This window comes from Uloborus diversus, chromosome 1 (genome assembly GCF_026930045.1).
Source record: "Uloborus diversus isolate 005 chromosome 1, Udiv.v.3.1, whole genome shotgun sequence".
NCBI classification, from domain to species: Eukaryota; Metazoa; Arthropoda; class Arachnida; order Araneae; family Uloboridae; genus Uloborus; species Uloborus diversus.
Window position 1 is genome coordinate 241,881,780 of NC_072731.1, and position 127,966 is coordinate 242,009,745.

The 127,966-nt window shown below is 33.5% G+C and overlaps 3 protein-coding genes across 3 annotated transcripts; 2 read left to right on the forward strand and 1 right to left on the reverse strand.

The window, feature by feature from the left end:
• The first annotated feature begins 11,297 nt into the window (after positions 1–11,297).
• On the forward strand, positions 11,298–85,801 carry LOC129234214 (tubulointerstitial nephritis antigen-like). Its single transcript, XM_054868137.1, has 11 exons — positions 11,298–11,806; positions 64,605–64,668; positions 68,714–68,818; positions 69,276–69,366; positions 70,885–71,026; positions 72,403–72,553; positions 80,357–80,504; positions 80,692–80,737; positions 83,268–83,394; positions 83,793–83,835; positions 85,551–85,801. Exons 1-11 carry the CDS (start codon positions 11,485–11,487, stop codon positions 85,680–85,682), a joined length of 1,371 nt encoding a protein of 456 aa, XP_054724112.1. The 5' UTR covers positions 11,298–11,484; the 3' UTR covers positions 85,683–85,801.
• Positions 85,802–91,698: 5,897 nt separating this feature from the next.
• On the reverse strand, positions 91,699–103,661 carry LOC129219610 (protein aveugle-like). Its single transcript, XM_054853879.1, has 6 exons — positions 103,565–103,661; positions 103,126–103,216; positions 101,266–101,434; positions 99,073–99,139; positions 91,812–91,891; positions 91,699–91,760 (listed from the first exon to the last, which is right to left on the reverse strand). The coding sequence occupies exons 2-6, from the start codon at positions 103,141–103,143 to the stop codon at positions 91,699–91,701; spliced, it is 396 nt and encodes a 131-aa protein (XP_054709854.1). The 5' UTR covers positions 103,144–103,216; positions 103,565–103,661.
• Positions 103,662–103,923: 262 nt separating this feature from the next.
• LOC129226210 (vesicle transport protein SFT2B-like) lies at positions 103,924–123,084 on the forward strand. The gene is made up of 8 exons (XM_054860813.1): positions 103,924–104,058; positions 104,325–104,399; positions 105,588–105,674; positions 109,631–109,716; positions 112,141–112,222; positions 114,231–114,270; positions 114,940–115,027; positions 120,226–123,084. Exons 2-8 carry the CDS (start codon positions 104,334–104,336, stop codon positions 120,263–120,265), a joined length of 489 nt encoding a protein of 162 aa, XP_054716788.1. The 5' UTR covers positions 103,924–104,058; positions 104,325–104,333; the 3' UTR covers positions 120,266–123,084.
• Positions 123,085–127,966: the final 4,882 nt, after the last annotated feature.

Sequence of the window (127,966 nt, forward strand, 5' to 3'; positions counted from 1 at the left end):
GGACTGATTTAGAGTCAGAGTCGAAGTCGAGAGTCGGGAATCGAAGGTTTAAAACTCCAGGAGTCGCAGTTGGTCGATTTCGAATCAGAGTCGAACTTCATTTTGAGATAAAGGCGTCAGAGCTGAAAAGGCTCTAAAATTTCTGGAGTCGGAGCAGGAGGCGAAAACGGCCATTTTCCCTCCGACTCCCAGTAAATATGAATAAAGTCTTTCAAGTTCACCAAGAAAAAAAAATAATATCAACCAAAAAATGTTTTTTGACCTTTCTTATCTTAACTAGGGGCACATACTATTTAAATATATTTCCTCACAAAGTTTAAATAGCTAAACGGAAATAAAATCACCGGGTGCAGGAATTTCAGCTTTAATTTTTAAACTTTTGAAGCATAAAGTGATTTTTCTTTTCGAAGTTCCCCTTATATCTTTTTCAGTGTACTGAGAAAAAAATGCGCCCCAAGAGCACACATTACGTAAATTTGTTTTTTGAGCCGGACCAGGAGCCAAGTTACCCCTGACTCAGCACCCAAAGGTATTGCTTTGGAATGGGAATTTGGAGAATACGAGCATATTTAACGTGCCCCGGTCACCATTAACGAAAACGGAAGATCTTTGACTGAGTTGGACAGAACCCAGAGCCCTCCAGCTAGGAGTATGACGCCTTACTGATCAGGCCTCCCCAGGCACCGCTGCCTCCCGTTACGTCAGTCTGGATCTGTTAGTATATTAATGGTCTCCGACCTTTTAATGACAATTCTTTCAAGTAAATGTACTTTCCTCCGCACACATCCCACCACTTAGCTGTGAGCCTTAGGTTCTAGCGCCCGGGGCGTCCGCGTAGCGGGTCCCCCGCACGGCTGGGTGCGACGGTCGATAGTCGTCTGGGCTACGGACGGTCTTGGTGCTTATTACGCCGGGGAAGGTCCCCTTGCTGGGCGTCAGCACATCTGAAAGTTTACCCCTTAATGTGTGAACTTTGCTCGCCATGAGATACGGGATATCTCCTAGTACCTCTTTGGTGTTCCATGGCTCCCTAAGTAAATGTACTATAAAGAGCGTCGTAATGCTGGTGCATTCCTTTGTTCAAAAAAGTGTAGAATAAATTCTAAAGACTATTTCTATAAACCTGGTTTGCACAAAAAAGGATGAAATAAAATAAGTATACGATTTCTTGATTGAAACACTCAAAAATTGAAGTTGAATTTAATATCTTCATATTTATATCAATGCTAAAACAGCCAATAAAATTAAAATTAAAAAAATTGAGGGAAGAAATAGGCTGTATACAGCTCTGTTCGGATAGTTTTTACTATACTACTTGTATTTCTTCTCCTATCAATATTTAATTTAAATTTTATTGACTACTTTATGATTAGTTTTAATATAAAGATTTTAAGATCAACTTCAATTTTTGAGTATTGCACTTAAGAAATCACAGAATAACTTCAATCGTAGTTTTTAGTGCGAACCAAGTTTATAGAAAGTCTTTAAAATTATAAAATATTTTTTATATTTAACTGATTCATTGAAAAAGATGCGAAGAGCAACTAAAACGGATGTCCAAAGAAAGAAAATGTTGTTTATACGGATCTTACATAGTCCCGTTTTAGAAAGCCTAACAAAGAGTTTTACCGTGCCTTTAATTTCGATAGTTACGATTCATTTTTTGGAGACATTCCATTTCACAAATTCTTGAGTGCTTCCGGCTAACTAACGGAAACTAGAGGCCCACACCCGGAAGCTGCGAGGTCAGTTCACTTTTGATTTCCTTACTACTCAACTTCCGCTAAATGTCTCTACCGGACTTCCATGACATAAGAAAGTAAGTAAACAAATAATTTTTATTTTTTACTTGTGAGGAACCACGCTTTCTTTTTGACAGATCCATAATACTTGCCTTCACTGAACTGTACAAATATGAAAATATCAAAACACGAGAAAATCGCCTGACAAGGTATGACGGGAGAAAATTGCTTCTACGTTTGAACGATGCTTGTCTATTTGGTGATATTTTCATAGTTGAAATTTTAACCATAACTACAGTAGATTAACCCTAAACTCCAGTAGGTAGCGTTCATTTTCGTTTCTTCATTCTCCTTAAATAACAGTTTCACCAGTAAAACTGTTCAGTTACCGGATCCAGTTCAGCCTTGTCAAAATAAAGCCTTTCCCAGCATTTCAAACATTATTCGCAATTTCAGAGGTCGAATACGCTACCTTGCGGTGATTAACAATACTAAAGAAAAAGGTGAAACGTTCCATTCCACGCGTTTTTTGGGGGGTAAATTACAAGCTTCAGACAGTTTGTGGTGTAATGTTATTTCAGAAGAATAGAGAAGAAAGCTTCCCACAAACAAGATGAAAAAATGCTGTCATTCACTAAGCATCAAAGCAAGTTACGCGATTGGTTTGTTTTACCTTTTTCATCCGCCATTAGACAGTGGCTGCTGCGCCAACTATAGTTTATTGGAGTTGCGAATATACAAAAAATATTATCCAATTATCATGCCGTGGCACGAGTTTCATTTGTTGGTGACGTCAGCGTTACTCGATCAGTGAATTCGCTAGTATATATGAGAGGATTTAAAGATTTCTTGCAGCTCTCTCATAGTTTAGGGGTCAACCCCTCCCCGCCCAGATCCCTTGGTTTTGTATGCGTTGCCAATCCTTTTACTGCAGTTTATGTGCATGTGAGAACTGTTAAGAAATGTTGAAATTAAGACTTTATTTTCACGATTTTTTTTTTTTTTTTAAGCGGAAATTAAAAAAACGAGCTTGTGCAATAAAGCTGACGTAGAGTAGGTGACAAAAATGCAAAATAAATAAATAAATAAATAAATAAAATAAAATAAAATAAAAATGAAAATTTGCAGTTACTACCCTTCACCTGCCCACAGCAGAATAATTTAGCTTTACTTGATAGAAATTTCCCAATAATTCAATTCAAAAATAGAAAAGTGATAAATGCAAAAAAAAAATAATAAAATTTGCAGTTACTGCTCATCACTTGCCTACGGCAGAATAATATAGCTTTACTTGATAGAAATTTTCTAATCATTCAATTCAAAAATAGAAAAGTAATAAAAACTAGTCTTTTTCAATCTTGGCAGGTGGTAAAAGTGTAACCTCCGCAAAACAATATTGTTGTAGTAGTTTTGTCCCATAATCTTATTTTTTCATTTTGAGTTTCTGAGATGAACAAAATGTTCAAATTCTGTTCTTTTTAAAAAGTCGTGTTTTCTGTGAACATCCGTCAGTGTTCAAAAAATATTCAATATTTCTTAGATAAAACGTCTTAAATTTTCAATTACGATTTTGGACAGCAATATTTACTTCCTGAGAAGATAAGTCCAAGATATCAGATTTTTGTCCACTTTCATCAGTTAAGATGTGAGCTAAGATAAGATTCTTCTTTAAGTTCACGTTCTTCTTCGGGGGATGATTTTAATTTGCTCTGCTTTTCAATTGTTTCTTTATCCAATTCATTAAAACACTACAATATTTTCTCTCGGCATTTTCTCAAATCGATTTTTCATATTGAAGAAAAAAATATGTCAGTTTCCCCGTAGGCGCTAATGTTAAGAGATTTGAACTTTTCAAAATTGAACGGAAAGTCGTTCAAATCAAAAAGATATTTTCGATACATGTTCTTCATCAAAAGCTTTTTCCTACGCAGTTTGTTTGAAGCAAATTCTTCTCTAAGTTCAAGATTTATTTTTGCTTTGAATTTCCCCGTAGGCGCTAATGTTAAGTTTTTTTTAAAACTGTTCCAAATTGAACGAAAAATTGTTCAAATCGAAAAATCAAATATGGGAATAAGGTGTCCTCGCGGAGATGTTTCGAAAAAAAAATGTTCGAATCGGACTATTCCCTCAAAAGTTATTAGGAGGGACAGACAGAGCGACGGACCGACAGACATTTTTCCTCAATACCTTACTTTCAATTTTTAATTTTTCAATATTTATTTAATTATCTTATTTATTTTTAACTTTTTTTACTTCCTTTTACAAAAAAGGAAGTATTGTATTCGCGAAAAAATTTTCACTCAAAAATCGCCCTTAATTTCCATTTTGCTCACCCCCAAATGAATGTTGAGTTTTTTTTTCGATTCGACCACATGCGGAAAAGTGCCTAAGAATGTATAGACACGCGAAATATCCATTTTGACCATCACCGAGGTAATTACAACGACTTTTCTCGTGACGTCTGTATGTATGTGCGTATGTGTGTATGTGCGTATGTGCGTATGTGCGTATGTATCTCGCATAACTCAAAAATGGTATGTCCTAGAAAGTTGAAATTTGGTACATAGACTCGTAGTGGGGTCTAGTTGTGCACCTCCTATTTTGGTTGCATTCGGGTGTTTCTAAAGGGGTCTTTTGCACCTTTTTGGGGGGAAATCATTGTTAATTTCGATGCAAACTCAAGTGGTGTTATAATTTGGCGGTCACTTGGCGATTAATCGCCAGTCTTTTGGTTGCCAAGTTTTGTCGCCAACTTGGCGAAAAATTTGGCGATTTTTTTTTTTTTTTAAATCTGCTTTCAATGTGGCCATTGCTAGTGATATTTAAAGAGTTAGAGAGAGAATCCCATTAAAATTGCAATAATAGGGAAATAGCATTAAATTGGTGTAAAAGGAAGTCATGTGATGCACACATCAGCTCGTTTTCGAAATATTTTTAAGATGCATTAAGCTTTCTTTCATGCTTTTTTCTTCTTTTTCTGACTTTTACTGGGAAAGTAGGCTAATATAAAGGAGGGGAAAAAATTAAAATGCTTCAAACTCAGCTCTTCCTTGAAGTTAAAAAACTTACCATCTCGGAATTTTAAAAAAAAGGCTTTAAAAAAACATAAATAAAATGTTGTGAAAATAAAATGAATGATGAAAAAAATTAGACCTAAGTTCACCATTTTCTTCAAAAATAAAATCGTCTGGATCTCTTTCTTTAAGATACATAATAAAGCACTGTGAATTTTCTTTCATTTTCATCGCTAAAGTTTTATTGAATCCTCCTTAGGCTTTAATGCTTTAAAAAAAAAAATAAGTGTTCATTTTGATTGTTTTTTTCGCCAAGAGTTTTTTTCGAACAAAGTTTAAAAAACAAGTCCATCCTCGAAATTCGGAATATACATCTGCCTTAAATTTCTCCGTTAGCGTTAATGTTAAAGAAAAAATAAATAACTTCAGTTAGAACATGTTTTTCGCCAAGAGCTTTTTCCAACAAAGTTTCTTTCAAGCAAATCCGTCTAAAGTTTGGGATCTACACTCGCCTAAATTTCCCCGTAGGCGTTAATGTAAAAATATTTCAATTGTTCATTTCAAACGTAGGTTTTGAATATACTCTAATGAGGAAAAAAATGATAAAATAAGAAAAAATATTAAAAAAATTATGCATAAACCTTAGATTTTTTTTTCTTTTTAGTGGAAGACTTTATAAACATCCGGTATATTTTCAATTAGTATATATGTAGATGGGAGGTTTACTCATACTTGCCCCTCCGCCCCCCCCCCCTCCCCTCCACACACCGAGCCACAGTTGCACAATTGCGTTACTTTTCAGTGTTAAAAAAAAATCGTATAGCTGAACATTAAAGAGCACTTCTAAAGTTTTAAACCTAACTTCAATGTGAATCGATTGTTGGGGCAAACCTAACCTGCCATCACAGAGAAGGTTACGTAGATCCTTGTCACAGCCACAGGTCACAGCATCACGACGCTGCCAAGTTAGGTTTCCCCCCTCCAGTTTAAATATTGATTAACCAAAGAGAGAAAAATTTAAACTTTTAAACGATTATTTTTGATAAACTTAGGATAATTAAAACTTATTTTTAAGCGCCTGAATTACACTTGTGGATCAGGTATTAGGAGTACGATCATTAAAGTTGATAAATGAACAGACTCATCATTAACAAGGTATAGAAGGTATGCATAAACATTGAACACGTTCTTTGCTCCTCTCTCCGGGAAAAAAAAAGTTGAAATCACGCGCCTGTAATCACGTTCACGATTATAAATGTTTGCCTAATTAATCTCATATGAGTAACACGCAAATTTAAAAAAAAAATGATTAATTTGCAATATCATAAGACTCTTAGCTTAAGACACTAATTTTTCGATCAGAAAAAAAGGATGATAGAAATATTTTATCGTTCAGTTAATATACGAGCACTCAAAAAATATCTTCGTAACTTTATACTTTTATTCTTTAAACTAGTGGTACCAGCGCGGCTTTGCCCGTAGTAGAAAATTAAAAGGTCTTTTGGTTCGCCTGTATATTTACAAATAATGTATGGTGAATTTTCTCGCCAATTGGCTTGCCCATGTTACGGTTCCACGTTATGATACTTGGTAATTTACTCGTCCATCTTATGATTATTTTGCTCATGAAAATGTTCTTAAAATTGGAATAGAAAAAGAACAAAATCGAATTTTCGAAAAATCGCTTCAAGGTGCACACCTACATGCTAAAAACTAATTCTGTGCCAAATTTCATAAAAATCGGCCGAACGGTCTAGACGCTACGCGCGTCACAGAGATCCAGACATCCTGACAGAGAGAGATCCATACAGAGAGACTTTCAGCTTTATTATTAATAAAGATTATATTTTTAATAACAAATATGCAGAGATACCAAAGTAGTTTGATTTATTGCAGTACAATACAGTACAGTCATTTAGTATTGAATAAATACCTTTGTGATCAGATCTAACAACGTTTTATTACACGAAATTTGCACATTACTGCAGACCCTTGTTTCGGGGTTTCAGGGAACCCTTTTTTTACTTCCTTTTACAAAAAAAGGAAGTATTGTATTCGCGAAAAAATTTGACCCAAAAATCGGCCTTAATTTCCATTTTGCTCACTCCCGAATGAATGTTGAGTTTTTTTTTTCAACCCGACCAGACGTGGATATGTGCCTAAGAACGTACAGACACCCGAAATATCAATTTTGACGATTCCTGAGTTAATTACAACGAGTTTTCTCGTGACGTCTGTATGTACGTATGTATGTGCGTATGTGTGTATGTGTGTATGTATGTCGCATAACTCAAGAGCGGAATGTCCTAGAAAGTTGAAATTTGGTATGTAGACTCCTAGTGGAGTCTAGTAGTGCACCTTCTTTTTGGTTGCATTCAGATGCTCCGAAGGGGGTCTTTTGCCCCTTTTTGGGGGGAATCATTGTTAATTTCGATGTAAAAAGTGGTGTTACAATTTGGCGGACACTTGGCGATATATCGCCAATGTTTTGGTCGCCAAGTTTTGTCGCCAACTTGGCGACAAATTTGGCGATTTTTTTTTTAAATCTGGTTTCAATTTGACCATTGTTGGTAATATTTAGAGAGTAAACTATTGAATCATATTAAAACTGCCAATAATGAGAAAATGACATTAAATTAAAAGTAAAAAGAAGTCATGTGATGCACACATTAGCTCGTTAAGGCAATGAAGTATGAGTTTTAGAATGAAAATTTGGACTTTTCATTGCTCGATTGCAAATTCTCATAGCAGCTTTCAAAAAACATTGCCGAGCTTATCTCGGTTGCGAAAACAGTTTTGAAAGTACTAGCACAAGCACACCCTCAGACATTTAAATATGGATTTTTTAAAGTTTCAACTTACAAAGTGCTAGAAATTTCAATGAAACAAAATTGTGTTCTCTTCCTAACGAGAGTTTCATTCCCTATAGATTTATGGCATAAAATCGTAAAATACAAAATTTCGAGAATGTTGAACTACCTCTAAAAGTCACTAACTATGAGTGTAAACTTCACAATACTTGGGGGGGGGGGAGCGGGTAGGCCTTCGTATGCCCCCCCCCCCCATGGTGTGTTAGCGGCGCTGAATACGTATGTTGTGTTTACCCGAACACCCCCGAGTTATTATCAGCCCCAGCGAAGCAGCAGTGAAACGGCATGGCGCAACTAGGCTTAAAATAAAAAAAAATGATGCATGAAGTTTTGTAAAACATGAAGTTTTGTAAAAATTAAGTTTTGTAACTTGTGATTAGTCGAAGACCAGCTTCTTTTTTTTTTTTTTTTTTTTCATTGTCAATAGTATTAACTTATTCTGATACTATCCACCTATAAACTACGATGGTCATCTTACTAATATTATATATGCGAAAGTTTGTCTGTATGGATGTATGGATGTATGGATGTATGGATGGATGTTTGTTACTCTTTCACGCAAAAACTACTGAACGAATTTTGATGAAACTTTACAATAATATAGCTTATGCATCAGAATAACACATAGGGTAGTTTTCGTCCCGTTATGGGGGGCAAAACCGACTTAGGGGGCAATAAAACACAATTTTTGTATAAATTCTCTAGTATTGGGATGAAAAAATACTTGCACATATTTACATTATATGTCCATCGAAAGCTCTGATTTTTCTGCTGAAGATGGCACCTGTTCGAAATTTCTAAGTAGAATAAAAAACGAGTTATGAGCTTTTTAGATCCATGTTCGAAGACTTTCCTCAACTCAATACAGTATTTAGTGTATCATCTCCACTCCCTGTCGATAACGACAATTGCTGTATTGTTGACTTTCTTTGCTTTTCGTGATTGTTCAAGGCTTTTCTCAAGTCAAATCTTGAAGTAAGATTTTTGCACAAGATTGGCAAATAATACATGATTTGGCTGATGATTTTCAATTTAAACGGAACTTTAATGTAATTAATGGTTTTTATTATTATTTATGCTGATTGAACACTTACTCATTATCCAAACAACCAGCAGATCGCCAAAATTTTTGCAGAAAGATTTCCGTAGCTGATGCATTTGGCAGTTTTTTCAACGTTGCTGTTTTTGAAGCCGAAGACTACGTCATAATGTTTCTCAGCTTTCACCATGTAAACAAAATATCGCCAATGAAAGAATTTTCAAAAGACCTTTTTTACTGTGTTAAATAATCCAGCAACTAAATTAGGCAAATCCATAAACAGCACAAAAACTTCCATTAATTTTCCTTTTTGCACAATTTCAAACAATCACCAAATTGTTTTACTTATTTTGGTAACATTTCGGATGAAACTGTTTAGCGCCATTTTATGGTGACCAAAAATATCTCAGCATCTAGCGACGATATCTCTGTAACGAAAATTAATATCATATCGTTTTACAAAGTAAGGAAAGAATGGGGGAGCATCATCGAAGGTACCCCAAAACGACTTTCACAAATTCGGTAAAATCGCACCAAGAGCCACAATGATTGAAATTTCCCGAAATAACTAAAGCAAGTATAAGGGGATTACGAGCGCAGCTACTTTTTTTTAATCACTTCGTACTTCATTAGCCATACAGAGAAGGTTTTAGACTCCATGTTAAAAAAAAAAGTATCAACAGATTAATCTTTTTAAATATGAGAAGATTAATTTCATGTTTTTTAAATTTGTATATGCTTAAATATAGTGCTTTCGTTTCTAAATCAATATTACTTTGTTCTTTATACTTATTGCTATTTTAGTTTTATGGGTAAGGAAGAAACTCGATTTTTAATCACGTCAAAAAGATGTGTTTTAAATTCTTTCACTTAAAACAGAAAACAAAAGCAAGTAACGATTTTTTCTAATAATTATTACTGACCCAGGCAACGCCGGGTATTTTTGCTAGTTAAGGTTATAATTATTGAAATAGAAAACGTGCCTTTGAGCAAAGCTGGTCGGGCAAAGCGGGTTTAGGATTTAATCATATATTTATTTAAAATTTCTTGACTCGTGTGCTGACTTAGATTTTCTCTTTCAATAGGATAAGTATAACTTAAAAAAGTTATTTTTTAGGATGGCACACACAATTAATTAGCCTATTAATCAACTCAGTTATTTCTTTATGTTTTATAAACAAATATACTGACTTTAAATTAAATAAGTACAACTGTTTCACATTTCTTTATATAATGGAAGGTAGCTAGTCAACTATTTTAATCATTTATAACTTCATATTTGATTGGAAAATGTACCAAACCACAATTAGTCAAGCTTACCCGCTTTGGGCTCCCTGGTAGGGCAAAGCAGGTTTTTCACATGTTTGTTAAGTTGGATAATAAATAAATTTTGGGTTTGAAATAATACAGAAACATTACTTTTTATTTTGAAGTTCAAAAACCCTGCTAGGAAATAAAACCGAAATTGTTGCGATTAAAATCTAAAAACTACAATTTTCGAGCGTTCTTCGAAAACCTATCCGCTTTGGGACACCCTCCCCTATGTGTAGCACAGGTAGAACCGAATAGGCCGGTAAGACCGGTAAAAGTCAAGCATTTTTTAAAAAGGCCCTTTTCTGGGCCACTCTGGATACGATGATTATCTTAATTACGAAAACTATTGTTCTGGTTTTAAAAAAGGGGGAAAGGGAACACATCTTCCAAATTTTAAACAAAAATTAAATCTCTTTAAAAAAAAAAGAGCTGATGTGTGCATCACATGACTTCCTTTTACTCCAATTTAATGTTATTTCCTCATTATTGGCAGTTTTAATGTGATTCAATTATTTACTCTCTAAATTTCACCAACAGTGGCCATATTGAAACAAAATTTAAAAAAAAAAATCGTAAAATTTGTCGCCAAGTTGGCGACAAAACTTGGCGACCAAAAGACTGGCGATGTATCGCCAAGTGTCCGACAAATTACAACACCACTTGAGTTTACATCGAAATTAATAATGATTTCTCCCCAAAAAGGGGCAAAAGACCCCCTTAAGAACATCCGAATGCAACCGAAATTGAAGGTGCACAACTAGACCCCACTAGGAATCTACGTATCAAATTTCAACTTTCTAGGGCATATCTTTTTTGAGTTATGCGAGATACATACGCACATATATACGTACATACAGACGTCACGAGAAAACTCGTTGTAATTAACTCGGGGATCGTCAAAATGGATATTTCGGGTGTCTGTAGGTTCCTAGGCATATATCCACGTGTGGTCGGGTCGAAAAAAAAAACTCAACATTCATTCGTGGGTGAGAAAAATGGAAATTGAGGCCGATTTTTGAGTGGAAATTTTTTCGCGAATACAATACTTCCTTTTTTGTAAAAGGAAGTAAAAAAAATCCTGGGGATGTTTGAACTCCTTTATCCCCCTTCAGAATACGACCTTGGTTTCCACAATCTACATCTCAAATTGTCATTTCTTCACACATGGAATTGCCCAACTACGACAGGTTTAGATATAATAAAGAGCGAAAAATCTTTCACTTCGGTTTCATTTCTGATAAACTGAGGTGGCGCTGCAGAGCAACAAGTTAAAATAAACAAGCAGACGGTTTCTCTCAACAACTTTTCGAATAGGTGAAAGTTCCGAAGGAAGTGTGGTGGGACGGTTGCGCTTGACTGAGATTATTCTAAGGGTTTTTTATTGTAAATATTGGCGCGAAATTCTTTTTTTTTTCTTATTTCTTTTTCTTCCTATTTCATTATCATTTGGATATGTGAATTTTCAGAAGAGTTTTTCCGAAGTGCCGACCATTTTGTAAAATAAAATGGAAAATAATATTTTCATCCTCACTTTTCTTTTATTAAAATTTTTCATCGCGTTTGTGAGTGCCCAATTTGGGTCCTATGAACCATATGTTCCTTATTATCGGTATGGAGAAAACGATTTAAGAGGGGACTATTGTCGAACGAGACGACCGGAAAATTGCTGTCCGGGAAGAGACGACACTTGTACAGTACCTATCCTTGGTACTGTTTGTTATTGCGATTTGTTCTGCAATCGAACGAACAGTGATGACTGCTGTCCTGATTTTAAAAGTGCGTGCCTTGGTGAAGCAGTGACTCCACCGGAACAAATTATATTACCAAGTAAGTGTCCTTTTTAGGGCTGTTTTTTAGATATATGTTGTTATCATTTATGTATGACTAGTGGTACCCACACGGCTTTGCCCGTAGTTGAAAAATTAAAAGGTCATTCCGTTCGCCTGTATATTTACTAATACAGTGAAACCTGTGTAAGTTTACCACTTGCGGTGCAGTACTTAGGTGGTCAACTTAGACAGGTGGTCAACTTGAAAAGGGGGGTAATGGTTTTTTTTTTTTTTTTCGTCATTTCTTGCGTCATGTTTTCATTTTTTGACTAGTTGACACTTACTCTTTCTGTTCAACTCACTTTCATTGTTTAACATTACTTTGAAACAAAAATGTAAAATGTTATTCAAATATTTTTAGAAATAATTTTCCCAGAATGACGTATAATGTGTCATGCAATTTTAAAATTTCAGTAAATTGATCAAAAAAAAATGTTATATCTTATTGTTTATGAAAAGTTACTTGTTTGATATTAATAGTTCCTAAAAATTCATAGCTATTCAAAAACAACAAATTTTTCGCCTTTTTTTTCTCATATACATTTATAATGATGATCTATTGTTCAACAAAATAATTCCTTATTGAAGTTTGGCGCATTTATTAGACACTAGTTTTAGTAATTTCCATATGTGTCAGCTAATTTTCTTTGGATTTCTCCCATTTCAATTAATTTTAATATTTCATATTTTTTATCAATCTCAAGTTCAACTAACTTTCTTTTTGAAAGGCATTTTAAGTAAAACTATAACACAAAGAACAACAAGATGGACATTCATAGTTCAAAAATCAGTTGAAAATGAAAATGTCCTATCTCTTAATCCCTTGCACCAGAAATACTGCAATGCAAGTAACTTTACTCTTTAGCACAATTCCAGTGTTGCCACAAAATATTGCTACTGGAAAAAATTACTTAGTACTTTTCTACTGACACATGTTTTTATTGAGCAGAGTACAAAAGGCAATCTCAAATAGAAGAAAAGAAAAACAAGTTTGGAGAAGAAAAGGGTTCTTAATAGTTTTCCCACGTTGTTAAACTCACAAGGAGGTTTAGTTATGCTGTTGTTTTATTTAGTTGGTAAAATGCTGGTCTGGCATCGAAAATATTCTTGGAAAGCTATAAAATAAATAATAATATAAAATAAAAAAAATTTGCTACAAAGTTTTAAAAAATAAACCAATTGGCCAACTTACAAAGGGTTTTTTACAATACTCCAAACCAAATTTGGTGCACATCAGTGGTCAAGATAGACAGGTGGTCAAGATAGAGAGGTGGTCAAGTTACAAAGGTTTTCCTTCATTATATAAGATGGAACTAATTCCGTTCCTGACAAAAGCGGTCAACATAGGCAGGTGGTCAACTTACAAGGGTGGTCAACTTTACAGGTTTTACTGTAATGGATGACGAATTTCTCGCCAACTGGCTATGTTCATTCGCTCTCCCATTCCACGTCATGCTAATTTCGTAATTTACTCGTCTATCTTATGATAATTTTGCTCCGGAAAACGTTCTTAAAATTGAAATAGAAAAAGAATAAAATCGAATTTTCAAAAAATCGCTTCGAGGTGCACACCCCCATGCTAGAAACTAATTTCATGAGAATCGGCCGAACGGTCTAGGCTCTATGCGCGTCACAGACATCCAGACAGAGAGACTTTCGGCTTCCGCTTTATTATTAGTAAAGAGTAATAATAAAGATAGTGTGATCAATAATTTCTAAGTGGTGAATTTGTTTTTCTTTTATTTTCCAAGAAGAAAAAACGTACTCTGATTATATTTATATTTGAACTTTTGCGCAAATTTATACCGTTTAGTGAATTAAAGATTTAAAAAGAAAATATTATACGATCGCAACTTAAGAAAGATTTTCAAAGAATGGTTTCGGAAATAATTTTTTGGGAAATAAAACTGTAACCAAGAAACTGATAAATAAAAAATTCTGCGAGAAAAAACACAAAACTGATCTAGTGCACCTGTGCTTTATGTTCACAGGGCAGTAAACACGATCAGAAAAATCAAGGTTTCCTCATTGTGCTCATTAACGCCGAGTCTGGCATGAGTTTTCAGTTTAAATTTATTTCTTACTGCTAACAAATGCCGGCGCTTCACGATAAAACTTGTAAACTTGCTTACGCTTGATCATGGAAACTCTTGTTCATGTTCAGCAATCAGGCTTGAAAAAAATAAAGAAAAATTTTGTGGCAGATTGCAAAAATAACCAAAAAGTAAACATTTTAAATCCCATGATTACAGGAAAAGCCTGTAAAACAAAAGCCAGAATTTTACTTGTTCATATTCGAGAAAAAAAATGGCAACAGATCTTTCGTCTCAATGATTTTCTTCACCGCTACAAATCTTAATAAAAGCATTGTTGCGGAAAGTTGAGATGAAGCACTGAATAATAATTTGAATGGAGGAAAGCCTTTGAAAAATAGGGATTTTATGTCGAAATCTAAGTGTCATAATTAATAGTTTTTAATTGATATCTCCGCAGATTAGATTATTATCGGAGGATTATGTTAAATAGTCAAACATAAAGACGGGAAAAATACGAATCTCTCGATACCTGTTTCAATGGTCAGTTCACTGGCGTTCGAGAGAAGTAACTCGGACATAGATACATACATAGATACATTCATAGGTACATACATAGATACGCTCAGTTTTTAATTATATAAGATTTAAACCATCACTAAAGATTTGTTCATTAAAATCATATTACACCAAATCTTCTTTTTAAATGCTAATTTATGTACGAAGGATAAACGAATAAAAAGAATATGTCTTTAAAATGTATGCAAAAAAAATTTTTTGCTCTTTGCAATGGCCGAAAATATTTTAGAGTCTCGTTTTGGGAAAATAAATAATTCGTCTCCTTTAACCCAGCCATTCCCAAACCCATCCGTACAACAATACCCCACTGAAGCGTGATCCCATCAATCATGAGTGATAGAACGTAAAATGCTAAGAACAAAAACATATTTATTTTGCCTTGCACCAAGCATACGGAACCCTCTCGTTTCTTGGTGAGTTCTTTACCGTTTTGCTTCAATAATTTTTCATGCTGTGAAAGGAAACTTGCTATTGATGAATACTTTGAAAATAGAAAAGTATTATTGAAATCAGATAGTATCTAACCTACCACGCAAAAATTCACTTGCAAGTTCAAAAAATTTTTTTAAAAAATCACAGTTTCTTTGATTTTTCAAAAATTTGATTTCAATGTTTTTTTTACTATTATTATTGTTATTTGAGAAGAAATTGCAACGGATGTTACTATTTAAGAAAAGTAACTGATTTTTCTGCTTTCAGATCACCTTTCAATTCCCCAAATCCATAAAAATTAACGAGAAGTGCCTTTTTTCACATTTTTCGTAAATTAAAAACAAATTCTTGTCAGAGAAACGATGACTTATCACTTGTTTGACCTGCATTTTAACTGCAAAAACCATGCTACATTAAAAAAACTTAAACAGGTACTTTCAAAATTAAACGAAAATTATTAGACGAAAGTTCTTGTTCGTAAACATCGAAAGTTTTGAGTGATTGTAAGATACCCTTTCAGAAGTGTCCTCCAATTAAACACTCCTAAATAATTATATTTCTTATGCAGTAGCTTTTTGCAAAGTTTTTTGTCTTATAGCACCAAAAACAAAAAGAAGAACACCTCGGTTAAAAATTGGGGAAAAACTTTTTTTAAAAAAACGCTGAAATAGTTCATTTTTTCTAAATATTCAATTATTGTTGCGTGATAAGAAAATGTTATCCTACTTGAGATTTTTTCTTTTTCTTTTTTTTGGTGATTTAGTATTAACAAATCAGAACTTTTCTGTTCGATAAATCCAAATGAAATTAGCAAGTAAAACTAAGAAATTAATTACTTAAAGATACCAAAGGTAAACATAGAAATTAATTACTTTTCTGTACAGCAGTACCCGTTGTCCGATTGCATATTTTAAAAAAATCATGGCAGAAATTTTTTTTAATCAAAAAAAAAAACGGAAATTTTTCATTTTTTTCGAATTATTTGGCTGGTCGCGGGGTTGGAAGATATTATCCGATTTCAATATATATTCTTTTTACTTTTAAGTCGTCCACCAATTGTAACTTTTACCGTCTTGTATCATTGAAAAAACATTGAAGTAACATATTTTTGAGAAAAAAAAAATTGAAAAAAAAAAAAAAAAAACGGTGAAATTCTCCATTTTTTTCGAATTTTTAGACTTGTTGCAAGGTCAGAAAATACAACATCATTTCAATATAATTAGTTTTCAATTCTTCACCAATAGCAAATTTTCCGTTCTGTAGCGTTTAAAAAATATACATTTACACAAAGATGTAAAAAAATACCAAGTAACGTTGAAATTCCTCATTTTTTCAAATTTTCAGTCTTGTTTCTGATTTCAACTTTTTTTTTTTTTTTTTTGTCATACTTATTGTAAAAATCTATTAATCGTAACTTTTCCGCACTATAAAGCTCGAAATTCTTTTTTTCTTTTTTTTTTTTTTTTTTTTTTTTTTTTTTTTTTGCACTACCCTAATGTTCGTATGTGAGGCCAGGGGCGTCCCGAGAGAAAGTCACGGGAGGTCACTGTTCCCTCCCAAATAACTCTTTATTCGGCGATTTTTGTCTGACAATTCGGCGAAATCGTCATCATTCGGCAAAATTTGGAGTTCCATTTGGCGAAATTTGGAGTTCCATCCGGCAAAATTTGGAGTTCATTCATTCGGGAAATTGAGAATTTCCGCTCTCCGATTTTTTTTGAGCAATCACGATTGCTTATTGTTTTCATTTGACTGTTTTTGGCGTCCTATCATTTTATTTTCCCAGCGCCACCCTCCGCACCATCACCGTCGACGGGCTCCTCACGATGCTGCTCCTCTAGCGAAAACCGTCTCCAGGTTGCATCCATGTCCTACACACAAGCGCATACATACACAACTACACGCACATACACACACCTACACACACATACACACACGCATACATACAGACACCTACACAGGGGCGGACTGACTGACTTTGACCCAGTCGGCAAAAAAAATATTTTGGCCCACCTTTATAAATTAGAAAAGTTAAATTAACAGTACCTGATCTCGATTCTTCTGAGGCCGAGCAAAGACATTAAACTACCACTAATTCCTAATTTCCTTAAAGTTTCTAAATCAAGTTTTAAAGTTCTAAAAAAATGAAAATCATGAAACGTAAAATAAAGCTAACATTGACGCATTTTTTATGTGCCTTGAAAGAAGGTTATTAATGGTTACAAGTCTTATAAAAAAAAAAGGCACATTCTAAATCTTCCAATACTGACAAGATTGGAAGGACACGAGGAAAGGGAAGAATCCCCCTGATATTTTTCGAAATTGGTAGATCTATATAGACCTAAGGAGAAAAGAATCGAGAGAAGGCGTTCCCTAGGTACTAGTTCCCTTCCAAGCGATATTTTCAAAATTCTTGTTAAAAACCGCAATTTTACAATTTTTGGAAAAGTTAGAGAAGAGGGAAAAGCGGGAGTTCCCTGAAGATTTTGTTTTCTTTCTTTATTTTTTTTTTCAAATATTTAAGTCTTTTTTTAGTCTTAGAATGTCGGGGGGGGGGGGGAGCTCTTCTCGGGAACTTCTCTGAAATGTGAAGTTTTGCAATTTAGAAATACATTTTTATGCTACCCATGGTAAAATCAATGGATCAGGGAAGCATCGGGGACTCTATAATATGTTCGGAAACTTTAAAAGGAAAGGAGACAGGTTTCTCTAGTATTTCCTCCAAGGATTTTTTTTTTTTGGAAGGCCCAGTGCCTTTCCGCTTTAAGGCTCACCATTGGCTTTTTTCATAATCAACCCTCCTTGCCCCTTAAAAGTTTCAACAAAATTTCACAAAAAGCGAAAATTTTTTCTAAAGGTAAAGATTCATTCACACTGTCCTTGATTGATGAAAGGTAAAGATTCATTCTGTTCTTGAAACCTCAATCCCTCGTTTCAATCACTTATCCACAAGAATTTGATTAGAATATATATGTTCTTAGCATTATTTTTAAAACTAAACATCAAAAAGCTTTTCAATACTTTAAAAATAATTACGATCGAAAGCGTTTGGACTTTGTAAGCACCTAATATACCAAAAAGTATAAAAAGCACCTTGTTTATATGACTTCTATCAAAAAGTGTGATTTTATCTGAAAGCGCACTTCCTCCCGCCCCCCCCCCTTTTTTTTTGTCGGAGGGAAATACTAGTTCCCTCTGGGAAGTTTTTTTTTCTGAAACTAAAATCAATTTTAGGCCATAGTGCTGATAAAAGGATTACGGAGCTCTCTCACGGAAATTTAAATGAGTGAAATTTTAAGCTATCTTTAGTGACACTTTAAGGGAATGGTGAAGGTTCGAAGACTTTGTACGAAAATTTTTGATATTCAAGTCTGAAAAACACAATTGAGGGCTTTGACGCAACAACTAGGTAGGTCCAGACTCGGTTTTTGGTAAGACCGAAAAATAACATCAGTGTGTGATTAATAAAAACTCTGTTATTCTTTCCCACATTATTTATTACAAAGGAGAGGTCTGGTCTTATATTTGTGTCTCGTTGTTGCACCAATCGGAACACCTATATTGTCCACACGCAAAAATGATTTTTAGATAGTTTTTAAAAACAAAAAAAAATTGGAATACCTGGTTCTTACATCAAAGCTCTCAATTGTAGACTATTTCTAGACGTTGGTGACTTCAGAAGAAAGCATTGACGTTACCAAAAGCAGAGTCAGAAGACCGTATACTTCGAAGTTTTTCGAATTTGACGTTCTGGAAACGCGATTTTAGGCTTCAATTTAGAAACGATAGGAGACATCATAAGGGGTGCAAGGTTCGGGCATCTCGAATCTTCAATATAAAACTTTTGTTGAATTTAAGTCATTTTCAAATCTTTTAGGGTATTAAAGACTATGGGGGTGCTTTCTTGAGATTAAAAGACTTATTTAGACTACCTTTGAGTAATAATGGAAGCAAGTTTTGGTTTGTCAGGGGCGTAGCTAAGGGGGGGGTTTTGGGGACAAAACCCCCCCCGAAAAGTTAGTCTCAAAAAAAAAAAGAGAAAAAGAAGAGAGAAGAGAAAGAAAAAAAAAGAAGAAAAGGGAAAAAATCCAAGCGATTATACATATATATATATATATATATATATATATATATATATATATATATATATATATATATATGTATATGTATATATAATATATATATATATGTATATATATATATATATATATTATATATGTATATATATATATAATATATATATATATATATGTATATGTATATATAATATATATATATATATATATGTTATATATATATATATATATATATATATATATATATATATATATATATATATATATATATATATATATATATATGTATATATATATACATATATATATATATATATATAAAAGAAGTAACCCCCCCCGAAAGTCGGGTCTAGCTACGCCACTGTGGTTTGTTATTGACATTCATTTTCCTTGTTTTCCAAGTCTATTTAGAAAAATAACTTGATATTTGTTCTCGCCCACGATATTCCTCTTAACAGGAAGTGTGGCCTGTGACCAGAGGTAAAAATAAACGAGCTGCTGTGTGCATCACACAAGGTTGTAGTTTTGGCCGGACAAAACTGATTTTATCCTGGCCACTGGCTAAAACTGGTCAAAACTGGATTTAACCACCATAGAACTGGCCAAAACTAAATTATGTGAAAATACACTTCTAATTTGTATGTATGTGAGAGATGTGTGTTTTGCAACTAATAAATCTGTTAGTTGGAAGTTGTTTAAGCATAGCAATTTTAGTTAATTAAATTTAATATTAGGGACGTAATTTGCATTATTATAACAATAGTAGTGAACAAATTTTAACTTTCTTCAAAATTACTAACTGAAATTGCTCACAACTAAAACAAAAGACATAAGGAATACAAAACAGCCTGTAACATAAACATAGTAACTTTTCAGTAGTGTTGCCTCTTAATTTTCAAAAGTGGTTTCCCCCTGTACCTTTCGTTTTGTTTTTAAAAAAAGGCCAAGAAGTTCTTTTTTTTTTCTCTCATTTATTCTTCAAAATTACTTGAAATACTTTGTACATTTGTGTGTGAAAATTAAAATCTATTTATTCAGCCTTACAATGTTTCACTCTGTTATTATTTTTTTAAATGTTACTGCATATTTTTCGTGCAAACCTTATCTTCCCAATATGCTGTAATTTCTACAAACTGTAAAACATACTATTTAAATAAATAATGCAAGATGATTGATTATGGTTTGTTTTACATTTCTTTTTAATAACTTATTATGTGGTTTTCGCTTAAAATTTGATAATTACCTAAGTGGCCAAAACTGGATAAAACTGATTTTATCCCGACCGGTTTTAACCGGTTTTATCCATGGTTAAAACCATTGAGAAGGAATACTAATGGAGGGAGCCATAGCAAATGTTTCAGTGAAATAAGCTTGGGATACAATGTTTCCCAGGTCAGATGACTTTTTTGGCTGGGAAGTTGTCGCGTTTTGGCACGCAATCGCTCTTTTGGCATTTAATATTTTTCAGACGACGCGACGGCGCTTATTATGAAGTCCGGGCTACAAATCAGAGCAACTCTGGCTCCAACTCCTTTACCGCATAATATTAAATAAATAAATAAATAACGGATACAAATACAGGCGTATCATTCAAATTCCATCTCCCTACTTCTTTCCGGATTTTAAAATATAATGTATTTGCATTTTTCATGTATTTTGATATTTATTCCGTAAAATGACGGGCATGTACAAATAGTTTAAAGTGTTCTTATATTGATTGAAAATTTATGGAATCATATGCATTGTAATCAATGTTTTGAAATGATTTCATACGCAGGCATACTAGTATTTAAATTGAAGTATAAAAATAGCAAATCTTTTATTATTGCGCATCTGCTGTGCACAGGAGATTGGCGAGAAAATACTCGCCAACAAAGCAAATGTACACAAAATGCTTAAGAGCCGTTAAAATAATTACTAGTAAAGTAAACAGTGTTTTTATGGAACTAAAATGTTATTTGCACTCAAGATATAAAATGTTTTATAATTTTTATAGGTAAAATAAGTACAAAAATTTAAAAATTATAGGCAACTGTGGAATATGTACTCGTTGAATGCATATAAATGTTATTTTTTCTTTATTTAGAAGTAAAAAACATTCGTACATGCCAGGGAAAAGTTACTGGACCTCCTGGTGTGGCTTTTTCCTCACATTTTACAATGCTAGAATACTGCACTATTACTATAAATCTAACTTTTCCCTTCTACAGTTAAAGGTTGTTATCATGCATGGCTTCAGCTAATGAAAAGTTCTTCAGCGGTTACGATCAACTCGAAATTGCTCCCCAGGTCACGTGGTACTGTTGCCGTATCGGGATAGTAGGGTTGCACTCTCTCCATCTATTCCTTCTCAATGATTAAAACCAACACTGGCCGAAACTCTTACAACCTTGGCATTACATGACTTCCAATGACACCAATTTAATGTTATTTCCCCATTATTGCAATTTTAATGTAATTCAATAGTTAACTCTCTAAATATCACCAACAGTGGTCAAATTAAAAAAAAAATTTAAAATCCGCCAAATTCGTCGCCAAGTTGGCGACCAAAAGACTGGCGATACATTGCCAAGTGTCCGCCAAATTATAACACTACTTGAGTTTGCATTGAAATTAACAATAATTTCCCTCCAAAAAGGTGCAAAAGATCCCTTTAGAAACACCCGAATGCAACCAAAAGGGGAGGTGCACAACTAGATCCCACTCCTGTGGGACTCACTGTAGTAGACTCACTGTAGTCTACGTACCAAATTTCAACTCTCTGAGACATACCGTTCTTGAGTTATGCGACATACATGCGTACATACAGACGTCACGAGAAAACTCGTTGTAATTAACTCGGGAATCGTCAATATGGATATTATGAGCGTCTATACGTTCTTAGGTATGTATGCACGTGTGGTAGGAAGAAAAAAAAACTCAACATTCATTCGGGGGTGAGCGAAAGTTAAAGTCGATTTTTAAGTGAAAATTTTTTCGCGAATACAATACTTCCTTTTTTATAAAAGGAAGTAAAAAGGTTGGGCACCACTGATGTATAGCATCAATCTCAGTTGTACAAAACTGTTTTTCCGTTTTACTTTATACCCAATTTCGATTTGAATTTGAAGGGTAAGAACGTAAGTAATTTTTTTAGGAAAATTTGTTTGACCAAAAAAGGGTCAACTATTTAAGTTGACCCCCCTAAGCAGTTGGCCCAGTCGGGGATCCCCGACTAGACGACCTGGCCAGTCCGCCCCTGCACCTACACATACACACAAACACATACAGACACCTACATATACACATACACACACAGACAATTCCTACATACACACAACTACCCACACATTCATGCCTGCACACAGACGCAAACACATATGCCAACACACATACACATAACCCCCCACACACACATTCATGCCTGCACAGTGCACACAGACACAAACACGTATGCCTACACACATACACATACTCCCCCCCCCCCACACACATTCATACACACAAACACACATACCCCCACACACAAACACACACGCCTACATACACACATTCGTGATTGCGAAAAACATAATTTGAATTCAAGATGTCAAAAGTCAAATTAATTTTTTTTTTTTTTTTTAAATTCTGGGTGCCATGTATGAAGCTTTATTGCAATATAAAACGGGGAAAGCGCTCTATTCTTTGAAGCTCGTAACTATGTCCGTCTGTGTTCTGAGTTTAAAAAAATAAATAAATAATAAGATGCGTATGCATCATTTTAGGCAGCGAACAGTTCAACCCACGCCGCTAAATAGTGCTTTGTTATGTCTTTTCTGAACCTATTTGTTCAATTAAGAGTTATTTTTATGGTTCCTTATTGCGCGTGACCGTTCCATCATAAGTGCCGGGTGAGAACTATTGCCTCGCAACAAATGGGCACTTGTTGAGTTCCAACGCTAGACTCCAATTATTCCCATTCGTTGAAGTAATTTTAATTTTGATGCTCCATTGGTGTGACGTTTATTTCTTGCACATTTTCATTCGTTTGTTTTTTAATGAATGAAAAAACACTCGGCTGAAAAGTTGGAGCAATACCATTTCGTTCAGTGTCGCTCCATTGGGACTTGGGGGGCTCCCCCGTGGAGCCATTTGGGGGGCTCCACGGTAGATCACCGTGACCTCCGAAAAAATTCCTTATCCGGCAAATTTTATCTGACGATTCAGCAAATTTAGATACAATAAAGAAATTTTTAAAAACCTTTTTTGTAATGATTCCTTGTCTCTGCTGATTGGGTCTACGTTGTATGTGTGTAATATTTGGTTAAACTCTGTTTTATTTGGTTCTAGTGATACCCGCACGGCTTTGACCGTAATAGAAAATTAAAAGATCTTTTGGTTCACCTTTATATTTACAAATAATGTATGGTGAGTTTTCTCGCCAATTGGCTTGTGCCCATGTTACGGTTCCACGTTATGATAATTTCGTAATTTACTCGTCCATCTTATGATAATTTTGTTCTTAAAATTTTAATAGAAAAAGAAAGACATCGAATTTTCGAAAAATCGCTTCGAGGTGCACACCCCCATGCTACAAACTAACTTTGAGCCAAATTTCATGAAAATCGGCTGAACTGTCTAGGCGCTATGCGCGTCACTGAGATCCCGACAGAGAGAGATCCTGACAGACAGAGAGACTTTCAGCTTTATTATTAGTAACGAAATTGAGAATTTTCCTCTTCCCAAAAAGTTCGAGTTGCCACAGATTTTGTTTTTGAATGAATAATTTTAATTCCAGAAATGTAAGTGTTATAAACACACATACATGACTTAATTTGCACGAGATCTCACCCACTGCACTTCTTTATTAGCAAGTATTTTTTAGAAATTAGAGAGCGTGTAGCGGAGTTTATCGATTGTGCGTTCCAGAGAAAACCACTATATCAATCCTAAAACTTATAAATAATTTTCTTTACTGAGAGAAATGTTAAGATCTGTGATGTAACTTGCAACCTAACTGATAATGAAATGATGTCATTTGCTACATAACTGAAAACTTTCTATCATCCAATATTTTTCTCTGGATCAGTCAGAAAATAGCTGAAAGTAGTGGCAAGGACCTGGAGTCAAAAAAAAAAAAAAAAATGTTGGTGCTCCAGCTTTAGCTCAGCTCTTAGTAAGCTATGATTCCGGCTCCAGTTGTGGCAATTTTACAATATATTTCTGTACCTCGGAGGGATGCAACAGTGCGGGGTGACCATTAGGGTGGTTCAAAAAAAAAAAAAACTTTTTTCAGCTAGAAACCAGGACACCCCCCCCCCTTTTTTTTTAGACTTACTAATAGTATTTTGCCGTAAAAGTTTTAGCTGCTTACGCAAATTTTAAGAGGGTGCTCAATAACCCCTTAATTTAACATTATCCGTGCCACAGAAAATGTCATAAATTTAGAAAATTTTAATTTCCCCAGCTGTATTTTTGTAAATAATTATTTAATTGCAATGTATATGCATATTACTAGTGTACATTAGAATATGTAGCATTGTTTTTTCAGTTCAATGTATTTTTTAACCCCACTCTCCATACTAATGAAGTTTGGGGGAGGGGGTTGAGCACCCTCTTTCAGTTGAAATAGGAAGCTAAAATCCTTTCAGTACATTACTATCCACAAGTCTAAAAATATTGACGGGTGTCCTGTTATGTAGGAGAAACTTTTTTACTTTCTTCTATATCTAATATATAGAAGAAAGTATTGGATTCGTGCAAATTTTCGAATTTCGAATTTTGACGGATTCGAACGTTTTGAGGTGTGCTGAGTTCATTTCGACTATTTTTGGAAAATGTCTGTCTGTCTGTGTGTGTGTGTATGTATGTATGTGTGTATGTATGTGTGTCACGTCTGTGTGTGACCATTTTTTTGTGGCCGCTCTACAGCAAAAACTACCGCATGAAATCGAACGAAATTTGGTACACATATGTGCCCGTATGTGAACTTGTGCCCATTGGTTTTTGGCGCGAATTCCTCCAAGGGGGGTGGAGCAATGGGACGTTTTTTGAGTTACGCGTGCTTGCTATTCCTCAGGAAGTAACTGGCGGAATCAAACAAAATTTGGTCCATATGTTGCCATTAACAGGAACAGATGCTGATTCAATTTTGGTGTCAATAACTCAAACTGGGGTTGAGCTATAGAACGTTTTTTTGTCGTCAATTGTGACTGCTGTATCTCAAGAAATAATGAACGAAATGAAAGAAAAATTCATCGGCAAGTAGCTCTTAGTGGGTATAAGAGCTGATTTTATTTTGGTGTCAACAGCTAAAAAGGGGGTAGCGCAATCACCCGTTCTTTTTTTCCATTTTGAGTGCCCTATCTCAAGAAGTAATGCTACGTTCTGGTTGAAATTTGGAATGTATGTGAATCCATATTTAAACAGGCTTTGGTTCAATTTTGACTCCAATCGCTCCAAGAGGTGTTGATTTTTTTTTTTTTTTTTTTTTTTTTTTGCGAATAAAAAGTTTAATTAAAGCAACAATAAGATAAATCGTAATAGATTGTCGTCTGCGTATTTCTCGTGATTTTAATTCGGAACTCCAGCGCTCGAATACGCTACCTTGCGGTGATTTATAAAACTGCGTCTGCACCTAAAACATTGCCACGTTGCGCATCACGTGTGTCTGTTGACGTGAACACAGGCAGTTTGTTCTGAGTATTTATTAACGCAATCGATGTGTCTTAGTTTGCTTTCAGCTACAGAAATTAATTCGTCCCTTAGTAGTATTCTCGAGCTTCTCAAAATAATGTTAGTTTTTCTTATTTCTTTCAAAAAAGTATTAAATGGTGGAAGCGTAAACAAGAAAAGTCTGGATTAACAAAATTGGATAACGTAATACCAGGTAAAATTTTTTATTGTTTTGTATGAATTTGTAAGAATATGAGTTTTTTTTAATCTTAAATTAATTTAACTAATCATATTTTACAGCAGCATTTAGTTGGAATGGACAGTATGCAAAATATTTTCTTGAATTTATTATCGTAGAACAAAATGAAAAATGTTTAACCGAGAAAGAATTTACTTTATTCCTTTTATTCTCAGCTGAAAGGTTTCGCCAAATTTGTTTAGGGTTATAGTAGTTTTAGTATTGTGCAAGCAAAGTAGCCTTGGCGAGTTTTCGCATTTTTAGTTAAACCATTTTTAATTTTTATCATGAGTGGAATAAAATGATAGTAAGATTACAGAATTCGATAAGCAAAAAGAAATAATGGTCAATCAACTGAAAAGAAAACTACCACCATATATAAACTGTGAGTACACATTTTATTTATTTTGTTCTGAGTGAATTTGAATCAGTTTTTCAATTCGATGGAAAAAAAAACGAACTTAACAACATTGACTGGACACTTTTCCTTAACCCAATTCCACATAAATGATTTAAATAACCTTTGTTACTACAGTATCCTACTGAAATAGACAGTATGCAAATAAATTTTCTTGAAAATATTTATCGCAGAACAGATTGAAAAATCCAGAAAGAACGTTAAGAATTTGAACAATAAAAAATAAAAGTTCGCCAAAAATCTGTTTATAGGCTTATGGTTTTAAAATTATGTGAAAGAATAATGTATCTTGACAAGATTTCGCATATCAGGTAAATCATTTCCATGACGAATGAATTAAATGCATGATTTCTTTGGATATCCAATCATATAGTCATAGAAATAAATTATCTAGTGTTAAACGTTACTCTTGACAGTCTGCCACGTATGTGCACTATGTGACAAAAATGTCAACAAATGCTGGAAATGTCACGAAACTGAACTTAATACGTACTAATGTATAGAAAAAACGGTACAAAATGAAAATGCCGTTCGAAGCGAACCAAAAATTTATGAATTCCGAATTCAACATCGTGAAAATGGCTGCTTCAGAACAACTTACTGTGTGTTCTGCATTAATTGTTTACTTTCGTAATACTTTTTGGTTTCTAATCTCTTTCTATATGGGTCAGAATAACCAAAAGACTTTGAAAAATCTTTTCAAATGAATAAAGCGAAAAAATCATGCATACGAACAAAAATCACAACACTTTTAGCATTTTCTTCGTTACCACATGCGTTTGTTTTAGTTTTCAATTCCGCCATTAGACAGTGACTGCAGTGCCCCCTATAGTTCGTTGGAGTTGCGAATTGTATGGAAATGATCGGAAATATTATCTCAATGATTTAAAATTTTTAACTGTTGCCATCTTATGTTTGTTAACAAATAAAATATTTGTAATTAATTCAAGCAAGGCTTTTAAAATAACTTTCAATTTTCGCTCTTTGCTTTGCTTTTGCAATAATTCAGACATTGGGATGGTCGTCAAGTTTTTGCATGTGTAATTTCGTTTTTGTTGGGAATATTGCTTCCTCGTCAAGCATGGGGAGGGATCAGAAAAAAAAAAGAAAAATATAGAAGAAAGTTTCGTGATGGCCACAACATACTAGTTTTACATGTATTTTTTAACCACCCTAGTGCGCCACGCAGACTGCGCCATTGAAATTTTTAGGTGGGGTAGTTGTAAGAGGTATTTTTCTCAGTTTTTTGGGGGGAGGGGGAGGCTTTCGTGGTATGGGGGTGCGCCTTTTCTCTAAGGGGGGGGGGAACCCTGCAACACTGTGTCCATTTTCACAACTTTACAGGAGAGTAGTTTTAACCACATGGTGTTCTATCCCTCTATATCCAAGTGGATTTGATGTTCTTTTAAAATACGCTATATCCATTAATTAATAACTGGTTTTGGACATAGTGCTCTATGCCTCTAGGAAATGTGAGAAAAGTTGATTTTTAACTCTGTAATCTCTGTAATGTCATTTTGAAAAAAAAAAGGGACATAGTGTTGTATCCCTCCGAGGTACAGATTAGCACGCTTTTGAGTTCCTAATATTAATTTGCAATTTTTATTTTCAAAAAGAACATTAAAAAATAAAAACATAATGGATATATATGAACAGAAAATGTTTTATTTTTTAGACTTTTCCATTTGATGAAACATTCTACTAAACCAGCGGTTCCCAACCTTTTTCTCTTTGCGAACCCCTTGGAACAGGCAAAAAAGTTCGCGAACCCCCTGATGTTGAAATTAGTAACATGTAAGAAACAATAAAAAAACAGCATGTTTGCTTTCCATTTTTTGCAGCATTTGATTGCAATAAACAAAAATATAATTGTAAAATATCATTAAGTGCAAACATTAATAAAAAGTTGAAACTACATCTACAAAAAAATTATAAACAAGAAGTTTTATAAACCAACTATTTTTTTTTAAGCTTACTTTAAATTGGGAAAAAAATCCTTAATGCGATATTTGTGGCTGTTTGACGGAACAAAGAAACTGAAAGTTTGGTTCAATGTCTGACAGTTTGAGTCTTAAATCAGGCTCTGCATTCAATCTGCTTCGGTATTTATCTTTGAGATAAGTATAGGAGGAAAATCCTTTCTCGCACAGACATGTTGTACAAAATGGTAATAAAATTCGAATTGCTTTTTTGGACAAAACGGTATAGTCATTTCTTACACTGAGCCAGAAGTCAATTAACGAGAGCTCTTTAAAGGTAGTTATCAATGAATTATCACAGGATAACTCGATGAGCATTTCCTTTTCAGGTAATGTCAGGGTGTTCTCTAAGCATGGATTTACTTCAAAAGGATTGCGTATCCAGTTGTTTGAGAGAGGGACGTTACGCCTATTAGGAAAATACTCGTCAAAAGTTAGTTCAAGATCTTGCAGATGTTCACATACATTTCTTTTAACGCTTTCATCAAGTTTCATTGAATTTTCTGATAAAAAACTACTAAGAGAAGTGAAACAAGAAAACTCACCCATTTCCAGGCATTGAATCCAGAAATTCAATTTTTTTACCATAGCTTCAATTTTATCATATACAACGAAAATATTAACAACTGCACCTTGCAAGGATAGATTTAATTCATTTAATTTTGAAAAGATGTCAGCTAAATATGCAAGCCTTTGCATCCAAAGAGGATCGAATATGCAAGTGGACAAGTGAAATGGATGATCAACAAAAAATGCTTGGACTTCTGACTTCAATTCAAATAAGCGTGTCAAAATTTTGCCACGGGAAAGCCATCTAACTTCTGTGTGAAGAAGTAAAGTAACATGAAGTCTTCTCAATTCCCCACAAAGCGCGTGAAATAGACGGCAGTTTGTGGCACGTGATTTTATGAAATTTACAATTTTTACCGCATCATTCAAAGTAGCGGATAATTCTGCGGGAGTACGCTTACATGCTAATGCTTGTCTATGAATGCAGCAATGAGTCCATTCAATTTTCTCGTTGATCTTCTTTACTCGCACCACAAAGCCAACAAATTTTCTTGTCATTGATTTTGCACCATCCGTGCACACACCCACACACAAAGACCAATCTATTCCATTTTCTTCAAAGTAACTGTTGACCAGTTCGAAAATTGCTTCTCCAGTTGTGTTGGTTTTCAAAGGTTTTGCAAATAGTACATCTTCTTTAATTGTATCGTTAAAAATATACTTAACATAGACAAGTAATATTGCAGCGTTTGCTACATCAGTCGACTCATCAAGCTGGATCGCAAAATTATTCTCTTTTATTCTATTCACAAGTTCTTTCTCCACATTACTTGTCAAATCAGTAATTCTGCGTGATACTGTGTTGTTTGATAGCGGAACCAGGTCAATTATACACTTAGCAATATCTTTAGCACACTGTCCAATGAAATTTTCTGCAATTGTATGTGGCTGTCCAGATCTTGCAATTCTATAACTGACTCGATATGAAGCTTCAAGGGCCATTTTACTATCTTCGTTGGATTCTAACAGGAACATAGAGACGCTACACTTTTTATTATATTCCAATTTTCTTTTAAAATATTCGATAGGTTTGTCCTTGTGTGTCGGATGCTTTGTTTCGAGGTGTCTTCTCAGAAGTGACGGTTTCAAACTGCTGTTCCCTAGAACTTCGCTGCAGAGAAGACAAAGCGGTCTAGGTTCAGACTCTTCTCCAGTAAAATAAAAGCCCATTTGTAAATAGTCACTGTCATATTTTCGCTTTTTTCCTTTTTTCTCCCCTAGTTCACTTTTCTTTTTAGTCGGGGGAGGCGGCAGTTCATTACAGCTATCTATTTCAATATCCTGTGTTGATTCGAAAGTTACTTCTGATGTTGAGGGTCGATCGATTGACTGCTTGTCCATTTGTCGCTCAACCAAACTACCAGTTTTCAACCATCGATCCATAACAGCAGAAAGTTATTAAATCATAAAAATTACCAACACGATTATAACTTCACAAACAGAGTAGCAAGTTCACGTAGCAAAACCAATTGCAAACAAAATCACTTGTTTTCAAGCATCTCTAAAGTATCTCTAAATACGTCTGTTAACAACTATTTCCCCAGAACTATGAGCATGCTGATGTTATATATTTTTGAAAACGAACAGATGGGTAAAATCCAGTAATAAATTTTAAGTTTGGAGCCTTTTGCTGTCATGTCTGCTATTCGATGACTGAATTCGACGGAAATTCCCGAGTTATATTTCAACCAGATTAGAAATAATATCCCTATGATGCATTGTTTGAGAATTCTTTATTTTTTTCGACATATGTATATTATGTATATTGTTTGATTGACTCCACGCGATGGCGCCCTTTTAAGGTCATCGTGATCCCCGCCACAGCTTAATACAACGTTTCTGCTTGGCGCCTCGCAATAAAGAAGGAAGGATATCTCTTTTTGTTGTCTATCGAAAAAAAAAAAAATGAGAAAATTTCTTTTTAACCAAGATTATAAAACCGCTGAAAAAAAAAATTTTTTTGAGCTTAATACAGGAGTCTGGCGCGTTTTCAATTTAAAAAAAAATTTAGTAACTATGTGTGCAAATTGAATATTTTATAATTTTTTACCAAACTAGGAAAAATCCGCCATTGCACCGAAATTTTCGCGAACCCCCTACCTGCACCTCACGAACCCCTGGGGGTTCGCGAACCACAGGTTGGGAACCTCTGTACTAAACAAATTCAAAATGTCAAAATTTAAACGAATGCCAGGGGATGGATTCTGGATGTTTTTAATACTATTATTATAATCTTAACGTGGGATAAGTGATTTGTTTTGACTAATTTGGCTGAAAAGTTGGAAAGTGCGCCAAGTGTTCCACGTTCAAAAGACAAGTCATTAACCAATGAGAAAAGTTCCATTACAGTTTTGAAATTAAATTATTAGGATCAAAAGTAACAACATTTATTTTGGCACGCAGGGAATTTTTTCGCGAATTAGGCATGCACCACATCATGATAATTCTCCTGAAACATGTACAGATTAAATAGAGTGAAAAAGTTAGGTAACATTTATTTTCCTATCTCCGTGCATGGTCCCACTAAATTTCAGCTTACGCTAAATCCATGCTCCGTGATGCATATAAACAACCTTTACTCTGCTAGAGACCATGTAAAAATTTGGAGACTGTTGATTGGCTACTGTGTGAAAATATCATCCGTCTTCTGTATAGCTCGTTTCGCACGCTCTAATTATTGTATCATTTCGAAACAAAACATGTCTCCTAGACATTATTCAAAGAGAGGGGGAGAATTTAAAACACTCAAACGTGATGAGTAAAACGACAACAACGTGCGTAAAGTACAAATAAAGTAATAAAATAGAGTTAAAAACTCAGCAAACAGCTGTTTCAGAGCTGTCAAGAAGAACGAAAAGTCAACACAATGTAGACCGAATGAACAATGCGTTCGGTCTATATTGTGTTGACTTTTCGTTCTTCTTTTATGCACTGATGAAGGGACTTGTATTTGAGAGCCCCGAAACAGCTGTTTGCTGAGTTTTTAACTCTATTTTATTACTTGATTTGTTTTTTATGCACGTTGTTGTCGTTTTACTCATTCCATAGTATAAAGTTTTCAACTGCTTTTTTTACATTCAAACGTGAATTTATAACTTCCGAGGAACGAAATTTGTTTAATACGTTGGATGGGGAAAAACATGGCTGACACACATTTGTGTCTACTGACCAATCAGGAGTCCCAAAACTATTATAAGGTCTCTAACCATCACCACACTAGATTCACTCAGGACTTCATTTGACTCTAGTGCGGTAGTGCTCTAACTGAGTAAAGGTTGATTATATGCCTCCGTGATGTCTATATCTATTGTTGCCATCCGGCAAAAAAAAGAAAGTGACCGGTTTTTCGTCTAAAAGAACCTTTAGCCTATTATTTTACCAGGACATTTGTTTTTAAAAAATGGCAGCTCAAGAAAAATGAATGGAACAGAAATTAAAACTTTAAACTTCAAACTGTGCTTTCCACTAATTATTTCTCAAAGTTGAACTATTCATTTGCTGATATACTGAAAGTATTGACACGAGAGAAAGAATTTTGCCGAAAAATGACTTTACATATTGTTTTGCTTTTAATAACAGCTTCCCTGACACTTGAAAACGTTGTGGGTGATGAGTTTACCTTCGAACTCGATGATGCTGAATGTTTCTATGAAACGATCAAATATGGCGTTAATTGTGAATTAGAATATCATATCATCACAGGCAGATTCCACGATATAGATATTGTGCTAAGATTCCAAGATGGAACTGTGCTTTTTTACTCGAAAAAGAAGGAAATGGAAAGTTTCAGATGGACTACGGATGTCGCTGGAACATACAGTGTTTGTTTCTACACGCATTATTTGCAAAGGGTTTATTTCGCATTGCAGGTTGGAGATGAAGGAACTCAACCTTCCGATGTGCTGTCGAACATAGACTTGAAATCGTCTCTTCTTCATTCAAATTTAGATTACGTCAGTGATTACCAGAAGCATCATAGAATGCGGGAGGCTCACGGAAGAATTGAAGCAGAGCAATTGAATTCTAGAGTACTAAAATGGTCAATTGGTGAATCACTTTTAATAGTTTTAACAACTGCTTTTCAAACGTGGATGCTGAAAAAGTTATTTTCCAGAAACTTATACGGTTAAGTTGTGGTGCGAGTCTGGAATCACCCCCTGATTGGCGCAATTTCCAAAAATCGCCAACTCTTCACGCTGGCGCGTGACGAGTTGGCGCGATTTCAACCAATCACACGCCTCAGACGGCAGAATCCAAAAAATAGCTCGATTAGGTTTGGCGCACTATCGCCATTTGGTGAATAAGTGGGCGATTCCATTATCACCCTAAGTTCTAATATAATTTAAAAAGTTATTTTATCGTCAAAAGGTTTTAATATAATTCCGTTATAGGTTCGTTACTTGGCGCAGTTTTAATCTTTGCGATTTTTTTCGACTATGTTCATTGCTACGTGTTTGTGCAGAGTTACATGGAAACTACTTGTTTTATTTTGTCTTTTCATGAAACTTTGGGGGATATTTTGATAATTGGGATTTTGGCGCGATCGCCAGATTTTGGTCAACAGTCGCTTTATTCTGGCAATATTAGCAAGGCTGAAATACATTAGATCGATTGGCATTGGCGTCAAAAAAATCTGGACACAATTGGGAAATCGCCAAGAATCGCAGATATCGAAATGAAACAAAACGGCACAAATAAATAAAATGAAAAATATTAAATCAAAATAAGTCATTAAAATGTTTGGGGATATTTCGATAATTATGAATCTGGCGCGGCCGTCTCGTTTTTTGGGGTAAATAATTTTATTTTGGTAACCCTGCTGATTTATAGAAACCCTATGTGAATAGATGTTTCTGATCTCTTTGTTTTTATTTGCAAAGAAAAATACTTCTCTCGCGGGCGCTTGAGCCAAAAATTGACGCCAATGAAGAAAGATCGCCAGATTCCTAATTATCGAAATATCCCCAAATGTTTGACAATTTATCAAATAAAAAACAAGTCTTTAAAGAAATTGGAAAGTTAAAATAATCCTCCATCGCCAACTAAATGAAAAGCAAAAGAAGCTATCTTAAAATGTTAAATAATCCGTCAAATAAATATGGTGTCATTAACACACAATTTTTGAAAAATGTAGAATCGGTAAACGAGAAACAAGCAGGGGAGGAAGTAAACGCTTTTCATCCAGCTAGAAAGCAAACTAGTCGCCAAGCCAAGTGATATACCCATAACGGAAAGGTACCGAAAACTATGTGAGCTAATACTGTTTCTCTACATACTTTTTTTATACGACAGAGCTTTCTCCATTTATAACTTCTAAATTTGAGTATTAGTCGTAATTTTGAGAAAATATTTGATAAATTCTGTACCTCAGAGCCAGAGGGACGTAAGTCACATTATGATAATTTTTAAGGAGAGACATTTTTCTTGCGCATGCTAAGGATTGGACGCGCGCTCTTTTAACCCTGGAAAAAAAATTGAAAATGATTTTTTTTTTTTTTTTAGAATTACGTTTACATGGCTCGATGCAGAGTAGACTTCTACATACTTATGCACTAATAAACGGATAATTCGCTCTGAGGTACAGAATTATAATTGACGTGCTTGTCAAAACTAGTCTCTGTCGTCCTATGTAAAAATATTGATTTTTTTTAAATAAATTATTATTTAAACAATATCATATGCAATGCATAAAACTTATTAAATCGATTAAGTAACCTAAAAATAAGCCAAAGCGCTTATGAATAGAAATAGTGTGTAACTAATGCACTGAAATTTCAATTCGCTATTTAAAAGAACTTATAACCCATGTTCTGAATGCATCGTCACATATGAATCTCTTTCGAGATTTGACTTCGCAAATTTTATTGTACTAAGAGAGGATAAAGTTCAGCGGAAAAAATTGTGGGGGAATGTAATGTGGGGCAAAGTGAAATGGTGAAATATTTACTCTGCTTTTAAAGCCACCTATCTACTAGTATTTTGACTATGTAGTAACGCTTGTAGTCTATCCCAGTCAAGAAAAAATTACCTCTTAAAATAAAAGAATATGATAATTTCAAAAATTGTGTGTGATACTCATGTTGTAATATTTTGATCTAAGTCAATAATAACTTCTGTTATTTAATGACGAAATTCTTGCTATGAACATTATAAATATCGATTGAGACCTACTAATATTCGATGCAGTATTTATTTGCTAAAGCTTATTTGTATTGTTAATGCTTTTTACAACTAGGCAAGTCCATGCGGGGCGAAGTAGATGGGGCAAAGTGAAATTGTTCCTTTTATTTACTTATTCAGCCTTTCATCAAATCAGTAACATATTTATTTATTAAATAGTTCATTTGCATTCTTTCATTTAATAATTATTCCCGTACATATTTATTCATTCATTCACTTATTTTCTTATTCAATAACTATTTTCTTCACTCATTTATTTCTTTTTCTTTTTTTTTGTTTATTCTTTCATATATTTTTCATTTAATCATTCATTCCTTTATTTACTCATTTATTTGATCAGACATATTTTAAATGATCAAATAAAAAATATTTCATTTGAAAAATATTTTATTTTTCACTTTACCCCATGAAAAAAAAAGTGAAAATTCCCCCCCCCCCCCCCTTTTTTTTTGGAAGAACAAACTTACAGTGAAAAATAAAAAGTAATGTTTCGATTCAAGTTCTATTGTAAAATATATTGATCTTTCTTTATGTATCGTAATTTTCTTTCTATTTTTTTTCTTTTTAAAAAAAGTAAATTATCTTAACTATTTCACTTTGCTGCACATTTCCTAACTTTTCTATGAGTCACGAAAGTTAGCAAAAGTTAAGGGTGATAGAAGTGGCCCTAGTAATCGTAATACCGGCATACCGAATACCTGTATTTCGTGCTATTTTGCAATTTTAAAGCGCAACAAATGTTGCGGTATAGATAAAAAATATCCAGGGCTTGCCTTTTTTCCGCATTTTGTAATAAGCCCTTAACGCCAAAAGAAATTGGACACAATGGACTAAAATGAACAAAAGAAGTTCTATAATATTGTAAGATTCCGGGCTGTTGTGCCGTGGTCTGAGTGTTGTTATCCCAAACGTTTCGACCGCATCTGCGGCGGTCATCTTCAGTCTCAACGTGGTCGAAGCTTCCAGGGAAGCGACTTCCTAGCAACTGGTGTAGATAAAGAAGTGTTGTCAATATTTATGTGAGTTCTCCCTTCGCTTGGGATGAAGAGCTTAAAATTTGAGCTCGAGAGTAAGCAACGAAGGTAGAGTGAAAAAATGGGGATTGTTAATCTCAGTTTAAGCCTAGGAATTTCTATTTCACAAAGCCAGACTTTCATCTTTATGTGTGACTTAACTTTTTTGTTATTATGAAAAGAAGAAAGAGAAGTACCTGTAAGCAATGTACAAATATTTTATGATAATAGAAACTCGGGAGTCACTTTTAATTTTCCTTTGAAGGAAAAACGATCCTTGCGCAGCTTTTTTTCGGGGAGGGAGGATGCAGGTCCATAACAAAGTTGACAAAAATTAAGCATATGCTCAAAATAGCTATGTTTGTGTTTGTGAATACTTGTTACTTACTGTTCTAAAAATGCCACAAAATTTTGTTCAAATTGTGTCCTAAATGTTTCTATACCTCCACTCTTACATCCCGTTTGCACTGCGAGCTAAGCGCGCTCAACCCATCAATGCACTTACGAGCTAAGCGCACTTACTTTAAAAGTCGTTTGCACTAGAGAACGCACTTAAAGTTTAACTGCAAACCCTGGTCTTGTTGAGCGGCTTCCCAGTGTCGCTCAACTGAAGCGGCTTTGAGATGCGCTAAGTGAATGCGCAGTAGGTTAGCTGAAAACTAAGCGGCTTAATTCCGCCAGTGCAAACGGGGTGTAACACCCTGCCATAAAACGAAACATGCACACCTCCGTCCAACTGTTTTTTCTTCCTTTTACAAAAAAGGAAGTATTGTATTCGCGAAAAAAATTTCACTCAAAAATCGATCTTAATTTCCATTTTGCTCACCCCGAATGAATTTAGAGTTTTTTTTTCGACCCGACCACAAGTAGACATATGCCTAGGAACGTGCAGACACCCGAAATATCCGTTTTGACTATCCCCGAGTTAATTTCGACGAGTTTTCTCGTGACGTCCGTATGTACTGTTCGTTTTCCTAATCCGAGACAGCACCAATTCGCCCATGCGTCAGGTCTGCTGTGATTTTATCAAAATAGGGAGGGAAACCCGGAAGTAAAAAAGGTGCAAAATAACGTGTTCAAAGACAGCAAGTGCGAGCGGTAAGTGCCTATCCTCAACCTATCGCCCCTTTTTGAAATGGAATCTATCCTGAATGGTAGTATTTGCTTTCGAGAACAGACAGTACGTATGTATGTGTGTATGTACGTATGTATCCCGCATAACTCAAAAACGGTATGTCCTAGAAGATTGAAATTTGGTACGTAGACTCCTAATGGGGTCTAGTTATGCACCTTCTCTTTTGGTTGCATTCGGATGTTTCTAAGGGGGTGTTTTATACCTTTTGGGGGAAATCATTGTTAATTTCAATGCTAACTCAAGGGGTGTTATAATTTGTCAAACACTTGGCGATATATCGCCAAGCTTTTGGCAGCCAAGTTTTATCGCCAACTTGACAAAAGATTTGGCGATATTTTTTTTTTTAATTTTTAAATCTGGTTTTAATTCGACCAATGTTGGTGATATTTAAAGAGTTAACCACTGAATCACATTAAAGTTGTTAATAATGGGGATATAAATCTGTGTAAAAGGTTCTTTTTTTTTTGCTTCGGTTCGCAAGAAACCAGGGGTGAAAATATTTAGTGTTTCCTTGCTTATCAGCTCGTTTAATATTGTAGTCTGTGATATTTTTCTCTTCAGTGTGTGAATTTAGACAATTAGCAGATGCGCTTAGAACCTTATCTTCTGTTATAAACGTTTCAGAAGATGTGTTGAATGATTGTTTAGGAAACTATTCAGTAAAGAAAATAATGAGGATCAAGGTACCTAGTCAAGGTTCGTGGATCAAAACCCGCCAAGGACTCAAAAATACAGCCAAACATGCTTATAACGATCGCGAAGGGACCGCGATATTTGCTCGTTATAACCGAGTGCTCGTAAAAAAACGGATTCGTACGAAAAATTAGAGACATTCAAACAAGCTTGCTTTGTGTGATTTTTATTTCTGCGCGGTGGCAAAGAATTAAGTTAGAACCAAATACAAATACAAATGTGACGACCAGCAACAGGCTCTTGGCCCGGCTAGGCTGGTCCTAGTCAATTTATTAGTCCCCAATGAAGATCAATAGCCCTCTTAAAGTTATCCACCCCCTTGCACATTACCACCTCTTCCGGTAAGCTGTTCCAAGTGCCCACGACCCTACTAAAGTAGTAGTTTTTCGTTATTTCCAAGTTAGCCTGAGATTTAAATAGCTTAAAACAATGTCCCCTTGTCCTGCTTTCGGTGCAAAAATTTAATCCATTAACGTCATTCATTTGGATAAAATTAAACAACTGGATCATGTTCCCTCTGATCCTCCTTTGCTCCAGGCTATACATATTAAGCCTATTAAGTCTGGAATCATAATCTAAATCTGAAAGTCCCCTTACTAGTCTAGTTAACCTTCTTTGAACCCTTTCCAATACACAAATATCTTTCCTCTGATAAGGCGACCAAAACTGCACAGCATACTCCAAATGAGGTCTTACTAAACTCCTATATAAAGGCAGAAGAACCTTCTTAGATTTGTTTGAAATAGCTCTACTGATAAACCCAAGCAGTCTGTTGGCTTTGTTACTTGCAATGCTGCACTGTTGACTAAACTTGAAGTCCTGATTTATTAAAATACCCAGATCAATAACATTTTCTGCCTGACTAATGATTGAACCCTGTAAACGATAACTCGTACGGTTATTTCTATGACCTAAGTGTAGCACTTGACATTTCCCTACATAATTGCCATACACCACCTATCCGCTCACTTAGTAATACAGTGAAACCTGTGTAAGTTGACCGGTGCACTACCTTATTGGTCAACTTAAACAGGTGGTCAACTAATAGGGGTTGAATTATATGATACGATCTAATTCTGTGCCTGAAAATAGCGGTCAACTTAGACAGGTGGTCAACTTACAAGGGTGGTCAAATTTACAGGTTTTACTGTATAATCTAAATCCTCTTGAAGCTGATTTGCTTGTTCTTCATTTTCTACAAACCCCATAACTTTTACATCATCAGCAAAACAATTCATGCTTATATATTTCATTCATTCTTGAAAGCGTTGAATGGGAAGAAAAATTAATCGTGTAAAATGAGTGACCACGTTTTCTTACGCATAGCATTAGCAATCAGTTTTTTTTTAACTTCCGTTTCTGTTACAGAAAGTAAGGATTAAGTGAGTCACTACGGAGCATGAATTTTACGCTATCGCTTTCACATTCTTTCTCAAGTATTTAACTGATTAAAATGATTTTCTCACTCATCCACTTGGAAATGAATGGTGGGTGTAGAGTGCTCATGATTTATATTTAGTTTCCGATCGTAGCTTTGGCCTTCTACATCGCGGATTTGATGCCGGATGTTTATTCGATAACGCTAGTTTTCTGAATTGATTTCTGATTTAATACAGTTATGAGATGAGTCATTTATGTCTGTCTGAGTCAAGGAGTTTATTTAAATGTAAGTGAGTCAGTCATGTGTCAGGTGACCAGAATTTTTTCTCTCAAAACGGTACGCTTTAGAATTTTAGATAACAACTATCAAAGTATCACCAAACAGGCATGGACACCCATATGGGGGGTAAGTGGGGGCTTAAGCCCCTCCCCCCCCCTACAAATTAGAACTTCCTTGCTTTTAATACTTTTTTTTGCAAAAATGTAAAACCTTTTCTTCTCCAGCTTTTAATGAATAAGTTATTAAAAATATCAAATTTTAATAAAACCTAATCTGTTTTGAAATCGGTTTCTATGGGGAAAATATCCTGCTAAACCGTGGGGAAAGTATCTGAGCCCCCCCCCCCTTAAAAATTTTACTGTCCATGCAAACCGTGCTTCGTTCAAATGTGGGAGCAATTTTCACCCATCATACCTTGACGGACAAATTTCTAGTAAATAAATAAACAAGAGAAGTTTTAAATTTGTACAAGCATTACAAAATTATAAAATGCAGTTTAAGTTTGCAATCCTTGTCTTTCAGCTTATTCTTAGCCTGTTGTTTCTCTTGTTAGTTTATTTTTAAGTGTCAACTATGTATTAGAGGGTGGGTGTCTGGTCTACTACTGGTCGTGGGACCTCAGGCAATAAATTGTAAAAACATGACAATGAAGTGTGCAATTTAAAATGTATAAGAAAAATGTTACATGTTTATAAAATGTAAAGAAAAATATTTTGGGCAGAAGTGCTCTGGGTGATGCTTAAGGATGACAAAATAGGCTTATTTTGCTCGAAACAAATTGCGTACTTATTGAGTTAAAATATTATTAAAAAGAACTTGATAAACCATTCTATTTCCGTTTCTCCTTGACACAGTTATCTCGCGCATATGTTTACAAAATATAGAACAAATTTCAATCTGCTACATTTTAAACAAACACGGAGCACTTGACAAGCATCAGAAGATAACTTTGAATCAGGTTAATGGAAAATAAGTGCACTTTTGTATCGTTCATGACATTCAGAACTGTCTTTTTATTTGAGTATTTTAATTTGTTATGCATCTGATACTGCGAAAACTGTCAGGAACATGAAAACGATTTCTGCATTGCTCCATATAAAAAGGGGACTCTTGAAAATAGTCAAAACGATATTTTCAAGAGTTTCGCAGTAAAGCTCCGTATCAGAGAAAGTGGTTAAGTGCTTTAGTCCTCATAAGACGCATTTTAAGTTCTTTAGATACCACATCAAAGAAGCATTGTTAAAATGCATGCATGTTAAACTGATATATAGATAGTCAAAACGTTTATGTTCAAAATTGTTCACTTTAAATGCAAAAAGTATTAGAAATTATCTTCGCAAAACACTCACCCAGTTTTTGTTCTACAAGAGCATCTTTTTAATACACCATTTTCAGTAAAGAAATCTCAAGATTTCCCGACAGTGATTCAACACACATTTTTTTTTAAACAAATATATAAGGTAAACACACCAGTGGCCAGTGTTTCAGTAGTGGCCACTTCAAGGTTTATAATTGAAAATATAGGATTCCAGATCTCTCAATGGATTAAAAAGTGCATCCATTGAAAAACCTGGAATCTTTTTTTTTTTTATATATATCATACCTTAAAGTGGCCACTACTGATGTGTTTACTTTACTACTTCTTTAACATTTTCTACACAAATCCATAAGATCTATCTACACAACGAGAGAGAGAATGAAAGAGAGTCTAATGACACTCTTATGAACATGTTGAAATCTCCGTTGATCCTATAGTTCTTATGTGTAGAAATTTCGAAAAATTGACATAATATGTGCATACATTTTACTAGTACATTTCCATAGATAACTAGCCGCCAAAAGTCAGAGTGGTTAAATTAACCGCCAACGGCCGATCGTAAAACCCGTCCGTAACTGATTGGTGCACATCGCCTAAGGCGGTGTACTTCAGGGGATTCGCCCCCGATGGCGGAACGCTAATTAATCAGCACTGCACTGATTAATCCCCCCCCTCCTTTTTTTTTATCGCTGCACACGTCGAATGTATCCATCTTCGCTCGAACCATTAGTTATTTTGCCCATGTCAAGCTTTCTGCTACGTCACTTTTGCTCGAAGTAAATAAAGGAATTTTTGACAAGATGCCAGCAGCAGCATTCCAGAGATCTGGAAGCGTTCGAAACGTCGCTGAGAACTGATATTTTAATTAATATCTCCTCCAATGAAAGTCGTAAAAAGGTGAGATTGTGTTTATGAACTTCCCTGAAAAAATTACGAATCCTTTGAAACCTGGTTCGAACTTCAAATCGCTATTATTCTCAAGGAGTTCGAATGACATAGATAGATAAATAATGAGTTACGGACGGATCTTAATATAGTGGATGCAAGGGGTTTTGCAGGTGAGAATCTGTGAGCATTAAATTTTCTCTTAATTCTATTGACACTATTTCTGTCAATTGATAAGGAACTTCATTTATTTTTATGCAGCACAAGCTCCAAAAGTTATAAATAGATATCAAATAAAAACAGAACAATGTTTTGCGCATCTATATTTGATGAATAAAAGAGAATATCTATACCTTTTATTACAATATTCCACTCATTCTATAGACTTTTTTTTTTTTTTTTGATGAACTTTTTTCCGTGGATTTACGAGAAAATATCATTAATAAACATTCAAGATCTTTATTTGAGCTTAAGCTAGTAATTTTCTGAATCATTTTCATTTGTTGGTGCTTAAAAGTGTCTAAAAACAGTATAATATAAAATTGCTAAATATCTTTGTGTGATAGAGTTTCCTCGCTTGGAACAGCATACAGCACCAAACATGCATAAATGGATTTCTGTCCTCCCCATTGACTTTTTTTTTCTTCTTCCTTTTTTTGCTTACCCATATTCAATCTTACTTCACAAGATAGAATTACTATGAAATCCCCGTGGTGCCTCCCTTTAACAATACCCCTATCCACGTGATGAATTATTTTTTGCTTCTTTTGTCCCGTATTGTGTATCAGATTTTATTCTCCCCCCATTCAGAGATTTTTCTGCTGAGGGCGCTCTTCAGAAGCGGCTCAAATAATATTTTGGGAGGATAAAGAACACATTTAGGGCCACTTACGGCATGGTAAGTGCCTAGAGCCGCTCACTGAAGTGGAACGTACTCTGAATGATAACAAAGATGTTGCTCTATCCCTGGACTTTATGGCTAAGGTTTATAAAAAAAAATAAAAATGTGTAGCTAAATATGTTTATAAAACTACTTCGCTTCCTTGGCCTTTCTTTTTTCTGTATTTCTTTTCTGAGAACCATTCATTGAAATAGGGTTTTGAGCTTCCACTCCTACAACCTTTTTTTTTTCTTTTGCTGTACGGATATCCTATTGTATTTTTATTTATATATTTAATGTTACTCTTCCCTATAGCACATCAAGGGTTTCATTTTTTTAATTTATTTATTTATTTTTGTCATACTACTTGCAACGAGGAAATGTGTACAAAATATTGAAACTGCATGTTAGTAAAATGAAAAATGCATTTAAAACGCCCCATGATTGTGAGAATCTTTTTGCTACCGCATTAACAGAGCAAGTAAAGACTTTGGTACATTGGAACGAAAAAAATATGTTTTAAGTAAAATATTTGAAATATTCCATTGAAATCTAATAATTAGCATGTGTTTTTGCATTTATAAAAACTATATTGCTGCTTGATGTCCGATAAAAAAAGGCAAGTTTTATTCTGCTGTGGGCAGATAAACCACTGTATCTTCTGAAAAAAGTTCTTCAGCTATTTGAAGAGAGGGGTTTTTGATTCTCTAGAAACAATAGTAAAATGTTGGACTGTGACATTCTTTTCCTATACTTAATTTTCAGCGAGAACAAAATACACAAGTTTGTACAATAAAGCTATTTGATGCAAAATAGTTGACAAAAATTCAAAGAAATCAAAAATGAAATGTTTGCAGAGACTTCTGTTTACCTTCCCAGAGACGCCTAGTGCATTTTAAACTCTTTCTTTTGTGTATGTGTCCGTCTATTCGTTTTTGTAAGGAAGAAAAATAAATATTTCCTTGCTCTTTTAGAATTGTATTTTTCTATGAGATCATAGGTCCATTAATTGCAACTTAGAAGAACGAGCACTGATGTGAAGTTTACTTTTATATTCATGTAAAAATCTTTCTTTCTTTGCTTTGCACAGTAATACATAGTAGTTTTTCTTTTTCTTTTTTTTTCTTTTCTTTCTTTTTTTTTTTTTTTTTTGCAAATATGTGTTCGTTTGCATTAAAAGAGAAGCAACTAAATTGAAGCGAGGTTCAAGGTATTTCAAATTGAAAATTTGTTAGACATATTTATTAACTCATCTCTTGCCTTATTTTGCGTTACTATATCTAACACGTTTCACATTTTCACCCGACTCCATCCATTTTGCATAACCTGTATCTTTCACTGTATTCAGGGTTCGAAGTAGTCCTATATATCCTATATTTTCAAGAAAAACATCAAAATCGTCCTGTATTTCCTGTATTTTTGAAAAATGTCCTATATTTCCTATATTCCCGTCTTTTGTTGTTGTTGAACCAGGAGGACATTAATTTTACACATTTTAGTGCATGGTGCACTAAATGAAAAGATGATTTTACCGCTTTTTTGCTATTTTTGCAACTGTTCAGTGCCTATAAAAGCAATAGTGGATTTTCGTAATTGAGACAGCATGCTAAAACATTCAAGCATAAAGAAGAAGACTCTGATAAACGTCAAGAGGATCCTTCTCAAGCTCTGTTTGTTCTTAATACAAGTGTTAAAGGATTCAGTTTAGATATAAAATCAAAGAAAAGTGGAATTAGTACTTGGGTCATGAGTGAGGAAGAAAACATTAAAATTTTCTTTGTTCAAATTCTGTTTAATTTTTTCGTCTATAAAGTACACTGTTTTTTTTTTTTTTTTAACTTATTCTTTCAACTACAGGAAAGTCATTTCAGGTGTAAGGAATAATTTTATTTGAGGTTTTTTTAAAACCAAAATCATTGATAAGAATAAATAAATAATATATGATATGTATTATTTCTTTTTTCATAGCAAAATTATTCATATAATGTGTCCTATATTTGTCCTATATTTTTTGCGGAAAATGTCCTATATGAGACAAGTCGGTCACTTCTACCCCTGTGTATTTTTTGCTGGTACATATGTATGAATCGGTTAAGCAAATAATTTTTCCCGTGTTAAAAATATTAGATTAATTCAAGAAATACTTTCATCTTCCTCCCGACAAGACCGACAAGACTCTTTAATTGTAATCATTCCACTTGTATCTGTTATTGTTTTGTCTCAATGGGGTCGTTTCCAAAATTTTAAAAGCATTTTTTTCTGAAAGAGCATGCTTAAAAACATAGGATCTGACCATATTTTTTAAATAATTTATTTAAGTTTAATATTTTTAAAAAATTACTTTAATCGGTGCGCTTTCATTGTTTACAAATCTTGCCTATGACATCACAAATGATGAAATGCCATTTAGTGTTATCATTCACAGAGCACAATATTTAATTCGCATCTTTACTCACGTGTATTGGCAACGATATGGTTGGTAGCAAGCGTAGAGCGCAATATTTGATTCGCTTGTTGATTATCATAACGTGGAACGTGGTAGAAAAATGCGCCATAATGCATCATTTGTGACGTCATAAAGACCACGCCTTGTTTGAAAAATCGGACATTTAAAAAAAAATAATTAAAAAATAACTGTTGGGAAAATGAAAATATTTTCTGGGTCTATGTTTTTTTTTTTTTTTTGCTCATTTTATCAATTTCAGTGACTAAAAGTGGTACTTTTGACTGAAGGAAACAACCCCACTTGTTTTCAAATATAATTCCAATTTAGAAAAGAAACTAAATTCATAAAAATCGTTAATCTGTTTTTGAAAAGTATACGAATGATCTTAGTTAAGTATCTCTCTTAAAATATCTGTCAGTTTGTTTCAATTTATTTATTTATTTATTTTTTTAGTAATCGAATAAAATTGCTTTTTATGTACATGTTACTTCAAATTAAAATGAGATATTTATATTTTTAATAACATCGATGTTCACGAGTGCCAACATGGTTTTTTCAAAGAAGAAGGGAGGGGGCGACAGGTGTCAGTCAAATTCAAAAGAGCGGCGATGAGCTCAAAAAGGTTGGGAATCACTGATTTAGATGTTATTATACTACCATTTCTAATCTCTATGAAATTAATGATATTCACGACTTCCTTCGAACAAACATTTTCAACAAAAATAAAAAATGATATTTTCTAAAAATATGTACTTGTCTATTTGCAGTACTCAGTCCACGACAGTAAGAAGTATTAGTAACGTCTCTCTTAAACAAAGGTAATATAATCACTGCAAAACATTAGATGAAAAATGGCACCGCAACTGTCAAACTATCTATCATTTTTCCTAATGTAAGTGACGGCAACCTATAATTAATAGCCAAACTTGACGGCAAGAATCTATTAATATGCGTGACCTTCCGCTACTACTAATACGGGAGATATTTAAACGATAAATTATTTTACCAGAATCCCAACTAACTCACTGGGAATGTTAACAACCTTGAAAGTATTTTCCCTCATTAACGATCTATAGAGCCCAGCAGAGTCGATGGCAAAACGATACAAGTAATATTATATGCCCGGTTGAGTTATTGTACTCGTAACTCTCATTTTATGTTCACTATCCGTTTATTTTATTATTTTTATTTTTAATTGGCCTTGTCAATAAAGAATATTGATTATTGTGCTTCTAACTCTTTTTTAACTCTTAAAAGTTTTTGGTGAAACGAAACCAGTTGACTATAATCTTTCTTATGCAATGCAAAAAAAAAAAAAATGATATTTTTTATGCAATGGACATATCGATAATCAACTGAGTTCGTTGCATGCAACATAAAAAAGTGGGCTTCAAATTTTGTTTCACTGAACCATGTGGTTTCTCGGAACCTTTCTGAAGTTTCTGCCAGTCAAAACTACTATTCAAGAAAAAATAAATAATGTAACGTATGAAAAAATAGCCATGTATGTACGCAAGCAGGCAATTGAAGCTTGGTCACTCAGAATAGGACACCTAAGTTCGTATAGTAGTTAAGTTGAAAATATAAAATGTTAGAAAAAGTAAAAATAGATCCGGATGAAGATCAAGCAGAAATCGTTCAAGATGACCTAAAGCAGTGTTTCCGAACCCTTTTTTCCCTTACGGACCCCTTCCGAAATCAAAAAGAAGCTGGCGAACCCCTAGTCACTTAAGTAATAAGTGACAAGCAAAAAAGGAAAAACCCTATACACAATCAAGTTTGGAAGATTTTTTTTTTTTTTTGGCAATATTGCTCGATTGTTCATAACGAGAACAAAAAGATAATTGCAATTTTCCAACGAAAACAAACCCAGTGATTGTTTTTTGTTGAGATTCAGTCAACTTTTTTTGAAACTCTTAATGGGATAGTTATGGGGAAAAACTTCTGAAGTTTGACTCAAATATTTGCCAGTTTTATATTAAGTTCAGCATTTTAGCTTCTGCATTTATCCTTTTTAATTTCTTATATAAAAAATTTAAAAAGTTTTTTTTTCTGGCACAAGAAAAGTCTAAAAAAATTCATATGAATAAATCAGGTATAATCAATACGAAGACGGGCTATTACCCCCTTTATACCTCTCGCGAATCCCCATGGGTTCGCGAACCACCGGTTGGGAACCGATGATCTAAAGAAACGTCGCTCGATGAGACATTACAACTAACTATTGCGTAAAAAGAATGAAACATAAATACACATTATATACTAAAGATACTCACACACAAAATTTTGTATCAAAAACCAGCACGCAAGAGACCGACTTATTTGAATGTGAAGGATTTCGAGGTGATCAGATGAGGTGTATGGCGCATTATTAACAACTAGAAGCTCTCGCACGGCTTTGCCCGTAGTGGAAAATTAAAAGGTCTTTTGGTTCGCCTGTATATTTACAAACAAATAATGTATGGTGAATTTCCCGCCAATTAGTTTGCCCATGTTACGGTTCTACGTTATGTTAATTTCGTAATTTACTCGTCCATCTTATGATAATTTTGCTCAGGAAAATGTTCTAAAAATCGGAATTGAAAAAGAACAAAATCGAATTTTCGAAATATCTCTTCGAGATGCACACGCCCTTGCTACAAACTAACTTTGTGCCAAATTTCGTGAAAATCGGCTGAACGGTCTAGGCGCTATGCGCGTCACAGAGATCCCGACATCCAGACAGAGAGACTCTCAGCTTTATTATTAGTAAAGATAAAGATACCACCGATCAGCGTGAATTTAGAAAGAATGTTTTTAACTTCAGGAAATTTGTGCACTTAATGCGTTTTAGGTTTAGTGTCAATCAATAGAGGCATTGTGTTTCTCGCAAAAATTGATTTGTTTATTATAACAGTTGTTTCTTCAATTTCGATTTGCCCACAATGAATTTTCTCAATTATTTCCCTCTTTGCATAAAATTGTGAAATACGGAAACGAAACAATGTCTTAAATTTTTTTGGAGCGATTTCTAATACCGGCATTTCGGTGTCACGTTTTAAAAAATACCGTATATTGTATCGTAAATGTTGTATTTTTGTTCCGGTATTGCTATCACTACTTGCAACCAAAAGTTTTACACTAATTGTTTTCAGTTACAAGTAAGACTTTTTTTGGGAGCTGTCTACGAATGATGTCATGCTTTGAGGATGGAAGGGTTGAGGTTTGTAACAGTTTGTGACAAGGGGAGAGAGGGGGTAGCAAGAAATGTGACACACTTTTTTTTTTATCCCAGTATGCTTTTGAAAATCAGCGTGGCATGTAACAAGGGGACGGGAGGGCGAAAGGTGAAGTGTGGTACTTTGTGACAGGGGGAAAAGGATTGCGAAATTTGTTGGAAATAATTGTGATACTCATGAGAGAGAGAGAGAACCGCCTCAAACAGTAAGCTCTATGAAATACATCGCCAGCTCAGTCAATTCCAGCCGAGGACTCCAGTTTCGTGCTTATCAGCACTCATCAGCCCGGTATAGGAAGTACTGAGCTGGAGGTGGAAAATCTCTTAAGGAAGCCAAGAGTGCCAAACAAACAGCTAATACAGAATTAGCACTGACCAGACGAGTGACCGAAGCAATGGTTTGGTTCAACTCCGTTATTGAAGGCAAGGCAGGGCAGGTATATTCAGTGAGTTTACCGCCCTATAGCCAGAGCTAAGGCAGAAATACATGAAATACACCGCCAGCTCAGTCAATTCCAGCCGAGAACTGTAGTTTCGTGCTTAAGCACGTTAAGGCAGAAACCTCCCTCTGCCCCCTCTATCTTCCAACATTATCAAACAAAGCCTAAAGTCGCGCGCCAATTACGGAAATTTTCCAGGAGAGAGCCGCCTGACTTCACAACATTTTTAGCACCATTAGACGTTATGGAGCCCCTTAACTTCAATACATATAGCCTAGAAGTGCGTTTTTGAGACTTCGGTGCCGAAAAATGTCCAAAGAGGAACCCGAATTTTCCCCATTCCGCCAAACCACCAAAGATATCCTCAAAAAAATTCTATTTCGATTTCTATTTTAAAAATTTTTCAGTAAGAAACAATGGTTCGGTTCAACTCGAACATTGAAGGCAAGGCAGGTATATTCAGTAAGTTACCCCCTATAACCAGGGCTAAGGCAGAAATACATGAAATACACCGCCAGCTCAGTCAATTCCAGCCGAGGACTGCAAAGGTCCAGCCGAGCAGGGCCGCACCAAGCCTGATCGGCGCCGTAGTGCAAATTTTTTTTTTGCAGGGGTGATTGTGAGTTCATCAAAAAATACCTGAAAGTTTCAAAGCGAGAATGGGGGGGGGGGGGAGTAATCTTTGGCCCCTATTACTTGAGTGCACCTATGCCATAGTATTTAAATAGTTAAGAGTCAAAGTAGTGTGTGTACATTATGATTAAAATTTTAATGGGTTACAAAGTTACTTTTTGAGCTGATGTTATTGCAAAATTATCTTGACATTTGTCCATCTTAAGGGATAGGTGTCCATCTTAAGGCTCTTGCAGGTATATTTGATGAGTATTATATAATTTTTTAAAAATTGCGGAGGTAGGGAGATAAAAGCATAACCAAAAAAAAAAAACATAATTCCGGTATTTTCGGACATAAAAAATACCGGAAATAGGTCCGAAAATACCGGAAATTCGGTTTAAATACCGGAATACAATCACCCCCTGCTTTTGGGCGCCTTTATGTTCTGACGTTCGTGGAAAATTTTGTTAACAACTGGAAAGAAGGTTTTGTAAACAAATATAAAAGAGGGGAAAAAAAGTTTTGGCATTTAATTTATTTAAAAAATCATGTGTGAATATTAAATTTTGAAATATGGTGTACGTTTTTACTTCATGTCTCGAAATTATTTAAAGTTCAGCAGCTCCTCTGATATGCTAATAATGCATTTTAGAAAAAGAAAAATGTTTGAAATATCGAAGTTCACGCCACTGTGAGTATCTATCTAATCTCCAAGTCATAAATAATTAATAAAACAGTTATGCCTGTCCAAACATGACAATAGGAGCAGTGGCGCAACTAGAAAATAGTTTTAGAAGGGTACATTTAAAAAAACTCTCTTTTAAAATTTTTGAAATTTGTAGTTTTTAAAAACGCAATTTTAGACGGTCTTTGGTGGTGTTATGGGAGAAAACAGTACAAGGAGCTCCGCGGAAATTTGTAGAAGTTGAAGCCTTAAAAAGCGATTATAAGCCATATTTATTGACGTTAGAATAAGAGCTGTAACTCTGGGATTGTACCCGATTTTTCTGCCCCTTTTTGTTTTTGTAAAACAGATAGAAATCAATTCCTCCTCTCCCCTCCAATTTGTTGAAATTGAACTTCCACAAACGCAATTGTAGACAACATTGAAGATTTTTACGGGAAGGAGATTTTGGAGCTCCCCCCCTGAAAATTTTTTCAAAATTAAAGCCCTAAAAACTTGAGCAATATTCTATGATATTAGGCGAAGAAGTTCAGAGGCTATTTCACTTAAATTTTACCTAAGGTCAAGTTTTAATAACCTAAATTTTAATGATATTAAAGAAAGCCGGTTCGGAGGCACTTGCCCGAATGTTTTCTGAAATTGAAGTAGGTGATTTTCGAAAGTAGCTTCAAGCGATGCTGTTTGATTTTTCGAGGACTTTCCCTGGAAATTTTGCGAAATTGAAGATCTAGAAACGAAATTTGAGGTGCTCCATAATGCTTTTGGTGGCGGGAGTTTGCAGAGAATCGAAGGAGTAGCATTTTGAAGGCAATCTTACTTTCAGACGAACTAGAAAAAAGAAAAATACTAAGGAAAAAAGAAAAGAAATAGGACGAAGGGCGGGGAGTAGCTGAACAATTAGCTGTAACTACTGAAAATTTTTCATTCAAAGATTTCTTTCTGAAAGAAACTTAAGCTTTTCTTTCCCCAACATCATTATTTTTTTTTCTTATCAAAATCACTTTGTTTTCCTAAGAGGTGTTTTTTTTTTCTATTCAATAATAAAGAAAATTTTTTAAAAACATTCAACTCATCATTCTGGAGGTGCATAAATTACAATACAACATATTCACTGCAAGAACCAAAATGGGGAATAGCAAATTTCTTATGCTTCGTATGCTCAACCTTGTAAAATTATAAACATACCGAAATAGCATTCACTGCTCCACATATGAAGAAAAATGCTCATGTATGCATAAATTAGCATCATGTGTTCAGTGTAAAAAGATTGCGCTTTTGAATAGCATGTTTGGATACAACAAGGCATTTTTTTTTCCTTTTAGAACGACAGCGAGGAGGATTGCTTGTTTTAATAAGCAGTATAATTTCACCATCACTATTTGATGTAATGAAAAGTTCAATTTTATTTTTTTGGTTGGGATTTTTTCCACTCATTTGGAGCATTTTTGATTGGTAGAGCTCGGCGCCTTTTTGACTCTGGCGCCGTCGTGCGCCGCACGACCTTGCACATAGGGACGAGCGCGGCCCTGCAGCCGAGGGTTTCAGTGCGAATTCTGTATTAGCCACCTCCAGCTCAGTACTTCTTATGCCTGGCTGAGGAGTGCTAATAACCACGAAACTGCAGTCCTCGGCTGGAATTGGACTGAGCTGACGGTGCATTTCATGTATTTCTGCCTTAGTCCTGGCTATAGGGTGGTAATTTTACTGAATATGTTTTTTGCTGTCGAAAGTTCAGCTGACTAAGAGACAGATGTATTTACAAAAAAGTAGACATGTAACTCTTGACAAAATCAAGTTTTCTTTTATAGACGTCTTATCAAAACGTATTTTTAATGTTTTTACATACTTCGTAATGTTTCTCGTATCTTTCTGAACCGTATCAGAGATTTGATTTTATTTTTATTATTTTTATCGTTACATTATCTTTTATTGGAATGTGGAGTAGAGAAACGAAGATATTAAGCCAAGGACAAAATATAATCTTGCAATATCTAAGGTATACGTTTATCAATAAAAAAATGTGTACTATTAACTGTAATTTGTTTTATGTGTCGCAAACATATCTGAAAAAGTAAACAATTATTTTGTTGCTGTAAGTAGTGGAAGAAATATACATCTCATCTCATCTGTTCACAATCTTCAAGTAAAGAATTTTTCTGCAAGCGCGTGAGAACAGGAAACGTCTTCAGTGTCGGTGTCAACGGCAAAACGTATTTGTAAATAAAGAGTGGTAATTAATGTGTTTGGGATTTCGATCTTTTACTTCAGTTTTAATTCTTAACACTCTTCATCTGTGTGTTTCTCGTAATGGTATTTTTCAATTCAATTTTCACTCACTTCGTGTGGGCGGATTCTTTTGAAAATTGGTATGCAACGTCATACATTATTAGCCCTGAAACTACAATCCCAATTTTCTTAACCTGTAAACTACAAACTGAAGTATTAAATTGGTAATAAATGATAATAAATGACTTTGTAACTCATTATGGGATATTTTCTCAGTCGTTTATTCGGAAAATACTAATCAAACTCCACTCAAACCTTATAAGTGACGAATTTGAATGTCTAAAAAAAAAAAAAAATGTGCATCATATGATTTCTCCTTAATCCAATTTAATGTCATCATTTCCCCATTATTGGCAATTTTAATGTGATTCAATAGTTTACTTTCTAAATACAATCACCAACAATGGGCAAATTAAAACCAGATTTAAAAAAAAAAAAAATCGCCAAATTTGTCGCCAAGTTGGCGACAAAACTTGGCGACCAAAAGACTGGCGATAGATCGCCAAGTGTCAGCCAAATTATAACACCACTTGAGTTTACATCGAAATTAACAATGATTTCCCCCAGAAAGGGGAAAAAGACCTCTTTAGAAACACACGAATGCAACCAAATGGGAGGTGCGCCACTAGACCCCACTAGGAGTCTACGTACTAAAGTTCAATTTTCTAGGACATGCCGTTCTTGAGTTATGTGACATACATACGCATATACGCACAAGTACATACAGATGTCACGAGAAAACTCGTTGTAATTAACTCGGGAATCGTCAAAATGGATATTTCGCGTGTCTATACGTTCTTAGGCACTTATCCACGTGTGGTCGAGTCGATAAAAAAAACTCAACATTCATTCGGGGGTGAGCAAAATGGAAATTAAGGTCGATTTTTGAGTGAAAATTTTTTCGCGAATACAATACTATTTCCTTTTTTGTAAAAGGAAGTAAAAAAGAGAGATAAAATGCAAGTTCCGTGGAACCCTTGGGTGATGGAACACTGGTCTGCCGAGGAACACAATTTAAGAAACGCTGCACAATGGAGTGGCTTGACAAAACATTTTGTTGTTTGTTAAAACATAAGTCACAACATTCACATCACTAGTTGGCAGATTTTCGTCCCTCCCTCTGGAGTCTGGAGCTTCTTTGAAACTCTCCCTCTTTTCCTACATTAACGCATTACTCATAAAATTACGCATTTAAGCTGAAAGTCATCTTTTAAGACCTTTTGAAATATTATTTACACTTTTATACCGAATTTGCTTTTCATATTTAATTACGTGTCTCTTTAAAATAGATATGAAATTATTCCATTGCGTACCGCCAGCTGCATATCACTGTTAACATCATTTAACTAAATTGCTTCAATTGCCTTGCGCCGCAGAATTTTTTTAATTGTCATTTGAGGGTGGAATTAGTGTTATTATCTTTCCGAAACATTCGTCATTTTTCAAGAATTAGCCCAAATAATTGTAGCTTAAATTGCGTTCTAGGATTTCTTCCATTAAACCGGGATCTTTGAAAGCTCTTTTTTTTTTCTGCTTTTCAGTGAACACTCCTTAAAACAATTAAAATTCCATTTCAATAGAAGAAAGCGTCTAACGTTGTAGTTGACAGCGCAATTGAGTTTTAATGGAGTCTAGTAACGTAGGTTGCTCGAAAAAATTGAGTTCTTGACTCAAGCAAAAAATCTCCATGTACACATACAAATAATAATTTTTAAAAACCAGTTGATTTTTTTTTTTTTTTTTTTTTTTGAGAGAGAGAGAGAGAGCTTTCGAAAGTTAAGTTGCATCATATATCTTAGATGAAATCCGAAAGAGAAAATTACCAATCTGAAAAGTGTTTTTCAAAGTTTTATGTACCAGCATCATTTTTCATTATAAGGGGCCATTCATTAATTACGTAAGGATGATTTTGGCAAATTGTGACCCCCCTCCCCCCTGTAAGGGTACGTAAGATTTTTCACCCCCCCCCCCCTCCGTATTCTTACGTAAGACTATTTCGTTTATCCAAATAATAAAATAACGAACCTAACATCACTGGAATCGAAATTAAATTCACTATTATTAAATTAAACCTTTTTGTGTGAAGAAATCTTTACTAAAAAGTTAAAATCTAGACTGAATGTTTTTTTTTTTTTTTTTTGACTTTTTTTTTTTTTTTTTGTATATGATGCGATACTAATTAAAAATAAAATATGCCATACGTAGTGTGTCTCTTTTATTATACTTTACACTATTCATTCTTTGTAAAACAAATGAAAGACAGCTCATCCTAATATGTTTTTTACCTTCCTGACGAAAATGAAATATCATCCCTGTCAAATCACTCAACCCCGCGATTTCAAATGTAAAATATCGACTAAATGCGTCTGAGTTCCATAAATATTATGCAGAAAAGAATTTCAGTTTTCAAAAAACATGGGAGTTGAATGAGGTTAGTAACGGCCAAATAGTTTTATCGTCTGCTCTGAATAAGCTGGATAAATAGCGTTAGCCACATGCACTTTATCTGTGTACGCCTATAGGAACTGTTCATAAATGGTGTTACACATTTTTTCAACTTCTGTGACCTCCATCCCCCCTTTGTCACTAAGTGTGACTCTTCACCATGCCCTCAATCAACGCCTTCGTCACAAGTTACGCTTTTTACATTAAGCAATTCTTATTAAAAAATGCGTGATGCCACGCTCTTGTTACACCCTCCCTCCTCCCTGCCACAAACTCATAATTTCACGAACCCCCTTCCCGCCAGTGTTGCGAGATTGGGGGAATTTTCCCCATTTTGGGGAAATCTGGTGCTCTCTGGGGAAATTTTGGGGAAATGGGTTTTGAGGGGGGTTCTTTGGGGAAAAAAATTTTTCTTGGGGAAAACCTGGGGGGGGGGGGGACTTCGGGATTTTTTTTTTTTTTTTTGTATTTAAATTCGCGTCTTGACATCTGTTAGTTATATTGTTTGTATCAAACAGCGTTGGTTTAGTTTTGGCCAAACTAAACCAGTTTTAAGTTAGTTTTTGTTAAACCAAACTAAACCAAACTAAAGTTTTTCCACTCAACTTTATGGAATTCGCATTTTGCATTATGTGGAATATTATGCTACGGAATTTGCATTAATAGTTCTGCGTGAGTAACTAGTTGATACGTGAAACAGGCAAAAAAGAGTCTGATGAAGAATGTTCTTGGATAAATATATACAAAAAATCATGGTTTAAATATACATACAGAAGCAGAGTAGTAAATGCGAGTAGAAAAAAAATATTGGTCTTTTTCTTATCTCTCGGTCAGGCGCTTGTATTAATGACTAGTGACACCAGCACGGCTTTGCCCGTAGTAGAAAATTAAAAGGTGTTTTGGTTCTCCTGTATATTTAGAAATAATGCATGATGAATTTCTCGCCAATTGGCTTGCCCGCATTACGGTTCCACATTATGATAACTTGGTAATTTAGTCGTCCATCTTATAATAATTTTGCTCGGGAAAATGTTCTTAAAATTGGAATAGAAAAAGAACAAAATCGAATTTTCGAAAAATCGCTTAAAGGTACACACCTCCATGCTACAAACTAATTCTTTGCCAAATTTCATGAAAATCGGTCGAACGGTATAGGTGTTATGCGCAGAGATCCTGACAGAGAGAGAGAGAGAGAGAGAGATCCGGACAGAGATACTTTCAGCTTTATTATTAGTAAAGATAAAAAAAGAAAAAGAAAACAAACAAAAAAAAAAAAAAACAAACAAAAAAAAAAAGCGAAAATGGGAAGAAAAAAAAAAGTTGGGGAATTTTATAAGAAAATTTGGCTATTTGGGGGAAAAAAAAATTTTTTCAAGAGACAAAAATATCAGAGGAAAACGATTCATTTTATGAAAATTTTTGTGAAAAAATAATTTTTGAATTTGGCGAATTTTGATAGAAAACATCGCTTTTGGGGAAAAGTTGGAAGGGAATTGGGGAAATCTGGATTTGACCATCTGGCAACACTGCTCAAAGCGTAACATCGCTTGTGGACCCTTAAAAAAAGATTACACGTTGCAGAGACCACTCAAAAAGAGATTCACCAATTTGTTTATTTTTCTTCAAACAAGTTTTTTTTTTCCTTGAGCAATTACGGATTGCTTATTATCCTCACTTGGCCGTAGTTGACGTTGATCTGATCTTTCAGATTACCATGACGACGAGTATAGTAAGTCAAGCTCGTTGTTTCGAAGACTAAATTAGAGAGACTAATTTTTCTCGTCCGAGCTGAGCGTTTTTTTTTTTTTTTTTTTTGTTAATTATTGTTATTTTTATTTATTTATTTATTTTTTTCAAGGCTTAACTCAAGCAGAATTTTATTGTAAAACCGGGGGTTTAGCCGTTTTGTGTGTAAAATCAAGTTTTTTTCGGAGTGACGATCTCCCCCCCCCCCCCCTATAGATGAACTTAAATAACAAAACTTCACCCAAGTACAAAATTTCCAGATTCCTATTAATCTCATCATTTAAGGTTGATAAGAAATTAAAACAACGTGACGGTATACGCTCTAAATCTTATCTATATAATAACTGTTAGAGTGCAAATTGGCCATAATAACTATCTTTATTACCGCATCTTAACTACCTTTTTTTTTAAATGGATGTGCCTCGAGTTACCTAATCTGAAAAATCACCAGTCATAACATGACAGATGCGAAGAATTTCTTCTCCATTCCGTTTCCATTCCATTTGTGGAAACAAGAAACCCAACGAATAGGGTCTATCGGCATTCGTGATTACAAAAAACATAATTTGAGTTCAAGACGTCAAAACTCAAACGAAGGTCAGGGTCTTGATGCTGGATTCCCCCCCCTTCTTCGTCTTTCTCCCCCCCCCCCTCTTTCTTCGCCTTTTTTTTACCATAGCTTGTTTCTGTAATTCCAGCATGTCGACTTTTTTTTATTTCAAAAAGCTTTTAATTTGTATTAAAAATAAAAATTCGCAAAATTTTCAGTTCTTAAAATCACCATTTTTTTTCCATTTTCGTGAAAATTATGGCTCTCGAAAAAAGTGCTTTTACAGTATGTAAGGTGTTCTGCTGGCCTTCTCGTACTCTTAATTTGTGCTTACATGTTTGAAAATACAGTTTAAAATGTATCAACAAAGACAAGTTAAATATTTGAAGCATTGATTATGTGAAGTGAAAAATAAAATTGTGAATGCTATATTCGCAACAAAAATTCTAAGCGCAGATTTAATTAAATAGCTGCATTGTAAAATAATAATAATAGCCGTAGATTTGAAAATAACATGTTCAAAGAGCGAAAATTTTCAAAGCAATGATTTTGGTATTTTCCTTTATTTTGTATGAACCAATGGGTTAATCAAATTTAGAGATTTTAAATGAGAACAAGTTATCTTGGCATTAAAAAAATTCCTTAATATCTTTCGTTTCTTTTCATTAATTTTTTTTTCCTTGAAGACATTAAAAGGTTTTAAATGTGCTTTTTTTTTAAACATGTTGTCTTATTATTAAAGCAATTCCTTTAAAATCCTTATTTCTTCGCTTGTAGTTCTCCTTTTTGAATAATTATTCTGAGTAAGATCATAATTTACAAAAACCTCGTCTGTTTTATTTATACTCTTTTCTTTGCTTCAGTTTTAGAAATGAACAAATGCTTTTAGAATCTTTATTTTTTGCATCAAAAAACCAATGCTAACCGTCATAAACAGTTAAATAGTAAACGTATAAGAATATTATAGTCAATATAGGAAAGAAAATAAGTTTTATGAATGAATAGTTCAAAACGGATATCAAAACAAGGTGCTTTAAATTTTGCATAAAAAAACTATCAAAACATCCGCTCTCCGTCTGAGAATAGTTAAATTTAGATCCCTCTCGAACAATGGAATGCTGTGGCTGCTGTTTGCTCTTGAAGTTTAACTATCATGCAAATAGCAAATACTTAACCTTGAGTAATACCACTGTAATGCTTCCCGATCGTCTGGTGCGTCAAGGTTCGGAATCTTTCCAACTAGATCATTATGTCACCACCTGTAAATATTGTGGTTTGAATCACAAGTGAAGTCAAAGGTTTGTTCTCCTTACATGGTTACCATTTGTTTTTTATTTATTTATTTACATACTAGTTGCGTTGCCCGGCTTTGCCCGATCTACCTTGAAAAAAACCGCTGTGTCAAGTGAAGTATATTCAATAACCATGATTAAATGAAAAAAAAAAAAACATCATGCCAAATTTCCCCGCCAAACAATGGCGACAGATACTAAAATATTTTTAAGAAATTAAAATAAAATGAGAAATGAATTTAAAAGGTGTAACCATGGAGAAACAAAACAAGTTTAAGAATTGAAAATGAAAAAGATGGAAATAAACAATGGATTTAAAAAGCGTTACCGTGGAAACGCAAAATAAAATGGTTAAAAACTTGAATAGAGAACAGATTTTTGAACTTCATTTAATTCGCTTGTAACTTTTTTTCTAATGGAAATAGAGGGTTAAACTTTCCACCTTAGGTCGAGTTCGATCTGGAGTAAAAAAAGTAGCTCTTTTCAATGGAGTCAAAACGAAAACTGTAGGACAATTCTTTCACTTTTTATTGATGGATTTAATGAAGAAAGTAGTACCTAAATTTCAACTAAACCTAAACAAATTTGAGCTAAAAACTCAAATAACTCCCGCCGTAATTAAGTTAGAGCGTTGAAACAAATTACGTAGAATGCGAAAAATTCTACTCTTTCCAACGATATATAATATTACTATGTGCAAGTAATTTTTCACCTCCATATTAGGGAATGTATGTGAAAATTGAGCCTAAGTTGGAATAAAAAAAGAACTACTCATCGATTTTTTTTCGAACTGATCTGCAAACCTTTTCAGGACTTAAAGGAACAAACTGTGAAAATTTCACCGAAATCAGCCGGGTAGTTCTCGAGTTTTGCTAGTTCAAACATACAGACGCTTTTTGGACACTTCATTTTATAATATGTAGAGATGAAAAACAATGTACTGGTTAGATAAATAATGTGATAAAAGAAATCAATCTCATTATTAATAATGAACTAAATTTTTATGGTGGAAATGTTATATGAATAAACAAATGATAAATATTTTTAGCAATATGATAAGTATGCAATACTAAGGGGCCGTCCACAAATGTTATTATGCTTTGAGGGAGAGGGGGTTGTGAAATTGTGACTGTTTATGACAAGGGGAGGGAGGAAATAACAAGAAATGTGACATCACGATTTTTTAAAAGAATTTTTGCTCCTGAAAAATAACGTGACATGTGAGGCAGTGAGAAGCAAAGGGATGTTAGTGGCCAAAGTAAAAGTTTGGAGATAACCAGTACACATGGTAGGTGAACCCCTAATCTGTCGTGGGGCAAGAGATGGTACTAGTAGCTCTAGTAATTGATGCTACACAGCGTGATTAAAATTAAAAAAAAAATTTAATTTGAATTTTGACATCTTGAATTCAAATTATGTTTTTCGCAATCACGAGTGTGTGTGGGGGGGGGATATGTGTGTTTGTGTGTATGGGGTATGTGTGTGTAGGCATGTGTGTTTGTGTCTGTGTGCAGGCATGAAAATGTGGGTAGTTTTGTGTGTGTGTGTGTGTAGGTTTTTGTGTGTGTATATGTGTAAGTGTCTGTATGTATGTGTGTGTATATGTGTAAGTGTCTGTATGTATGTGTGTTTGTGTGTGTGTGTGTAGTTGTGTATGTATGCGCGTATGGGGTATGTGTGTGTAGGCATGTGTGTTTGTGTCTGTGTGCAGGCATGAAAGTGTGGGTAGTTTTGTGTGTGTGTGTGTCAGTTTTTGTGTGTGTAGTTGTGTATGTATGCGCGTATGGGATATGTGTGTGTAGGCATGTGTGTTTGTGTCTGTGTGCAGGCATGAAAGTGTGGGTAGTTTTGTGTGTGTGTGTGTCGGTTTTTGTGTGTGTATATGTGTAAGTGTCTGTATGTATGTGTGTTTGTGTGTGTGTAGTTGTGTATGTATGCGCGTGTGTGTAGGACATGGATGCAACCTGGAGACGGCTTTCGCTATAGGAGCAGCAGCGTGAGGAGCCCGCCTGTCCACGGTGATGGTGCAGAGGGTGGCGGTGGGAAAAATCAAAGGACATCAAAACAGTCAAATAAAAGCAATAAGCAATCGTGATTGCTCAAAAAATCAATAAAAGCCTACCTAGGATCTTATCTTTGAACGCGTTTTACTCAAAAAACTTGAAAATGTCCACTTGCATCCCTTTGCTTCTCACTGCTTCATGTGACTAAAAGAAGAGGATAGGATGAAGTGCGACACTTTAGGACAAAGGTGTAAGAGGGTCAAAAATGTTGAACAGAAGTGTGACATCATTAATGGACAGCCCCTAAGGACAAAAATTAACTGTTCTCCGCTAAGACAAGGTGCGGATACAGCTTTAGAGTTTGGAAGGGGTCTCACTTATTTACGCGAACACACAATGGGGTCGTTTCCAAAATTTTAAAAGTTTTTTTTTTTTTTTGAAAAAGCATGCTTAAAAAAGATCAGACCATTTTTTAAATAATTTGTTTAAGTTTAATATTTTTTTTAAAAAATTACATAAATCAGTGCGCTTTTATTGTTTAAGCTTCTGCTGAGGACATCATCACAAATGATGAAATGCCATCCAGTGTTGCCATTCACAGAGCAAAATATTTAATTCGCATCTTTACTCACGTGTATTAGCAACGATATGGTTGATAGCAAGCGTAGAGCGCAATTTTAATTGGCTTCTTGATTATCATAACGTGGAAACACAGGAGGAAGATGAGCCATAGAGCATCATTTGTGACGTCAACAAGACCACGCTTTGAATGAAAGATCGGACATTTAAAAAAATTAATTAAAAAATAACTGTTGGGAAACTGAAAGCATTTTCTGGGCCCATATTATTATTTTTTTCCGCTTATTCTATCAATTTCAGTGACAAAAAGTTCTATTTATTACTGAAGGAAACAACCCCATTTGGGGTGTCTAGGGCAGAGGAGATAAGGTAGACCGACCAGTGGATGAACACTCAAGCATAATTACAAAAAATCATAATATTTTTTAAACTAACATTTGGCTCATGATTTCAAGAACATTTTATGGATATATGTAGTTATTTTTTGAAAATTGGGAGAACTTTTACAGTTCTGCGTTAGGATTTTTGGAGGGTCGAAATGAATAAAAAGTTCACCAACCTATTGAACGAGCACCCCCAAGCAGTGGACAAACATAGAATTTTTCTAGACGGGGAATGTATAGATAGAATTTACTACTGGGAATTGATCTTTGAAAAAACTGTTGAAACTTAATTTCAACTAATATTTTTACTGGTATAGAGTTTGTTAGTTTTTTGTTTTGTTTTTCATAATTATATTTTTTCAACTTTTGTACGTGAATGAAACGTACCTGAATTTCAAAACACTTTCATCTCTAAAACGTCTGTTGCTTCACTTTCCTTGAAATGCAATCCTCATATATATATAATAGTGAATGATCGAGTAACGCTCCTGGCGTCATCAACAATAAAACTCGTGCCACGGCATGATAAATTAATAATATGTTTTGGTAATGTTTAATATGCAGGGAAAGGCTTTATTGTGACAAGCAGTGATGTTCCATCAATTTTTCTGAGGGTACACTGCTTTATGCACAATATGTGTATACGATCATAAGGCAATCAAAAGGTGTTAATTTATTAAGTGTTAAAAATACAAAGAAATTAGGTTACTTGTGGGAATATGTGGTTAACATAAATACATTGTTTTTGCTTTAGGAAAATTTAAAAATGCCATGATAGCATCAAAATAAAAATGAAAATTTTTGAAGCTTGAGAGTATCTATATATATAAAAATGGAGTTTGGTAAATTTGTTCCCTAAGATCTTAGAAACTACCCGGCAGATTTGGCTGAAACTTTCACCGTTTGTTCTTTTTGGTACTGGGGAGGTTTGTAGACCAGTTCGAAAAAAATCCGATTGATAGTTCCTTTTTCATTCTAATTTGTCCAAATTTTCGCATAAATGCCCAATATGACGATGAAAAAATGCGTGCACATATTAAAATTATGTGTCTATCTAAAGCACTTATTTTTCTGCTGAAGATGGCATCTGTTAGAAAGTTCTAGTATAGTTGTATGAAAAACGAGTTATGAGCTTTTTTGTTCCATGTTCGAAGGCTTTCCTCAACCCAATTCATTATTTAGTGTATCATCTCAACTCCCAGTTCATAGTTAGAATTGTTGAATGTTTTTGTGTTTCGTCTGACTGTTTGAGGCTTTTCTCAAGTCAAATCTTAAAGTAACGTTTTTCCCCCAAGATTAACTAATAATAACTAGGTTTGGTTGATTATTTTCCATTTAAACGGAACTTTAGTGTAATTAATGGGTTTTTTTTTATTATTTGTGCTGATTGGATATTTTAATCACTATCCAATCTAACAGCAAAAACCTCCCCAAAATTTATGCAGAAAAATTTTAGTAGCGGATGCATTTGGCAGTTTTTTCAACTGTCGCGGTTTTTGAAGTTTAAGGGGATCACGGGAGCGCGGCTACATTTTTTTAAACCGTTCGTTCTTCAATAGACATACAGAGAAGGTAAGACTCCGTGTAAAAAAAAAAGTATTAAATGATAAATTTTTTTAAATATGTGAAGTTTAATTTCATGTTTCGGAAATTCTTCAAATTTGTATACGCCTAAATTTCGTGTTTTCGTTTCTAAATGAATACAATTTTGCTCTTTTTACTTATTGCTACTTTAGTTTTATGAGTAAGAGAGAAGCTAGATTTTAAATCACGTCAAAAAGGTGAGTTTTAAGTTCTTTCACTTAAAACAGAAAACAAATGCAAGTAACGATTGTTTCTCATAATTATTGCTAACCCAGGCAACGCCAGATATTTTTGCTAGTACGCTATAATTCTAAAAAATGTTTGACAGTATACGGTGTATATAGAGTATACTTTATGGGAACACCACTCTGACAAGGCTGAACTGGATCCGGTAACTTAACTGTTTTACTGGTAAGACTACAATTTTAGGAGAATGAAAAAACGAAAAAGTGGTCGACAGTGAACGCTATCTACTGGAGTTCAGGTTTCATCCCCTGGAGTTTGGGTTAAAATTTCAACTATCAAAATGTCAGTTGGCTCTCGGTTTAACGACTTTCAAGGGACCACAAAACACCGTCCTTAAGTAGAAAACGTCCTTAAATAGAATGCTTTTAACACTACAGTGGATCATCTGGGATCGTGAAAAGCCGTCGTTAAATAGAGAAAGTCGTTAAATAGAGCGTCGTTAAACAGAGAACCAACTACTACTTTTAGTCACTGAAATTGATAGAATAAGCAAAAATAATAACATGGGGCCAGAAAATACTTTCATTTTCCCAACAGTATTTTTTTAATTAATTTTTTTTAATATCCGATTTTTCAAACAAAGCGTGGTCTTGATGATTTCACAAATAATGCATTTTGGCGCATCTTTCTATAGCGTTTCCACGTTATGATGATCAAGAAGCAACTTAAATATTGCGCTCTACGCTTGCTATCAACCATATCGTTGCCAATACACGTGAGTAAAGATGCGAATTAAATATTTTGCTCTGTGAATGGCAACACTAAATGGCATTTCATCATTTTTGATGTCATCGGCAGAAGCCGTAAACAATGAAAGCGCTCTGATTTAAGTAATTTTTTAAAAATATTAAACGTAAATAAATTTATCAAAAAATGGTCAGATCATTTGTTTTTAAGCATGCTCTTTCAGAAAAAAGTACTTTAAATTTTTGGAAACTACCCCATTGCTTCGTTCGAATGCAGAAGCAATTTTCACCCGTCATATCTTGACCGGCGATTTTCTAGTTTCAATAATAAAAATCAACATCGTAATAAATTGTAAAAATATTGCATACACATATTTCGAGACTTCAAGAAACACCTTTTCTCGTCAGGGAAAAAACTTTGAGCTACAGGCTGTAAAGTTGCTGTTACAAGTCTATTCTTATAATAACCTCTCGAAGAGTGCTTCTGCAAACAAGCATTCCAGCTAAGATGTAAAACAAAAAGCAATTATGTCAAAAACACTATCTTCTCAACACTGTTGGGGCGATGTTCAACCTGTAGTGATTGACTGGGTCAAGTTCTTCAGTTCTTCCTGTGAACATTATATTAAATCTATAGATAATTAATAGAATTAATCAGTTAATATTACTTTTGATAATTAAGTTTTTATTTTCATTTACTCCAACGAGGCTTATTTGTGTCTGTAATTCCGAGTCTCAGATACTTCATAGAAGCAAGAAAAAAAAAAAAAAAACTCAGCTTTATTATTTTTTTTAAATCAAATATTGAAAGCATGAAATTATTAATTCAAACCAGTTCATTAGCTAGCATTTAGAAATTTTTGTTTTTCAGAATGCCTGTATCAAGGGAAATACTATAACGCAGGTGAAGCGATTCGAATAAATTGCAATAAATGGTAAGGATAATTTTTTTTTCATTCTAACATGATAATCTGTCATTCATACTATTGCTTTTACAAAATTTCCAAAAATAGAAGCATTACTGCATTCGTAAAAATAGCAGAAGCTATAATACCGTACATGAATTTAAAAATAAGAGACTTTGCGCTGAAACTTTAGAAGGAAGATGAGGAGTAACTTCGCCAGAATCGTAGAAAAACGAGCTGATGTGTGCATCACATGACTTCCTATTACTCCAATTTAACGTCATTTCCCCATTATTGGCAATTTTAATGTGACTCTATAGTTTACTCTCTAAATGTCACCAACAGTGGTCAATTTGAATCAGATTAAAAAAAAAAGCCAAATTTGTCGACAAGTTGGCGACAAAAATGGCGATATATCGCCAACTGTTCGCCAAATGATAACACCACTTGAGTTCACATCGAAATTAACAATGATTTCCCCCCAAAGAGGGGCAAAAGACCCCTTTAGAACCACCCGAATGCAACCAAAAGGGGAGGTGCACGACGTACATACAGACGTCACGAGAAAATTCGTTGTAATTAACTCGGGAATTGTCAAAGTGGATATTTCGCGTGTCTATACGTTCTTAGGCACTTATCCACGTGTGGTCGAGTCGAAAAAAAAAACTCAACATTCATTCGGGGGTGAGCAAAATGGAAATTAAGGTCGATTTTTGAGTGAAATTTTTTTCGCGAATACAATACTTCCTTTTTTGTAAAAGGAAGTAAAAAAGGGTAGAAAAAAATATTTCACTTAAAATATTCCCCATGTAGATGCAATACGCGCCACAAATTCATCAAAAGTTGGGGCAAACCTAACCTGACAGCAATGCAATGCTGTGATTAGGACCTGCAAAGCCTTCGCGATAAACCCCAAGTTCAGTTTCCCCACATTGCTGAACTTTTTATACGTAATTAAAAGTAAATGATAGGAATTAAATTAGAAATATAGAATATATGTCTCTCAGATACTGCTGTTTGATATTTTTCAAGTGACAGTTTTTTATTTTTAATCAGTAAAATAAAATATCAAATACAATAAAAACCAGTGGATGTTCGCTATTTTTCAAAAGAAACCAGGAAAAATACCCCATATACAGCTGTATACCCTCCAATACTACACTGCATACAAGTTTATAAATCGTGTTCGTTCTACCTATAAATGTTTTCTTAAAATTAGCAATACAATTTAACTTTATCAGCGCTAATGTACTCGTAATTCTGTTAGCAGAGCATTTTAAAGCAACATATTTAGGTATGTCTTAATAATTTACGATTATAAATTTTCAAAAAATACAAGTGGCTTCAAAAAAAAAAAAGACTGTCTGCGTAATAAATTGTTTTTATGTATAAAATGATATGTGTATATATATTTTTATTTTATTATTATTTTTTTCTGCATTTAGTTACTTGATTGTTTTTGCAAACTTCTCGCAAGTAATACTTGATCCATTACCCAAAGTGTGATGGATCGTCAATGCAGTATTGAAACAAAAAAACATTACAGATAAGAATATCTAAGTTAGATATTATAAACATCAAACTCATGCTCTATCTTCATTTGTGGTCCTTAAAACTTTACGCGGAAGACTTGCTTCCGCTGTCTTGACTAAATCTATTTAATTTGTTACCATTAGTCAGACCTTCATCTTAACTAATGTGGTGAAGGAGGAACAGCAATTTACTGGAGAGGAAATTCATATCAGCTATTTTTTATTTGCTATCAACTTGTAATGTCATTGTATTTTTATTTATGTTTTATTTATAAACCTTTCTTTAGTAAAAAAGTGGTTAAATACAAGGTAAAGGTATCAATAGTAAGCAGAAATCAATAGCCCATTTTTCTTCATATTATTCATTTATTTTTAAGTTTTGCATTTATTAATTTATTTACGTATTATTATTTTTACTTTTGGTGGACGAAAAAACAAACTGATAAACATACATCTTCATTTTTTTTTAGATATTTTTGCGAGATAATAAGCCTCTTTTCATGCTTGTTTTTCCTTATGTATTTTTATTTATATTTTACTTTAAAACTTTTCTTATGGAAAAAGTGCATTAAAAACAATGCAAATGTATCAATAGTAAACAGAAATCAATAGCCCATTTTTCTTCATATTATTCATTTATTTTTAAGTTTTGCATTTATTAATTTATTTACGTATTATTATTTTTACTTTTGGTGGACGAAAAAACAAACTGATAAACATACATCTTCATTTTTTTTTAGATATTTTTGCGAGATAATAAGCCTCTTTTCATGCTTGTTTTTCCTTATGTATTTTTATTTATATTTTACTTTAAAACTTTTCTTATGGAAAAAGTGCATTAAAAACAATGCAAATGTATCAATAGTAAACAGAAATCAACAGCACATTTTTCTTAATTTTAATTATTCATTTTTCAAATTTTACATTTCTTAATTTAACTATGTTTTTCATTTATAATTTTTATTTCATTTTATTTTATTTTATTTATTTATTTTTATTATTATTATTATTTTTTTTTTTTGAAGGTCGAAGAGACAGACTGACAGGCATACATTTTCCACTTCCCTTGTTTCTTGAGATATTTTTGCTAGATAATAAACCTTTTTTCATGCTTGTACTTCTTTATTTATTTTATTTTATATTTTATTTTTTAACCCTTCTTACAGAAAAAGTGCGCTGAAAACAAGGTAAATGTATCAATAGTAAGCAGAACGAAAGCACGGGGTATGAAATGAATATGAACACTTTCAAATTTGTCCCTTAAAAAATGCCGCACATCATCAAGTTGAATAAAACCTTTGTGTTGAAAAGTAAAAAAGAAATAACAATTTAATTGCTTAAAATTGCAGTTTACTGCATACACGTGTTTCGGCCTTTCAAGGAACTCCTTTTTCAATGCTAAGAAGTGTGAGCTTTTGGATGAAAATCATCTGAAGAAACATTTCATCCAAAATCCTTTCCTCGGATGGCTTTTCATCCAAAAGCTCACACTTTTTTGCATTGAAATGGGAGTTCCTTGTAACGCCGAAACACGTGTCTGCAGTAATTTAGTTTTTGTGCATTGAAACGTTGGTAACTCATTCATTTAATTTTCTAGCACAAAGCTATTTATTCGTTAAAACTAATTCCTTTGAAAAGCGCAGATTTATGTAAAGTACATTTGTCGAAAATAATAGACATAAAAATGAACATTAATAAAATTACCACATTTTCTTCATTGACAGACGCACTTTTTTACTTTAAAAATATGTGCTAAATAGCGAAAGTAAAAGGAGAATGGGTACGTGTGTGTCGCATCGCCCTCTTTTCAAAGTTATACACAATCGTTTTCATGTTCGGCAAGTATTGTATGGGCTAGGTACTTCGTAATGCAACAGATTCTTTGACAAACTATTTGTGCTCAGTAAATACCATTTTTTAACGTGTCAATTTTTTTTATCCACAAAAAGTTTGTTTTTCATTCGGCATTTAGTACAACATAATAATTTATAAAAATTTATTAAGTTCACTTTATAACAAACATAACTTGTCTTTTTTCACGTAAAAATTATTTGAGTGTTTGAAAAAGTAATCACTTAATTAGAATATGATTCTGTCATAAGAAACCTGAGACAATAACATTGTATCTTTCTGTTGAGCAGACTCATGTACCTCAAAAAAATCAAAAAATCTTTCCAACTGGAAAAAGAATCGTTGAGATGTATAAATTTATTACACTTCATGACCGGCACTATTGCAGAATTGCAGAGGGTTTTCATTTGCTTTATGTGTTTTATTTTTTTTTAATAACAATTTGAAATTTTTCATGCACATGCCAACAAATTTTATCTTAAAAAATGTTGTAAATTTAAAGGACGTTTTTTTTTTTTTTTTTTTTTTTTTTTTTTTTTTTTTTTTTTTTTTGTAAGTGAAATAATTCTAGATTCTCATTTTATTCAGAAGTGTTGAATGAATTTAATTCATTCTTTTACGTGCATTCAGGAGTATTTAGTAAGAGTATTTTCAGTTGTGTTCATCTTTTTTTTTTTTTTCCTTTTCTTCAGCATTTGCCAACAAAAGACCGACTTCACGTTCGACTTCAAATGTGAACAGAATGTTTGTCTCGTGAGGCCTGAACTCATCACGGCGATTAATGATGGGCGTTTTGGGTAATTCTGCTAATGATATCCTTTCTTCTTCTCTATTTTTGATTTTTTGTACATAACTGAAGTATACATTCTTGCCAGAAAAAGAAAAAACATAGATTTTGAATTTTATTTGCTTATTTATTTATTTATTTTTCTGTCTGAGACGCGGAATTGATCAAGAGTGTTCGTAGCTATGATTCATTTAAGTAGTTTTATTTTCCTTTCTATATTTATTCTTTTAATTTTTAATTTAACGTTATTTCTTCTCACATAGTATAGTGAAAACATTAACAATAATAATTGGATGAATTAAATATGAATATTTATGTGACAACGAATCAAACATTTGTGGGAAAGATGTTCCCACCCAATAAAGGATAGTCACTGTTTGCGTGTATGTGTGTGTGCACTTGTTTAAAATGGTTAACTACTACTGCCATACAAATCTATTTGAAAGTATACGTTAAATATTTTTCAGGTGGCAAGCAGGAAACTATTCCTTTTTGTGGGGAAAAACATTGAATGATGGTATAAAACATCGTTTAGGAACATTCAAACCTATTAGAACGGTAAGCATTCCGCTAAAATACAAGTTGCACTATGATACGAGTGCAAATCAAAAAGTCTTTGCGTCTATTTTTTTAAGCCAAAATATGGCTGGGAAAACAAAACGAACATGTACATTCCCAGCAGTAACAGTTCCTTTAACCGCATCGGCCGTATCTGCTTTTTACTCGGAAGAGCGGAGCTGCTATCAGTCATTTAAGATGACGGTCGTTCTTCAGACGTCCACAACTTATGAGCAGCGAAGAGTTATTCATTTTCTATGGAGCAAGGGACAAACGTAAATACCAATTCGCAGCGAAATGCTCCCCACACACGGGGAAAAGTGTCTCTCTTGGAGACATACTTGGAGAGACACAAGGGGCGTTTGTCTTTTTTGCTCCATAGAAAACGAATAACACTTCGCTGCTCATAAGCTGTGGACGCCTGAAGACGGACCGTCATCTTAAATGACTGATAGCAGCTCCGTTCTTCCGAGCAAAAAGCAGATACGGCTGGTACGGTTAAAGAAACGGTCACTGCTGGGAATGTATATATTCGTTTTCTATTCCCAGCCATATTTTGGCTTAAAAAATAGGCGCAAAGACTTTTTGGTTTGCCCTCGTACTATAGATTTTAAACTGTAAATATATGTCATTACATAATACAGTCAAACTTGCTAAAATGAGCGCGAAGGGGACATGATATTTGTTTGTTATATCTGAGTGCTCGTTAAAAAAAGTTCGTGAAAAAAGTCATAAAAATCCTTTTATACTTGCTTTTTTCTGTACAGAATCAAATATGTCGGTTTATTTGCTTTGAATTGTCTTATTGTCTCTTTCTTGTGTTATATTTTTCGGAGAATACTCATGGCCTGAAAATCATCCTCATTTGCCCCCCTATTCCTTCGAAAATGGTTGACGTTTTTCTGCGCACTAAAAGCCATTGGGTATATTGATGGTTCTTCAGCTTCAAATTGTTCACATTTGTCGCTATCGTAGTCATTTTCACTATCATTTTCATCTGCATTGACTTGAATTTGAGCTACAATATCGCCCGAGGTATATTTAGAAAAGTGATAATATTCTCCGCCACCAAATATATAATTTTCAAGTACTTTTCTACACCACAAATTTAAAAAAAAAAAATTATCACATGCTCTTAGGATTTATGATACATCAGTAACTTTTAGTTTACTTCGGAGTGTTGAAGAAATTTTCCAAGAAAGAACAAGCTGAGCTAGAAGTTAATAGAAATTGCATGACTCATAAAATATTATTCGCTTTAAGTAGGGTTTACTCGTTAAAAGCAAGTCATGCTTCCACATACTTAACATTGTACACATAAATCTTTCTCATTTCCTCACTAAATCCGGGTCAGTACTTTGTTATATGTGCGAGTTCGACTGAAATATCGATTAAATAAATGTTTCTTCTACACTGAAAGAAATGTATGTGGTGCAACTTCACAAAATCCAGTTTTAACTATTTTCTCGAGCTGCAAAAAGACATTAACCCTTAAATATAGAATTTACTTATTTTCAGACAATGGAAATGACAGAAATCCATCAAATAACAAATGGTCCATTGCCACAAACGTTTGATTCTCGACAAAAATGGCGGAGTTTGATTACACCCATTAGAGATCAAGGAGACTGCGCCTCTTCGTGGGCATTTTCTACAACAGGTAATTAAGTTAATTAAAGAATATTTAATTTTGTTTACAAAGATTTGAATACGTTTGGCATAACCTTACTATGAGTTAATTAACTCGGGTTATACCATGTTTCAAATTTATCTTAAAACTGGTACTATATCTATATATAGAGAGAGAGTTTTGTTTACAAAGATTTGAATACGTTTGGCATAACCTTACTATGAGTTAATTAACTCAGGTTATACCATGTTTCAAATTTATCTTAAAACTGGTACTATATCTATATATAGAGAGAGAGAGAAACTGAAGATGACACATAATATAAATTTTATCACTCTGAATTCAAAGAAATAGTGAAACATTATGTCGATGTTTAAAATACAACAAACTTACCCCTTTCACTAACACCGGGATATATAGATCGCCTGCATTTCTTAGCTATTTTTGACTTCGGGACCGGTAAAAATTCATGAAAAACTTCCAAAGATCGATAAGGTTTATTTATTTCTTTAACAAACAAGAACTTGATTAGGTAGCAAAGAACTGTAACATTAGTTAATTTTTAGATTTTTAGTATGATTTATTTACAAAAATTGTGATGTAAAAATAGTGAATTATTCTGGTTAGTATACGTAAATAAATGACGTTTTGAGAAAAATCACAGAAAATTATAAAAAGTCATCTCAAATTTAATGTAAAAATTATCGTACAAAACGTTCTGATGGTATTTATTTAATTACCTTATTTAAGTGTTTATTTTCATTAATAAATGAATTTATTTATCTATTTTTTTAAATGAAGAATTTTTTTTTTTTTAACGCAGACAGATAATCATCTCTGGATGTTGATCCGTCGATCAGAGGTTGAGAAACCCAACAGGAAGTTTCAGATGCCTCTATATGGGATAGATTGACTAAAAATAAGTTGTCGTTTGATTGCACTTTCAATCAATACTTTTGTACCACTGAGAGATTTTTTTCAGAAAAAACGTTGGAAGTGAAAGGGTTAAGGCGTAGATTCTTATTTACTCTAGTAATTTTTGGGGTAGAACCGTCGCGATTGGGATAAAACCGATTCGAGTAGAACAAACCCTGTGCAAAAATACATAAAATACACCACCAGCTCAGTCATTCCTTCCGAGGACTGCAGTTTCGTGCTTATTAGCACTCATCAGCCCGGAATTAGAAGTGACTGAGCTGGAGGTGGAAAACCTCGTAAGGAAGCCAAGAGTGCCAAACAAACTGGTAGCTAATACAGAATTAGCACTGACCAGACGAGTGACCGAAGCAATGGTCCTTTTAAACTCGAAGATTGAAGGCAAGGCATGGTATTTTCAGTAAAGTAATTTTTAAGTAAAATACTAACTGTGCAGGTAAAATAATTTATTGTTACTCATTCTATTTTAGCTATGTCGTCGGATCGACTTGCCATTGAATCCCTCGGAATGGAAAAGTTGGAACTATCGCCGCAACATCTGCTATCGTGCCAGAGAAGAGGCCAGAGAGCCTGCCACGGAGGACATCTAGATAAAGCTTGGTACTTCTTGAGGAAGAAAGGGTAACTTTTTTTATTTTACTTATTACTAAAATTACTTTTTTTAATTGCAACTATCGGAATGGTTTGTTTCAGTAAGACATACGTTGGCAGTTTCTAGCATCATTAAACTTCCAGTTCCAGTATGAAATTATAAAACAGATGGGAAAAATAAAACTCGAGTGTGTTTCAAAAATAAAAGTTATGAAGAAATATTCATTTTATTGTTTTTAGAAATGTTTTAAGAATTCTTTCTTAAATTATTACTCATTGAAATTTGTAAAAATCGCAAAGTGCTTTTTCTTCCTTTTATTTAATTATTTATTTTAGGCAAAAAAAAAATCGAAAACAGCACATTTAGTTTATTCTGATGTTTCATACTACTATACAGAATAGTCTGTACAGTTTTGCAAAACCTGTGACTTCTAATATTATTATATTACTCTAAATACCTCATAGATGTGCACCTCTGTTTTACAGAATTTTCTCATTTCGAGGTTAGATAAAGTAAGACAATTAATTCTCTCTTTCAAAAGCTCCTTTTACTCAAGTTAACTTGAAACCAATTTTCTTTCTCACTTGACTCCTCCAACCGATCTGGTATTCTTGCTATAAACATATATATTAACTAGCTCACTAAAGGCACGATACTATTTACGCAGTTATTTGTATGAAGATTATTTTGTTATTGAAAAAAAAAAAGTTCCAGTAAGGGAGATAACTTTTTTTCGAACTTGCGTTTCTCCTTTGTGTGGAATACGCGTGTCATCAATGTGCTTTGAGTTGGGTGCAATTTTTAGCAGGGTTGGCCGCATTGGACCCAATTGGGTTGGACCCAATGGGTTTTTTCAAAAAACCCATTAAAAAAAACCCATTATTTAGCCCACTTTTTGGGTTTTTTTAAATTTTCTGAGTTGTTTTTGAAAAAAATTAATTAATTTAAATACTTTCACAATTTAAACTTCTTTTTTATTTGTTCTTCACCACAGACAATGAAGATAAAAAATGAATTTTGAGTTTTAATAGTATTTCTTAACACTTAACGGCATTAAAAATATACTTCAAAGATTTTAAATAAATGTATTTAACTTTTTCTTTAACACGTCAATAAATAACTCAAATTATCTTGACCAAGTCCTGTCACGTCTGATTTTCTCAATATCTGTAGATTGTTACAGAGGAAACTACTCTAGTTAAAAGGCTTTGATGTAAATTATTTTCTACTAACCAACACGTCACAAATCTCGAATAAACACAAGGTATATTTTTTAGAAAAAAACAGATTTTTCAAACGGTTGACAGAAAACAGAACAGGTACAGTATTTTCATTATTTTACAAAAAAAAGTTTAATATTTCTTACCCTGTACACAGAAATAGAAAAACAGGCAACATAAATTTCAAAGAAATGTCTTGATTAAGCTGGAATTCAGTAAAAAGGGATTTAAACTAATTGAGGTTCTACAGTAGTTTTGCATAACAAAATAAAATACTATAAAGGTAAAATGCAAAAAAAAAAATGTAGCAATTAAAAACGAACAATAGATTTTATCACTCGAGAAGTAACTTTGCCTTAACTGTTGGTAATAATGAAAATTAAAAAATCTGAAACTTTAACATTCTTGGGTTTTTTCGCCTTTTATACTTTTCTTCAGAAAATGCTGAATTTTAACTAGTTTTACAGCTTTTTACCCGAAGATAATTTTTGCACTTTGTCCATATACTTACGCTACAATATGCTACAAGTACCCCACATTTTCCCTAAAAAAAGACAAAAAAACCCACATTTCTTTTTAAAACCCAGCTTTAGTTGGGTTTTTTTGGGTTTTATTTAAAAAAACCCAAAAAACCCTGGGTCCATGGGCTTTTTTAAAAAAACCCGGGTTTTTGCCAACCCTGATTTTTAGTCTCCAAGTTCTTCCTGTTTCATCTAAAATGAGGACATTTTATGTGCAGGCATACTGACGCTTTGCTTTAAGAAAAGCTTTCTTTCCTCCAAAATGAAAGTTTCGTGACGAAAAATGGCGCTTTCTTTGCTTCAGAGCTGCATTCAAGAGAACTCCCGTCATGTCCGATTTTTGTTTTAGTGAAAAATTTATTTATTCCAATCAGAAGTTTTATGCTCCTGTCTTCTTTTACTAACAACAGGGTGTGTTACCTCCTGTTAGGTCAAAAAGTTGCTGTTAATGAAGAAAAGAAGAATGAAATTTAAATAAGCAATCGACTTTTCAAGAACATTAACTTTCTAATTTTCGATTTCAGCGTGATTAAAATTGCATGGAATTACTTGTATTGTTATGCCCCTCATGTGAAAAGTTGCTTCTTTTTCTAGTCATGAATATAGTAAAATAATTATGAGGTCATTGCAGGGGCGCACCGTGGGGCGCCAAAGTTGTACTTAAAAATGTTTTTAAACCTCTCTCGCTTGTTTGTTTACACAGGCATGTTATTATGGAGTTTTTACGATTTGTTTGGGCTCAGGGTCCAAAGTTCGCAGGTTTTTCGCAGCTAATTCCATTTCAGAGTCTTTCTACAGATCACTGATGACTAATTAATATTTTAATTTCTAAGAGGACATAAGAGGACATTTTTTCTGTAAAGTGTTTTGAATAACCTTGAATTCTCCCAAGTTTTCGGTACTGATGATCAAAACCGATTTTCGGTTCGAGAATTCGATTATTCATTTTTTTCGTCCTATTACTATCCTTGGACATGAGAGAAATTGAATATACACGCCTTTAATAAGAAAAAAATTGTAGACTGCTTGAAAGCATTTTTTTTTTTTTTTTAATTCCTGCGCTCATGGTTCTTCAACTTTCTAAAGGCTCCCTTTAGCTTTGTAGTGGACGAAAAACTAAAATTCCAGTTCTGATTGCCTAAGAGGTAGGCTTGTGCAAATTTATAATCCTCAATCGGTTGAATGTAGGGGGAATAAAACATTTATAAGCGCTTTTTGGTGTTTTCGCCTCACTGTGGGACTTCACGAAATTGAATTTGGGGAGGGCAGAAATTCTCAATTTGCCGAATGGAACTCCAAATTTTTCCGAAAATAACTCCAAATTTTTCAGAATGATGATAATGCTTCCTAAAAGAACTCCAATTTTTTCCGAATGATGATAATGTTTCCTAAAAGAACTCCAAAATTTTCCGAATGATAATAATGTTGCCAAAAAGAATTCCAAATTTTTCCGAATGATGACAATTTTGCCGAATCGTCAGACAAAATTTACCACATTTTGAAAGGTCACAATGACCTCTCGTGACTTCATGCTATTTTTAAGTTGGGCGCACCGAAAAATCAACAAGATGCCTCAATAAGCCATTCGCCTTGCTGGCTGCTTCATTCAAGTGCCCAAAGATAAGTTAATGGTCGTCGAGTGTTACTGACTGATTAAGAACGTAAGTGTAAGCAAGACCGAAACCATTACGTGTTTTGCTTGCGACCCGACTAAAGAACGAAAATTTTACGCTCATAGGCTGATGCTCATATACAATGCATTTATCAGCAAGAAAGTCAGTTTGTTACCGGAAGTTGGCGGGTTAGAATTCCTGTTGTAAAATAAAGAACAAAGTGGTCGGATATTTATTATTGAAGTAGCTTAGTCATAACTCAGTTTTCTAGCGCGTCAGAAACAAGTTATACTTTTTATGATTTTGTTCCAAAACTTTACTTAAAACTAAAATAAATTTTAAGTTTGAGTATATCAACAACACTTGCATGTAACAAAATAAAACTGACATTTTGGGATAAATACAACGGATGCAACCACTTTCGGTTTGAAAATACTGTTATAGTACACTAAACAAGATTTTTTTATAACTGAAAGGTTAAAAAACATATTTTTGATTTGTTGAAAAAAAAGGTTTGATAATTATTATTATCAAATATTCGTTGTCTTATTTTTTCAAGAAATAGTTAACTGAATCATCACAAAAAAAAAGTGGTAGCTAAAAACAGAGGCGTCCCAAACCTTAAAATTTTTAGGAGGGGAATGTTTTACCGAATGATAAAATACGAGCTTACATGCATACTTACTTCTTATAAAAATAGATATCATAAGTCATTTCCTATTGTCTGCAGATTTGCCGAATCGTCAGAGAATCGGTGCTAACTGCGCAGGGCCCGATTAACACACGGTCCTGCAGATCCGTGGACCCTAGGCCAGGGGCGGCATTTCAGCATTTCATTTGGGGGGTCGAGTTTAATATGTATTACCACAGTGCGGTCCCAAACACACATTAGGTAACAGGAAGTAGTCAAAAAATTGGTTTAATACGAATAAAAATTAGTGTTTAGAAACAATTAAAATTTTGATTCACTTTCTAATAAGTTACCATACAAAACATCTCGATACTAAAGTTTTTATACCTTTTGGAAAAGTTTTAGTGCATGATTTTTGGAATTCGGGAGAGCAGGGAATCGTGTTACTAATTTATCAGTGCCCAGTGCCGTTGTGTTTTGCCAGTACAGCTAAATAGATTTTTTTTTTTTTGCCCATTGTGCTTTGAAAATAAGTCTCTAATCTCCTGAGACAAAAAAAAAATCTTTCTCTACTAGCTGAGCTGATTGGAATAGTTGAAAAACAATTAAAGTAACAAAGTTATGTATGAAAACTCTTTTTATAACTTGCTCTTCAAAATCACTCAGGCAGCTTCAAAAATTGTTAGGGGCTTAATTTTTCATCATTGAATAATCTAGTCTCGTGGGCGCTCTCAGCTTCAATGAGACGTCATCTGCCTCCATCCCTGTTATTCACTATTTCAGACTGATGAGTCCATTACAAGGACAAACTGTAGTCTCTGGATGTGTAACTAGTTTTTAGGTATATTGCTTGTAATTTTTCCTGCCTCATGCTAAAAATTTTACTCATAACTGAAACATTTTATTTTTCGTTTTCAAAATCCAATCCAGATAATATAGAGCCAACCATACAGAAAAATAATTATCATCAAATCTTGTGTTAATTTCATTCAAAACTGAATCTATTACTTCATACAAAATATTGAAAAATCAATGTTTGACTTCACATCATCATGTGGATTTTTGTCACTTTTTTTTTTTTTTCTTTTGCGCCTTTTTAAAAGTGGCTCGGAGGTAGATTTTTTTTTTTTTTTTTTGAAAAGTTTCACGATGGATTGAAATATACATCTATGTAAAATCCATTTTCAGTTTCAATTATAGATTGAACTATAGTAGTATGGTGCACAGATCAATGATAGATTGAACTGTGGTTTGAATAGTCCGAAAATTAAGCGTAGCGGACTGAAGATGTTTTGATAGAGTAAAGCATTTTTCAAAAACGTTCTTCAATACAAACAAATTGAATAAAAATTCAAACGAAGTCCATACATGAAAAAGGGCATGAGCTTTTTCACCATTGAAAGAATCATTTTGCAATAATTCTTCCGGTCGTCAAATCACTGCTTTGAAGTTATAAAGAAATCTTTTTATGGTTTTAACTCTTGAAGACCATCTTGTGTCACTCCGAGATTGCATAATTATAGAGCCTCATAAAAGGTATTTGTTGATATGTTTTTTTATTCAATAATCACACGCATTTTTAAGAAGTTTCTATGAAAGCATATAATGCATTGAGCAGCTGGAACGTGTTTCTAGCAGAAGAAAGCGATGAACACTCATTAAACCATACACTTAAAAATAGAGCGTAAATGTGAATGTAAAATATCAAGGAATTTTCTTACGAAAACCTTGCAGCCACACCACTTTGCACGAGCCTCTTATATTGGACACACCATACTGGGCACAGAAGTATGAAATATTTAGCCTATATGAGGAAATGTCTTCTTTAGTTAAAATTAACCATGGTTCTTTATCAATTTTCTCTGTTTTGAAAGGGCCGGAAAATACTTCATGAATTTCTAAGTCATCATACAAATAACGAAAAACCCTTTTTCCAGTCTGAAAATGTGTTGAGAGTTTCATCAAATAGTTACTAAGAACCAGTGAGATTTTTTTTTAATGAACATTGATTTCCGACTCACATAAATTGAATTCACCCATTTTCTATCATTCTGCTCAAAAAATTTGGGGGTGCGACCGCCCCCTCTTGACCCCCCTATTTGCCGCCCCTGCCCTAGGCAATGCAAATTTAGGGGCACTAAGTTAGGGAAAACTCCTTTCTTTCTTTTCTTTTTAACTTCTACTTTTAAATGTGCAGATTTCCTTGTGATAGGGCCGTTAAATCATACCAGGATCATCAGCCTGGCTTAAACGGGCCCTGTAACAGAAATAATTTAGGGAGGTCACAGTGGCCTTCCGTGATCTCCCATCGGGCACCTCTGGCGCCGTTGTCATCCTCGAGTCAAACGTTGGATATGATCGTTCGAATCAATGCGATATTCGTTGATCTTTTCACATGGGTTTAACCATTTAAAGTGCTACTTCTAATATCTTCATTTCTGATAGAGATAACAGTAATATCGTATCTCTGCTGCCTAAATCCTGGTCTAGCTTGAGCATTCGAACTACATGTTATTATTATTATTACTACTACCTCCGTTCCGTAATTAGTCGCTAAATTTATATTGAAAATTTATGCCGAAATTAGTATCTACACTTGAATATTGATGTATTAATATTTAAACTAATGATTTAGTTTAAACTTTTTCCAGAGATTTCAAAATGTTATGCTATTAATCGACAATATATATATACCATTCATAACCTCTTTAAAAAAACAAACCATATTGGTTTCAAAAATGCAGGGTTTGTCCACTAAGCAACCTTCATTTCGTTAGGACTCTTCCATTAGTGATCGCATATATGCTTCTAGCTAATGAATCGTAGATTCCTTAGAAAGCAAACTGATCTTATGGTATACTGGTGGTAGAGTATTTACAAAAAGTGGCGAAGCTTAGCTCTTTTTTTTTAAATTAATATGGTACTGACTTACATCCCCGAACTTAAATTTTTCGAAGGGCGGAAATTTCCAATTTGCCGAATGATAAAATACGAGTATGCATACATAAATACATCTAATGAAAGGGACAATCGGACATTTAAAAGTTGCAATAATGCCATTTTGTCTCCAAATGTGACGAACTTGATACAAAACGTTCAATTTGTGGGAGGAGGATTTGTAGGAAAATTTGGAACAAGGCACACTTTTCACAAAGGAAAATTTGTGAAGTCATATAGTGCCCTAATGTGATCTCCCATCGGAGCAGCCCTCCTGACTTACTGAAGGAATGCTTGGAAAGTAAATTAATAGCATAGCACCGTGATATGCCGAAAAAAACTGTTTACACAAATTCATAAAATCACCATGGTCCATAATCTAGGGGTGCCTACGACGGGGTGACGTCCATGGTGCAGAGTATGCCGTTGAATTTTTTATGCAAGGGATCAGGGGTGCTCCGAACGTAAATTTTTGGGAGGGCAGAAATTCCCAATTTACCGAACAGAACTCTACCGAATCTTACCGAATGATAAAATAAGGGTATGCACACTACATCAGATGAAGATGGACATACGGGCATTTAAAAATTGAAAATAGTCCCTAAATTTTCTGAATCGTCAAATAAAATTTGCCCAATAAGGAAGTTTTTGAGAGTTCACAGCGACCTCCCGTGACCTCTCGTCGGGTCGCCCCTGCAAGAGATCAACTTTAGAAGATTTTGATATCATTTAGTGTGGGGGCCTCGTTCTGGGGGGGGGTGTAGGATTTGAGGGGGCACGTTATTTTCCTTGAGGGGTCGTGTGATACCCCTTAATAAACAGTACAAAAGTATTCAAATGCAGTAATTAACTTGGGGCAGAGAGAGTATTACTTATTCTGCATGTCTATTTATACTTGTTATATTTTCAGAGTTACAACAGGAACTTGTTTCCCTTATACTGGGAGAGAAGATACGAAATGTCCTTTCACTAACGGCCGCTCAGATAAAGTCCGATGCCCTACAGGTGGAGAGGGAAAAGTTTACTTTTCAACACCACCCTACAGAGTTGGTCCTAAAGTAAGTCCTGTTACAGTTAGGTCAAATAGATTTGAATCTGATCCATGAGTTTCAAAACAGAGTAATCTTTTATTCAGATTAAAAATCATTGAAAACAATTTCGTATCTTGAATCTTACTTTAATCTAGAAGCAAGTAATTGAGAGAAAAAATCTGTATTTTAAATCTAATTGAAATTTTCTTAACAGGAGGAAGAAATAATGAGAGAAATTTATTTTAATGGACCTGTCCAAGGTAAGTTGCTTTTCTAAAATTCTATAAATTTATAACTCGTTGCAATCAACTACTCCTTCATCATTCTCTCTCTCTCTCATGATTTCCCGGTCTCTTTCTTTCATAATTTTTTCATCCATCTGCTAGAAAATTCTGTTATATATATGAAACTATGGCGTTACAAAATACGGACAATCAACTATTAGATGTTTCAAGCTTTAAAATTTGAATTATATACATATATATATATATATTATTCTAGTAATAATTCCTGAATTCTATTCGCAAACGTTACTGCAAATTAAATTTAAAATATTTATGTGAACTTTATGTGATCTGAATTAAACATGATTTCGGAAGTTCACCTCCCTAAATTTTTAGAAATGGTAGTTTTAACCCAATATTTGACAATATTTGACGATAATGTCAGGAGGTTTGGGGATTCTTCGGGGAGAAGTTTTCAAAATTGGAAGTCATAAAAACGATACTGAGGATCATACACTCATGTTTGTGAAAATTTCAACAACATGAAAGACTCACTGGAAAGGAATAAAATTTACTGCACATATTATTACTCATAGTGCTACAAATAAACGATCAAAATAACAGATCAATGAAATAAAAATAACTGGCATAAATTAAATTTGAATGTAGCTACCCCGCGCAGCTATGCGAGCCTGTACACGTTTTGGCATCAAATCATAGAGGTGCTGAATGTCACAGTTGAGAACAGCATTTCATATGGCTTCAAACTGAAGCCAAAGTTCATTCGTACCAACTACCGGACGAGACACATGGGCGAGTCTCCGGCCAACGCAATCCGAGACATGCTTCACGGGCGTTATATCCGGAGAAAGGACGGGCCAAGGAAGTAGCGGAACCTATCGTGCACCGAAGGATACTTGTACGTTACGTGCGACATGTGAACGTGCATTGTCCTTATGAAACACTGCTTCGGGAATGCTCTGAAGAAACGGTAATACCTCCGGCGTCAATGCGTCCCTGAAGTACGCGCGCTATTGAGGTTATCTATAATTCGGAATAAATGGGACTGCCCTTTATATTCAATGGCACTTCAGACCATGACGCCTGGCGTTATGCCGGTATGACGTCAGATTACACACTCTGGGAGTTGACGGTACCATGTGTAATGTCTGACGCTTACACATCCATCGTTATAGTGCAGATTAAATCTGTACTCATCCGAGAAGACGACCTGTTGCTAGTTCGCATACCATTGAGTGTATTGGTGTGCCCATTGAAGGCGGAAGCGGCAATGATTGAGGGTAAAGGGATGCCTGCTTAAGAAAATCCTTGCATGCAGGCCCTGGAGCAGCAGACGTCGACGAACTATGGATGCAGCAAGTGTGACACCTGTAGCCATATTCCAACGTTGTGCTATCGTACGAAAGGACGATATACGATCCATCACAGCTGGGTAGGAGAGGTGTCGAGAATCCTGTGGCGTCGTTCAGTTGCATGGACTGGTGCAGGCCCTTGAGCTAATTTCATCGTCCTCTGTCCATCTTTTACCAATAAGCATCACAGTTGAGGCATTACGCCACGTGCGGGCACTGATTTCTCTATACGTAAGTTCACTCTCACGCCTGCCGATCATGCAACTCCATTCGAACTCCGTTACTCGTTCATATGACGCTCTGCGTTTTGGATAAGGCACAGTGAGTACTAGAGAAACATGTACCATCGGCAGATAATCATACAGATTCCAAAAAACCTTTACAGCCCTTTATATACAGTCTACGCCGCAGTTCAGAGTGCGTAACTTGGTCCACGCATGCGTGATGTCTCTGTAATTCTAATCATTTGCATATCTTGTACTGCTATTATACATTTCTTGTGAATTTCAGTTCATTTACATAATTCCTTCTTGGTGTTGCAATTTTCACAAACATGAGTGTATTTGTAACAACGCTAGGGGACTCATTATTTTTCGAAATCGCAGCTCCAAAAACACAAGTTTAGATGAATGTTGACATTGTTTTAGCACAACGTGTTCGGGGCTCTCCCTCGGAGTTTTTGCGAAATTTAAGCCCCGAAAACGAAGACCGTTTTAAATAATTTTTTACTTTCAGAACTAGATTTAAAAAAAAGGGAGTGAAAATTAAACAAATAGATGAGAGAGGTGATGACCGAACCAATACCGGAACTGTTGAAGATTTTTAATTTAAACATTTCTATTTGCAGAAATTAAAATTTTTTCTTACAACTTTTTCTCAGTATTGAAATTAGTTTGTTTCCCACAAAGTGTTCTTTTCCTTTGTTCAATAAGAAAGAATACTTTTGAAAAACATTCGGCTCAGCATTTGAAGGGGGCCCGAACCTTGTGGGCCCCTTCTAGTTGCACCACTGCATTCGATCTCAGTTGTATTTGCAGCCGTTTTTTAATGCACAAAGCTGAGACACTTCAATGGCCAGTAGTTTGCATCGACGATATCATATTGATAATATGCTCGTAACTTGATCCCTGTTTTTCATTTCAGTTGCATGCATAACAATTTATTAAACTAATCACATTTTTTCTTCATTTTAGCTACATTCAGGGTACAACCCGAATTTTTCTTATATAAAAATGGAATCTACCGCCATGAGCCATCACTCACAGCATCTCTTTCAGAACCTTTTAGGCAGCAAGACTGGCATTCTGTCAGGATTTTGGGGTTAGTAATGGTGCTCTTTTTTTTTCTTTTTAATTTCTTTACATTTCAAAATCTACTCAACGTACGTAATCAAAAATTTTAAATGGTTTGTATCAGTCACATAAACCAGAAGGGTTTCTTTGCTGTTAGGAGAAACTTGTTCTTTTCAAACTGTAATGTGTTATACAGTGGAATCCCGTTACAACGAACTCCAAGGGACCGAAAATTGTGTTCGTTGTAACGGGAATTTCGTTGTAATGAAATTTAAATAATGTAATGGCAGCTATATAGGACTGAAAATGTAGTTTGTTGAAACGGAAATTTCGTTGTATTGGTATTCGTTGTAAACGGAATTTCACTGTATCTATTTTAATTAAATTCATGCATATCATAAATATCTGTCTCAATTTATATTTCAGTTGGGGAGAAGATATTATTGATGGAAAGAACCTCAAATATTGGGTAAGAAAATTCGTTATCAACTATGCATTTTGCTCAACTTGTATAATTAGCAATTTAATGAGTTGATTTTGAAAGTTGTTTAAAAGTAACTATTTATATTACTGTTAAAACAAGTACACAATGCAGTCTGTGATTCTTCATTCTTGCATTTTGTTAGAAGTGTATTGAATACAACAAGCACATAGTTTTATAAACTAACAATGCAAGTTAAAAATTTCACTTCCCAATTTTTCGGAATTATGGAGAGGTTTCTCTGTACAGAGAAACCTCTCTATAACAATTCTGTCTATAACAATAAACATGAATGAAACGATATTTTCCTTGGTCCCAGCAAAATGGCAGCATAAATAATCAAACTGTATATAACGATAACCTGTCAACAACATTTCTTAGGTCCCAACAGTATCGTTCTAGACAAGTTTTACGTATCTTCTCAACGTTGTGAATAAGACACATCAAATAAAAGTGTTTTGTTCATGAAGCGGGCCCAGGTGGCCTGATCGGTAAAGCATCGGACTTGTAACCGGAAGGTCTTGGGTTTGATTCTCACTGGTCGAAGATCCACTGTCGTCATTAATGGTGACTGGGTGACGTTAAATATGCTCGTTCATGGTCACAATGTCCACCAAGTGAAACGATACCTTTGGGGGTGCTAGACCACAAAGTTATTTGGTTCTGGTCTGGTTCTAAATTATCGAACTATCCGTAGATGGTGCTGCGATCTATTGTGTTGTCTGAGCCAAATCGGACTTCCACCTAGAAATAGGTGCTCGATTAAAACGGAAGCCAGTACCCTTTTGACTTAAAATCGAGTAGCATTGCTACTCGGGCTCGGGTTCCCGAGTGCCATAAGTAACAACAACAACAATTTATAAAGAGAGTCGAATTGTGTGTCATAGATGATGCCCATTACTTGTTATGACTTTATTAATTTAACTAACTAATGAAGAAATTTAAGCATGTTCAAAAAAAAAATAATAAGCATCCTGACAAAAGAAAAATATTAAATAAGGTCCCTCAATATGCGACAAACGTAAGCGCTATTTAGTTTATCGTAAGAGGGACATTAATCAACAGCATTAAACACCATTTTAATGTGTTCAAACTATGGAACACACACATAATTGTACACCAATATAAGCTCAAGCAATCAACTAGCATAGTTTTTTCAGAGTTCAAGAAGGGAAATTTTAGGGATAATGAACCAATTTAGTACTTTAATCCCTCATTTGAGTTGAAGACAATAGTGTAAAAAAATGTTTGGCAAAGCAGAAGCAAACAGTACTTTTATCCCTCATTTGAGTTGAAGACAATAGTGTAAAAAAAATTTTCGCAAAGCTTAAGCAAACAGATCTTTCAACAAAGAATTCATATTCACACGTAGATTCGAACTTCGGTCAGGCACCTGAACCTTCGGTTGAAGAATTTGGAAATTGTTTGGAAATCCATAGCTGCCAACATTGAAAGAAGAAAATTGGGAAGACTTTTGCATGAGTAACAACAAAAGTTTGCTTAATAAGTCATTTTTTAAATTAAGCCTGCAGTGTACCCTATTGTTTTGAAATACCCACCTGTGTACAAGGTTAATAACAAATGTATGAAAAAATGATGTTAATCATATTCTTTAGTGTTATATTTGATTTGACAAAGTTCTCACTTTAAGCTTAATACCAGTGACTAACTTGTAATAGCTCTTTTTTTTTCCCTCTTCCAAGCTCTGTGCCAATTCATGGGGTGAAGAATGGGGAGAAGGTGGATATTTTCGCATCATTAGAGGTCAAGATGAATGTGATATTGAAATGTTCATTGTTGGAGTATGGGCTCATACTGATATGACTAGCTTTTAAAATATCATAAGCATTTTCATTGTTTAAAATGTGTGTGAAACTGTTAGCATTTTCTTATATGTTATGTAATGTCTCTGTTTTAAAATGTATGCAAAATAAATTATTTTTCATTGTGTGTTTCAATTGGCTGTAATTTTAAAAAACAAATAGCTTTTTTCCTTTCTTTTTTATGGAGAATAAGAAGCTTAATGCAGATAAGAAATTTTAAGGGATCAGTTTGTTAACTGAAAAGTTGAAACCAAGTTTCAAATGAATTGCTACATATTATAGAAAAAAACTCAGAGGTGCCCATCCCTTTCCCCAAGAGCAAGAGCCCCCCCCCCCCACAAAATAAAAATTCCCCTTGAACCCCCCCCCCTCAAATATTTTGTCATATACAGTTAACAAGTTAAAGACATAATTATTTTCTTAACATACAAATATTAAAAATGCAATATATGAAACCCATATAAACTTGTATATTCATTTGTTCTAAAATGTACTTTTATTTAAAAGAATGATATATAAAAAAGTTTTTACATCATAAACAGCTTCCACTTTACTACAGAAGAGAATAAATAGTTTACAGACTGATAACTCTTCTTATAATTTCAACAACACAACTTTTGATATTTGTACATAAAATTCACATTACTTGAATAGGATTTTCAAGTATTCAAGATATAAAACAAACTTACATTTACAATTAAAGTTGACAGAAGTAGTTAATGTAATACAATGTCATCTAAACTAAAATGTGCTACATAATATGCAAATACTCACCTAATACAAAAAAGGTTTAAATCAATTTAAAAAATGTACGAGAAGTCAATTTTATCATTATTTTTATTCAACCAATAAATAAACCACACAATTAATGCAGAATGTGCATTTAGTCCAATAAATTGACTTTTTTTTCTTTTAAATTAGTACATTTGACTCATGGATTGTGGACTTAACTGGCGGGCGGAATCTGTGTCCCTGATCCTGCTTTAAAGAACCACTTAGTTCTGAAGTAAAAATTCAGAATATATGTGGATAAACCTTTCCCTTAGACTTAAAAGTGCATTCTTTTTTTTTTCCTAATGCAAAGTTCCCTATTTACTTTGTTATTTAGGTAAAGTATATTAGCAATAAGATTCTGGATGAAATGCAGAGTTGCCAACTTCACAAAGTGAAAAATCAGGTTTTTTTTCTCTTTTTACGACCAAAAGTTCAATTTTTCAACCTTTTCATGCATAAAGCAAGAACGCTGCTGCTTCTAAAAGCTCCAAAATACTGAAATCAATCATTCCTTCATTTAAAAAGTTTTCAGGCAAATTTATGATTCGTAAAATACACCGCCAGCTCAGTCAATTCCAGCCGAGGACTGCAATTTCGTGCTTATTAGCACTCAACAGCTCGGCATAGGAGTGACTGAGCTGGAGGTGGAAAACCTCTTAAAGAAGCCTAGAGTGACGAACAAACTGGTAGCTAATACAGAATTAGCACCGACCAGACGAGTGACCGAAACAATGGTTCAGTTCAACTCGAATGAGCTGGCGGTGTATTTTACGTATTTCTGCCTTAGCCCTGGTTTAGGGTGGTAACTTACTAAATTTATAATTATTTATTCAGGTAAACTGTTTTTTTTTCTTTTTTGTAACCTTCAATGCAAGTTATGCTTAACAGTACTTTTGATATACTCCAAAATCAGTTACCATTTTCTGTTGCATAACTAAAGACAAATGAAATAGTCAAAAAAAAAAAAAATATTTTTATTCACTTTAGAACACTGTGCTCAATGAATAGCATAGTTTTCCTACTACTATAAATTACACACATTGAAATCATATCCAATTTACAGCTTCCTTTCATGAAGTTTTACTAAACAACATTTGAGACAGAAATATCTTAATAAGTCCATTGTAAAGGACTGGATGTTACCGACTCCAGCATTGCATGTGGCAATGCATAATGGGAAGAGAAATGGTAGTACTCAGTCGATCCTACTAATAAGTCTTTTATTGTTATTTTAAGCTTAAAAGTTTAATTTTTATCTGACAGTACATGATGTTGCCTAAATAAAACCTTTGGTGTCAATCAGCAGTGGTTGGCCCTTTAACTCTTAAAATTCCTGCGTAAAAAATAACCTCTGTTCAACATTTAGTTTTACGATAATTAAACATTGCAGAATTAAAAAGTAGACTATAGATACAAAAAACATTTTTCACATCTTCAGGAAGTCTTTACTGAAACTCTTGATAAAATGCAACTGGAGAGCTCATTTATTGCGTTTTATTGCATATGTTGTTTTCAACTATTTATTGCGTGCTTATACAAATCGTTGCTTTTAAAAACATCTCTTAAGTGCTAGTAGTTCATGACATTATTTAATAAAGTTCAAAAACTACAGTTGAGATGTTGTGATGAAAGCACTAAAAGAATGAGCATTTTAAATAGCAGTGGCGGCTAGTGAGTCATTTAAGTGAAGGTTCAAAAAGCAAATTTTTAAAATTAAATATGCCGCTAGGGTAAATGACTAGTAATGGGCAGGTTTGTCTTGTACTGTCTATATCAAGTTTGTAATCAATATTCCTGGAACACCATCAGTGGATTCTCAAATTAGCATCTTTCAAGAACATCCCCACCACATTTTTTCATACATAAGTTTTTATCTACCTTATAATTCATTACTTTAATGCTTCTCTGCAATTTTCTTTGTTATTAAGTTTTTGAAAAGGTTTTTTCATAAGGACTTGTTATTGCTGCTTCTTGACAGATCACAGTTTTATTGATAGGTACTCATTCCTTTACTTTTTTTCCCTATCTTATAGTTATATTTTTGCCATTAATTAAGATGCTTAAGATCCTTTTAAGCTATTGTGCCTATAACTGGTCAAATAAAAGTAGGTATTTTAGTTATGGGCACATAGGACCATAGTTGGTTTTTTGGCCATTCTTACATAAAATTATTTAGTATAGATGATAAAACATAAACTACATTTGGCAAAAAATAAAAAAAATAAACAAGTAGAATAGTTTTATTTATTTATTTATTTTTCCAGTTTTGTTGTTGTTCAAACAAACCTTTCCAAAGCCATTTGTCAGTTATCCATTTTTTTTAAAATTTCAATGTAATTTGAATTAGTTCTTTGAAATTTGATTACATTGTAAGAAGTGTTTTAATACTTTTATACTATTTAAAACTTTTTGTGTGTGTGTGTTTTTTCTGAAAATATTTGAATTCAGGTAGCATGACCATTACTTGTTTTTATCATACTCATAACTTAGTGAGTGAGACCATAATTGGTCAAACCAATGTATCCCAATTTATGCGGAAAAGAAAAACAAGCAAGAGTTGAAAATTAATGAAAACATCACAGTTCAACAACAATTCAAATTAAAAAAAAAAAATCCTTCAACCATGCCCATAACTAGTAATTTGCCCAATAATATATTTTACAATTTTAAGACTGCAGCAAAATTTACCCGCGAGCCATATGTTAAAAAAATTAGCTAGGTTAATTAAACATGGCAATTTTTTTATTCAAAGATCTTATTAAATAAATTATGAACTCTTGTTATTGAAACGAGCTGATGTGTGCATCACATGACTTCCTTTTACTCCAGTTTAATGTAATTTCCCCCATTATTGGCATTTTTAATGTGATTCAATAGTTTACTCTCTAAAGATCACCAACAGTGGCTAAATTGAAACCTGATTTAAAAATTTTAAAAATCTGCCGAATTCGTCGCCAAGTTGGCGACAAAACTTGGCGACAAAAATACTGGAGATATATCGCCAAGTGTCTGCCAAATTATAACACCACCTAAGTTTACATCGAAATTAACAATAATTCCCCCCCCCCCCCCAAAAGGGCCCAAGATCCCTTTAGAAACACCCGAATGTAACCAAAAGGGGAGGTACACAACTAGACCCCACTAGGCATCTACGTACCAAATTTCAACTTTCTAGGACATACCGTTCTTGAGTTATGCGACATACATACGCACATACAGACGTCATGAGAAAACTCGGCGTAATTAACTCTGGAATCCTCATCATGGATATTTCACGTGTCTATATGTTCTTAGGCACTTATCCACGTGTGGTCGAGTTGAAAAAAAAACTCAACATTCATTCAGGGGCGAGTAAAATGGAAATTAAGGTCGATTTTTGAGTGAAAATTTTTTCGCGACTACAATACTTCCTTTTTCATAAAAGGAAGTAAAAATGAGAACAGGCCAATATCCAGAGGTGCCTTATCCCTCAAGCTTCTTGTCTGCTTTTGCTACATACGATGGTTTTCAAGATCATTTCTTGAACTGCACGGGCAATCGAGATAATATTAAATGCTTTCAGTAACCTACAATACTTTAGTTATGCATTTTCAAATTTAAAAAAAAAGTTGTGGGCAACCTTTCTTGGAAGGAAAACGAACAAAAATCTATATGGAAATGTATTTAATCATAATTTTTTACATTTTTAATGAATTAATTTTAGCTTTCACTGTGGGTCATGTACACATACACAGAGGAGCCGCCACTGATATGGCATAATTTGAAACATTCAACCATAAAAACTTTTGCGAGAAGAAAAATAGCAATCAACAAAAGAAACAACATGATATATAAACTATGCATCTTATCTAAAACTACCTCCCAAAAAAAATTATACCTTTTTTTAAAAATGCATTAAAAATGACACAATATAAGAATTTTCAGCAAAATGCAAAAATAAGAGATGTCAGCAAAAATATTTGTTTGAAGCAATATTTTATGAATATAAAAGAATTCCCATGAAAAAATTCATATGCAATTACAACGTAACCGTTTATATTATATATTCTACAAAATAATATAAAAATAGATAAGTTAAAAATATAAAAAAGCAATTGTAGATCATCCAATAGATCTGCTCATAAAGAATCACCTGGAACAAAAAACTTTAAATATTAACAAAAGACAGGAAATAAAATATACTACATAGTAAATTTGTAACACAAAATCAGTGACATGTGTAAAATAGGGGCAAGTCTGAAAATAATTTCTTGAGGAGGCACTAGAAACTAAAAAATGGTGACCTCTGACCGATTGAAAATAGAGCTAAAGCTTAGAGTTAAATTCATAAGAGACAGGGTTTTTTTTTTCTGGAGGACTTTTAGAACCAATTAATCTACTTCAAAGTACAGAATAGTTAAGAATTAATTACTTAAAATAAAGACATGCATTTTAAAAATCATTTTAAGTCTATTAAATACTAAACTCTAAACACAACTTAATAATAATATACACTGCCATAAGAATACTAGGACTAGGTCAGAAAATAGACCACTTGAATCAACTTCAGAAAAAAATGTAGTGGAGATATCCTCAATAAATTCAGCAGTGTGGAAGAATAATGTGATAAGTAGCGAGACTGCTCTGAATTTGGAGGATTAAAAAGTCTGTTTATAATTGGTTCATAACAACCACTACGTACAAACATTTACCACTTTGAGGTCTATGTCCGAATATCACTCGGGTTGCTGTTTTTGGTGAAGTTAACTAAGCCTGAGATTCTCTTGAGGTCAAATTTTTACTCTCTTAGCTATAAAAGTACGAGTTCTATATTTTTTTCTAGCCGTTTTGGATACTTTCTACGAACCTTTTACTTAAAAAAATATATATATAGATGGCAGCACCAGGCAGAAATAACTACATGAAACGTGATAGAATAGGGGTTTAAATTTGAGTTTCTGCTTTGAAATGCACCATACAAAAGCAAATTTTATTAAATAATGTTAGTTACACAAGTTAAACCTATTTTCAGATATTTGTTCAAAACTTATGTAGGTTTTTAATTTAGTCTGGGTACACTTTTATGGTTATAAATGATATTTTCTTATGCAGACCTTTTTTTTTCGTTTCAAACATGCTTTTTTTCGACAATTTCTTACAAAAAATTGATTTTTATTTTATTCAAATAGTTCCTCTATTACGACAGAAAATATTGTGGAGTAGGCAATACAATAAAAATTACTAAAATACACATCTTCCAAGTATTTTTTAAAAATCATGCAAATCTATCAAAAAACCCCAGTCTGGAGGGAGATGTGAGGTCGAAATAGCTCAGACCTGAAAGTGTTAACATAATGCAAAAATTTACATCATGAATTTTTGTATTACCTTTTTTCTTCTGTAAATCTTTCAGCTCCAGTATATCGCTTTTGAGCTTCAACTTCAAAATTTCTGTACAAATAACCTCTCTAAAATGAAAAAAAAATAAAATTCATCACTAAATTACAAAATAAATCACACCCTCTGAAATATATTTCTAGTCCCTCCGAAAGAATTGTATATGAGTCATGTTAAAGCTCTCAAACATAAAATGTATATGACAATTGATTTTCTGAAAACGGACCTCTCACTCATAGGCCAGCTCATCATTTAATTATAGCCAATATGTTTTACACCATTTCTTGCTAAGAAATATTCGCAATACATCACCGAGAAAATTTGAACATACACATTAATTTTTATAGAATTAGATAAGGAAGCAAAAACAAAAAAAATAATAATTGGTAAAAGAGTTAGAAGCCCTTTGAATGATTTTTTCCAGCATTAGTCAACATAAAAATAAAATGAATTTAACAAAAAGACAAAAAAAAAAAAAAAAAAGAAGAGCTTAATGAAGAGTTCATCTATACTTCAGAGAATTTTAGCTAGCTTATGGAAGCATACATCAAAAACCAAACCTTAGCAACCTGCTCATTCTAACTGATTTGGTAGAGTTTGAATTAGATAAATTAGATTGAGGGTTCACAGCCTGGTGGGCAACCCCTAGGGAAAAGAATTTGAAGAGCAGTGAAAATGTTCAAAAACATAAAATGATAAAGTAAACCGAACTATAATTTGCTCAATGAAAATATTTTGAGATTATAGCGCTTTTAGAACCTTTTAGTGTTTCATCCACTTATTTCTGTGCAATTGGTTTTTTAACTTAAGCATGTACATAGTCAAATAATGAGCAAAAGTTATTATTTAAGGTAACCATGAGATATGTACTTTGTCACAGTTGCAATTATAATGGTCAAAAACGTAAGATTACTCAAACTAATTCATATTTAGTTCTTTGGCTTCAGTGTTCTAAAAATACTTCATGTTTTTTTAAAAAGTTATTATTTTATTGTTATTCCATGTTTAAAATTAAATTTCGTGCATAAACTGAACTTATCAATATTTTCATTTAATAACCAGTTTCAAATTCTGATTGTACTACTCATAATGATCACATATCATTAGGTGAACGCAGCAAGTAGGCAACTACAATTCAGTTTTTTGCACACTACTTTGAGGAAAATTCAACACAGTTCTTTCATAATTTTTGGGGGATGTGAACACTTGGTTTAAAAGTTTTTTAAGTAACATTTCTGAATTTTACTTAATCTTAAAAGTGTTTATGTCATCTTCCAAACAAAAATTTTCTACAAAAGTGAAAATTGAAGCATATTTGATTTTTTTGTACATTCGTGATATGTAATACCCAGGGTTCGAAAATATCATGATATTTTTGAAAATATCGAAAATACCCGATATTTTGATACATATCTGATATTTTCAATCAGCAAGAACTAAAGTCTTCAAAATAGTAAATGCATCCACAAATCACTCATTTTCTTATAGTATTATTACAATATGTAGACTTAAAATTAAGGTTTCTTTCATTATTTATACCTAATATCTCATTTTACATTTTTATCAATTTTAATGAGAGTTAATTTGGTATCAGCTGTTTATTCATTTTTCTTCTGTTAGCTACTTTTACACAGTTATATAATTCAGGAATAAAAATATGCATTAGTGGGAGCAAGGTCATAAAACATTTATTTATTTATTTATTTATTTATTTATTTATTTGACCAACGTTTAATATTTTGTTAGGCACTTTTAATTTGAATTAAAATTGTTACGTTACAAAAAACTAATGTAAAATACAAGTAAAAATGGAATATTATATTATTGTTATGTTAATGATGTATTAATACATCATAAAAATATAGCACATAACTTTTTGGTTATTCTTAATAACAAATAAACAATATTACCATGATTAACATAATTTTTATGTTGAAAATGCCGTAGTTTAAAAAAAAATCATAATATTTTCAAAATAAATATCAGATATATACAGGCCTGGATTTACATACAAGCTAAGCAAGCTATAGCTCAGGACCCCACTTTGTTAAGGACCCCCAGCTCTCGGAAATTAGCATGATTCGTTCCAAAAAGAAAGAAAAGTACTTGTAAAAAATTAATTTTCTACTGCTTGAAATCCTCGAAAATTTGAAAAAGTGTGGATACAAATCACAAATGGGAGGGAGTCGGGAAAAGGAATACCAATATGTACCTCAGCTCCTTGCAACATCCTGTACCAAAAATGTAAAAACCATGGTTCTCACATTTCTGAAACATATTACAAATTTTTGTGACTCACATGTTTCAGATCTTGTTATTTATATAATTCCGAATATTACATAAATAACAAGAATTAATAAGTTTAATATTACATTTCTGAATAAAACATATTAAATTTTTGTGACTCACATATTTCATATCTTGTTGTTTATATAATTCCGAATGAAGCATTTTGGAAATTCTTTTGTTAGTTTTATCTTACTTCTTCTGCATATTGTCAATCTGTTTAGCATGGAAAAAAATACACTACCTCTATTCCTTTTCGTTTTCTGCCCCACTTGCAAGTGAAGAAAAGTTGTAATGAGAAATCTATAGTTTATTTTTTCTTTTAAATTTAAAATAGCTATTTCTTACAAAGTTAGAACAGGACTGTAAAAATTTACGATCAAGTACTAAAATACCAGAGACTGGAAAGTACTAATGAAGTGTGTTAAATAATTTTAGTGGCTCTAGAGTCCTTGAAAATAATTATATAAGAGTTTGAAAATCCTAAGCAAAGTGGGCTCCAATTTTGTTATCAAGTGTATAAATTATGAATTATTCAAAAGGGCAGTATGTTACTCTCTTGTTACCTATTTTCTAAATCTGTACACCATTTCTTTTAAAGCATTTTTTACTATTGATCATTTTATATTTAATTCTTGTTATACTTGTCGGTGGGTTGGAGGTGTGATTAAAAACTAATTGTACCGAAAGTCAATGTGAGCAAGTAACAATGCATTACCTACAGGCCCGCACTAAGCCTGATCAGTGCCATCGTGTAAATGTCTTTTGAGCGCCTTTCCCCTTTGTGGGGTTTGGGGAAAGAATAGTCAACACCTGGTGTGAAGTTTTGTAGACAAATATAGTATGGGAAAATGTGTTTGGCATTTAATTTATTCAAAAAAAAAACAATGTAACTATTTAATTTATATTATAGTGTATGTTTTTACTTCATATCTCGAAGTTATTTTGAGTTCAGTAGCTATTCTGATATGCTATTGCATTTTGAAAAGAGAAACTATTTTAAGTATCAAAATTAATGCCGCCCTAAATATATCTCTAACTTCTAATTGATGAATAATTAATCAAAGTTTTATGTCTGTCCAAACATGACAACAAGGTAATTGAAGTATAATAATGTAGAGGATATTACACCTGAAAATCTACGACTGTAATCCTTTCGGTAAAACCAGTAATTCTAAAGTACGGAATCGAAAAAAAGGCAAAAATATCTAAAACAAAAATTGTTCAAAGGTCTTTTTTTAGTTTAATACACAAATAGTTGAATAAAAGGGAGCGGGATGGGGGGGGGGGAGAATTGTATAGTCATGATAAAGTCGTTACTTTTTGGAACTATAAAGTTAACTTATTTTATATATATAATATCATGAAACATTCGAATTACCAAGAATTGTTGAAAATCACAAAAATAAGAATTGCACTAATTATAATAGAACATATGTAAAAGAAGCAGTTGAAAATTTTGTATAATGAAATGAGAGTTTAAAAAAACTCCGCACACAGATGTTTCGGGGTCATGAAATCAAACCCCTTCTTCAGTGCATAAAAAGAGCTGTTGGAACAGCAAAGTTGGAAACTCGTCCATCCACAAGAACAAAATTTGGGAATAGCAAATTTCTTGCGTTTCATATGCTCGACCTTGTGCACTATAGACACACCGAAATAGCATTCACGGTTCCACATTGAAAAGAAAAATGCTAATGTGCATTTATTAGCATCATGTGTTTTCAGTGTAAAAGATTGAGCTTTCAAATAACATGTTTAAACAAAACAGTCAATAATTTTCCCTTTTAGATTAAATAGGTAGCGAGACGGATTACTTGTTTCAATGATCAGTATAATTTCACTGCCACCGTTTTAGATAAAACAAAAAGTTCAATTTAATTTTTTTGGTTAGAGATTTTTTTTCCCACTGAAGCATTTTTGATTGGTAGAGTTCGGCCTTTTTTTTTACTCTGGTGCCGTCGTGCGCCGCACAACCTCGCACATAAAAACGGCGCAGCCCTGATTGCCTATGCTCTTCCCGCAGCACACCTTCTCTCTGCCAAACTGCTGTCATTGATTTGTCAAACCAAAAACAAATTTTACTGTGTATTATCTTAATTTGCGAAAGTGTATCGAACTTTTAAAAAGTTTTTTTTGCCTATTTCTGTCATGATATTTTTGTAGTTCCAACTACATCTTTAAGATTTCAAAATGCAGAATTTTATACTTATTTTTAAAATTTGCTCCTACTTGCCACTTAAAAGGGGGTCGTGTGTCACTCTTTTGATACCATTCCCTCTCTTAAGGTCAGTCCAAAAAGAACATCAAAGACAACACATTAAAACACGATTAAAAAAGTAAAAATATTGCTGTATATATCAGAGGAAAGAGATAAACATGGTAGGGGAAAAATAATTTTAAAAAATGCGTTTTACACCACCAAGAGAAACCTTGTTCATACAAAAGGGACCCCATACCTGAAATAGCTCAGGGCCTCGTTAAATCTAAATCTGGCCCGGGATATATATCATGATATATATTGACTGATATACAGGTATATTGGCAAACCCTGGTAATACCATAAAAGAACTTGGATCATTTTTACCAGAGCAGAGTGGGAGAGAAATCACCAACTATGGCTCTGACTCCTGGAATTTTAGAGCCTTCCAACTCCGACTTCTTTATCCCAAAACCAACCTAGCGCTTACTCTAAAACTCCAACTTAATAGTCCTAGCTGAGTTGCCAACAAAATGACCGACTCTGACTCTTCGAATTTAAAATCTTCGACTCTTTTACCCCAAAATCAATCAGACTGACTCTGCAACCCTGGATTTTACACCACAAACTAAATGCAACAAAGTAGAACTGACTTGTCAAAAAAATTTCAATAAAGTAGTAGTTATCTGTGGCGGTATACAGTTCTTAAAAAGTGGATGGTTTCAAATTGTATTTTTTTGACAAAGACCTTTAGTTGCAAGATGGAGAATGATTATTTTCAGGTCTAGTTTAAGGGCGGATTCAGGGGAGGCTCAAAGAGTCAGCTGACCCTCCTGTGAGAAGAATTTCATTATGATTATTATTAAACTTCAATTCTTTAGATCCGAAAAAATAGTACATGGAATCAATGTCAACATTTTTTTTCTTTTGCTCGGTTCTGTAAGGTAGTTCTTTTTAGCACATCATAATTCAAAGAATTGACTGGTTTGTTTACTGGGGTATTGCTATTTTCATTTCTTTGTTCGTATTCAAAAGCAATTTTTTCTAATGAGCTTAACTATTTTTTCAGTTCTCCTTCCACCTCAAACAACATGTCGTACATGTCATATGTGCTTTTTTCTACTATTTATAGATGTAACCTCATATAATCAAAGCTTATAGCAACATGACCAGCCTATCTGCCTAAAGAAATGTGGCTTTTGATGAAAATTTGAGGGAATATGGTCCATGGCACAGGCTATGGCATTGAAAATTTAGGGGGTGGGGAGGGGGGTAATTTGAATGGGTTTTGATCACCTTTAAGGGGGAACTCCGTAGCATATGAGGCAGTACGCTCTCACCCTTGGAGTGCTGCATTTTTACGTAGGAAAAATAACGCTGTCCATTGAAACTTGACCCCCCTTACAAACATTTCTGGATCCGCCCCTGGTCTAGTTGCAGAACTTTTCTCAAAATACAAATTAAATGAAGAAAATAATAGAAATGAAAGAGTGTATTATTAGCAAGATTTTAGGCTTAGAACAGGAGCATAAAGTTGTTACTTTTTAGTAGAGACGTACCGAGTAGCATTTCGGCCGAGTAGCCGAGTACCGAGTACTCGGCCTTTTACTACTCGGCCGAGTACCGAGTTACCGAGTAACTCGGCCTTTCACTACTCGGCCGAGTTTCCCAGTACCAATTATGTTGAAAGAAGGACCACCGACACACACCGATGAATTTTGAACTTATTGAAATAGTAGTATAGACCTCCTTGTCCATATAATAGTTTTTAAACTAAATTCCTGCTGAAATTTAACTACAAAATTTTGCAAAAATAATATTTTTTAAATTAAAAATGAATAAATAAAAGGTATGACTTATCAAGTTGGAATTAAAACAAATTATACAAATTTATTCAGTATAGGTCTAGTTCGCTAAACATAAATAATTTTTAAAAGCAAAAAAACAAATGTGCAGGAACACTGCAGACACGTTTTTCTGTGTTACAAGGATCGTCTTTTCAGTGCATAACATGCGAACTAAAGAATGTAAAGGCATACGACAAAAAATTCGACTTTTGCCAGATGCCTCTAAATCAACGAGCTCACATTTTGTGCATTGAGAAAAAAATTCCTCGTAACACCAAAACACGTGTCTGCAGTGATCCTGCACTGTGCTTCTAACGTTGTTTTATTTCCTTTTATTTTTAAAGCTAAGGTATTTTTATATATCTTATAACTAATTTTAGTTTGTAGCAAAAATTCCATATTTGCACATTTTTTAACAAAAATTTTTTATTAACTTTCGAGACATTCGAACCAAGATTTATTCCATTGAAGATTTCAAACTTCATTATTCTCAAAATTTAAATTTGAATTGTAAATGGTTGCAGAAAATTATATATGCTTGAGCTTTTTTGTAAATTTTAATATATTCAATTTTTTGCAACTACTCGGTATTGGCCAAGTACCGAGTACTTGGCATATTGGCCGAGTACCGAGTAGTTACCGAGTACTCGGTACGTCTCTACTTTTTAGTGAATATTTAAAAGCTTCAGGCAAATTTTAAGACTATGGCCATTAAGCAAAATTTGAAATAATTGTGAATTGTGTCTCAATTTTGTGATCAAATAACACATTCACGAGATCAGTGCTAGTGCATGTGCTAAGGGGATCATTAAAATCAGTTGGGCAATGGACAGTATTTCAGCTAAATTTTTTAATACTATTAAAATACGATGAGTATATCAAATGAGGTCTAAACATCTCCTATAAAACTCAAATGTACCTGTGAGCTTTTTCTTTGATTCCCATTCTTTCCAAGGTTGCATCATTCATTCTTAACAAAGATCGACCTAGTGAATAAAAACAAAAAGAAATATATGAAACATTCCAATAATATAATTTTGCTAAACATTTCTCACAAAAAATTTGTAACTACATTTCTTGAAAAAACTCAACAGTCACTCGCAACAATGCATAAGGTATCAAGAATAATCTTGCACTATAGATTTTGATTAACATCGCAGCATATAACAAGTACTTTTAGGTGTAGTAAAATAGTTCTTATAACAAACACTCACTCATTAGTGTTTTCATTAGTCTATAATTGAGCTGTTGATGGCAAAAGTGGCATAAATAAAACAAAATTTTGAGTAATTAAATGGTCCAACAGCCATTTTTGCACAAAACGTATGCTTTCCTGTTTTACGATTACTGTCTCTGGGCAAACGGTTGCAACTGGACCAACACCACTTTTGTGTGAAATGAGGTTAAAGCTAATTTCAGATAATATAAATATAATCTATAAAAGAAGGACTTGAGCCAATTTTGCTCTCAATGGCTCAAAAACTAGAAAGTTAATACAAAGCAAGCTTAAAACATTTCTTGAAATCTTCAACTGATGATGCAAACGGCTTAGGAAACGAGCATCCTTTCCGAGTTTTTAGGGAGCCCAAAAATGGCTTACAAATTCCAATAGAGTGTATAGAGTAGCTGGGGTAAAATGGGGAGCTTCCCAGAGCGTCCTTATCTAAACCTTTAATTCATACATGAAACCAGTTTTTGATTATGGTGCTGAACTCCTTATCACTGCTTCTGATAGTGCTCTAGATAAACTAGACATTGCACAAAACGAGGCATTAAGACTCATTACTGGTGCAGCAAAACCAACCCTTATTGCTGCTATGAAATTGCAAACTGCGAATTATTGTTTGTCCAATAGACGGATCTACAGTGCTAGATCCCTAGGTGAGAGGTTGCTCAAAAAAGAGGGTTTTTGGAACAGCTACATCCCTCCTCAGATCAGGCTCAAAACACAACACCCTTTCTTATTTGAGTTTCATGAACTTGCTACGGATCTTGATGTCTCGAGCTTCAGACAGCCCAATTTTAGACGGTCTATTTTTCCTGGTACTTTAAATCACGCTACTGCTAATTTGGACTTGGTGCAGCCTCTACATAAACATTCTTCTTCACAGGCGGAGTTAAGGGCTTCCGCCCTGGCTACTATTCATGAAAGGTATCCGTTTCAAGATTGGCTTCACGTATATACTGATGGATCTGCCACAGCCACCTCAGGTAGGGCTGGTGCTTTTTTCAAATTTTTCAGCCTAAAGGAATCTTTTAGTATCTGGTCATATAACTTTGACAGTGAAGTTTTTGAAATTTATATGTCCCTTAGAGCTGTAAACTATAACCTTTTCCCAACAGAGACTAAGTTTGAATATAAACTCATTATAAGTTCACTTTTTGATTCCAGTAAAGACGTCGAGCTTCAATGGATCCCAAGTCACTGCGGCATCCAGGGCAACGAGCAAACTGACATCTTGGCTGAAGAGGCTTCAACATTAAATCCATCTTGTCTCAAGATCCCTCTTTGAAATGCCAAGCGACATCTTGGGAGCAATATCAGGCTCAAAAGAATTTCCTCTCTCCGTGACATTGCCAGTGGAAAATCTTGGGGGTGCCTTCTTGAAGACCAAACAAGACTGCAACTTTCCCCCATCCCTCGAGTTGAAGGGGTTGCATCTTTTTGTGTCATTACTGGTCCCAACTACTTACAAGTCCATCTTTTTAAAATCAGACTGGCCAATTCTCCACTGCGCCCACTATGTGAAGGGACTATGCAAATGACAGGGGAGCATCTTTTTGATTTCTCCGTTCTTCTTGACGTGCTCAAGGATGTCATCTTCAAAAAACTTTTCCTCTCTGCTACTACATCATTGTTGTTTTGGACTGCAAGGCGCCTTATGTCCAAGAGGACATTGTCGGGGGTAATTTAAAAAAAAAAAAATCCATTAAATCATTTTCTTTGAATCCGTAAGTTATGTTCGTAAAAGAAATTATTAAGAAACCGCGTTACCAGTGTCCTAAAATTGTGTTTAAAAACAGTTATCAGAGCTTAAAGTGAGTGATACATCCACTTACATCAAATTAAAATATTCTAAAATAATAAATTATTTCTAAAGATATAACATACCTGTAATATCATTTTCTAAAAACAAACTTGCATAAAGTGTATGATATTCTTCACAATGTCGGCGTAACCATTTTAAAACTTCAGCATTAGTCCAGAAAAAAACCAACTTTGGACGAGCATTTGTGTTTGAAGAACTATCGGTTTCTTTTCCGGAACTAGAAGAGGATACCTAAAGATTCAGAAAATGGTTTTATTTTGTAATACAAAAGTATGAAAACAATAGTTTAAAAATCTAATATTAAGATTTGTCTTTGAGTATATACACTCAACATACAACACAACAACATACGAACCAGAGACCCGCCGGTTATGAGTTCGCCGTCTTGACCGATCTAGACCTCATGGCTTTGGAAGTTATATGTGCACTATAGTTTTGCTCTCAGTGAGGGCAGTACTGTGAGGGGAAATGCTCCTGTCAATCGTAGTCATTACTGTCGTTATATCTCATGCTTAAAATTTTGTTTCTTCATAGTGTATACCGTATAATTAAAATAAACAAAAAAAGGTTTTTCACTAAAAATTGTAGACAATATTGAGGAAGTGGGAGTATGTACTTGTATGTTTATGGCCCACATTCAACATAAAATTATTTGCTTGTTCCAATTTTAATGAATACTAACTAACCATTTTAAACTTTTATTTACTGCAAAGATAATTTTTATTTTCCACTGTACTAAAAAATTGTTTCAAGTATAATCAAAAAGTTAAGTTTGTTTAAATACATTATCAGAGATAATTTTACCTGGTTGGAGGAGAGATAAAACCAAAAACTTGCATAGGTGACACCAGTGAAACACCGGTTTTATATTAATACAAGTTTTTGTATTATATTGCTTTCTCAGTATTCCAGGTTTTAAAATAATTTATTGGTAATTTTTTCATGCAAAAAAAAAAGCCCTTTACTAACATTTACTTCTTATGTTTGGCATTTTTAACTAGCAACAATTTTTATACACTAGTATATTATATACTTTATACACTAATATATTATATTTTCATATACTTTCTGTCCAAAACTTGCCGAAGTTTGATTTTGATTACAAAAATACATTTAAAAAAATTCATCAAAGTTTTATAGTTTTCGATTTCAGACACTAGAATACATTTTTGGAGTTTTAGAATTCTAAAATGATGTGCAGTAAAAATCTCAAGCATAATTTTAATTTAAAAGGCTGCTCGACTGTAGAAAAAAAGAGAGATATATGAAAGAGTTACTATAATTATAGAATAGAAAGTAATTATAAATAGCTAAAATTAAACTTAATGACTATTAATTCCTTTAATTTTCCAACATTGTAAGAAGATTGATCATTTATCTAGTATTCTTTCGAACAAACAGAGCGAATAAAATAGATATATTTATTTAACTGTCACTTACTTTACTTAGTCTCATTCTAAATATTTTCCCCCTTGGAGCATGTGGTATAAAAATACCAGTTTTGTAGCATTTTGTATACCAAGTTTATTTCTAAGTTTAGAATGGATCAATACAAAACTAGAGAAGATCCTCTCAATAAATGCTGAACAGCATGGGCTTGAATGTTAACGCACCATGAGTTGTACAAATTTGACAGAAATATTGGGTTTTCTTTGAGCTTTCCAACCTTATTGTTGCAGAAACATTCTGAACCAAGAACTAATTTTCTGGATATGATGCAGATTCACCTTAAAATGCTATCTTTTTTTTTTTTTTTTTTTTTGTGTGTTAAAAGTAGTTTATATTTCATTGTTATCTATATAATTCTGCTGGAACGAACTCTCTTAAGAGCTGCATCTTTTGATGAAAGACATTCATTTTCGACAAAAGAGATATTTTTTCACTTCTAGATTTACAAAAGAACAATGGTATAATACACTTACACTGTTTTTATTTGTCATTTTGAGTTCCTTTTACTTCGTTCCTTCAGCTGAAGTAAAGTTCCAGAAAGTTATCCGATCCTAAGTCATTATTCTGAAACGCAAAATAATGCAGAATATTAATCCATCTTTAACAGTAACAGTGTAAACAAAACATTGGAAATTGTAAGTTAAAAAGAATAAACAAAAAAAGTTTCACAGCAACGTTTCGCACAAATTACTACAAATCATTAAATATCATGACAACAAGTAACAAATTTCTACAAATCATTTTAAAAGTCTTTTTGTATAAGTAATATCTGGCTTCGGTGAGAGAGGGTATGCGTTTAATCTCTCATAACAGTATAAGAAAATTAATTGCAACATTGTACTAAAAGAAATTACAAAACGAAAATTAAAATGAACATGAAAACAGTTTTATATCTTTTACAAATGTTATTACCTTCTTTTGAACTCGTAGGGAATTGGCTTTAATATGAACCAAAATTCAACATTTTAAGAAAAGAAAACCGGAAATATCGTACAGGAAATAAACAAAAACTTGACGCTTGTTTGAAGAGAGTTGAGTAGATTTATGTGCCGAATTTATTTTTCTATTGTACTTTTATTTATTTATTTTTTTTTTTTGGCAACTGTTACAAATAAACAAAATAAATACTTAAAAAACGATTTTAAAAACTTTTTCATAGTCTTCAAAATTTTCACTGCAAATTTATTTCATTTATTCGAAATCTCTAAGCCTTAAATTTCATTGAACAAAAAGTACATATCATTCCCTTTTTTTTTTACACGTGACGTATTTGACAAAACTTTACTTCTGATTTGAAATTCGGCAATATGTCGTTCACATGAACATGTCAAAGTTATTTTTAGCGTTAAAATTTTATTAATATTTCTGTTTATTTTGTTTATTCTTAGTTTGTTTACCTGTGGAAGGTAAGGATAAACTCATTTATTTATTTACTATACTCGAAATAACAATAACTTTCTTTTAGACACATTTTCGGATTTTCGCTGTAATGGGAGAATTTAGTTAGTTATAAGAAGGCGAATTATATTGTTTTTGTTTTTTCATTTTAAAATTATTCATTCACTTTCACGGGTTATGTTTGCTCAACAAATCAACCGATTCATTCCGTTATTTCATTTTTAAAACCTTAATTATTGCTTTATGTGAGATTTAACCTTTTCAAATGATTTAGATTTTAGAAATGGATAAATTGAAGAAAGCTCTAAGTGGAGATGATGTGGACGAAGAGCAAGGAATTATGGCTCAGGTAAAATAACAACTTAATTCATTGTACTTTTTTAAGTGTACTTATAGTTATGTTTTCATTTTCATTTGGAACATATTGCAGTCTACAAATGAAGGAATAAGATTCAATTTTTTCATGTCATGCCTTATCAGTGGTGCTTGATTCATGTGACATATTGCTTGATTCGTGTAACCGGTTGGTGTGTTCAATGTTACGAAATGCAAACTATATTCCAGAACTAATTTGAGTGGGAACTCAACTCCTGTATTTTTTTTTTTTTTTTTTTAAGTTTCTCACCAGTGCCACAATTTTCAGTAGGCATTATGTAATGTTAGCTTTCTATCACCACTACACTACATTCCAGGGTCCCTCGACACTTGATTTAACCAGTTGGATAAGACCCTGAAAGCAGCTCTGTTTTCTGATCCATACCAGAAATTGAACAATCCCTGCTCCCTTGAGCTATTGATTTGGAATAGGAACTTGACGGACTTTGACCACGACATATTTACTGTTCCCCTGTCACCACTAATTGAAACATGGAGGATCTTTGATTCGGCTGGCATCGAACCAGAGACCCGCCGGTTATGAGTTTGCCGCCTTGACCGATTTAGCCCTCATGGCTTTGGAAGTTATATATGCACTATAGTTTTGCTCTCAGTGAGGGCAGCACTGTGAGGGGAAATGCTCCTGTCAATCGTAGTCATTACTATCGTTATATCTCATGCTTAAAATTTTGTTTCTTCATAGTGTATACCGTATAATCAAAATAAACAAAAAAAAGTTTTTCACTAAAAATTGTAGACAATATTGAGGAAGTGGGAGTATGTACTTGTATGTTTATGGGCCAAATTCAACACAAAATTATTTGCTTGTTCCAATTTTAATGAATACTAATAACTAACCATTTTAAACTTTTATTTACTGCAAAGATAATTTTTATTTTCCACTGTACTATAAAAAATTGTTTCAAGTATAATCAAAAAGTTAAGTTTGTTTAAATACATTATCAGAGATAATTTTACCTGGTTGGAGGAGAGATAAAACCAAAAACTTGCATAGGTGACACCAGTGAAACACCGGTTTTATATTAATACAAGTTTTTGATTTCTTTCATTTTACTTATTCATTACATAAATTTTTTGAATATTTTACACTAAATCTAAGTAAGAATTTTGTCTCATTTTGCTAAATATATTACATTTGCAGGTTGTAGATGCATCCACTTTAAGTTGGTCTACTAGAATAAAAGGTTTTATTATCTGCTTCATTTTAGGCTTTGCTTTTTCAATTTTGGTAAGGCATGGAAACATTATTTTTTGTTTTTATTGATTTCTTTTATATTAATCCTAATTTTATTTTTTAAGTATGTGTGGTGGGAGTATTTTTCAATATTTACATATTTATGATTTTATTATTAGTTTTTCTAGTGGATTTAATCATGTATACTGTATAAGTTTTCTTTATTTTCCATGATAATGTGATCCAGATTTAAAAAAATAAACAAAAGTATGTGAGATGAATAATATATTTTCTCTTGATTGGAACGGATAGCCTGGTTAAGATCCCATGAACAAACTTATAGGGATTTGGGTACAAAAAATTTCTGTTACAGCTATAAAAAGCACCAAATCTACCAGGAATAACAAGCACATCTAATCAGGCATATGTTACACAATAATTTCATAAGCAGTGAAAAGAAGCAGTTTCAAATATTTATTTTCAAAAATAATTAATGAGTTGGAAAGATAATACTGAAATTGTTTACATTTTATTCATAAAGTGGTTAACACAATGTGGACACTTACTATTGTCGACAATTAAGATGGTTTCATGACCCCTCTGAACCTCCCCTTGTATCACCTCCTGCTCTTTTTCAAAATGAATCAAAGCCTAAGTTAATCAAACAGAACATAATTAAATTTGAGAAGTAAGGAGGTTGTTCAAAATAAGTAAAAAGTATTGAACATGGGCACTTTTGCTGGTTATAATTAAAATATGGTGCAAAGCTGATTGCTGATTTACAGCACTCAAGTGTCCACCCATATTTTAGGGAAACATAAAAACACCTTATCAATGTAGTAACATGTACTATGAAACAGGCCTATCATTTAGGAGGTAAATAGCCTCCTCCAGTGGCGCAGCCACGGGAGGGGTTTTGGGGTTAAAACCCCTCCCAGAACACAATCACATTCATTTTCTCCCTTTAAAATCAAGGGGGAAAAACAGTCTTTGAGCTTTTCCAAGCAGAATAGGTTTCAACAAAATATCTTACTGCTTTTAATCATCGGGAAGCAGTGAGAAATTACTTTTCAATTCTTAGATATAAAAGTTGTATTTCATGATGAGCACCACACGTCCCGACTGGTATAAGATAGCAAAAATGGTGTCAATAAAGCTCTACAGAGTATCATGGTCCCTCAGCACTTCCACCACTACACAAATCTTTTTTAGGGACATTTAGAGAGAGGAAGCCTACCGCACCGGATTTTCTGAGGCTCTTAACCAATTCTCATCGAAAGATCGAAACCATTATTAGCTAGCATTTGACATTCATAAAGACATGAATGTATTTGACAAGGAGGTTTTAAATGATCTCGCGAAACACACACACACACACAAAAAAAAAAGATATAAGATTAATGTAAAGCTAATAATAAATATTCTGTGCATTTTCCCACTTTCTTCGTTTCATAGTGATATCAATACGAATTATTAATTGTTTTTAAGCAGTTACTTTGATGGAATAATTGCTAATCTGTAGAAATTCTTTGATATTGAATAATTACGCATTGTAAATGAATGGAAAAGAAAGCAACAATTTTCGATTTTGAAAACCCCTCCCAGAAAAATTTTCTGGCTGCGCCACTGGCCTCCTCCCCCCTGCTTTTGAAATTTGTATTTACATGTAGGTAGGCGTGATTTCTGCTGTTTTTGATAGAATTTACATTGAGTATAGATACCCTTTGCCCCTCCCCCCTTCCCTCCCTGAAAAAAAAATAAAAGTGACAGGTCTGTTGTAAAATCAAAATCACATTATTTCAAATGATTCATATGAACTGTTAGGATTCACTTATGTAAATTTAAAAGTTTAATGCATCTCCAGAAATCTCGGAGCACTCCTTTTTTTTTCCCCCAATTGGATTTTCTTGTTTTTCTTCCTATTGTGCACTTTCATATTTAATTATATTTATGCATGAATTTTTGTGAGCTTAATTTTAGTCATTCTTGAATTATTATTGATTATTTCAACTTTTTGTAGAAATACTAAATTTTAAATGAATGAATCTAATATTCGTGAATTCAACATTTATTTTCAAAATCTCATATTAAAATTAAAATAAAAATAGCATTTTCTTATGCTCTTGATCTCTGATGAAATTATTAATTTGCATTGCATCTCAATAAACAGACTTGTAAAGTGGAAAGAAAAACTATCTGAATTTAAATTCTAATTGAATTCTTGAAATCAGCATTTGTTTCACGAAGCAGTGCTCACCCATTTAATTTTTGCTGTTTAAATGTAGTGTTTAAATTTCAGTTTTGCATTTGTACTACTTTTTCAAGTTTTTGCATATCTTGTTCAAATTTTTTCAATTTGTTGTTATTTTGTTATTTTACACTTACTTCGTGCAGGCCTGGAGGTGGAACACACATGCATAACACCAAATATTTAAAATACATTTAATCCTTTAGCCGCAATTATGCACTGGTTGAGTGTAGAATATATTATTTTTCACATTCCCACTGTGTGTGTATATATATATATATATATATATATATATATATATATATATATATATATATATATATATATATATATATATATGTATATATATGTATATATATATGTGTGTGTGTGTCTGTATAAAAAGCAAGCCAAATTCCAAACATTAAACAAATTATATAGAAATAATGATGATAAAAAGGAAAATTGCAAATAGCTATTAAATAGGAAAAGATAAAGTATGAATCCAGAGCTCATCAGCCCTTTAGGATTCATGAAATATGGTCAAAAGACCAAAATTTTTTAACTATGAACTAAAAAAGAGAATGTTTAAGTTCCAGTACATGCAATATAGAGTAACATTGGGCAAATGCACCACATGCTAAACTATAAACAATAAACAAGAGCTCAAACCTAAAACTAAAAGCATGGGGTTTTGCCTCAATTAATTACGAAAACAAGTTCCCATAATTAGCTATCCATGGGACAGTACCTGCCGATAACAAAATTATCTTACCTTGAGATCCATTATTAAAAAAAACATTCTGATGTTCAACATGATAGAATTCTTTCCAGTTATCAACGTAAAAGTGAAAAACAAATCCATATCCGAAGAGATCACTCCAGAAACATGCCAGTCCTCCGTTTCCCACGTGTAAAATTCATCCCCCCCCCGATGATCCACAAAAAATGGTTTGTCACGGTTGTATCATACATTTACACAGTTAAACAGTTTCAAAAGAAGCGAAATACTCACTGAACTTATACTTAAGCAAATGTTTTCAACCAGATTTTTAGGGAAGTTATTATTAAAAAGTATATTTTTGAGTACTGAGATTTCTTGATTAAATAGAGATTTTTATATTTACTTAGCTTTGCTGTGTTGCGCATCTATGGGCTTTTGATGTGGTCTTTTCAATATTTTTCCCTTTTTTATTATATATATATATATATATATATATATATATATATATATATATATATATATATATATATATATATATATATTCTTTTTATTTCACTTCTAGCCCTGCATACCAATCAGAACAAAATTTGAGTAACTGAAAGATATTTTGAAGATTATATTTTTTGAGGATAACTTCTTACATGAGAAGTTTTTTAAAAAACTCTCTCTTTGGAGGTACAAAAGGGCCAGTAGAAAAAGAGGTCTGCCCAAATAATTGCTTACAAAATGTAGTCTTTTGCATTTCTCATTTTATTTTGTACTGCTGATTAAATCAACGATGCATCTTAAACTTAAAATCTCTGGAAAAACATCATGCAGGATAAATATTTTGGGCTTCGCATATTAGCCAAGTTGAATTGCAAAGTTTTATGCCTCATTTTTTTCTTTAAATTTGTGTATGTCTGCAGTGTAGCTTTATTATACAAACAGTTACCAGTTAATGAATACTTGTGATCTTATATCTTGGAAAACTTTTTGCCTAGCTGATTTTGATCTTAAAGAATTTTCTTGAATGTAAATTTCATACTATTTATTTCTCTTTATTTGTACTTATTATAGGGATCAGCGTGTATGGCCATTCCCGGTAAAGGCTTTATTTTGTTTGGCATATTTTATACTTTAGGCAACATAACTGCATTAGCAAGGTAAGTCATTTCTATTTTGTTTTAAAAAGATCACTTTTGTATTTTGTTAGTACTGTCAACATTCTATATAACAACTCTTGCCATCCAAACAAAATTGGACTCTGTAATTAGAGGTCACTATAACATAAATGTGCTAGAATGTTTAGTCACATTTAACGGAATTAAAATAACTTTTACAGATTTTGCTTCATTTTAGAACAGAACCAAGAAAGTAACAAAACATGAAAAAGTGTGACTTTTAATTTCTTTAAAACACTATGTTTCAATCCATCTTACATTTGGAAAGTACACTGAAAATAATTGAGAGAAGTTTTTCTTTTTTTGTTTAATGTAAGATCAAGGTTGTCTTGTTAGAGATTTTTTTTCAATGACATTATTTCTCCTCTTTTTAGATTGTGTATAAGCTTTCCACCTTATGGCTTTAAAAAAAAAAAAAAAAACTTATTATTTTGTCTCTCATTTGTGCACAATTCTCATCAAGTCTTTAAACCTTTTACCACCAAATAACTACCACTCAACTATTTTCAAACAAAATATTTTACCTTTAAAACATAAAATTGACAAATTCTAGTTTTCAAATATAGTATATTAAGTTTTGAGAATTACAAAAAAATTGAAACTTAATTTTGGTCATTCTATTGGAATGAATAGTTCTGTTTCAATGTTCTAACAGAATAATAAATAACATTACATTTATGGAATAGCAAACGGCACTTCATCAATAAGTCGTTATAATGGAAGGGCCGCTGTAATGGGAGTTTGTTCAAATGGACATGGATTGTAATAAATGCTCTAACTAAAAAATGGCAGCCTTTTTGCTTATATCCTTGAAAAAATTCTCTTGACTGAAATATTGATCTACATTTTAAATTTATGTTGTAATTATGTATTTTAAACTGTTTTAAATTTAATTAACTTTGAGAAAAATATTTCCAGATTGGGACTCGGATAATACCTTTATATTTTATAAAATTTGTTACTAAGCGTGGATGAATATGTTTGCCTTTCTTTGAAATAGTTGTAGTTATGATTTCTCAAACATTGAAATAACTTTAATGTTTCTCTGCTGTTTCTCAAAGCATAAGATTTAAATTGAAAATAGTGACCACAGAAGTTGTTTTGAATCTTATGTTCATTCGATTGGCATACTATATACTGTTTGAAGGTACCTGACAATGTATATGTATTGATCAGGGCCGGATTTAGGGAAGGGCAGGCAAGGGTACAACCACGGGGCCTCCACAACAAAGCCCCCCCCCCCCCCCCCCCCACAGTAAATTTTTTACAAAATATCCTAACTTTCACGGGTTGAAAAGATCGGATATATACATATATATATATATATATATATATATCAAAATATTTGGATATATATCCGGGGTATTGGATATTTTCGAAAATATGATGACCTTTTTGAACCTTGATTAGGGACCTCCACTCCTTCGTTGCCCCGGGGCCTCTACACTTCCAAATCCGGTCCTGACATTTATAGATAGTCATTCATCACGTGGAGTAAGTTTGCCCAAATTTCTATTTCCCACACTGTATTTGTAGTGCACAGAACTTGCAGCTAAAAAATTAATGTCCCCCCCCCCCCCCCCGGTCTTGATCACACAATAAGCAATAAGTGAAATTGGCATACATTCATGTTACTTTGCTGTAATTTACTAAAAATTAATTTTAATTCAACAGCTTCTTAAAAACCATTTTACTGTGGAGAACAACAGATCCAATAAGTGACCAAGTTAAAAAACGTACAGGTGATGAAAAAGGCTCAGATGATTTCGTCCTGTGCATTTGAATTATAGCTGTTAAACAAATGTACTATTTTGTCTCTTAAAACAATTTAAGGTCTGATAAAGAGAGCTGTAAGGCGATTCTCGGAAAAATGTCTCGTGCATAACGCTAAGTTTTTTATTTTATTCGAGTAACTATTAATTAAGTATGGGATTAACTGTTATGCTTTGATAGTACTGTTTGACCACGGATTGTATGGAATTGGCAAACATCCAGTTAAGGCGGCTCCATCTGAATGAGGGGAAAAATAAAAATTTTATGCGCGTATTCCGCTCATTTGAATGAGACTCTGCTTAATTCAGAGGCTAACATACATCTGCAAAATCTGACATCCCTGAAAACTAATAGATGCTTCCATTTCCGCGTGTAAACCGGATGTTTGCCTTTCCATACATTCCGTGGTTAGACAGTATATTAATGCATGTATTATTCCCCCAACAGCATTGTTTTTTGAAGGCTTTGGTTAGCCTGAAAAAATAAAAAAAAACTTAATATTCTGCACAGTACATTTTTTCTAGAATCGCCCTATTGCTTTTTTTTCCTTGACTGGGTTTGAATACCATTTCTGACCAAGCAAAATACTGTATGAGATTATTGTTATGCAATATCTTTATTTGTCTGTTTTAGCACAATGTTTCTTATGGGTCCATGTAACCAATGCCAGAAAATGTTTGCTCCTACAAGATTTTTTGCAACTATAGCCGTTTTGGTGAGTTATTAATTTATTTAATTCTTAGTAATGTGTACTTACAATTCCATCATTTCCAATCCCTAAAAGCAGACCCTTCACATAGTTCAAACCTCTAAAATCTTGCCTTTCACAAAAATCCCCAACAAATCAAACGGTTTTTTTTGGTTCGCCTGTATATTTACAAATAATGGATGATGAATTTCTCACCAATTGGCTTGCCCATGTTTCGGTTCTACGTTATGATAACTTGGTAATTTACTCGCCCATCATATGAGAATTTTGCTCGGGAAAAAGAACAAAATCGAATTTTTAAAAAATCGCTTCGAAGTGCACACCGCCATGCTACAAACTAATTCTGTGCTAAATTTTATGAAAATCAGCTGAATGGTCTAAGCACTATGCGCATCACAGAGATCCAGACAGAGAGACTTTCAGCTTTATTATTAGTAAAGATGATAAATATAATTTTAATTTTTTTAGCCACTTTTCTTTCTTGTTGTTGGAATAATCATGTTTCTTGTCAGTTTTATACCTTCAAATTAGGCAGCGAAAACTTAGCAGCCAATAAACAAAAAGCGCATGGCATGCAAGTGTTTGAATTTTTCTAAAAGAAAAAGTGCTTTGTTCTCTTTGTTATTTCAGTGTGTTTTGAAAAAAGTTTTTGAAAAATAACATACGATTTGTCAAAAAAGCTACTTAAATTGCATTTTCCCCCCATAAAATTCATTTTTTGCTTTCACGAAATTCCAAAAATAACACACTGACCAAAAATGAACCTTGAGAAGATGAATTGACACCTGTGTACAGGTGTCAATACATCACCTGTATACAGGTGTCAATACATCACCTGTATACAGGTGTCAATACATCATCTGTATACAGGTGTCAATACATCACCTGTGTACAGGTGTCCTATAAAATTTGTTTGAAAATTCATCAAAATGGATGTAGTTTTGGTTGTAAATTGAAAGTTTTGAACATAGCTATTGTGTTGAGAAAAAAGTGTATATTCATTGAAAAATCCTAAAGAACTCCTTAATTTCCCTTTTTCTATTTAACATCCGTGAAACATTTTAGCTTCAACTCTTCCAAAACAACTTAATTTTTTTTTCTCTCTCCCAACTCCTTAACAGCCTTGCAGTTTATGACGAGATATCTCGTCCATTTAACATGTAATTCTGGGACTGTCCAACTGCAAGGGGGTTAAGCTTTTTTCTTTTTTTTTAAATATCTTATTCCGAGTTAGCTTTAAATACCCTGGAAACGGCGTGGTGTCTAGTTTATTTGTTAATCCAGCCTCACACTCAACATTTTTCTAGATATTTTTTCAATATGTCTGGCCTTGTGTTTGAATACATCATCTCTTTTTATTTAGAAAATAAATAGGTCTCTTTTTTTCGGCCTGTAGTTGTTTGGTCTTATGTTTAAAAATTCATGAAGTCTTGAACAGCTTCTTTGCTCACTGCTTTGCATCAAATGAAGCTAAATAATACAATGGTTCTTTAAATCCAGAGCCATTTCAAGGTTTTTTGACACCTTGGGCCAGGGTTGAAAATCCTCCCCCCTCGAAATGAAATAAGAAAAAGGGGTGCATAACCAAACTAAGGCACTGTGACCATCACTGGTCTTAAAACAGACCAGTAGCTGAAATAAAAGTCAGCAAGCACCTAGTGGGATTGTCTTGAATTCCCAAGGTTCGAGCAACTGATAACCAAGGAGATCAAACCTATAAGCAAAAAACTCTTTACAATCACATAAGATATGAGTAACAGTTCATCATTCAGAAGGCAATCCCTACATGTAGGGTCATTGTTGGCACCCATTGTAGCAAGATGCAGTGACCAGTAAGAAGATATATTGCCTTCCAAATACTTTTCCTCTTAAGACTTGAGCTTCTTTCTTCTAATACTAGGGCAACCCTCGAAAAGCTCCTTTGCTTGAAGTACTAGTTGCTGGTCCAGAACCAGCAAATTAGTTTTTTGATTATTAATTATGTTTTACTGTAACCTGTTCATTTATCTTACAGGGATTTCTTGCATTAACACTTTGTGCTGCATTTTGGGTAAGTTGCTTTTCATTATTATTTAGTTTTTTTAACTTCCATTGTGCAATTTTCATTAAGGTTGATTTATGCTGAGTTTGAGGTTTTTAAAAATATTTAGTAAAGCAGCTCTACCTTTTTGACTTTCTGAGGAAAATGTTAACTCCACTAAAAGTATGATTTAAAAAAAAAAGTCTTCTTTATTAAGACAAGTATTTAAAGCAAACATTATGTATCGTGCCTCTAGACAGCACTACAAAAAATAAAAACCTGAAAGAATTTTGATAATTTTTCTTACTTTTTATCAAAAAAGAAAGAAAGAAAACATACTGAAGTCAACCACAATTTCTATTTAAGTTTAGCGTGTTATTTTTCATCCTTTGTCAGTGCTGATTTAAGTTTTATGATTAATCTAATTTTAGTTACATTGCTCACTATTTCGGATTTTTTTAATCAGTTGTGCAAACTGAAGGAAAGGTTAACTGGGCTACTATCTCTGCTAATTTTGATATACCTTCATTATCCGAAATTCTCAACTTTCCTATGTAAAGTTTGGTGCAAATTACATTTGCTTATCCAACTTTTTTTGTGTACCAATACTAATAGTATTTTTTAAGCATTGTGGAAATATAGCATGTTATAATGTGTTGATTTCACATGGTATGTTTTTTGATTGTGGTATTTTTTCTTGCAGTGGAAAAAATAGGCCTTGTAATTTTATTTTGTATATTACAATTTCTATCAATGACATGGTATTCTTTATCATACATTCCTTATGCAAGGTAAGCTATCTCTCTTATTAGAAAAAAAAGAAATGTTTGTATTGTTTGTTTGTTTTTGCTGTTGTTGTGTGTGTGTGTGTGTGTGTGTGTGTGTGTGTGTGTGTGTGTGTGTTTTAACCCTACCCCCTTAAAATGTGACATCATTTATGGATTGCCCTTTTGACAAGCTCAGTTTTCTCTCCAGGATTGAATGGAAGTTTAATCAACACAAATGCTTCATTTTACTTTATATGAATGGAAACGCCAAAATTGCACATAAAAAAAGAGAAAAGGTGAAATTCATAACTAAAGGTGTTAGTAACGTTCCACATGACAAATAGAAGTTGTAGTCAAAATAACCTCTTTTGCATATAGGCTTCTGCTTGGGAGAAAAATGTTAGAACATAGAGCTTACCTAAACCATCTTTTTTACAGAGCTATCTTTAAATGATAATGACACCTATATCAGGGCCATGTTCAAGGGGGTGGTTTATAGGCGCTCCCCCCTTTAATTTTTCATTCAAAGAAATGCTCTCCATTGTTTATTTTATATTTTTGGTGAAAATTTTTTATTAGTACTGTTACAAATTCTGTAATTAGTAATTATTTTTATAACTAATTTGTCGTAATCTGCCTAATTCTGCATTTATTCCATTATTCCTCATCTAAAATTATTGTAGTAACGTAACCTATAAATAGTTTCTTGTAATGTACAAACAACCCCCTAACATTCGACTGAAGTATATGTCCCCCTATTTTTCGTTGTTAAGAGTTTGTGATACAACTTCAAACTATCTTTTAATGACGACACACTTCTTGAGAAAACACAAGAGATTTATTTACAGCTATGTACAAGAAGCATAGTTACCACTGCTAAATTAACCATAACAATTAGGCAAATATCGATTAACACCTTAAACTCAACGGTCAACCACGTATTTACATCAAAATACGCAAAAAAACACAGCGCAAGGCTAAAACGCACTTTCCAAAGCAACAACTAAAACGAGCCTGACTCCTGCTGTTGGCCGTGGCTATTTATAAATCTCAAAAGAGAAGTTTCCACAAAATTCGAAATGCTTCTCGATTTTCTTTGTTTTTCATTGATAAAATTCGTGAATGAATGGGCCATTTGGAAAAATATGATGCTTTGGAAATTTTTGAATATTACAAATATCAATATAGCCTACCTGTAACCGAAGCATTTTTTAAGGAATCTTTACTAGGCAACACAAGTTTAACATAAAGGCTGTAACCGTCCCAATAATTTTCCTCTTTTCTTAACAAACGTATGCATATATCATGGCCTCAAAGTGGTATTCCTGTAATCACTACTGTTTGTTCTGAGGCGACTGTATAGGACTTCTGATTTAAGAGGAAGCCGATATGAACCAACCGTAAATATAATATTAACTCCGAAGTAAAGGGTTCCAGGAGTTTCTCTCCCGGAAAATTTTGGAATTTATGGTCTTAAAAACACATTTTAGACAATCTTTGGTAATGTTAGGTAAGAAGAGATTTGGTGGCGCTCCTCTGTCTATTTTTGGAAATTGTAGCTCGAAGAATGCAGTTTTATACTATCTTTGATGATGTTAGAGGGAGGAGAGATTTGGGGGCCCATCCAAGGAAATTTTTCGGATTTGTAATCTTAGAAATTCATTTTAACTGTCGTTCGTAATAATAATGCGTTGGGTGCGACTCCGTCCCCCCCCCCCCCCCCCCCCCCCCGTACATTTTTTGAAATCGAAACTTTAAAATCGCAAACATTATCTCCAATAATGTTAAGAAGAAAAAGGTTCGAGGGTTCTCCGACAATTTTTTTTTTTTTTTTTGCAATTTTAGAGGAAAAAGAGTTTAATGCGATATTTTCGTGATGATACGCGGAGGAGAGATTAGAGGGACCACACCAAGAAATTTTTCTAATTTACTATTACAGTCTTAAAGATGCATTCGAATTTTCTTTGGTAATGGTTGAGGAGAAGAAGGTTGGAGCACTCCCCTGGAAATTGTTAGAAATTGTAGCTTTAAAAAGGCTGTTTTAGACGATTTTCACAAGTGAAGGGGTGGAGAGATTAAAAGGACCATTGCAGGAATCTTTTCTAATTTATAGATTTTAAAACACATTTTAGACTATCTTTGGTAAGGTTCGGGTTTTAAGTTTGAAGAGTTTCGGAGGTCCACTTAGAACGAAAAAAATTGATTCAATTTTTTTTTTTTTTCAATTTAAGCTAGAAAAGAGGGTTTTAAAAATCTACTTGAAACTTCCTCAGTGTGGGTTTAGGTTTATGACTCCTCAGCATTGTTTTTATATTCATGTTAGACTTCGAGGAATAATAAGGATTTTTTTAAATATTTAGCTTTAAAAAAGGCTTTTAACTATTTTTGAAACTTTCCTTATTGTTATACTTTGTATGCATTATAAGGGAAATTTGTTGAATTTTTTCTCAAAAAAGGGGATTTTAACTATTCTTGAAATTTTCTCGGAGGCCATGGCCCCCATGGCCCCCTCCCTGGATCCGCCTATGAGGTTTGTTTCCTTTTTCTCCCCATATTTGCATTTTCCCTTATTAACAGATACCAAGTGAAAATTTACAATGATGTGAATTAGAACTGAAAACATTTTGGCTTTATGTGTAACATGTTATTTCTTTTATGTATAGCAAAATGTAGAATACTTCGTAGTAGAGAGATCCCTTTTATTTCTCAAAACTCTGTACTTAGCATCACCTTTCCTCCACCGAAGTATTACACCATAATTGTTTTCTCTGGTACATTCATTGTTTCTCATTTAAAACATCTAAAATCATGTTGATTTTTTTCCAACTCTCTTTGATACTACACTTATATAGGAAATATTGAAGATGTCCAGCATAAAAAATGAAAAGAATAATTTACCTATGTATTTAGCAGTAAGTTAACATTCCTAAGCCAAGGTTAAGACAGATCTACAGGCAATGTACCAGACAGCCCAGTTATCACATCCCGAGACTGCAGTTTCGTTTTTATTAGAACTCCACCGGTTTGTTGGCACTCTCAACCTCACATCGGTGACATCTGCCTCCATCTTGGTTATTCACTATTCCAGACTGAGGAGTTGTTTTTAAGAACCAAACGGCAGTCTCTGGAGGTGGTAACTGAGCTGTCTGGTATATTGCATGTTGGTGCTGCCTTAACGTCGGCTTAAGAATGGCAACTTACTGCTAAATGCCCAAGCTTTGCCTTCAATTCATGAGTCAAACTGCACCATGCTGTGGATACTCATTGGTTATCCCGAGGGACTCCCATCTGGTATGTCATGTCAGTGACAGGAACAGGGGACCCTCGGGGGTAATGGTGATGGTAATGGATACTCATTGGTGAGATAAATTCACTTTGTCTTCCTGTTTGTCAGCACTCTCATCTTCAATGCAACGATATTTGCCTCCAGCTTGGTAATTCACTATTCCAGACTGAGGAGGTGTTATAAGAACCAAATGGCAGTCTCTGGACGTGGTAACTGAGCTGTCTGGTATATTGCAAGTTGGTTCTGCCTTAACCCCGGCTTAAGGACAGCAACTTACTGCTAAATGCCCAAGCTTTGCCTTCAATTCATGAGTCGAACTGCACCATGCTGTGGACACTCATTGGTGAGATAAATTCACTTTGTCTTCCTATTTGTGGGCACTCTCATCTTCAATGCAACCACATCTGCCTCCAGCTTGGTAATTCACTATTCCAGACTGAGGAGGTGTTATAAGAACCAAACGGCAGTCTCTGGACGTGGTAACCGAGCTGTCTGGTATATTGCATGTTGATTCTGCTTTAGCCCTGGCTTGAAGACGGAAACTTACTGCTAAATGCGCGAGCTTTGCCTTCAATTCATGAGTCGAACTGCACCATGCTGTGGACACTCATTGGTGAAATAAATTCACTTCGTCTTCCTGTTCGTCGGCACTCTCATCTTCAGTGCGACGACATCCGCCTCCAGCTTGGTTATTCACTACTCCAGATTGTTGAGTTCTAATGAGAACAAAACTGCAGTCTCTGGATGAAACAACCGGGCTGTCTGGTACAGTCAAGTCCCAACTTACTCGATGCATTCCAAGACCCCTCGCTTAAGTCGAAATTTCGCATTGTGAAAAAGGGTACTTATTGACCTTTTTATAAACATAAGCAATTATTTTAGACACTTGCAAACACCCTTCAGACAGCTTTAACCATTTCTTAAGTATGTATCAACGTTTTAAATGAAAAAAACTGAATTTTTCTACTGAATAAAGAAAAGTAGCTTTTCAATATAAATGACTGTTATGATGCACAAACTCAATGATCAATGGGAGAGTGAGACAGAGTGCAATACTGTATGTGCAGTACACAATAATAATGATAACGAAATGCAACACTATTACGCTGTTCTACAGTGGATACAAGTAATAATTCTTATAACTAAAAATCGGAAGTTGATGATGGTTGGTGATGTGAAGCTCATCCGATTAATATCAATGTTCCCCTGCATATCAAGTATCTTCACTTCTAACAATATCTTCCTTAAGCTGAAACAGCATGCTTAGATACTACTATGTTAAATTAACTTTCACATTTAGAATATAAAACCGGACTGGATATTTGTATACCCTAACAAAGAAATGATTGGACTAATACGGTGTGGGAACTTCCGCACTTCAGTGATGCTAAAGAGATGAAGTGCATTCATGAAACCAATATTTATTAGCCAGTATCGAAGACGATACTTATGCCCAGCGATTCCTTAATGAAAACTTTCGTGTTGCGGGTGAGAAAGTCGCTACTTGTGAAAAACTCGCGTCATAGCCGTTTCGCTTAAGTCGAATCTCGTTGTAGCGCGAGTAGACTGTATATTGTATGTAATTTAGCAATGCTTCAACAATCCTTGAATAAGAAATCTTAAACTGTGTAACTACCACTTTTAGTGGTAAATAAATGCTGGAGGACTGTTGAACCAAAAGAACCTTTTTGCCTTAATGTTGACTCATTAAATCTTGTATCTGGAGAGGGGTATTAAAAGGCTGTGTTTCCTTTGTATGATTGTGTTTTAATAATCTTTGCCAAAATTTAAATAAATGTGATATAATTTTTGAAAGTACAGGGGGGTTTTTTGGGGGGGGGGGGGGAGGAAGGGGAGTGCCTTTTCTATACTAAACAAAGCATGAAAATTTGTGGATTAACTTTTTCAATAATTTTTATTTTATTTTGTTTTGTAGGAATGCTGTTGTGAAATTTTTCCAGTCCTGTATATCATAGACTCTGAAACAACTGTCATTCAAATTGGAAAAACTAATTTCATTGCAAACACTTAAATATTTAATGAACTCATAGTTATCTTTGTTACATAAGAGAATTTATAATCAGAATGTGTATTTTGCCTTACATCTGTGTTAGATGTATATTTTTGATACATGTATAAATGTTGGGGATTTGTGATTGCATTGATGAATTTGAAGCAATATTTTCTTTAAAACTATATGTAAAAACATGTATGTATGAATGTGTATGTATTTAGGGTACTGTGTTAAAGAATGAAATTCAACTTTTAAAAATAATAATAAATTTCAAATATTCTTGTTGAAATTGTTAGACCTTGAATTGCATTTTATTATGAGAAAAAAAATTCAAGAAAAATTGTAATTTAATCTTAAAGGTACTGTGAAATTACCAATCGGCTGTCACCAAGACCTAATGAAACATTTTATCTTTAAAGAGTTACCATTTGTTGGACTTTTCTTAGACATTATTGTTGTAGTTTGGATAAGTAATTCATTTGCTGATGCTTGATAAATGATATATTTTGTAATGAAAGCCTGAAGCTTAAATCAATAAGAGCTTATTTGTTCTGACCAAAATATTGCCTTTTCAATGGCTTTTGGTGGCATAGATGAGAAGTCAACATGAAATTTGTATACTTATTACTGTTGAAAATATATTTACTTTTAAAACAAAATTATTTTGAAGTGTGAAGCTTGTTTGGGTAGCTTAGCTTTTCTGTGTTGTCAATTCAAGCCAGCACGCCATCACCTAAGTACTGCTGGCATTGAGACTGACTGCAGACCCCAACGAGCAAAAAGTATCTAACGTGCAAAACATTTTTAGTATAATTTTCACCATGGAGCTGGTATCTAACTAGAGTGTGTACTTCTTCTAGCCACAAGGCAGAAACTGTCTATCAACGTGAGGATAAAATACTCATCAAATATGAGGTTTGTTTTGTATTTGTCACCTTTCTTGCCAAATCATAGTAAAGCTGAAGTACATGTTTTTACTAAGTTTTGTGCACTTTAGATTGTTGGGCTCCCTGAGCAGTAGTGTTCAAAACCATTTTCATCTGTACAACCAAAGCATAACCCTTGCAAGCGCTCTTGTTAAATTGTAGCTCTATGATCCTCACAGAATGGGTCTAATGCAAAATGTGCTTAGCCAATGAAATCTGTAAACTGTTCTAAAATTGACTCAACTTACAAAATATGCAGTTTTGTGAATAATTTATTTTAGGAAATAAAAATATTATTTCTTCATTAATAATCAGCACTCTTAAGATCAATTTTATAGCTTTTTCAATTAAATATTAAAAGCTTTATTAATCTCTTAAAGATGATGTGCGAAATAAATTTGATTAATGCGTATCAAAGAAGAAAAAAGGCACACAATAGTCCGCACAAAGTATTTAGCTACTTAATATTGAATTTCTGCCACAATAACCCCCCGAGCAGTGCACTCCACAAAATATGAGGGAAGGTCGTCTTAACTGGTTTACAGGATTTGTGACATCACTAATTTTCGGCTGATTTCAGAATATTAAAAAAAAAAAGAATTCTAAAAAAAGCGAAGCTAGTCTGGTGAAGTGGACCTCAATGGAAATTTAATGACTCACAAAAATGTTAGCTCAGAGTGTTGGCTCGTTAAAAGCCGGTTATGTCCTCATAGACTTAACTTTGTACGAACCAGGTGCATCAGGTTTCCCTGTTACGTTTGGGTTCTCGTTAAATTGGGGCTCGTTAACTATAAAATGTGAGATTGATGCCCTGTCCAATACGGTATAAGGTAAAAATCAAAAATTTTAAGACCAAGTTTTCATATATTTTCTTTTGTATATGCCAAAATTGAATGTTTACCCAGGTGGGTTGTTCAAATTTTTACATAGTTAGTAACTCGTTAAATTTAACATTGTTGAATATGTACAAAGGGATGGCGTATTTAATTTTAAAAAAGATAAAAGATTTTATGAACACTTTTCCTTTCAATGCACTTGTGCTCTTAAGAAGCCTGAGACATGTCTATTGGAACATTTGCCATATGTGCTCGGAAAATTGTTATATATTAACATCACCTTTGGAAGTCTTAGATTTTACAAACTATAAATGAGTACATTTATTTTTCATATTAAAAAATGGTTGAAATGTCGTGAATTTGCATTGAATTTTTATCTACTTTTAATTGTTATAAAAATTTTATCCTAAACACTTAAATGTTGAAATAACAGCAACTTAGTTTTCTGCCTCTTTTTGAAAAAATGTGATATAAAATTTTTAATAAAATGCTATGTCTTTAAGCTGTTTTACACAAATTTGTGCCTATGTAAAAATTGAAATTTTATATTTAATACTATACCAATGGTGTTTTTGTGCACCAAAGCTTCATATTCATTTACATAGATAAATATTGTCTTTAAATTTTCTTGTTCGTAAATTCTACTTTTGCTGAAATACTTTCACATTTTTATGGGTTATAAAAGTATGAACAAACTATAATTCGTTCTTTCTGTACTTGTGCTCTTAAACTTTGAATATCAACTTTAATTCCATGATATTCATTTATTGTTTTTCTGAGATTATATTTAACAATCTTTCTGTTAATGTCACAACTTTCAAGTTTTCTGCATTAAGTTATAAATGTATGAATAAAAATTATTCTCAGTATTAAAATTTTTGTGGTTTAGGTGACTCATGTATGTGTATATTTGCTAATTTTTATGTAAGCTTTATATATTTTGTATATTTTTTGATCAGTTCTTGTACAAACAACTTTTCATTGCCAATCAGCAAAAATAAAAGAAAATACATTTTGAATCTCTTAAACTGATTATTTCTTATTCATTTTTTATACTTTTTTCCCCTCAAGTAATTACAATTGCTTATTGCTTTGCATGGTTTTTACTTGACTGAAGTTTCACTGCGTTTTGTCAAGCCTTTGCCTGTGACAAAAGTTAATGAACTCAAACTCACAAAAATACTAGAACCTATTGGCAACTAAAAGTACTTTGAGTTCCTAAAATTTCAGACTTCCAGTATGATAAAATTTTACACAACCTGAGCTTAAACATTGCAATTCATTACGACAGACAGAATTTCAAGCTCATGTTTGTATCCTTATTCAAAAGAAAACAATAGAAGAAAAAACTTATTTTGGTAGGAAAAAATGTTTTTTTTCCTAATAGTATAAACAAAAAGAAGACAGCATTAAAAAATCGCTTGGAGTTAGGTCCAGAAAGCACGATGGCCACGGAGGAAGCTGATTTTCGTCATCAGAACCTCGTCCAATCCAACGACGCTCTATCTTGTTGGAAAATGAACGACCATTGATAATGGCATGTTATAGCGAACGGCAGAAGAATTAAAAGTAAGACTTGATATCTGCCATGTTACGAAAGATTCACATATCGAACATTTGGAAAACATAACTTGTGCAGTTTCTTTCTCCATTAAAATCAACTTTGTTGCTGTATTGGAAATATGTTTCTTTTATAAGCCTTCCAACCCTGGAGGGAATTGCCACAAAGCCTAGATACGTCGCAACACACTCTTATGGCACCCAGTTTGAGAACCTCTGCCCAAGTATACACATATATTCACCTAAACAAATTTCGAACGCTTGTTGGTAAAATGTCTGGGTTTCAGGGTTTGTACTCCTGCTGAAAATCCTGAAAAACTCCTGAAATATTATTTTTTCTTCTAAGGGCCCTTAAAAATCCTGAATTTTTGTTTTAATCTCCTGATTTTCTCCCGCTCCTCCTGAAAATAATTTTTACTAGTAAAAGTGCTTCATCAATCTCAAAATAAAACTTCAACAATCGCTAATTTTAATTCCATGTTGTTAGGCGGCCATATCAAAAGAGCCTATCAAAAATCTTGTATTATACAGAGCATCCATTGCTTTTTGCAAAGACATGGGGTGTGTTTGAACCGACTGACCAGTTACTCCATTCAAACATGCCCATTACGTTTACTGATCGTAACTGCCGTTAGAGAACGAAGCAGCCTAGGTTTTGTGTTAACTGCTATTAAGCGTATTTTCTGTATTGCTAATTAATAGTGCTGTTGCTATTTTGTAGTATATTTAGCATTGATAGTACTAAATATACTACAAATACATAGTATACGAAGTACTATATACTAAAAACCGCTCGTGTTATTACTCCTGAAAAATTCTGCTTTTGACTCCTGAAAACCACCTACGATTAACACTATACTAGTATCACGCCTCACCTGATGCTTTTTTTTTTTTTCAGACCAAGTGTTTCTTTTTCAATCCGAACTTCACAAAGTGTACATGATTAATTCACAATATGATAAGGAGTTATGATTCATTTCATCCCCTACCCTTGCACCAACTTTATATTTTGGAGGGAGGAAAGAAATAGTTGCCCCAAGATCATAGCAAAATAGGAGTGTTTCCCTCCGTGTTGTTCCTTTCTTTTTTACACTGAACTAAAAATAAATCTAAGTATCAGATCATATGTCTGTCCGCATAAAACTGTCTTTCTACAACATTTGGAGTGCAGCTGTTTTTTTCCTTTTCTTTAATGCTAGTTTTTTTTTTTTTTTTTTTTTTAACTTCAGTTGTAAAGGAGATATATTTATACATATATTAGAAGCAGTTATAGATCAAACAAATTTTTGCTAGTTTGAGCATTACGTTCCTTGTTGTTAAGCTTCATTCCAGATTGCCCCCTCCCCCTCGCCCCTACCATTTCACTTTCCGAAAGAGAAAAAAAGCTGCAAATGAGTTTTTCTATTTGTCTGTTAAAGTTTTTCAGACTTTTAGTTTTTATGACCCCCCCCCATTCATAAGCCTTAGTCACCACTGATGTTTAGCAATTTTCGTCCCAGTTTATTATAATTACAACTCTTACATGCCAGCTTTTTTTTTTTTTTTTTTGAATACAGTTTTGAAAAAAAAGATAAAAAGTAGTTGTGTGGCGGAGGGGGTTTGGTACTAATCTACAAATTCATGTCAGCTCATTTCAAGCATATTCATGATCAATTACTACTTACTAGATCATCCCCAATAAGAGAACCCCATATTTAACTAGTTAGAATCTGAAAAATGTCATTATTTCACAAGTCAAATTTTATTTAAAAATTCATAAAAATATGATCCCATTGAGATCTCAACTTGAAATTTTGCACAAATAAAGATAAATACACACTAATTTTTGAGAATTTTTTTAAAAAAATTAATTATATCTTTTCTAAGAAATTTAAACTTCATTTTTTGAAAATTAAAATTTTTTTGAATTTAGTCATGCTGCATATCCTATTAAACAGCAACTAATGTTCTTTAAAATGCTTTTTTACCAAATCTTTGTATCTATATTTGGTGCTGAGTTAAAGTCCATTTTATGTTCAATCCGTGAAAAAAAGAGGGTTTTTCGAAAAATCAAAGTGTCACAAAAAAAAAAATAACAGATAAAAATCTAAAAATTTTGACTTTTGATTACCTCAAAGGGTACAATTGATAAGCCAAATTTCAAAGAAATACAAAAAGGTGAGGGAAAAAACTTTGAATCACTTGACATGGAATGACCCGTAGTGTTCAGCCGCACTTCGAGTCTTACTGTATTTAGTTCGCTTTTCGTTTCAATGGTGTATTTCCGTAATCTAGTCCACTAGATATCTCCAAACATGTTCCATTAAGTTTGAAGAGAAATTTAAGATTAAAGACAATTTTTGAGGCACCAAACACAAACGTTTGCTTCTTATAGTTATCTTGATAAAAAAACAAAGTTGTTTCCGATTACTAAATTTCGGGCTAATAGTTTAAAATTCTTTTTTTAGATATTCAAATGAACAGCATGATTCATTTTTTCTTCAAAAAATTCGAACTTCCAAGTCCTAATGTTGATGTGCACCCTCACACAAGAACATCTTCACCGACCTGATTAACTGATCCAAATATAAGTTCTTCAGATTAAATTCCTAAATTTTTCTTCTATTTACAATTAAAAATTTAACCCAAAATGTTGAATTTTGTTTCATCTATATGTAAGACGTTGTTCCAAATCGTTTCGAGCTTATTTGTCATTTATTTTACGACGGAAAGCGTAAGCTCTCTGTTTTTCGCACAAAGCAGAAAATTTCTGCGGGAAGAGGTCCTGTTTAATCCAGCTAATCAGAGAACTTGGCGAACAAATTTTGGTGAAAATTAAACGTACAATGTTTCATTCAATTCTGCAGAAACTTTTTTAGCACTCAAATGTGTATTTTTCATAATTTTGTTGTTTTTTACGCATACTTGCCATTTAAAAATTATAAATAAACAAAAAATTAAAGCCAAATGACTTTACGCCAAATGATGTGTTTTACTGCTGTGAAAGGCTCAATTGCACTAATTGAAAGCAAATTCATCAAGAAATAAAATTCTAAGTTTAATAGTTCTTTCAAAATTCCATTAGTTATGTTCAACAAGAATAACGCATAATGGATTTTTCTATTCGCTTCGATAAAAAAAAAATGAAGAAGGAAACGTGTTTTACTGCTATGAGAGGCTCAATTGCACTAAATGAAAGCATATTCATCGAGAAATAAAATTCTAAGTTTAATAGTTCTTTCAAAATTCCATTACTTATGTTCAACAAGAATAACGCATAATGGATTTTTCTATTTGCTTCGATAAAAAAATGAATAAGGAAACGTGTTTTACTGCTATGAGAGGCTCAATTGCACTAAATTAACGCACATACATTAAGAAAAAAAATTCTAAGTTTAATAGTTCTTTCGAAATTCCATTACTTAGGTTCAAGAAGAAAAACGCAAATTGGATTTTTACATTTCACTTAGATTAAAGAAAAAAACGAATAAGGAAATGTGTTTTACTGCTATAAGAGGCTCAATTGCACTAAATGATCGCATAATAATCAAGAAACAAAATTCTAAGATTAATAGTTCTTTCGAAATTCCATTAGTTATGTTCAACGAGAAAAACACATAATGGATTTTTACATTTCGCTTCGATAAAAAAAAAAAAAAATATATATATATATATATATATATATATATATATATATATATATATATATATATATATATATATATATATATATATATAGAAATGTGTTTTACTGCTGTGGGAGGTTCAATTGCACTAATTGAAGAAAGGCACATTCATCAAGAAAAAAAATTCTTATTTTCATAGTTCTTTCAAAATTCCAATACTTGGGTTCAACAAGAAAAAAGCAAATTGGATTTTTACATTTCGCTTCGATGAAAAAAACAAATAAGGAAACGTGTTTTACTGCGATAAGAGGCTCAATTGCACTAAATGAACGCACATTCATCAAGAAATAAAATTCTAAGTTTAATAGTTCTTTCGAAATTCCTTTAGCTAGGTTCAACAAGAATAACGCATAAAGCATTTTTACACTTCGTTTCGATAAAAAAAAAAAAAAAAAAAAAGCATATATCAACGTGTTTTACTGCTGTGGAAGGCTCAATTGCACTAATTGAAAGCACATTCATTAAGATATAATTATAAGTTTAAAAGTTCTTTCGAACTTCCATTAGTTAAGTTCAAGAAGAAAAACGCAAATTGGATTTTTACATTTCGCTTCGATAAATTTAAAAAAAAAAAAAAAAAAAAAAAAAAAAAAAAAAAAAAAACGAATAAGCAAACGTGTTTTACTGCTATGAGAAGCTCAATTGCACTAAATGAATGCACATTCATCGAGAAATG

Excerpts from the sequence above, each read along its gene's own strand:
- LOC129234214 (XM_054868137.1), top strand. The coding sequence starts at position 11,485 with ATGGAAAATAATATTTTCATCCTCACTTTTCTTTTATTAAAATTTTTC. Across the intron at positions 11,807-64,604 it reads GGAACAAATTATATTACCAA|AATGCCTGTATCAAGGGAAA; the intron begins GTAAGTGTCCTT and ends TTTGTTTTTCAG. Across the intron at positions 72,554-80,356 it reads TACTTCTTGAGGAAGAAAGG|AGTTACAACAGGAACTTGTT; the intron begins GTAACTTTTTTT and ends TTATATTTTCAG.
- LOC129219610 (XM_054853879.1), bottom strand. Across the intron at positions 91,892-99,072 it reads ATCAAAGAAAAAGCTCACAG|AGAGGTTATTTGTACAGAAA; the intron begins GTACATTTGAGT and ends TTTTCATTTTAG. Across the intron at positions 91,761-91,811 it reads AGATTTACAGAAGAAAAAAG|GTCTGAGCTATTTCGACCTC; the intron begins GTAATACAAAAA and ends TAACACTTTCAG.
- LOC129226210 (XM_054860813.1), top strand. The coding sequence starts at position 104,334 with ATGGATAAATTGAAGAAAGCTCTAAGTGGAGATGATGTGGACGAAGAG. Across the intron at positions 105,675-109,630 it reads GCTTTGCTTTTTCAATTTTG|GGATCAGCGTGTATGGCCAT; the intron begins GTAAGGCATGGA and ends TACTTATTATAG. Across the intron at positions 115,028-120,225 it reads TCATACATTCCTTATGCAAG|GAATGCTGTTGTGAAATTTT; the intron begins GTAAGCTATCTC and ends TTTGTTTTGTAG.